At 38.8% G+C, this 144,179-nt stretch overlaps 2 protein-coding genes across 12 annotated transcripts; both read left to right on the forward strand.

The window, feature by feature from the left end:
- Window positions 1-2,127: 2,127 nt before the first annotated feature.
- On the forward strand, window positions 2,128-73,616 carry PPP6R3 (protein phosphatase 6 regulatory subunit 3). Of its 10 annotated transcripts, XM_075712732.1 has the most exons (26): window positions 18,551-18,617; window positions 19,409-19,580; window positions 19,985-20,064; window positions 30,943-31,175; window positions 32,650-32,836; window positions 33,731-33,868; window positions 34,370-34,435; window positions 34,933-35,045; window positions 35,748-35,861; window positions 36,538-36,667; window positions 38,565-38,717; window positions 42,504-42,653; window positions 43,178-43,242; window positions 46,334-46,449; window positions 46,837-46,922; window positions 51,592-51,678; window positions 55,370-55,467; window positions 57,620-57,674; window positions 59,955-60,085; window positions 61,226-61,344; window positions 62,001-62,120; window positions 62,767-62,920; window positions 64,202-64,308; window positions 65,270-65,420; window positions 68,299-68,421; window positions 72,106-73,616. In XM_075712732.1, exons 4-26 carry the CDS (start codon window positions 30,949-30,951, stop codon window positions 72,155-72,157), a joined length of 2,742 nt encoding a protein of 913 aa, XP_075568847.1. In that variant the 5' UTR covers window positions 18,551-18,617; window positions 19,409-19,580; window positions 19,985-20,064; window positions 30,943-30,948; the 3' UTR covers window positions 72,158-73,616. The 10 variants fall into 10 exon arrangements, with proteins under 10 accessions (XP_075568848.1, XP_075568846.1, XP_075568847.1 ...); XM_075712733.1 differs by lacking the exons at window positions 18,551-18,617; window positions 19,409-19,580; window positions 19,985-20,064 and adding an exon at window positions 2,128-2,262; XM_075712731.1 differs by lacking the exons at window positions 18,551-18,617; window positions 19,409-19,580; window positions 19,985-20,064 and adding an exon at window positions 2,326-2,444.
- Window positions 73,617-123,844: 50,228 nt separating this feature from the next.
- On the forward strand, window positions 123,845-130,973 carry GAL (galanin and GMAP prepropeptide). 2 transcript variants are annotated; one of them, XM_009480052.2, is made up of 6 exons: window positions 123,845-123,925; window positions 124,616-124,670; window positions 125,672-125,743; window positions 126,146-126,232; window positions 129,550-129,627; window positions 130,921-130,973. In XM_009480052.2, exons 1-6 carry the CDS (start codon window positions 123,845-123,847, stop codon window positions 130,971-130,973), a joined length of 426 nt encoding a protein of 141 aa, XP_009478327.1. The 2 variants fall into 2 exon arrangements, with proteins under 2 accessions (XP_009478327.1, XP_009478328.1); XM_009480053.2 differs by lacking the exon at window positions 125,672-125,743.
- Window positions 130,974-144,179: the final 13,206 nt, after the last annotated feature.

A 144,179-nucleotide genomic window follows, 5' to 3' on the forward strand; every position in this document is an offset into this window, starting at 1 on the left:
CCCCGCAGGTTTCATGTGCTTTACCTGAGGTGCCTGCAAGAACTACGCTATCACTAAACTATCTTTTCAGCTCTGTTGTTTGTTCCCCCATTGTAAATAAATAAATAAGTCCTTGCCTTAACCATAACATACCTGTTTCTCTTCTTAAACATATTATGACCAGTAACTATCAGAATAAATATATGTAAATATAAAAAAAAATCACCTCATGCATGATTCACACTTACTCATTATAAAACAGAGCGAGCTGTTTGCCACTATTCACAGAAAGCACATGCCACCCTCACAGTGGGCAAGGTAAATGCTAGCATGATGGAAAATTAGCTTTGGTGAGCCTGGACTGTACCATACCCCCATCAGCTACTTGTTTACACACATTGATGAAGAGCCACTAACACCACTGACACTAGCACCATGTCATGGTGCCGCAGTGCCCTGATGGAGCAAGCCTCTGAGAAAGGGAGTGTTTTACAAGTCCATGACGTCAGTTGATAAGGAGAACAACAGGCTTTCCTGGCTCTGTTACTATATTGGGAAGAGACTTTGAGAAGACAGGAGGTGCAGGAGCAGGGACTTGCAGACAGGCTGTCTCCCTTTGCTCTAGGAGGTGACTCCCACCTCTGCATGGTGGCCCGACCATGCACCTTCATTCACAGATAGGCAGACATTTTATATACATAAACATCGTTGCCAACCCTAAACTTTTAAAAAACAACCCAAACACACAAAATGTAGAGGGCAGAACTGCCATGTTGGGTCAGGCATGGTGACTCGGGCTCAGCAGAGCCCCCTTCAGCTTCACATTCCCTCCCAGGAAAACTGTCATGGGTCTGGGCAAAGGGGACTAAAAACAGTTGCACGTGGTGACCAGGCCAGTACTGCCACCCCAGGGTGCGACCAGATATTTTTGGCACCCCCCACCTTGCTGGTGCCATCTCCAATCAGCAGTTGCCCCCAGCTCTTCAAGAGCCAGGTGCAATGGAAAACAGTCAAAACCAGTCAAAACCACATTGAAAACAGACAAAAAAAGCATTGGAACCAGGCAAAAGCCCACCAAAACCAGACAAAAACAGCTGAAAACAGACAAGATGGTTACTTGATTCACCCTGCTGCCCACAGGTGAAGCACTGTTGACCACAACTGGGCGGTCTCCTTTGGGGATGGGGATGACATCCTGCCAGTGACATTCTGAAACCTGGAGGGCTGCCCTGAGCAGTGAAGGGGCAGCAGCTGGAGGGGTCACTGTCATTTTGGGCAAAGGTAACTTGTGAGCCTTTGTGAGGGAAGGCCACAGGCACCCTGGCTGGCCAGAATATTTTCATGCCTCTAAGACACAGGGCACAAAACACTGCATTGTAGATGTTTTTTTGCCAGTTGTGGGGCACACAAGACCACCTGTTCAGCTACGTGCCACCTCTTCAGCTACGTGTCACCTGAGCTTTCAAGCAGATGTCCTTACTGGTGGGGTTTGGCCAAGCAGGGCTGTAAAGCTGCCATCTCAGCCAGCAGTACTGCAGGTGACATGCAAAGAGGGTGGCCAGGGCACAGCACCTCCCCTGATTTTCACACGCGTTTATTCAGGTGCACTTTGGTTAAAATATACTGCCAGTTCTCAGGTGGAGTTGGAGGTCCCACGGGCACCCACACAGAGGCTCAGGAAAAAGGAAAAAAAAAAAAAAAAAAGCGCTATTTGTGGAGAACAGAGGCATCAGCCCGACTACCCCTCGCACACTAGGCGGGTACTCTACATTTTGAGCTAATTACCCTCTCATTAGTTCTTCGCCCCCCGCAGGCTGCCATATCGTCTCACCTCCACGCGCGCCACTAACTTGCCGCCAGGAGCTTTGGCGCGCGCGCGCGCCGCGCCCTGAGGGGCGTGGCTCCGCGCGCTGGCCAATGGCGAGGCGTAGGGGGGTAAAGCTACGGGGAAATCGCCACCGCAGACTCCCACCCCTCCCGCTGTAGCCTCCTGCCGGCTCTGAACACCGCAGCTCTTGCATTGGGCGGAAAGGGTTTATTTTTAAAAGGAATCTGCTTTTTCTATTGGGCGAGGGAAAAGCCTGTCAGAATGACGTTTCCTTGTTGCTAAGTGGGGAAGGTGGGAAGCGAGCTGCACCCTCCCCATGCTTTGACTGTCCAACAGGAAGCCGAGAGCCCGCCGCCATCCCTGTTCGACCCTGTGGCAGTCGCGTAGCTGAGTGACTGACACAAGCCAGACTGCCAGTGAGAGGCTAAGCTCCGCACGCCGCTCAATAGAAAGACGTGAGCCGAGGAGGAGGGCGGTGCCGGGGCGGTGTGATTGGCAGGCGAGGCAGAGCGAGAGGAGGGCTCGAAGGAGCTGATATGTCCGCCATCTTGGAGCGTCGGTGATGGTAGCAAGCGGTGGCTTTCCCGCCTGAGTGGAGGCAGCCTGGGGCCAGTGGCGGGGGGACGCGCTTGCCGAGGTATGGGCGGGATAGCGATGAGCTGCCCCTGCTGCCTCTTCGAGCGGACCGGCGCTCCGGTGGCGGCTCTTCTGTGGCGGCGCGGGCCTGGCGCCTGCTCCTCTCCGCCCGGGAGGCTCCGAACGCTCCTTAGGCACTGCTGGGCCGGAGCCTGGTGGGGCTACCAGGGCCTGTCGTGTGCGGCGCCCCCTCGCACGCGCACCACTGAGCCCGGAGCGCCCGGGCCCGGCGCGGCTGCGGGGGGCCCCGGGCCTGGGCGCGGCATGGAAGGCCTGGGCTGCGCTGGAGGTAGCCCTGCTTGCCCGCCCCATCTTTCTTCCCGTAGCCGTGACGTTGGGTCCTTCGGCAGCTGTCCCGAAGCTTCTTCCTGGCGCCCATGGCGCTTCATCCCGGGTGGGGAGCTGGCCGGCAGCCGCGGAGGGGTGGGGATGTCGCGGCTGTTCCACGGCAGCTTTTGGGCGCGGAGTGTTGGCGGCCTGGTGCGGCGCGGAGCGGGTCGTGGCGCGGTTGATACGGTGGGCGGTGCATTGTTCCCCGGTAGACCGAAGGAGCTCCAAACTGGGTGAAGTGTTTTGTCGAAATGAGGGAAGCTGTTCGCACTACTCCGTCCCCCAGCAGTCACTTGGGCTGTTGCTGTAACTTACAGAACTTTATTCTGGCTTCACTGTTACCTCTCGGATAATAAAACAGATAAGCCTTGCTGATAGTTAATTTTGCATTCACTTTGGTTTTGCTTTCGTTGCTAAGAACTTTTCGAAGTGTAAGAGGGAATTAGTGTTATAGTCTTGTATGACATAAATACAACTGAGGCTAAAGATCATCTCTGTCAGGATAAATGTTAGTTAAGTTAGAACAGTAGGATAGTTTAAATAGGTGTGTTGCCATTTTTAAAAAAGTGCTCTGAGTGGAAGAGTACAGAAAACTTACGAGTGGGTGGATAGCTTTAGGAAGCGTTCCTTGTGAGATGTTGACAACTTAAAAATGAAAGGTTGTGTTACTGCTAGTGATATTACTTAGGTTTAAAAATCTCCTTCAGTGGAAGGAGCCTAAATGTACTCTAACAGCGTATTGTGTGTTTGGTTTGGTTTTGGTGTGTGGTTTGTTTTGTGGGGTTTTTTTTTTTTTAATTGATGAATATTAAACTGGTTTAAAATTTCCAGGTAGTATATGAAGTAGTTTGTGAACTGCACAAATACATGTGTGGGTGATCTTTTTCTGGAATGCTGAAAGACAGCAAGTCTCCCTGTTTCAGTGTTCCAAAGAGATTGCTGCAGTTATTTCAACTGCAATGTGTATTTTCAGTACAACATACCTTCTGGTAAGCCTCTGTGATTACTTAGCTCTGTGTTATTTATTTATGCTTTTAGTAGTGAGGCATGGACTAACTGTAGCATGCAAGAGTCTTTATTATGCAAATATAAAAGAACACTACCGAATTATCTTTCAACATATAACTGGTTAATGAGACATGCAAATGTGGTATCCAGTCTGTTTGTTTATTTCTTGACAGTTTGTAGTTCTAAGTACTTGTTTAAGTTCACTTAAGTGATTTGTTTCCTCCATCTATGATATTGCTTGAACATAGGTGAAACTTCTTACTTGCTTTCTGTGTGAAAAGCAGAATGCATATGCAGTATTGAATCCCACACTTGCTGAGTTACTAAAGGAATTTATCTTCTAATAGTACTAGAAAAATTTATTTTGGCCAGAAGAACTGCTGAAGAAGCCTGTTTACAATGAACTTAAGGAAAACACTGAGTTAAAGTGAAAGTTGTAGTTTAGAAATTCAGGAAAAGCTGCCTGTCTTCAAGGAATTTCTTTAAGTAAGGTAGTACACTATAGCTTCTTTGCAAGCAAGTTAGATTTATATGTAAACCACTGTGACTGTAATATCTTTGTATTCTTTTAAATATAAATCAACTACTCGTTATTATTCTCTTATGGAATTAAAGATACTAAATAGTTGCATGTGTCTTCACAATACTGCCTGCAAACTGTTCACTCTACTTCTGTTCACTTGCTAAAGTGAGAAAACGTGACTGTTTCCTTCAGAACCCTTCTCTTTCGCACTTAAGGTGATGCTATAGCCTGTATGCTAATCAGAACATCATCTGATTCTCTTAAGAGTGACATTCAAGTGAATTAATAGAACAGAATCTGAATTTGGCAGTGTAAAGCAGAAAATTATGTATGTAGTTTTAATATTAACAGATGGTTAGAGAGTGAACTCTATTGTTACGGCTCAACAGCTTTGCTTCTCTACTCAGCGTAAGCTTGAAATGCATGTACTAGGAAACACTAAAGCTGGCTCAAAAACAACCAGTATGGGATTGAAACAGTCAGAAGGGAGAAACGCTTTGAAGAACTGTCTGGTCCGCTCTCCTTTCTCTCCATTGATGTCCTCTTTTGTCCAAGTGCTTAAAAAGCCTTGAAGTATTTACTCAACTCTTCAGTTAGCTAAGATCACTCTGTATCAGTATATTGAAATAAGACATTTTCTATCTTCAGTGTTCTAGCATACCATACAACATCTTTGTAGGTAGGCTTGCATATTCACTTCTCGCATATAACTGGGTTAATTTATGGCCTTTGGAAATTATGATGGAAACTATGGCTTTTCTGCTTGGGCAGAAGAGGCACTAGTACGAGCATAGTGATCTGTTTCTGTAGTAAGGTAGGATGTCTTAAGTATATTGTCTGCCATCTAGATTCGGCTGTCCTAGTAGCACCTTCATCTGTGACCATTAAGATTGCTGCGTATTCCATGTTATTTCATATGCCAGGTTTAGGAATAGTGTGTTATCTCAAAGCAGTCACCACATCCAAATTCTGGAAGACCAGTCTGATTGGATTGTCCTAAGAGCAAGATGTGGAGCCATTGTTTTTGGCAAAACTTACCACAATAATAAAACAAGTAGAGATAAATGAGAAATAATATCTTGCTTGTCTCATTTTGTCAATTTGGAGGAAGAGAGCAAAGAACTCAGGGAAACTATTTAGTGATCGTGTTTGAGCCTGATATTTTCAGGATGGGAAGCAAGTCTGGCAGATTAATCGGAACGTATGTAGAGAATATGAATGTAATGTTGAAAGCTTTGTATAGCATGTTTAATTGTTTTTGTGGTGTGTCAGGATGCCAGCATCTGTTTTAGAAACCATGTGCTACTAAGCAACTAAAGTAAAATGGTTTTCTGCTCTTGGGTATTATATGCAGCTCTGCAGCTAGCTTGGGACATGTCTCAGGAAATGAGATAGACTGAATTGATAGGATCAGGAAGACATTTGGTATAAGCTGTTAACAGCTTGCTTGTTTATGGAATAGTTCTTCACAGAATATTGGGGAAAAAATCTGTTACTGTAAAATACAAGACTCTTCATGACCTTTGTTTACTTAGAATCATAGAATCGTTTAGGTTGGAAAAGACCTTTAAGATCATCCAGTCCAACCATTAACCTACACAACCAAATCCACACTAAACCAATCAAGGGTAGACTAGACTAAACCATGTCCCAAAGTGCCACATCTACCTGTTTTTTGAACACTTCCAGGGATACTTAATAACTTCCATAAAGTGCCAAGAAGCATGTTTGAAGTGGTATATGTGATTTGGAGTGGGTGAAAACATTGCCAACTAACCCTTTGACTGTTTGTTGTTCTGGCTCTAACTCTGTATAGACACCCCCTAGTCCTGTTAAATGGACATATCTTTTCCTCTTCCATGGGACTTAAACTTGGAATGCTTAGTGACAGAATCTATGCAATGTGTTGCATGCCAGCAGTGGAAAAGAATACCAAAAGGACCTCAGTGTACAACTGTGTGGAACTGTGAAGCTGTAATACACTCTGCTGGAGTGGTGGTATACAGAATCATAGAATCATTTCAGTTGGAAAGGATCTTCCAACTGTACACCTAACACTGCCCAGTCCAGCACTAAACCATGTCCCTAAGCACCACATTTACATGTCTTTTAAATGCCTTCAGGGATGGTGACTCAACCACTTCCCTGGACAGCCTGTTCCAGTGCTTGACAACCCTTTCGGTAGAGAAATTTTTCCTAATACCCAATTTAAACCTCCCCTGGTGCAACTTGAGGCCATTTCCTCTTGTCCTATCTCTTCTGAGTTGGGAGAAGAAACTGACACCTACCTTGCTACACCCTCTTTTCAGGTAGTTGTAGAGAGTGATAAGGTCTCCCTTGAGCCTCCTTTTCTCCAGACTAAACAACCCCAGTTTCCTCAGCTGTTCCTCATAAGACTTGTTCTCCAGACCATTCACTGGCTTCATTGCCCTTTGGACGTGCTCCTGCACCTCAATGTCTGTCTCGTAGTGAGGGGCCCAAAACTGAACACAGTAGTTGATTTGAGGTGCAGCTTCACCGGTGCTGAGTACAGGGGCACGATCACTTCCCTAGTCCTGTGGGCCACACTATTTCTGATACAAGCCAGGATGCTGTTGGCCACCTTGGCCATCTGGGCACGCTGCTGGCTCATACTCAGAAACATATTCAATATGTTGTTACGCATGTTGGCAAAATGGCTAAGGAGAGCACCAAATTGGTAGTGAGGATTTGGTTAAAGACATGAAAGGAGGCAGAACGGAGTAAAAAACACATATGTATGCACAAGCAAAAACAGCCCTGTAGGAGATTTGAGGGTTAGTTTCCTTGGAGGAAGTTTTGAGAACATTCCTATTTCATTTTGAATGAGATGATTCCAAGCATTTTTACACGGTCGAAGTTGTGCATCTGCAAGGAGATGGAGTACATGGCCTAGTGGTCTCCATCCTGTGTCCACTGGGTCTGCTGGAAAATGGGCACTGAAAGACCAATTGTACCGAAAGATACTTTTAAACATGAAGAAAACTAAAGCCTTTTTATGATGACCAAGCAGGTCCTGGCTGAGGCTTGTGAAAGGGCCATGTGATTTCCAGTTTTGTTACCAAACATAGTTAGGATTGAGAATGGGAACTTCCAGGTTTTTTGTAGTAAAAAATAGTGATTTGTTTCTGAGTTTATTAAATGTGTTCTAGAATACAGCAATTAGAGTCCTAAAAACATTCTTGTTGTTACTATGTATCAAGGGTATCCTAGGCGTCTTCTATCCCAGTCCTACCTTCCATGACTATAGGCAGAAGTTCTAACAGGATCTGAGTATATAAAGTAAGATTCTATTCTGAAAATTTAACTACTTCTAGAGGTTTTTGGAGTGAATCTCATTATTTCCCAAACTAGTAGTAGAGAGAAAGATGCTTTCTGTATGTTATGCTGCTCTAGAAGAGCAAGCAGAAGACCCTAGTCCCGTTAGGTGATGCACATTTCTCATTTGTAGTAGTGCCCTAATTGATAGATTAATCAAAAGCAAGTTAATAAAATTTCAAGTAGTGTTTTATACAGTGGCTGTAGGCAGTGCTAGTACAGGTGTGACTACATCTTTTTTTTTTTTCTTTCATTGTACTGTAACTGGTTTGAGCAATTGAGTTAGAGCAGAAAACAAGGAAGTAATAGATATTTCTAAAGGCTTGGCTCGCTACAAATTGATATTACTTCAGTGCTACTTGCATTGTGAAAGGAGTATCAGCGGCTGCCTCCACAGGGTGGATTTTTTGCTTCTTTGTACCAGAGTGGTTATACACTTAGTATTTCTTATATAGAAACTGTAAAAATACAATGCTGTTTGCTTTTATTTTGTGGAAGTATAGTGGAAACCAAGTCTTGTGAGGCTTTTTTTTGTTTGTTTTCCTAAGTTAGAGTAGGGCAAAAATCATAGGTAAGGTTTTAGTGAAAAAAACTCTATTTCTGTGAAACACACTGTAACCTTACCTTTAAAGCAGATGTAGGGCTCTCTTCATTTTCTGATCTTACTTACTATGTACTACTTTGACCAGTCTCCAATCTAAAGAGCTCAGCTGGAAACTTTAAGACTGGTTTGAGCTACAGTAATTCACATTATTTCTTCTGTTACTTCCTTGACAGACTTGCCAGATATCCAAGTATCTTTGGAAGCTAATGTTTCTAGAAAATAATAAGTAATGGATTATATTTGTTTGAGAATTTTAGCTGCTGTCACCAAACATCTTGAAAAAGGATGGGAAGTCTAGAGACTTATAAAGTAAAGCTGTAGTGGTGTCAGGAACAGACCCACTTCTGGGTAGGTGGGTTTCCTGCTGATGTTGTAAGTGGCTTGCATCTGCAGGAAACCAACTTCCATTTCATGTTGATATTGGTCTGCGTGCATTCCAGATGGAAGTCCATTTGAACATTGCAACAGCACAGGGATTGTATTCCTATCTTCCATGTTTGTCTTTCTGGTTGTTATGAAGGAGGGGTTTGTCACTGCTCATGGCAATTCTGAAGGCTAGTAGCATTTCGATAAGTGTTTTTTCCTGCCTGTGAGTGACAGCTGTAGAAGTTAGACTGAACTGGCTAGGAAGTAGTCAGTTCCTCCTTTTGGCTGTGTGTGTACTTGATGCTGATGATGGGCTCTTTGTTATAGCTTCAAGCCACATTTAACGGCAAAAAGATGTTGAATGCTGAACATTGTATTTAGATTAAATTTGTCTGATAAAGGAGGTGGTAAAGATAACATTAGTGAGAGATCCGCATTTCTTAATGGTCAACATAAAAAAGCTAAATGCAGCTTTTCATGCTGCTTGCCTTTACTGCAGTGATTAATGTGCTGTTTTGGTTTTAACAAGTGGTGCTTCAAAGAAGGGAAATGGAGGAAGATTTAATGGCCATGCAGATAGAAATCCAGTAGTTGATGAAAGATGGTGTAAGATCACCGAACAACTTGTTGAACTTTGCAGGTTGTAAGAAAATTGTTATCATGGCTGTGAGTTGATAGTAGCATTCAGTGCTTAATTTTAATTAACTGTTAGATGCTTGTAAAACTTAACAATTCCTTTTGACATTACTGAGTCCTTCCTGCTGGTTTACCAGTGGTGTTATGGGATGTCTTTCCTTATTTAAAAGGGACCTACTTTGCCATCAGATTATGAAAGCTGTGTCTGTAATACTCTAGCTTTATTGTTTTGCAGGCTCTCTTCTAGAGTAACTTACAATCCAAAAGCTTCTACATTTTGCTGTGAGACCAGTAATCTGTGATTGGGGACCTAATTTAACAACTTTACTCTTTTTCAACCCATTATAAATGTTTGCTTTTGTTTCTCAGTAGTTGTGCCAGGTGCAGTTGTCTTATTAATATGATTTCAGTCATAGATGGGCACGTTCTTTTTTTTTTTTCCTGTGGCTGTGTGTTCGAGTATGCTCTTCTGCTGTACTTAAGTATTATTTATTTATTTTGAGAGCAAAAAAAAACCCCCCAAACCTTCACATGGCTGAACTGAGTACCAGCCACACCTGGTTTGGATGCTCTGCTTCAAAAATGCAATTTATAAATACAAATTAATCCTCAACTCTCCAGTTACTGAATAGGGAATATTTAGTTGCCCAGATTGGAATTGTAAAGATGGGATATCTTAGGCAGACAAAAAAATAATTCTGAATCTCTTATGTATGTGGATGTCTGTGAAAAAAGATTCAAAGTCTGAAAAAACCATAGGTGGTTTGATATCTTTTGTAATACAGGAAACACCTGTGGGTGTCTGATATCTTTTTAATTATAGGAAATTTGCTTGCTTTTAGGGGATAACAGAAAGCAATGATGTAAATGCTTGTACAACAGTCTTTTCTTTGAAATACACTGGTCCGGTCCTCCCCTTCGCTGGACTTGGGAATTCTGAAGTTTAACCCGCACTCCTCAGAAAAATGTTAGCCATAAGGCTGGAGACTAGAATGCAGTGGGATTGCTTTTTTCCCCTCCCATGTTGAAGTTGTAGCCCCATGCAGCCAAGAGTGAAATTATTAATAGATACAATAGAAAATTTGTAACTACAGTACTGATCTCATCCTCATGAGAGGGAAGGATTATAGATTATCTCAATGTGTATAATTTTTTAATTTATTGGAGATTGTGAAGATTATGGATGTGAAGATTAAGGTCTTCTCTGGAAATATGAATTGGTAACTGGTGTTATATAGTGGAACTACTAAGCAGCAGAATGCAAGTAAAAATGGTAAGTGTGTTACCGTTAAGTGGGTTTTTGTAAAGAAAAAAGTGATCTCTATTTTTTTTTTTTAATTATTGGAAAAACTGCAAGCAACAGCCAGTGAATCCATCTCCCCAAAACTAAAAGCAAACTGGCAGTTGAAAATAAAGAAAGGGAAGTTGGAGAGGCAAAGAGATTAAGTTGTCTTTTTTTTTTTTTTTTTTAATTGCAGCTAAACCACCTATAAAGTTTTGTTTCTAGACTTTCAAGCATTTCAAACGAAGTTAATTTCTGTTCCACTTGCCATGCTAGAGACTTGACTTTATGGAATGGTAATAAGACTTACTTGACAAAAATCTGTGTGGAACCCTGAATGTTGCTTCAAAGGATAAGCACTGCACAGCCGCTTGCTCACTTCCCCACCACCCCCAGTGGGATGGGGGAGAGAATCGGAAAGGTAAAGTGAGGAAACTCGTGGGTTGAGATAAAGACAGTTTAATAGGTGAAGCAAAAGCTGCACATGCAAACAAACCAAAATAAGGAATTCATTCACTACTTCCCATCAGCAGACAGTGTTCAGCCATCTCCAGGAAAGCAGGGCTCCATCATGTATCATGGTTACTTGGGAAGACAAATGGCTAGCACTCTGAATGTCCCTCAGTTCCTTCTTCCTCCTCCAGCTTTATATACTGAGCATGACATCATATAGTATGGAATATCGCTTTGGTCAGCTGTCCCAGCTGTGTCCCCTCCCAACTTCTTGTGCACCCCCAGACTACTTGCTGGTGAGGTGGTGTGAGAAGCAGAAGAGGCCTTGACTCTGTGTAAGCACTGCTCAGCAGTAACTAAAACATCCCTGTGTTACCAAGGCTGTTTTCAGCACAAATCCCAAACATAGCCACATGCTAGCTACTGTGAAGAAAATTAACTCTACCCCAGCCAAAAGCAGTATAAGATTTAAGTTCAGGTCTTAAGTAAATTGACTTCTAAGTTTCTGCTCAGCAGGGTATTGCTTTTTAGGGCTATAACATGTAATGCTGTTATAAATACTTTACCGTAAGTAAAGTAGGTTCTGACCTACCATTTTAAATGGCTTGCTTTCTTTGAAAGTTTATTCTTCAAATCCCTTGAGTAGACATATGGCACAGAAGTATCAATCCAGTTTTTGGTGACTATTTGTCTTGCAGTTGGATTAATTAAACATTGTTATTTCAGTAATTCCTAGTGAAGGTGGCTTGTTCTGCTAGGCAATCTTGATTTTTCTAGTATTGTCCATCAAAATAGAAGAGTTCCATGGGGAAGCCATACTTCTTTTCAGTGGAGGTACCAGAGGCATCTGTGCCTGAAAAATGTGGTGTAATTGCATGGTTTGTAGAAGCACAGCACGGCAAAACTTGGATTACTGGAGTGATTTGCTCCAAAATATAAATTGCCTGAGGGGTGGGGGAAAGGAGAAAGAAAGATAATATTAATAGCCGCTTCAAACTCTTACGTGCAAAATGCCTTCTTAGTGATCATTCATTATTTTGCTGTGTTTCTAATTACTCTTCTAGAACTTATTTTTGCATATACACAAATAAAAATGGTAGTCATTCATTAAACTTATGTAGATAAGACTTGGTGAAATCTTCTCATTCAAAGCTGTTTTTTCTTGGTTTTGTAAGCTGAGTGTCTCAGGAAAGCAAAGCTAGTCATGCCTATATCTGTAGTTTCACTATGTAGTGCTAAGTGCTCATTTTTTAAATAACATGGGGCAGGAGGCTTTCTAGCACCTCATATTACAAAAAATGGTGGTAAAATGCTTGTGGAGGATATTGAATTTCAATTCAGTTGTCTTAATCTTTGAGTGATAAGGTAACCCAACTGTTTGGCATCCAGTACTTATTTTAACACATATGGAATGTGAATTTTTTTTTTTTCAACTACTTAACTTCATCCTTGGAATATCTGCAGAGATGGGGAAACAGTTGTATAGACTATTTTCCCAAATATATGGAGGATGTTCTGTGGAGGAAAGGAGAGAGTTCTTGGTTAAAGGCTTAACTAAAGCTGTAACATGGGCACTAAACTAGGGAAGATTCCAGATGGCACTAAAGCATTTGTCTAAATGCAGATACCAACATTAAGGTAACCAAGTCTGGTAAAGTAGCATCACTTCCCTTGTGTCCAGGTGCTGCTGCTGTATTTTATTTCTGTCCTTGACATTGGAATAACTTTTCTACTTTTGTCCTAGGGGTTGTATCGATAAACATGACAATTTAGGGATTGTAGAAGTAAGTATAGATGGGGCTTAAGCTTTTTGGCAAGTGAAGTCAAATTAGCAATCTTTCCCCAAGAGTAAATCAAAATCAAGGATTTATTTTAACCTGCTTAAATTTAAGATTAAAAGAGGAAATATCTTCAGTTTTTCTTTTCATGCTATCAGACCTGCACACTCTTTGAAGAGTGTTAGGGATTCCACCTTTCAGTTTGAAAAGCAAAACATGTTTGTGATAGTCATGTTAGGGGAGTATTAGCCTGTGTATGCATGCAGAGTGGGTTGATTAGTTCTGTCAGTTTTCACAGGATATGGTAGCACAGAAATCATAGGTAATATATTTATTTAGTGGCTCAGTTCTTGATATCCTAATTAAAAGGGCAGTCCTGCCTGACAGCTTGAAAATGTACAGCTGTCAAAACTTATTTTAGTAGTTCTGTAAACCTTAGTATGAAGTAAAGCAGGAAGCATGCTTTGGAAGCCTTGCCCACAGCCTTTAACTAGTGCAGTTCAGGTAACCTGCAATGAAAGTGCAGGTTACCTGAACAACAGGTCCAAGGAACTTTTAATGAAAGTGAAGAGCAAAGCAAGAAGTGGCAAACAGCTTTGGATTTAATTTTGAAGTTGCTATCTTAATGCAAGGGTCCACTTTAATTCTGGCAGCAGCTATAGCTGACTGGAGCTTCAGGAGATGAAATATTGGCAGGTTCCTAGAGGCTGCTCACTTCCACTTCTGAACTGCGAATGATCTTAAAGTACTCTTTTTAATAAGACTAAGACTTTGCATAAAAAAGAAAGCTCATAACAGACTTGAATGCACTGTCTCTATACAGAAAGAACACTGGTGTCCTGGTTAGAAGTTGCTGAAGTAAGCAGCTTTCTTCTACCTCCATGTATGTGCCTCAAAATTTGATTTGCGTCCAACTTTCAAGGTCTAATCAGTGAGGTGAGAAGGAGGATGAACTTGTTTACCTGAACAGTTAAGGGTTGTTCAGAGAAGATGGTTATGTTTACGTGATACACTACAGTGCCTGGCTAGAAATGTCCAAGCCAGTTATGCATATGCTTTTGTTTAGTGTGCCATGCAGAGTAGTGATTTGGGTTCAAAAGCTGTGTGGCCAGTTACCATGCGGTTGTATTCAGGTTAAGGGAGGTGAGAGACAGGGATGAGTAGCTTTAGTACAGCAAAGTGTCTGACGCAGCTGTATTGCCTTCTAGTAGCACTGGTTCTGGTAGTATTTTAGGGAACTCTTTATCATACTATTGCCAAATACTGGTAAACATGTTCAAACAGTAGTCTTCTAATTTCTAGCCTGCTCTTTTTCAGCAGTGTTCCATCTGGTTGGGGCACAGTGAGGCAGATTGAGTGAAATGCTGAAAATTAAAGCTGTGGCTCAAGTCATGCACATCACCAGTGCAGCCATGGTAACTGTATCCATGTGATCTGATGATAGTGTCTTAGACTTGGGGAAAAAAAAAAAAATCCAAACCCACACACTTTTTGAGTACTAACTGGAACCAGAATAGAATAAATGCTTAAGAAAGAAACCTCTGCTAAAATTCTTACATCTAACCTTAAGGCTGTCTCCTTAAGTTACAATAGTTTTTCCTTAAATGTTCAAACAAAATAGGAAAAGTGTACTGCTGAAGCAGTCAGTCAGCATTACTGATTTTTACATTTCCAGAGTAGTAGTACGGGAATTCAGGACTCATTTACACTTGCAGATTATCAGGTGGTTAAGACAATAGTGGAACTGATGTTGAATTGTCCAAATTCAGCCTTACATGTCTTGTGCTTATTTATCATCAGATTCAGGAGATCTTTTGCTCTGCAACCCTGCAGCAGGCCTAAGGTGATATAACTTGGGGCAAAGATGGAAGAGAGAAATCCTGGTTGCCCTGTCCCTAGAGGTGTGTTCCCTCTTCCTTGGCCATGTTGGCCCTGGTGATTGACAGACCCTTTGAGCTGTTTCAGCATGTGGACTTGGCAAGAAAAACTCCTTCCCTGCTGCATTTGTCATCTCTTAAAGTACGTTTTTCACTTGGAAGTGACTTGGCAGAAGTTTGACCAGTGTCAGGGAGCCAACAGAGGGAGACTGCACAGTGAGGGGTAGCGCAGAGATGCTTTGCATAGCCAGCTTAGTCTCCTATAGCACTCCTGTCAGAGACTGGATGGAATTTCAATCCTGGTCCTCATTCTGAGTGTGGATGGTGACATTTCAGCACACAAATGTACCCTCTAAGCAAGGTGTTTGGAACTGGTAGCCAAAGCATTCAAAGTTTAAATCCTAGCATAAGTGAGCCACTTCTCACAGTGTTTAAAAGTTGCCTTGGTTATCATGCAGGTTTTTTTATAAACTTCACTAGTTCACAAATTAGAGTCCTGGACTTGGTCAGATGCACTGATTTCTCTGCCTTTCAGCTGTCTCCGCTGTACCAAAGTCATGGTGGTGGACAACGTTTTAAGGCCAAGTTTCTTTTCTTTGAAGACCATGTGTTCAAGGGGTTGCTTAAATAAAGTTTTTGGGAAGAGATATTCCTGATTAACTTCTGTAGTAAGCCCTAAGACACGAGTGTTCTAAGGAGGACAAGTTATCTTTATTTTTCCCACCAGCCATTTGGAGAGCTGTCATAAGGAACAGTGATGAGTTTTAAATGATAATTTCACAGTGCTCTGCCTTGAGCATTAACATTAAACAGTTTTGTATTGCTAGACTGTAACTTCAGTGGGGAATCTCTCTGGGCCAGTGGAAAAAGGGAACAGCTACTTGTTCCGAGTACAATATGGCCCAAAGAGGGAATAGAACTAAACCATGCAGTGGCCTATGCTTCCCATTATTAATTGCGGTCAGACTCCTTTATTGTTCCTGAAGAGATGCCAGCATTCTGCTAGTAGTTTTGTCAAACTGATTGCCCCCATGGTGGGAGTGGGGGGGGTTGCAAAATGAACTGGAATTTTTTTCACTGAATTTTTTTATGTCGCAAAAAACTAATCTTACATAGCAACTTTATTTCAGATATAGTAGGTTACATAAGTTACTGTTTTCAATGCATGGCATGAATTACTGTAGGAGCAGCACTGTTCAGTAGCTTGCCGTTCTTACACTTTTTTACCAGGATGCGTAAATGTTGCATTGGTTTCCGTAAGCAGAGACATCTGTTTAATTTCAGTGTTTGGGCCAATAAGGATGCATGGGAGCAGTTTTAGAAGTAGACATGTCCCAGTCCGTGCACCTGTTAATGGAAGCTGGGCACATAGTGGTTAACTTCTGTATCTAAAAAAGTGTAAATAAAGGTCATCAGGTAATATTTTAGAACAGGCTTTACCATGCTGTTGCACTTCACATGAAGATGGATGCTACCCTGGATAGTTGTGTCTTGCTTTATTTTTCAGGTATATCAGATAAACATGTGAGCATGGATATCTTCTAGTGGTGATGAGTTTTCATAGTTTTATGTTTGAAGGTAATATGTATACATGGCAATACTTCCATCCTGCCTTTGCATGTGTCCTGGTTTTGGCTGGGATAGAGTTAATTTTCTTCCTATTAGCAGGCATAGTGTTGTGTTTTGGATCTAGTAGGAGAAGAATTTTGATAACACACTGATGTTTCAGTTGTTGCTAAGTACTGCTTATGCTAGTCAAGGACTTTTCAGCTTCCCATGCTCTGCCAGGGGCACAAGAAACTGGGAGGGGGCACAGCCAGAATAGTTGATCCAAACTGGCCAAAGGAGTATTCCATGCCATATGACATCATGCTCAGTATATAAACTGGGGGGGGGGGTTGGCCAGGGAGCAGTGACCACTGCTCGGGAACTGTCTGGGTATCGGTCAGCAGGTGGTGAGCAATTGCATTGTGCATCACTTGCTTTGTATATTATTATTATTATCATTATTATATTGTTATTATTATCATTACCATTTTACTTTATTTCAACTATTAAACTGTTCTTATCTCAACCCAGGGGTGTTTCTCACTCTTACTTCCCCTGATTCTCTCCCCCATCCCATCGGGGTAGGGGGAGTGAGTGAGCGGCTGTGTGGTGCTTAATTGCTGGCTGGGGCTAAACCATGACAGCGTGTTATCTTCAGGTTAAAATTTTTGATACCTTCCATTGTGGCCCCACTTCTCCCTGTCAGAAGTACCATGTTAATGTGGATGAACTATTGCTAGATGTGAGCCATCCCTGGATGTAGGAAAGCCAGATTTAAATAGATTTGAACCTCATCCAGTCAGTTGATTCTTTTTCTTGTTATTTTAAGGAAAGAACTCCTGTGGTTTTTCTTTTTTTCTTTTATCCATACTGCAGGCCCTTTCAATATCTAATCTGTACTGCTGAGGGAAACAGTCTGAGCCAATATACCATCTGTACCACTGAGTGGAAGTCATTCCTTAAACCAAACTCTCTGCTGTTGTAGATTTTAAGGTGGACTGAAAAAGTCCTGATTGACCAGAGCAGGCTTCTGGTGGAGCACGCTTCCCAGGGTATGCTATAATACTTGCACTGCTAGTATCTTGTTAATTTTGATTACACTAGTGTTTTTATTTTCCTGTATAATCCTACTGTATGGAATTCAGAAGCTGACCATTCTGGTGCTAAAGAATGGTATTTAGACACTGAAGTTTTCTTTTCAAACAGAAAGAGGAATGGAGAAATACCAGAAAGACATCCTTGTAAGGGGAGTAATAATAGTGGTTTTCATTTGGATAGTTTGACTGGCAATTGAAATCTCTGTGGACAATATCTTAAGAATTTGTAAACTCTTCTGAAAGTACATTAAGCTAAGCAGGCTTCTTATTTTGCTCCCACATGACATAATTGAGGGGACATTCTCTCCCTTCTTGGACCTCTACTTCCGAACATAGGTGTGCATTTGAAATGCAGAAATTATAATGAAGAAACTTTAGTAAAACAAGCGAAGTCAAGTAAACTTGTTTATTTTTTCTGCTCTAGTTAGTCACTTGACTCACAAGGGATTGGCAAATCCACTTGACGTGTAGAACTGAAGGCCTTAAGGATGAAAAACATGACCTTTGAAAGTATTATGGTCAATATAATACATTGACCTTCAGTTCATGTGTACAGTGATTACTAAAATAGCCTTAGAGAAAGTTGTGTTTGTGTATGTTAAGGCTTGGAATCTTTGTGCTGTTGTGCATAAAATGCAAATGTTGTGGCTTTTGGTTCCAGAACTGTTGCAGATGACAAACATGGTATTTTAAGCCACAAAACTCACTAGCCCTAACAAAGCTAAGAAAAAACACTTTTATTGGGTGGTGGTTTAACTAGAATGCAAGAGTTTCTTCTAGTTCAAGAGGAATTTATTTGTAGTGTACATCTTTAGGTTGACAGAGGCTATCTATTAAAACATCTGCAAAGATCAAGAAACAGCTTTGAAGACACGGTTTCTTATCTTTAACATAGAAGGTGTAAAGTTAAATCATCTCTTTGGCAGAATACTTGAAATGCTTTGGAGGTGCATGGTTTGTTTGGGGTTTTTTTTATCTGAAGATTTATTTGTGACAAACTCTGATAGCAGAGCTTTTCAGTCAAATAATAGGTAGTCACTGACATGAATTAATGAACATGCTACTGTATTTGCTACCCTTCTTAGTTGCTGGTACTTCTGCTCTTTTTTTCATGAAAAATATTGCCATGTTCCCAAAAGAACCAAAAGTCTTGTCTTGCTTGAAGCCTGTGTTAAAAAGCAAAATCAAAAAGCCCTCTGTAACAGGTGGAAAGAGAAGGTGAATTTTTGTATTAGAAGTTCATCTTACAACTGACAGAAGCAGCTACATCAGAAGGACGCATGAATCCATAGGATGCTTTTTCTTGCCTATTTGCTGTTGAGCAAAGCACAGGCAGGTAAGTGTCACTCTGAAGCCAGTTATGGATATCTAATTAAGCTCTTCAATATTACTTTGCTTTACATTAAAAGAATTACACTATCAAAAGCAGAGGTTGTCTTCATGATGAAATTTAGGTGACCAAATGCTGTCTTAAAACAGCTGGTTACTTTGTAAGTCTGTATGTGGACTGTATTGGTTTTTTTCTAAGTTAAACTGATTTCAAATTAAAACTGGCTGAATTGTTTATACAGACTTATGCCAAAATAACTGGCATTCTTAATGCTTGTACATTTATTTCTGTGCAGGTTTGTGGATAAATCATATGTTAATATAACAAGAGAATAGGTATGAGGATAGAAAAGACTGCTGCAAAAAACTCTAGTAACGGGTATTTCAGATCTTCTAGATCTGAAGATGTTACTTCATATGAAACTGCTAATACTTTATAAAAAAAGAAAGAAAGTCTGGATTCATGTTAGATTCCACGGTCAAGTGCAGATTATAAAGGCAGTTTTATTTCAGTGAGGCAATGAAGTTTCTTCTTTTGTCTTCCAAAAGTAAAGGGGGTTTAAAAATAAAGCTGGTTTAAAAATAAGTAAGTCTTTCAGGTGACAAGCTGCTTTTGAATTTATTCTCAGGATATGCTGCACTGAACTGACACTTTTCTTCCTAGCAAGTTGTTTCCTTCTTCAGTTCATGTGTCTTACTCCCTGCAAAGCAATGCTTAGTATTCATGCAGTTGTTGAGCTATTGAATAGAACTTGTTAACAGTATTAAATTATTAAAATGTTGTTTTTGTCATTGTAGGAGGAAATCTGCTTCATCTAATTCAATCCTAATTCAGTCCTGCTAATCTGCTAATACTGTAGATTGAAAGATTCTTTTGCTGTTGCCAGGATACCCTGTAATGGGCAAGGAGCCTGAGAGAATACAAATAGTTCTGGTTTTCTAACTTTTAAAAAACTTTTGTGTTTAACAGGTAAGAAACTATTAAACTTCACCTACAGCAGTAGCTTTAGCTTCTGCATCTATAAAGACTTAAAATTTAAGTGGTTCCTGAATGCTTTTTCATGTTCCTGATGTCCACTAAAGGCGATTTACTCGATTTCTGCAGGTTCACATTTACCACCTTCTAAGCTGCTCTTCCTTCTGCAGTTCAGACTTGGTGGCCATTCCTTCCCTTTCCTTGCAGCTTTTTTCTGACTACTCTCTAGCTGGCTGTTTCTAACTTTGTCTTTTAACTCACCCTGCTGTTGCACTGTCATCTTTCTCTGCCCCGCTTTGGTCTTACAGTGAGAATCAAGGGTCATCTAGACACACTGTTGTGGTTGTTCTATTTGTTTTACAGGAAACATGTTTTAAAGTGTTTTGTTTTTGTGCCAGGAGGGGTGTGTCTGCTGCCCAGCCCCCAATTCCTTGGAAGAATTGCAAAGCAAATGTGTTCATGAACTGACATATATTAGGTATGAATGATGTTTAGTACTATAGGTTATTATATTGAAGTATGGTAATACTGTCTTCTGCAATTTAGTTTTTGGTACTAAACGGCATGCTTCAGTGTAAAATTGTCTTCTGGGTAGCTATGCATTGTTTAGCTTTTGGTAATATTACAGAACTACCTGCTTTTCTCAATACATAGATACCTTCATTTCCATTTTGAAGATAATTGGCAGAATTCAAAATACAAAAAATCTATCTGAATTCTGTGACCAGTGAATATTTTAAATGTGTAAATGTTTGGCTATTGAAGTGGAGTTATGAGAAAATGATTCATCTTTTCTACTTGGGGAGGGGAGATCAGTGTCTAATTTGTAGTTATTGCAGGCAATTAAGATCTGTATTTATTAACACTTATTAACCCATGGTTTGAGACAGAGTGTAGGAACTGACAAGGATACACTTGTTGGTTGGTATAAAATTGCTCTTGTAACTTCATTGCAAACTGTACATTTCAGCTGATTTTTGTACTTTTGCTAGACGGTTATGACCTCTTGAATTTTGAGGGATTGGTGTATGAGTAAACATTAACTAGTTTGGACTTGTTTATGTACTTCAGCATGTCAAAAAAGATTGATTATTGGGGCATTCAGTCATAATGGCAGGGTGTATATGCACATCATAGATATATATTATCTATATATTATGTAAAAAGTACCTATAGTTCTGATCTAGATAGAAGTGCAGCTAGTGTGCATAAATAAGGGTGGCTAGTGTGATAAATAAGGGTGAAAGTGATTTCACTTCTATCTCAATTCTTAATTGTTGTGCAACCATAGCAGGCTCACTCTTCCCTTGTCTGATATGGGAGTGAAAGTCCCTACTTATTAGATAATTTGCCTCCTCATTAGGAGGAGGGGGAGGTGGTAGCTGTTTAAGAGTTTTTTATGAAAATTACTGTGTCTTCATACAGTTTTCTGATGTGTTTCTCTCCCAGTCAAGAAAGGACTACCACATAGTGTCTTTTGCTTGCATTTCACTCAAGTATGTAGTTACCCTCTGAAAGTACAGTAGTTAGCTGAGGAGCATAGGTGCTGTAAATGAGTATAATGGCTGGAAGGAATTGTATCTGTCATACAAGCTGAAATTGTACAATAGTCAATGAACATGCTGAAGTGTTTCTCTTGTATTCCAAAACATTGTTTGGTTACCCAGGAATTCTTGATGGTATTTGAAAGAAGGTGCAGTGTTTTGGTTTTTGGTATGTAGGTGAAATGTTACTTGCAAATAGTTCAAAACACTGAACTGTCTCTAGCTTATGTACAAGGAATGATCCCCCACAATTCCTGAATCATAGAATCATAGAATGCTTTGGGTTGGAAGGGACCTTTAGACACCATCTAGCCCAACCCCCCTGCAGTGAGCAGGGACAGCTTTAACTAGATCAGGTTGCTCAGAGCCCCGTCCAGCCTGACCTTGAATGTTTCTAGGGATGGGGCCTCCACTACCTCTCTGGGCAACCTGTTCCAGTGCTTCACCACCCTCATTGTAAAAAAATCTTCCTTATATCCAGTCTAAATCTATTTTTCTTTAGTTTAAAACCATTATTTGTTGTCCTGTCACAACAGGCCTTGCTAAAGAGATTGTCTGCATCTTTCCTATAGACCCTCTGTAAGTACTGAAAGGCTGCAATAAGGTCTCCCGGCAGCCTTCTCTTCTCCAGGCTGAACAACCCCAACTCTCTCAGCCTGGCCTCATAGGAGAGGTGCTTCAGCCCTCGGATCATTGTTGTGGCCCTCCTCTGGACCCGCTCCAGCAGGTCCATGTCCTTCTTGTGCTGAGGGCCCCAGAGCTGGACGCAGTACTCCAGATGAGGTCTCACCAGAGTAGTGTAGAGAGGCAGAATCACCTCCCTTGACCTGCTGGCCACGCTTCTTTTGATGCAGCCCAGGATGTGGTTGGCTTTCTGGGCTGCAAGCGCACATTGTTGGCTCATGTCCAGCTTTTCATCCACCAGTACCCCCAAGTCCTTCTCCACAGGGCTGCTCTCAATCCCTTCATCCCCCAGCTTGTATTGATATTGGGGGTTGGCCTGTCCCAGGTGCAGGACCTTGCACTTGGCCTTGTTGAACCTCATGAGGTTCACACCGGCCCACCTCTCCAGCCTGTCCAGGTCCCTTTGGATGACGTCTCGTCCTTCTGGCGTGTCAACTGCACCACTCAGCTTGGTGTCATGTGCAAACTTGCTGAGGGTGCACTCAGTCCCACTGTCTATGTCATAGATGAAGATGTTAAACAGTACTGGTCCCAATATGTACCCCTGAGGGACACCACTTGTCACCAATCTCCATCCAGACGTTGAGCCGTTGACCACGACCCTCTGGATGCAACCATCCAACCAATTCCTTATCCACCGAACAGTCCATCCATCAAATCCGTGTCTTTCCAATTTAGAGAGAAGGATGTTGTGGGTGACTGTCAAAGGCCTTACAGAAGTCCAGATAGATTACATCAGTGGCTCTTCCCTTGTGCACTGATGTAGTCACTCCTTCATAGAAGGCCACTGGGTTCATCAGGCAAGACTTGCCCTTGGTGAAGCCATGCTGGCTGTCTAAAATCACCTCCCTGTCATCCATGTGCCTTAGCTTAGCTTCTAGGAGAATCTGTTCCATGATCTTTCCAGGCACAGAGGTGAGGCTGACAGGATCAGGTTGGTGAAAGCCCCAGCCAACCTGACCTTGAACACTTCCAGGGATGAGGCATCCACAGCTTCTCTGGGCAACCTGCTCCAGTTTATCACCACCCTCATGACCAGAGGCAGTTCCCTCAGCCTGCCTTTGTGTGCCATGTGCCCTGGCCCCTCACCATCTCAAGGGTCCTGGGCTGGGCCCACACCACACTCATCAATGTCTTTCCTGGACTAGGGAGACCAGGAGGGGACAGAGAAGTCCAGATGCGGTTGCCGAAGTACCAAATAAGAGAGGAAGAAAGCATTTTTTCTGTTATTTTCTTGTTTTATTGTTTTGGGTTTTTTATAATTGTTTATTGCTCAACCTTGAAAAGAACTCCTAATGAAGCAGCTAAAAGGGACCTTAAATGCTGCAAGCCAGCACTTCTTCCTGGCAGAACTGCAGTCTCTGGCTTCTCTAAAGGAACAACTGTCTCTAACTTCTTTGCTTGACCTGTTGGTATTCTTTGTGCACTGCCATGGAATGTCTGGATTCATCTTCAGCCACCCATCGAGCAGTCTTCTCGTCCTCAGGCTGAAGAAACCCCACCTCCAGGCCCCAGGGACCTGGTGGCCCCCTGAGGGACTCCTGTTGCCCTGGTGCAGTGGCCCAGTGGAGGCCAGGTCATCTCATCCCCTCTTCTTGCAGCTCAGGGCAGAGGAGATGGCACCCCTTCAGGAGCAGTGGGGGAGGTGGAAAGAGAAGGTCTCACACCAGCTGTGGCAATCAACAAAATAATTGTTAATGCTCAGAAATGGAATGGGTGAGTGTGCAGGACAGCCAGATGCAGAGGCTGGGCTCTCAGCTAATGCTGGGCTGGGCTGATGGTAGGGTGCTGGCTGGGTGCTCCTGCAATGCTGTGTTGTTGGTGTCATGGAGGGGGAGCCCTGGCACAGTGTAGTGGTGCCAGGGGAGCCATGCTGGAGATGGATCCACTTCCATTGGTGGTTCTTCATCTTTGGGTGCATCACCTCCATGGGCTCCACACAATCAGCCACATGAGCAGCAGCCATTGCTACCATGTGGCTGATGGTGCCCCGCACCGTGCCACCGCCGCTTCCTCTTCCTCTGTGACTCCTGTCAAACACCTGTCTGCCTTCCCATGCAAAAGTGGGCAGCTACTCACCTTGCTGTTCTGAGACCACTTTGTTCTAATCATCCTTGAAATCTGAGGGCCTTGAAGCTCAGTGAATTGTGGGCCAGCTGCCAGGGTGCCTGTATTTATAGGGCCCGGAAGAAAAGGCTTGTGATATCAGGAGGCCACTGTGATGGCAATGCATGTGGCCAAATATGGCTGTTCTGGGAGTTGAGGGGGGCTGTGGCCTGAAAAATGCCCTATGTAGGAGAAGGAGGAGGATCGGGGGGACTGGGGGCCCCTTTCCCAGGGTTTGCTCCCCTGTGCCATTCTGCTGCCCCTTGGGCACAGGGACTGGCCTCCACCTCCCTTCATGTGCCTGGGCTCCAGCCCCTTCCTCATCCAGTGCCTGGGGTCCCCTGGATGAGATAGTGGCACAGTGTGTTGCAGGAGGGTCAGTGATCCTCAGTGACCTCCCACCGACCCAGCTTCCTGCAAGTAGCACAGCCCCCTGTGCCCAACAGTGGCTGAGAGGGGATGAAGAATCCAGAGATACTGCAGGTCAGAAAGGGAGGCACAGCTGGCCTGCACAAGGCCTCCCAGCACTCCACAAAAGATTTGTCGATTAGTTTTGTTTCCCTTTCAGTATCTTTTCTAGTTTGCTATGTCCTTTTGGAAATGGTAGGAGTAGGACTGTGCACAGTGTCTGAAATATGGGTGCAATATGTATTGAATTGTTGAGGTGAAGACATTTGTATTTTGTGTTTTATTTCATTGCTTTTAATTTCAATCCATCTATTGGCTCCCTTCTCCACAAAGTTTTTTTGAAACTTCACTAGGTTATAATCATAAAAATGTAATTGTTAGTGTAAGTATTAGAGTATTTATCAAAAATTAATTTCTACTAAGGCTCACATTCATGGCCTGAACAGGCTGTTCTGATGTTGAAGAGACTGCTACATCTTACTTTGTGTTCACACGAGATTTTTGTTCTATGTCAAATTGATCTTACATTTTGTTTAAGAAATGTAGAAACTGTATCATGAAAACTCTCCTGTATTACTGCTTTTATTTGTGGTTGCTGGCTGTAATGTGATGTAGTTAAATCTAGGGACTTGGAACAGTAACTTACATCTTTCTGGCTAATAACACAATGAATCTCACTGCTTTAATTGAAAATAAATTTATTTTCAAATAGATTATTGGGTAAGTATGGACTCTAATGTATTATTTGAAGTATTTAGAAATAAAACTAAGGAATAGTTAAGAGCAGAGTTCTTACACTACTTAAAAGACATACTGTTTTAATGGGATAGGAGGTAAAGAATGCCATATTTTCCACTGAACTGTCAGTGCGGAAGAAGCAATGTAAGTGTGTTGCTGTATGACAGATTCTTTCTTGTATTCATCAAGTGGAAAAAGTGGGGAATTCAGTTACAGCATAACTGTGTATTGCTATAAATTACCATTACTTTACAGAAGAGAACTGTTTTGGTCCAGATCTTCAAGCTAGAATGCAGGTGTCTTATTTTTTTTGTATTTTGTTCAAATTGCCCTTGATTCCCAACTAAATGCGTAAGTGCTTAATTTTCCCATTTAATAGGTCTTGGTTTTATTTAATGCTTTGAGGAGTTATGCCCCAGCCTGCAAAGGACAGGCAGTTGTAGACAGCAGGTTTATAATGGGTGATGCTCTGGCTGCCTGAAATAGGCAGTTTAAAAAGCAGCCACTGGAGTGTCGTCTTGGTCAGTTTGGGTGACTGGTAATTCTGTTTAGCTCTAAAATTTTTTCAGACATGAACTTGTGCTTAGCTTTGTTTTTGAACAGATGGTCCATTTCCAGTGTCAAAATAAGCACTTTATAAATGCTAGTATGGTGTCTAATTACTGTCCATCATTTGGAGAAAGGAGAAAAAACAAAACTGGAAACTAATTAAATATACCTAGGGACTAACTGGTTGAGATTATGTGAAGCTGGCAGAAGGGCATGCTTAGCATTATAAAGAAATCACTTAATGCATTTAAAGGTCTTAAAAATGTTGGTAAATTCTCTTCTAATGATAAAAGTATAAGAATTTGTCTTCATCATTACTTTGTCCTTCCCCAAACCTACCTACCTATGTGGTTCTTAGAAGGTAATGGATTGTTTGCATTGGAAATGTTTTTATCACTAAGAAATGTAGGACCTTCTTGAAAGCCTGTGGTGGCACCAAGGACTCCTTTGGTGCTTGCATCCAACAACTAAGTTGTCTTTTGCTAGTTCCTACACAGGAGTTGTAAAAACCTGTTTTGCTGATGTAGGCTACATAATTTAGGATGCATTTCAATCATGGAAAAGTTTGGTGCAAAAGTAACTGATTTTTTTTTATCTGTGCACTTGAGTCCTATAGTAAGAAAATATGATGGTACACCAAGAAAATTGACTTACATTCTGAGTTTAGGTTTTTTATAATGCAATCCTTGTTATAACTGTGTAGCATTTCTTGGACTTCCATATATTATAGAATCTTCAGCTTCCACTGATACACTTTTTTTTTTTTTAAAAGAGTTTCTCTTGCTTGAAAATGAAACTGGGTTTTGCTGTAAAATCTGCAAAGTTCTGACCACAAGGTCTGTGTATATGCTTTTAACATCCAGTTGTCATGTAAAACAGCCTTCAGCAGGCTAACTGAGGTCCTTTCTGCACTGGTCTAGATCCCCATATCTGCTTGTAGCTATTAATACTCAACTGTTAGGTAGAATTATGAGGTGCCAAGGTGGAAATAACTCCTTGCAAAGTATGTTTCTCATGTTTGTTTTACCTAAGTATGATGCTTAAAAGTTTTAACTTAAATGAGCAGCTTACTTTAATAGCTTTCTTATTTACTGAAGGGACTTCTGGATGCTTTAAAGTAACAAGTCTGTTTTGTAAAAGGATTCAATATAGAAGATGTCCAAAATTCAAGTGTATGCTTGTCTGACTGGAATTTATGTCTTCATCCTGTAGCTTGAAAACAGGAATGTCTGTATTCGGGAAAGGTGTTTGACAGCTATGTCGACTCCAAACTACAGAGAAACTTACTGATACAATTGTTACCAACTTTTTTTGATGGAGATCCCAGTTAAGCATTTGGCCTCTAGAAAGGACAACGTGCTAGTTACTGTTAAACAAAATACCTGCAGTGTGGTTGTCTTCAGCTGTAGCAGTCAGAAGACTTCCAATTGTTTTTTCTGACCTGAAAGGATTGTTTCTAAGCTTTATTTCTTCCCTTTAGCAAACAATTCAAGTGAGAATTTCAGTTACGTGTATCTCAGAGTAGTTGACAGGCTTTCCTCACTTTGAACTGCTTTCTATCCTTTCAGATTTAAGTCAGGTATTTACCACATGGCATGTTACTTCAGCATTCATTCAGAGAAGAATCTGTTGACAATATTAATTAAGAAAACAAAGCAATATTTTTATGAATGCTAGTTGTTCCTTAGGATCTTGATTTGTTATAACTTGTATGTCAGCAAGTTGATGTAAACTTTCGGAAGTACTGTTTACATGAATTGGAAGTCTGTTAGTCTTGCTTGCTGGGAACTTTCGGAGGTTATGGAAAGCTAACTCAAATTACAAAATACAGTCAAATATCTGCAGCAGCTTTACCATCTTTAACAAAATTTTTCTTTCCACATCTCAGAGTTTTTAGTATTATCCTGGTTTATTTTGCTTCTTGTAGTATCTAATCTTGAGCATGTCTTGTATTTGGCAGTCTTTCGCATCTTGCATTGAATCCAAATGTTGCAATTTTTCTGCTCGTATTGGAAATAGAGTTGAACATTGGGAGTAACACAACCCAATTGACTTATGGAGTTTATTGTAAATTTGCAGATAGTGAAATTTTGGGTGGAGCACTCCTGACTTGTGGACATAAGGCCTAATTCTGACTCTGTTAATGGGACTGAAATTTGAAAAAGCATGAAGATAATTAAAAACTTCAGAATTTATAGGTTTTGGGAGGGATGATAGAACAGTAGGCTGTGGAAAGAATAACAATAACTTTTTGGTTTTAGAATTTCCATTCGGAACTGTGGTAGGCTGATTCTAGATTATCACCAGTGATAACACCTAAGAAAATTCTCTTCTCTTCAGGGTTCCTGGATTTCTTCTTTGGCACATTTTATGTTGTTTATTTTTCCTTATTTCAAAGGACCTGGGCTCCTGTTGAAAAGTGATGGAATAATCTCTGGCCGGCACGTGACATGTTGAGGGAGCACCCCCTAAAAGAGCTTGCCTGGGAGACAGTTTGTGAAATAACGCAGTAACATGTTTGCAGTAGTATGCCTCTTTTTTTTCTTGTTGCTGTTTTCCATTGTTGAATTTCTCTTGAAATAAGTAACTGAGAAATACATTGAAGCTACTGAAATGAGCTTTAATCACTGCAGAAGAATTTACATCTGGAATTAGCATTGATAGCGGTTACTTGCAAAGATGCTGCTTTCACTAAATGAGGCAAGGGGAGGGATTTGATCTACTTTCTAGAGGCTTAACAAAAAAAACCCCAAACAAAATATCCTGTGTCTTTAACAATGCACTAGTTTCACTTGCTTACAGTAAGTCTGGGTAGCCTGAATACCCACAAGCTAGTGTTTTTAATAACAACTTTGTATAATTTAAGCTGATTTGTGAGATCAGGTGTTTTGAACCCTTCTTGTAAGTTTACTAATACTTTTAGTAGAAAAGACCTTTTTTCTGTTTTTTAACCACTTAATCCTTGCATGGGATCTCAGATGATTATAAGTATCAATACTGTAATTGAAATTATCTGTACCTTTTCCTGATTGATTTTGTTTGACTCCCGTATCTTTAAACAGAAAGCTCTATAATTTAGGGGAAGTTATGCATGCTTACAACTTCTCACAGAAGGCTAAGCAAAGTAACATGGTATTAAGTGATCAGTGTGTAATGGTTAAAGCAACAATGAAAACCCTAAAAGCAATTAAAACTTCTCCATAGTGAATATACCAGGCTTTTCAATATTTAGGCCAAATACTGGAAATCTTGCTAATGAAGAGAGTCATAAGGGTTTTGTTGGATCCTTGGACTTGAGCAGTTTAGAAGACAGATAGAAGTACTAAATTTGACACTTCACTGTTCTAAGTAGCTGTAGAGTGCATGCTGAATCCATTTTAACTTGGAAATAAATGCTTAAAGCTGTCTACCTCTTAGTTTGTGTAAGAATTAGATAGTTCGATTTTAGGTTTTGTAGTTTTTTATAAGAGTGTATGACAAAAACATAATTTGATTATTGTCTTTAAGCTTCTTCCTGCATACAACCTGCAGCTTACAGTGTTCTTGCTAAAATAGTACGATTCACCTACATTCTCTGTGGTAACTACATGTCCTCACAGCTGATGATGTTGCTAATGCACAGCAGTAATTAATGTATTAAATTAATCCTTCACACTTGGAAGGCAGTAACTAAAGGAGCAAAAAAGAGTGTTTCTTTCCTTATTTAAATGAGTACTGCTGAAAACCATGCTGCTTCCAACTGTAAGGAAAGAAAACTTTCTCTTACTGTTCTCTGGTATCTGTAGTATCTCTTTCAATCCACTTAAATTCTGCATTCACATAAGACCAGCTGATACTGTGTCAGAGGTTAAATGTCATGTAAAAGCCCTGTTTTGGAGAGGGGGTAATGGAGCAAGTACTTGTATTGAGCTTATTGAGAGGTGAAAGCAGGAGTTTACTGAATCTATCATAGACTGAAATATTCTTTTCTGATAGCACAGTTCTTTCAGTAGCACCTGCTTGCAAGGTGTGTTAGAGCATGTCATGGTTTAGTCCCAGCCAGCAGCTAAGCACTACACAGCCGCTCGCTCACTCCCCCTACCCTGATGAGGGAGAGAATCGGAGGAATAAGAGTGAGAAAAACTCCTGGGTTGAGATAAGAACAGTTTAATAATTGAGATAAAGTAAAATAGTAATGATGATAATAATAATAATAATATACAAAGCAAGTGATGCGCAGTGCAATTGCTCACCACCCGCCGACTGATACCCAGACAGTTCCTGGGCAGTGATCACTGCTCCCCAGCCAACCCTCCCCAGTTTATATACTGAGCGTGATGTCATGGTATGGAATACTCCTTTGGCCAGTTTGGATCAACTATTCTGGCTGTGCCCCCTCCCAGTTTCTTGTGCCCCTGGCAGTGCATGGGAAGCTGAAAAGTCCTTGACTAGCATAAGCAGTACTTAGCAACAACTGAAACATCAGTGTGTTATCAACATTCTTCTCCTACTAAATCTAAAACACAGCACTATGCCTGCTACTAGGAAGAAAATTAACTCTATCCTAGCCAAAACCAGGACAGAGCAACAGAATTAACATGGAGGTGCCAAAGCATATTATAAGGACAGGTTAAGTTGCTCATCCTTATACATTTCTGTTACGGCCTTTTACAATGTTTCAGTGGTTGGGGCCACTGCCCTTTCATGTGTTTGCATTAGATATTTTATTATCCGTTGTTCTTCTGCCCATGTCAAGTTTGTGGAGGGAGGTACAGTGAGAGAGTAGGTCCTGTGTTGAACACTTCAATGTATGCTGCCTGCAAGTTAAAATTAGTATAATTCCTCCACCTTTAGAGGTGTTTTCTTCAATGGTAGGGGTGGTACTGTAGTGCATTTATGCAATGCCCATTTTGTCTTCTCTCAGCTCTATTAATTGCTGAGCAAGTTGTTGACTTGGTGCATAGATTAAAAACAAAGGTTGGGAAGAGCAAATTCAATAAATTGAAAAACAAAGTTACGCTTTTTTCTTTTAATGCAGATTAGCATGTTCCTTTCATGCAAGTAAAACCCTGGAGCTGCCTAACTTTACCTTTGGATGTTAGAATATTGGCTATTGCTAAAGGTACAAAAATTACTACCGAGTATTCAGTCATCTTTAATCAGGCCTGGTTTTGTAGCTTTCAATTGTCAGCACCTACTGTTGTGTCTCATTTGAGTTTTAGAAAGTTTCAATGCATGCAGGTGCCTTTGGGGTTAGAAGCTATGAAATAGTACTATGAAGTGTTACTACAAATACAGCTTAAATAGATTTGTAAACTTAATGCTTTGTGTATATTCTCCTTATCCAGACCAGCATGTTTTGGAAATTTGATCTCCATTCATCATCCCACATAGATACACTTCTAGAGAGAGAAGATGTAACACTGAAGGAATTGATGGATGAAGAAGATGTTCTGCAAGAGTGCAAGGCTCAGAATCGCAAGCTTATAGAGTTTCTGCTGAAGTCAGAATGTTTGGAAGACTTGGTTTCATTTATTATCGAAGAACCACCTCAAGACATGGATGAAAAAATTCGATACAAGTAGGAAAACTTTTGGGGGTGGGGAGACTTGGGAAGGTGGAAAGAGGGGTAACTTACTCCAGCTAATTTTGTGTGTTTTGAATCCCTGCGTGCTGATGTGTAGTACAATACTGGTATCTTTAGAGTAAGTTTATTTTCAAGGGCTTTGTAGAACTTGTAAATAAATCATTCTAATATTTGCATATTTTTCAAATGGAAGCCTCTTGTCCACAAATGTTTCCAAAGCAAATTGCTGTCCAAAGGAGGCTTACATAAAAGAAAAAAAAAAAAAAAATAGAACTCACATAAAGAATCTTGTAGTTGTGATTGTTAAGAAAATAGTTGAATGGAATACTTTATTTGGGTAGTATAGTTAACTGCTTAGCTTTGTTTTATCAATGATTGGTAAGATGTTTTGAAGATGCTTATTAGAAGGTCTGTAGTGCTCCTTGGAAGAATGTACTTAGCGTCTAATTGCTGGTGTTTTTCTTTGCAGAGCTAGAACTGTAAGAACTGGGTACGGCCATGACTTCAGCTAGTTTGCTGAGAAGGTTCAAACTCAAAAGTCAACCTAGCAATCTGTATAAAAGCACTTCCACCATTTTTGGCCTACTTTAGAGTTGTCTAGGCAGAAAGCTGCTTTTTTCTTAAAACAGTATGTAAAAAGATAATGTGAAATAAGCTACACTCTTAGTTGCAGCACTTCACCATTTCTGGTAAAGCAAGCCTCCTGTAAGTGTTTCTAGTAGAGTTTGAAATTGAAGCATCTTACACTTAGTAACCTTAAGCTGCTGATGCTGTCAAAATTACCTTTATCATGAGTGGGCAATAGTGCTGTGAAATGCAGGAAATTACTGGTCTGGATGGCCTCTTAGTTTAATTACTCAGTGTTCTGAACTGTACTTCTGACTCTGTGTCATGAAACAGTACTAGCTAGTTTTGCAGGCTTTGTCAGACTTTGACTAGTTTACTGAGTTTCTACATAATTTATGTATCTGTGGAGAGGTGGATATAGATATAAAAAAAATCCTGAAGCTATTCCTTTTGGCCTTTTTAATATAATCCCTGTTAGATTAGAAAGGGGCGAACACACTGCTCCCTCCCCAGTATCAGTCTAGTACTATCAGTCTGCTTAACTTCTTGGTAACTAACTTTTTTCCCTTCAGAAAAAGAAGTGGCTTCTGAAATGAGAGATCAGTACTTGAACAGATGGATTTAACAACAGATCTTAAAAGCTTGCCCTTTCCTTTCCTCACTTCCAGTGGTGTCCTGTTGCTACTGAAGAACAGAGTAGTCCATTTTTTAAATGAGAGAACAGAGCTTGTAGGCTTGAATGTGCAGTTATGTTTCCTTGCAGTAGTTTGCCGCTTTAAATAGGGCAGACTGACCCTGCTTGAAAACTTGGTCAGAAGCCTTACCAGGTTCTGAATTCAGAGCTGGAAGGATGACAACTTTGAAGTATGAGTGATAATTTTTTTTTTTTCCTTTTCCCCAGATACCCAAACATATCATGTGAGCTGCTTACATCAGATGTCTCACAGATCAATGATAGGCTGGGAGAAGAAGAATCCTTACTTATGAAACTGTACAGCTTCCTCTTAAATGAATCTCCTCTAAACCCTTTATTGGCCAGTTTCTTCAGCAAGGTGCTAAGTATTCTTATAAGCAGAAAACCAGAACAGGTAAATATTTACAATCTCTCCAATTTAACAAGTGCTCTAATAAAGTTGTGGTACTCAGCAGTGCTGCTTTAAGACTACGCATTTGAGGGATAGCAGCGGAGTCAAAAAACAGCATTCAGCTTCCATATTAGCTGAAGGCACTAACTTCTTTATGGCATGCACAGGATTAAAAAATATATCTGGATGAGTAAGATGTATTTGATTCAGATTTGCCTGAGTTATTTGTGCAATCAGTGTGTGAGTGCTTACCTTTTGGCTTAGCTTAGCTCAGTATTTTTATATGGTGATATTTCCATCAATTGCTGTTAGAGGTGAAGGTAAATGAATTGAGTCAGTGGGAATGGGTCCAGTTTGCTGTGAAGAATTGTTATAGAACAAGGTGAGAGACATTTGGAGTCCTTGTTCAGAAATGTTGTTGTACTCTTTGTTCATGTGGCCCAATACTGCAAACAGCTGCAATGACTGGCTCTCGTACCTGAGCAAATTGTTTGTGACTGTTAAGTATCTTTCTAGCAAGCTCTATATTTGTTTGTATTATGTTAAGGTTTTGCTGTGTTGAGCTTTGCTCACTAGCCAGGGATGAGAGTAATTCATACCAAAAAGGAAAGCTGACTGTGCATTGGATTATAAGTAGTTTATTGTCATCAAGTTGGGCTTGAGAGGAGACCCGGGACACATTGCACATAGTATGGATCTGTCCTGTGCCACTTTTGCTACTCTATACATGTGTATTATTTTATCTTACCTTGTACTGCAAGCTTTAAGTGGCAAAAATGTTTAAATTCCATTTATTTTCTTCTTTTGGTAGGAGAGAGAAACTAAAACTGGTTGGTGTAATTTACCATGTAAAATACAGATAAGCAAATGTAAGCTTGTTTTTTTTCTAATTTCTAGATTGTAGATTTTTTAAAGAGGAAACGTGATTTTGTAGACCTCATTATTAAGCACATAGGGACCTCTGCTATCATGGACTTGTTGCTCAGGCTACTGACTTGCATAGAACCTGCACAGCCCCGGCAAGAAGTGTTAAATGTAAGTAAAATGTCTCAAAGGATTTCTGTCTGATGTGTGAACTGTAAGATGGCTTATCTTCTGCTGGTTTTACTAAGTTTATTTCTTAAATGTGCTGAAATTACTTGTGTGGGGTTTTTTTGCTTGGAGCTGCCAATACTTTTCCAGTGCAGGCAACTTAGAACCTGAGTGGCTGGACTCTTCCCCTGGTCTTTAATACCTAACTTACAACTGCCAGATGCAGGTTTTTAAAAATGTTTTGGACCTTACTGAACACTTTTTTTGGCATCAGAAAGTTTATTTAAAAATTATACCTAAGGCTTTCTTTTTTTTACAGTTGCTCGGAAACACTAATTTTACTTTTTCCCTTTTTCCGGAAGTGTTGTTAGTGCCTGTTCAGGAATATCAACAGTATGACTCACAGCAATTGGCAAACAACTTCTTTTAATTTCATAAATTTCAATTCATTTAATTCATTCACTTGGATAACATTCTTACTAACACCCGCGAACACTTTTACAGTGGCTAAATGAGGAGAGAATTATCCAGCGGCTTGTGGAAATTGTACATCCGTCTCAAGATGAAGATGTAAGTATTGATCTGACATTCTTCTGGGTCTATCTTTTCAGCAAGTTGCTGTATGACATAGTGGTTGAACTTTTAGTTTTACTGTTTTCTGCTTTTTTCAATAAGCTGATTTCAGTATATAACTGTGGTCATTTGAGGGAGGGTGTGTGGTTTCCCAGTTTCTCTCTCCCCACCCTGCTGTTCCCTCCCCCCCCCACGTTTCTCTCTCTCACCCCCCTTATCAGATCTAGATCAAAGCCTTGTGCATACTCAATGTTGTTCGAACATTCAGCTCTAATGTTTTGCCACCATAATACTGCAAATAAATTTTTGCCTCATGCCTCAAGGGGTTTTTTTTGTCTTTTTGAGATTTAGTTATGGCATAAAGCTATTGCTTGAATGCTTTTTGGGTAGGAGAGACTCTTGTCCAAGTTGAAACTGTCACCTTTTTTAATTGAAGAATTACAGTCCAGCATTCTACTACTATTAGATTGAAAAGCTATGTTTTTCTGTTACAGAGGCATTCAAATGCATCACAGTCACTCTGTGAAATTATTCGTCTAAGCAGAGACCAGATGTTACAAGTACAGAACAGTTCAGAACCAGATCCACTGCTTGCAAGTCTAGAGAAGTAAGTTGGTTTGTTGAATTTTTGATCTTGTTTTCAGTTCATAAAAAAACGTAGTTTTTAATTTTTTGACTTTGAAAACCTTTAGAAATGGCAAGCTCGACTTTTCAGGTGAATTTTCTTGGCTACCCGTCATATGTCTGTGTAATTTAAAATAACTCAGCCAGTAAGCAGAGCCCACCTGGAAGACTTCCTTGGCAGGGGGAGAGGGGTGTTGACTCATTAAAATACTTCCTGTGCTGCCAAAGTTAGTGGGATCAGACATGTGGAAGTCAGCTTGATACTGTGCAGAGTACACATGAGAGACTTTGGCTTTCATCTGTTACTTGTTTTAGGTCAATCTAAGTGTGTGTTTCTGCTAGAGAAGATTCTCCTGTATTCCCTTCTTCCTTTTGCTGGTTATAGGTTTAGGTTTGTGTGGCTGTTATGGCAAGCTGAATCAGGCTTTTGATCTAACTGAAAACTCCCTTTTTGTGGTGTTGGTTGTCAGATCAAAAAACTAGATCAATGGAAGGAATAGGAAAATATGATTGGGGCAGTGAGGATGGGAGTGATTGTCCTAGTGGTACCTGCTAGCTCGAAATAGCTACTAGTTTTCTTTGTATTATCCTCTTATTAATTTTACATGGGCAGCTGGTAGCTACTTCTGTTAACAGCTGTATCCTGAAGTAATGTTATATCTGATGCCAATGCTTTTCTTTTCAGGCAAGAAATCATAGAGCAGCTGCTATCTAATATTTTTCATAAAGAAAAAAATGAATCTGCAATAGTCAGTGCAATCCAAATACTATTGACCTTACTTGAGACAAGACGACAGACGTAAGTGTTCTTATTTCGCTTAAATTATGCCTGCATAATTTAACTGAACTACTGTTCAGCAACAGCAAGTGTCTTCCATGTACTTGCAACTGAACCATTTTTGTGGCCTGTCGTAGCTGAAGAAGTAAAAGAACAAACCAAGTGATTGGGGTTGGCATTACCACACTTTCACAAAATGACTGGTCTTTCTGCAGTTTTTTCTAGAAGCTAGTTTAAGTGCCACTTGACAGATCAGACTAATTACACTTCATCAATTTGTTTCTGGATACAAGGAATAGAGTAAATACGTACAGTGCAGCGAGTAGGTATTGACTTTTTAAAAAGTTACTTGGAATTTTGTTACAACTTCACTTTGAGAAACCACTGAACAGATCTCTGGTACATTCAGCTTGTTTGTGTTGTTCAGGATAGATGAGTGAAGCTCTTTATCTGCCTCAAAAGAGGAAATAGAAGAGCTGTAACGTTTAATCTCAAAACCATGTTAGAGATTTCAAGCACAATAAACAAAAATACTACGGCTAGTGTTTGCAAAAATCGTGTTCAACTTTGTAACCTTATGTTTTTACTTCCCCCTTCACATGCCTTCAGAACCATGACACTCTCAAAATCATACCTTAAAGGTGTTTTATGACTACTTTTGATACTAATCATCAGATTTTGCTTATGTATGTTTTAGATTTGAAGGCCATATAGAGATCTGTCCTCCAGGCATGAGCAATTCAACATATTCAGTCAACAAAAGTGTTTTAGAAGCCATAAAAGCACGACTTTCATCCTTCCATGAACTCCTACTTGAGCCTCCAAAAGTAAGTGAAACCTTGTGTTACCAAATTAGTTGAAACAAGACTGTCACTGTGTGACTGTATTTTAGGCAGGTTATAATAACAAACAAAACCCAGTTTGACAAGTTTTGGGCAAGTGCCCAGGCTTCTTCCCAGCCTGTTGTGAGCTTTGCTGTTCATTATTGTTGTTCCTGAGCCAATGTGTTGTGCTAATTGATAAGCTTTTCCAGCTTAAACTTTATTTAATTGGTAGAATAGCCTTGAAGCAATTACTTGTTTCTGAAAGCAATGAAGAGATTTGCTGTATATTCTCCAGGTGGGTCCTGTTTTCTGCTTGGAAAGCCTATCTGGATAGGAAACACAGACTATTGATGCTTCAGTTGTTTGGAACTTTGGCATGGCCCACATGAGGCCTGCACAATTCCTCTAGACTTGCCCAGGACCTACGTAGACCAGCTCCGTGGCATGCAGCCTGCACTCTAGAAATGTTAAATTCTTTGGGCTTTTTGACTGATTTAAGCAACTTATCTATGTCGTGGTGTTGCAAAAGATAAATACAAGATGTATAAATAGGATGTTTACCTATGATCCATTTATGTTTTTCCACTCAAATTGTCACTGGCAGAATTTCAGCTAGAGCACTGCACCCTGAACTGGGTGCCACAGTCCGTAAGAGAGAAGGCCCTGTGGGCCAAAGTGAAAATAAAGACCAGAGGTGTATTGAAATACCACATTGGGGTTGGGGGTGTCAAGGTAGTGTTAAAGCTTATTTTAGCCTGGAGAAGGCGAGACCTCAAGATTTCCAAATGCAGAAGAGGTAGTAAAATGCAAAGTAACAGTCTTATCTTCATTACAACAGCATGGCAAGATACAGGTCTATGTTACAGTAAAAGTACAATCACATAAGATACTTGAGTATTTTCTGATGGACATACTTAGCATTTGAATAAGTCATCTGGTGAAGTTATTGAATCGGTTGCTCATTTTGAGCACTAGTTAAATGAGCATCCTTAGATTTTTGCTTTATGTAAGGAATGGACTAAAGGAACTAGCAGGATATCAGTCATCTTTTCTGATGCAAGGATGGTGCTGGTCAGGCAAAAATGATATCCAGTGTTACAGAAGGCAGTAGTGGTCTCCTTGTCAAAATGTGTTTGTGCCTTAAGATTGGAAGACATTTTCATTATTAATTCCCCTGCTCATTGCATACTTGCTACTAGATTTTTAGGTCTTATGGTAGCTAATACCAGATTTTTCTTATTGGCACTTAGTTATGTGACAACAGTTCTGGTTTGTTAACCAGCTAAAATGTCAATGTAAGAACCATGAAGCTTATAATTGTAATACAAGGACCCATTAGTGCATGGAAAGAGATTCTTGCTGTGTTGGAAGTAACTCATTCAAAGACTACAGATGGAGCTTGTTTCATGTATGACATTAGAATAAGACACCAGAGAAGCTTACTGCTTAATTAAATTGTTTTTAAGTATATGAAGTTAGGGTTGTTGAGGCATTGTAGTATGTTTAGAGACTGTCCACCTAGCTGTTGTGTGTATATTGTAGCAACGCAGGCTATAACTGTACATGGATTAACTAGTGAGAAGCATTTCCTAGGAAGTATCTCCCAATTCCTTTCAAGGTTGGGTAGAATGCATCTACTTTGAGATCCTGTCTGTAGTTAACAATCAATTTTTACGATGTCATTTGTCTCATGTGGCTGGTTTTAGTGCTTCCTGTCTATGGAATTAAAATAAGCTATAGTCTTCAGAACTAAAAATTGCTTTTTTGCAGGGTGTAGGTAAGACTGTTGCTCAGGGACTGATTGTGTATATTTTTAAGCACTACTCTCATTGTGCATAGTAATGATGAGCTGTTTTTTTTAAAGATACTTTAATGGGATTTATGTATGTACATTTTTCAGAAAAGTGTCATGAAGACAACCTGGGGTGTATTGGATCCACCTGTGGGAAACACGCGTTTAAATGTGATTAGATTAATATCTAGCCTTTTACAGACGAATACAAGCAGTGTGAATCAGGAGCTTATAGAGCTTAACACCATAGGAGTAATACTGGTAAGAACTTTATTTTTATGGATTGCTATTAAGATCTTGTTTGGGTTTTGGTGGGGTTTTTTTCTGTTACTGCAGGTAATTTGTAATATATTCTCCAGCCTAACTTTTCAGCCTATTTGTGTCGTGGCTTCTATTGCACTGTTTAAGAACTATTAACATTGGATTTTACTCTTAAATTCATCTGTCTGAAGTCAGCATTTTCCTCTGGTCATTTGAATCATTTTTATTCTCTACACCTTTGTAAATACATGAAGTGGTTTTTCTTAACAAACTTATTTTTTTGTCTGTATGTTCTCAAGTTTTTAGCCGTGTTCAAGGCTTCCCTGCTGTTTTCATTCTTTCCCTAAGTTGTTCCCTCAAAACCCCTTTTCTTCTCTTAATAATATGTGGCACACCAAATGCTATCTCAGCACTGTCCTGTAAAAGGGCCAGTTATTCTTGGTAGCTCATACGTCTTCAAACCTCTGAAAGCCAGATGTTGCACAACAAACTTTCAGTCAGTTAACTCGCTGCTTTTTGCTAATGTAGAATGTATACTTTGAGTACTTCCTACCTCTTACTTCAGCTATAGCAGGACGTACTCTTTGCATTTAGGTTGACCAAAAAATTCAAATGTTGGTATCAGTTAAAAAATAACTAGCAAAACATGCCAGAACTTACACTACAGTTTCAGAATACAATATGTAAACTTCTGCTTCTAAGCAAGCAGTTGCACACCTAGTGTAAATACTTTCTCTTCCCCAAATTGGTTTAGTCTAAAATCACTTCTTCCTTCAACTAATTAATACAGCTATGGTTGTAATGTCTTCATCTCAATTTCTGTGCACAACTTGGGTTTGCAGACAGGTGCTAACTTGTATACAAATAGCTAACTTCAGTGTAACTGGAGTTTTTCCTAGATGCATTCATTGTCTAAGGGAATGTATGTGCTATGAACACTTTACATGTTCTTCTAAGTAGATTATTTTGTAAACTATATTCAGTGAGCTTTGAACACGCTTTTCTGTTGCAGGTTTTACATAAGGAAACAAAAGCAATTATGGCCATATAAACTTCTCAGTGCTTCATGCTGTTTGCTGAAATAGCACATGCTTTACTGTGCAGACTTGACTGTTAGGAAAAGTAATTGTCTAGTTCCAGTAGCATATCTTTATGGGAGGCTGTCATTAGTTTAGGAGGACTGAAGGAAAATTGGAGATCTTTAACTGTGTTTTGAATGAGACTTACATTGTTTAATACTGTTCCAATCACTGCACATATTTCCATAACTAATTTAATTTCACCAGGGACAGCAATCATTGAGTTTTGCAGTAAGGAGTAGTCTAAACTAACTGGACACAAAGTTTGAAAAAAATCTTTCCTATGTTCAAGAGGAAAAACGTGGAGAACCAGGAACATGACTAAATGAACACTGTTTATTGTATCTTGTCACGAATTCCGGTTTGTGAATCCTGCTGATTATGTCGATTCACTATGAATGAGTGACTTTACACAGCTTGATTTAGTAAAAGTTAGAGTTTACTTATAGTGAATTGCAGAATTTGATTATAGTATTTTTAATAGCACTCAATCATCAATGATTAATAAAGTGATTAGACAAAATTGATCAAACAGTGACTTAGTTACAGATTCGAAGATGGCAAGGTTCACTCTATTACTACACAGAAGCACATAAAAGAGAATTAAATCACAACAAGTTAAGATGATTCATAAAAGCATTGCGTATATATGGAATAAAGGTAAAGGGGGGGGGGGGTGAAAGGGGACCCTCCTGTTGAGTCACAAGGTTCAGACTAGACCCCCTTGCTTTCTAAACTCCTTCTCAGAGAGGAGCCTAGGTGCAGCTGGGCCCACTCCTAGTCTCAGACTTGGTCAACGGTTTAGGAGAGTAATGCTATAAGAATAGTACAGCAATATAAAACTCCTTTTAAAATTAAATCATACATCTACAAACTACTTAAATTGATTCATGCATGCACACTTACAACTATAAATGCATATATGAAAATAGTATACCTGTTAAAAATTCCCCTCGAGTTTAGTGAAATACTCACATCTAATGCCTTGGCATTTCTCAACGGGCGAGAGTAGAGTCTCAAGGAGTGAAGAATATCAGCAGCCCAGGCTCCATTGTCGATCTCCGGCAATGGAGTCCTGGTTGCAGCAGACTTTCGGAGTCTGCTAGTTTTCGCTGACTCTGAGAGACATTTCGATCAGAGGGAGATGCTGGTGCGGCCCATGGCGGTCCAGGAGAGCTGAAAGGGCCTCACATAGGACTGCCGTTTATAGGATTGTGAAATGATTGACTTCAATCACCAGTAAATTTCCATCCGAGCCACAATTCGGGTCGGCTTGTTGTTAGAATTCCAGCAGCGATGATACCACCCTGTTTCAAGGCTGTCCGGGGTAGCTGTTTGTTCTCGTTCCCCTTGTTAGCCATAATGTGAATGTTGATAAGAACAGAGCCGCTCTCTGCTCCAGCCATGTAGGAGTTTCTGGTGCAATTAAGGAGCGCTTAACTGACCAACTCTCTACGCAAAAGCTGCGGCCTGCGAATTCCTGAGATTGTAAAGCAGACGAAGTAAAGGGGAAAAACAGAACAGGAAAAAAAAACAGGGGCAGGGGGGAAGTTGTACCACCACAATCCACCCCGTGACTAAAGTCAATCCATCTCACCCACAGAGTGGCGGTGTGGTCGCCTCTTGCCTCTGTGCCTATAAACAGATCAATGCCATGTTCCAGTTATGATTTTTGAGGAAATTTTTGGTTGGTCTATTAAATTATTAAATTTGATTAAACAGTTTCATATATGCGAGGAGGTGTTTGTAACAATGTTAGTTGTCTATCTATTTTCCACACTTTAACATATAAGACTACATTCAATAGCAAACGTAATACGGTAAAAATAAGTAAAATTATAGTAGGGTGTAATTCTTGATTCAGAATCCCTGTTGCTGTTGGTGACCATCTGAATAGGGTATCCCACCAGTGATGTTCCCCATCTTTTCTGACCTGTTCTAGAATGCAATGTATCCTCTCTGTGTCATGATGGATAGTAATCAGAGTCTTTTGTCCATGAATTTGAATTCTTTTCAGCAGTTGATCCAGGTTGTTGTGCTGCAACAGTTTTCTCACCAATGTGAGATTCATTCTGCTGTTTCACAAAGGAGTTCGTTACACCATGTGCAACATATCTCAACCTCAGTATTTGTCCATGTCTTCTGTAAGGCTTTTAATAATCTTAAACTGCATCTAGATTATCTGAGGCAGCCTTCTGTAATAGAGAATAAAACCAGTAGATGACAGGTTCAAAACAGGTAGATATGATTTTGTAAGGAATCTCACCAAAGTGAGGAGCACATTATAAACGGTATTGTAGATGCTAGAAGGTCAAGTGAACTCAAAAAAGAGAAATCTGTCAAGGACTTAGAAGGTCATAAGTAACACTTCTGACTCTGGGCTGCAGCTAGGAGAAAGAATGTAAGTGGGGAGTGTCATTCCTCCCTCTCTTTGTTCTCTGAAAGTGCATTATTGGTTACCCCTGGGATAAATCCAGTTACAGTTGAGTTTTTGTTCTGATCCGGTATGATAGTCCTTGTGTTCAGGTAATAGCAAGTACAAGAATTTATTTGTAGGTCATAAATTTTCTCTTGCGCAGTAAAACTTACTGTAAAACTTAAAGAATTTGTTCCATAGTAATTCAAATGACTTGTTGGGGTGAGAGTATTGGTTATATTTAATGAAAAGACCTTGGTTTGTGTAAACCTTGTGGAATTTGTTTTTCAGGACATGTTCTTTAAGTATACATGGAATAACTTTTTGCATACCCAAGTAGAAATCTGTATTGCATTGATTCTTGCAAGTCCTCTTGAAAGCACAGAAAATGTCACAATTACAGATCAGGATTCCACTGAGGACAGTCTCTTACTGAAACATGTAAGTCATGGGTTTTTTGGGAATCTCTTGAATTTTCCTGTCTCCAGGCTATTTTAGCAGTTACTCGTATGTAAAATATACCCCGATTTTACTTTATGTGTAGAATGAACAGGAATATTTTCCTGGTTTTCCTTGAAATGTCAGTTCAGGGTGTTAAACCTGAAAGTGCCATAGAGTAGATTTTTGCTGCCCCAAAGTGAGCATGTGTGCAGAGCTGCAAGTATTTATTTTCCTTGAAGGAGAAGTTCTTCTTATTTTTAAGAATTAAAACTGCTATTTCAATAGCTTTATGCTACTACCACTCAGCAGCTATAAAGAGAAGTAGAATTACTGTAGGTTTAGCTTTTAGGTTTCTGGTTGGGATCTGACTGCTGCTTCTGAACTTTAAACCCTTTAATGAAAGTATTTATCCTGAACCTGAAGTTAGTTGTCTTGTAAGAGTTTAGTATTTGTTAAAATAAACTGTAAAATGCATAATAGTGTTCCACTTTACTGCTAGTAAGCATATTTTGCTTTTTTGATAGCTCTTCCTTAAGTGCCAATTAATAGAACGAATACTTGAAGCATGGGAGATGAATGAGAAGAAACAGTGAGTAACTAGTTTTCTCATTCCCTGCAATTGTCTACATGAGACTTGAATTGTGAAATGAATGTATGACCAATTCATAACTGATCTGGCCAGTTCTAAAAACACTTGTATGTTAATACTGGATTAAATCTTTTTCTCGTACTACTTTTTGGTAGCATTCTAATGCTTTTTCCCATGACCGTTTGAGAATACAATACTTTGTCATTCTTACTATGTATAAGATATTACTGTGATCTTTAAAGTCTACCCATCTTCAAGTACAGAAACATACCGTAAGTTTTGAAAGGACAGGAAATACTTTTCTCCACTAAGCAACTGAAAATTTTTTATAAACACATCAAAGCATATTACATATTGGGGAGCAACAGACTCCTAAGTAGTAAAAGCCAAGTCCTCAGAAATGGAATACCTTCTAAAACGATGTGTTTGTGAAAGGATGGAAGTTTCAAGTAGCTAACATTGTCTGAAACTGTGTTCCTAACAAGGAGAAAAAACCCTCAATCTTCACCTGAGGTGGTAAAACAGCTCTCTGTGGGCTCCTAAGTTTGGCTCGGGAGATACTGAGCAGTTAATGCTACCTCTAACTTGTCAAAATACTGAACTAGCTGATGGGGATAGTGTTGCTGGTTTGCAGGTGTATTATTTGAGACAGTTCCACTCCCCAAAATATTCCTGTTACTACTTGATGTGAATCAGATAGTAAGTATATGGCTAATGTCACTGACCTGAAAATAAGGATGTTGGAGTAGGTGAGGAGAATAGTACAAAGAAAGGGAATGTGACTGAATTAGAATAACTGTAGAAAACACGTGCTCCTGAATGTCTTCCATTTTATATTGTATTCTCCTGAGGTTATAGAGAACTGCCAACTTTATCAGTAATTAGACTCTCATAGGAGAGAAGTATTGAAGTTATTTCCATAGATCCAACCTAAAACTATTCTTTGGTTGGGTAAGAATGTTCTTGATGCAGTGCATACCATATGGATGAATTAATTAAATATTCAGTCTCATGTTTGCATGTTGAGAAACAAGCAGACTTGTAAGTAATTCACCCCTTTGTCCAATTTTGTACAAGTATGACTCCAAATATAAAAGATAAGTCTTTAAGATAATCTAAAGGTACTTTTAGCTTAACTGCTTCAGGAAATTGATTTTTTTTTTTTTAAATGCTTTTGTATTTCTGTCAATGTTATTTCAAGCAGCTCTAGAAGCTTGAGGGTGACTGCTTTCTGCTGGTGAAAATCTGACATAGTAAAAAGCTGTTTGATTCACTGGGATTAATAAGCATTTGCTAACAGAAGATACAGTTGTATTCTAGACTTTTTGGCTAGGCAATGACTAGTCAATCCACTTTATCAAATACAAGTGCTCTTTATGCCATATATCCTGTATTAGAAATGATAACTGTTGCTTGTTTTGAATGTACTTGTTACCTAACTGGTCGAAATAAGACAGGAGTCTCTCTCTCAAGTTGTTCCTGTAAACAATGTGATAGTGTTTCATTCATGACATCTTGCGTTGACATAACATAATGTCGTGGTTTAGTCCCAGCCAGCAACTCAGTACCACGCAGCCGCTCGCTCACTCCCCCTACCCCGATGGGATGGGGGAGAGAATCGGAGGAGTAAGAGTGAGAAACACTCCTGGGTTGAGATAAGAATAGTTTAATAATTAAAATAAAATAAAGTAAAATAATAATAACAATATAATAATAACAGTAATAATAATATACAAAGCAAGTGATGCACAATGCAATTGCTCACCACCCGACAACCGATACCCAGACAGTTCCCGAGCAGCGGTCGCTGCTCCCCGGCTAACCCCCCCCAGTATATATACTGAGCATGATGTCATATGGTATGGAATAGCCCTTTGGTCAGTTTGGATCAACTATTCTGGCTGTGCCCCCTCCCAGTTTCTTGTGCGCCTGGCAGAGCATGGGAAGCTGAAAAAGTCCTTGACTAGCATAAGCAGTACTCAGCAACAACTAAAAACATCAGCGTGTTATCAACATTCTTCTCCTACTAAATCCAAAACACAGCACTATGCCTGCTGCTAGGAAGAAAATTAACTCTATCCCAGCCGAAACCAGGACACATAATTTCCAGTTACCTCATGTGTTAGATGATGATGGTGGAAAATCAAGTAATCTGATTTGTGTTTGCTACTTCCTGAACTGCTGTTACTTCACAAAGATTTTAGTCAAGTTTAAGGTTTGGGTCTTCCTTGATTTCCGCCCCCCGCCCCGTTCCTCCATCCTTTCATTTAAAAAGCACAAAACCTTAAAAAGCTGACACAACAAATGTCTGGTTAGCTTGCAGCTAAACTTTAGAAATTCAGTCCAAGTCGGAGCTCTCTAGCTCTTTGGTCGGATCTAGAATGGTTCCAGCTGATCATAGCAACTCAAAGCACTACTCTAAAAACTGGTAATTCCTGTTTCTACAGAGCAGTTCTGGCATAAAAAATACTCAAACCACCTTGTAATTGTACCTTTGGTATGCACTTCAATGTCATTCCTAAACTTCAGGAAAGCAATGATGCTAGCTTAAATTTCAGTTGGTCATACCATTCTAGCTCTGTGTGCTAAATGTGATGTTAAGAAACTCTGTAATACTAGAGCACACTTAAGATTTAAGAATTTTCTTTCCTCTTTTGATCATTGACTCAAAGCTCTGAGAGAATGTGTGGTGTAATGGGGTTTTGAAAAATACTCTTAGCAACAGAAATTTCCTAAAAACTGGATCTGTTGTTAATTTTGTCTTTATCTTGATAATGCTGTAGATTTTTCTTTCTACACACACACAAATGTGAAAGCAGAAAATTATTTCTGCTAGTGTTCAGATACTCTGCACATCCTTTGTGGTAGTTTACATGCTTGTTAAGTCCTCTAAAATGGCTCAGTGTAGTCAAACCAGTTGGTATCTTAAATTCTTGAGTATTTTTGTGAACCTTTGGTTTTAGGATGCAGTTCTGCTTGAGAACCCCTACGCTATTTGTCTTGTGCAACTTCTTGACTCTGGAGTGTCTTATTAGAAAATACAGTAGTGTGCTCTGAGTGTGGGGACTTGAATTCCTTTTGTCTCTTTCAGGGCTGAAGGAGGAAGACGGCATGGCTATATGGGTCATCTGACAAGGATAGCAAACTGTATTGTGCATAGCACAGATAAGGGGCCAAACAGTACGCTAGTCCAACAGCTCATTAAAGGTAATGTTAATGGTCTGAAGTTTGTCTTCATGGCTTTTATTATCAAATTTTGAGGAAATGAATCAAACTTAAATTAAAAGGCAGCTGTTGGGTAAAAGAAGAAAATATTGATTATTTCTGACGCATTCAATTTAAAAACAGCCATCCTTAAACATATGCTTAAGTCTTTTTTGCAAAAAGTATCAAAGCTCCCTGAAATAAATGCAAAGAGATGCTGACCTGCTTAATTTGAACTTGTTTGCTAGATGGAGTAATCCTTATGGATTTAGGAGGATGTGTATGTTCTTTGCAGTATTTCTGGTAGAGCAGAAGAGAACAATTAAAAATTGAGTGATGTTCCATTGTTGATAGTATCAAATTGGGGTTTTTTTCTGTTTCCTGCACTAGAGCTTCCAGAGGAGGTCAGAGAGCGATGGGAGACATTCTGCACAAGCTCTTTAGGAGAAACTAACAAGAGGAATACGGTGGACCTGGTAAGCAGTGATGCGTAAGGTATCAAAGTAGCTGCTGTTTACTTGGGCCTCAGTTTCTTTTTGTCAGCAGCACAACCAATCTTCCCAACTACCATGTGCTTGTGTCAACAAGTACATCTAGTTGCTGAGCTATGGAACTGATAATTCTTTAGTTTACTTTTCAACTAAAGCCATATCATTAATATTTTGTACGGGAATCTTGCAGTAGTTCAGTTTGTATAGCTCATCCCAGACAGTCGCCAAGAAGGAAGATTTCTTTATAGCTTCAAGTTAGTGTCCTTGAAAGCTCCTGTGTGCTTGAAGAGTACAAACTAAAACTGCAGGAGCTGGTGTTAATTGCTTTATCTATGGTATGTAAATGAGCCTATGTAAGTTTAATGGGAAAATGCTACCTGCATCCCACTGCATGTGGTACTGACCTTACTTAAATCAAGTAACTTTGCATACTTTTGTTGTGCACCTGTCATATTTTTTCTGCATACAGAAGCAGTGATTACACTTTTAGAAAAAAGCTAAACTTAAGTAGAAGCATGAAGAGGTTTTGTGTAATCATGTTAAACATACAGCTTAAGAGTAATCACTTGGAGACTTTAATAAGCAGAGACTTTTTCCAATGTCAGCAGACCAATTAATGAATTTTAATACACCTGACTTCTCCAGGAATGCAGTGCTTTGCATGTGGCTTCATTAACTTGTGCTGGTGCTATATTAAACAGACTAATAAACTCTTAAATTTGCTATTTCAACATAACATAGCAACTGGAACATAATGCTAACATGATGTGTGTGGCAGTAGAAGCAATAGGAAATTAATCTGAAACTGCAACTTGTGGACAGGACTAAATGATTTACAGATTATGTTTTTTCCATAAGCCTGTGAATGCAAAGAAGTTCATAGTACTTGCAGAATAATGGTATTTTCCTCTTGTTAGAAACTACTTCTTGGTCAAGGCCAAGAGAAGAGTCATCTAAAGAGGCAGAATTTTAAGCTGATTTATAATTAATAACACTGTAATTAGCTCTTTAGATATGTAATCATTTACTTGGACATACTTGATGTAACAACAGTAAAACCTCATTTAAAACATATCTCCAAACTCCACAATATTCAGTTGAATAGAAATACGAAGCATGAAAACATTCTTGTATCTAAAAATGCCATCTGGAAAATACTGTCTCTTTTGAATTTCTAAAGTTGTAGGCTTTGTTTCTGCCTGCGTGATCCATTCTCATGAGCCTTGGATTAGCATTCAGTTTAAAGATAAGCAGTAATGGACAGTACAGTGTGGTGTAGGAGATATTAAAAGACAGATCTCATAGAAAACTCTTCTTGTTGTTTTACTGAGTCAAGTTTAAGTTATGGTTATTGTATCCTGAAAGCGCAGCCCTACCGTATTTCTTCCCAGTCATACTGCCCCCTAATATCCATGCTTTTGATCTGTGCTTTGGTTTCCATAGACCTGTCCTCTCCACCTATAAACCTGGACAATTTGATGTGTCTGAGTGTTTGAGCTCTTCTGTAAGTTGATGAAAGCATCCTGGGTTAAAACAACAGCTTATCAGAACTAATGCTTATACCTGAAAAATTATATATCTGATTTAAAGTGCAGATTTTCAGTGTCCCCAGAGCAAGATATTAAGCACACCTTTCTTAATTTTCTATGGATAAGCCTTATATTTATTGCTGGGTAGATGAGTAGACTTATTTACTCAGTTCAAGGTTTTGCTGTCCTGAGCAAGCTGTTGAGCAGAATCTAGTCATGGGCGATGTAATAGTTAAGCGTGCAGTTCCTGTCAACACAACAGAACTGTCATTTACTGTTATACTTGATCTTCTTCAGTCAACTTACTGGATTTACTAAGCTCAGATGATCTGATCTTTATGTGTACGCATACTGTTACTATGTGAAGTTCCTAAGTTAGCTGTGTGAAGGCTAGGGAAATAACTGTTCTTGTGAGTACAAGTACAGTATTTCAGTCATTTGGTGCTCAACAGAGAGCTCTTTTACTATAATGGAACAAGGTGTGTGGTCCTGGGGTCCCATGCATAATGAACTGATTCTGCAGTCATGAGACTGTTCTTTTTCATTTGTTTTACATGAGGGACACTGATTATAAATCTATTAACACTTTATCCCTTTCATTCTCTTTCTCCCTCTTTAGGCTTTTCTGTCTTTCAAACAAGTTCTTGTTACATTTTCTAAACCAACAGTAACTGCAGGCTTAGAAGTGATCATGTAGCAGAACTATCTCAGAGTTACCTCGAAACACTTTACAGAGTTTACAGGAAGTTTATTTTTGCTTTTCCACTGCTAATTGTACTTCTGGTAGAAGGTAGACAGTACTTCACTAATCTTACCTACTTACACTTACCTAGCTGAAGATTAAACAAATGTGTAATTGTTCATTTTCTCTTTAGATAAGGTGCATTAATGGTGCTGATACAGTGAAGAATGCTATGCAATTCGTAATACTAGGTTTGTACAAGAGACTTTGCATAACTTCAGATGTGTCTCTTTATGGCATCTTTCCAATATTAGTCATGATATTGAGTGATTGTGAGGTATACTTAAAGACTAGGTAAGAAGAATATACCTCCCCTAAACCTGAAAATAACAGTCTACAGGACAAATTGTTCATGGTTGCCTTAAAAATCACCATGTAGTTCCTTTCTCTTAAGGAAAATCCTTCTCAGTATTGCCAGGAAATGAGGCAAAAAATGCCACACATTAGAATGAATTATTTGCAAAAAGTGCCTGTGCTGTGTGTTAGTGTTAGAAAGCAACCGGTCTGAACAGTGAGGAGCTTTCTTAAGTAAAGAATTAATTGCCAGAATTTGCAGTGGTCATTCCCACTCCCTCCCCCGCATAATTCTGCCATTTATTTATTAGGGTGGAGTAATGCTTGTTTCTTCTTTCAGGTTTATGCTTCAACCACAGCAGCTGTCAGAAAACAAGAGAAGTAGCTCATGTATCTTAGGCCTTGTGACCTATTGGTTCCCAAAGAGAGAGTTTGGTGGAGAAGACATTATGTCTAACTAAGAGTCCTGAGCTTGTTTCTGTTACAGCAGTAAGGGCAGGATTTCTATTGGGGATTAACTTGTTCATTAGTAGTAACTAAAACTAAACAAACAACTTCTTACTTGGTTTTGTGTGTCTTTTCGCCCAACAAGTTGCAGTTGTAGAAGGAGTTGGTATATTAACTTTTGTCCTCTCAAAATGTGCCCACATGAGGGGGGTGGTATCTAGGGCAGCCCAGGTTGTGGTATGGAATGTCATATAATTACTTTGAAGTGTGCAGACTTTGCAAGAATATTTTCATAAATACACACTGAGCACTAACCTTCAATGGATTTGGTCTGTCATTTGATACAACAGTTCTTCTCCAGACACCACAAGCCCAGAGTTCATTTCGTGTATTACTGTTCTTCCCACTTACTGACAGTTTTACTGTTGATAAGTCAGGTTTCTTTCAGAAATTCACTAACTTGAGGTCAGGGTACTTCTAGTATGCAAATTGCAGAGCAGGGCTGAATGGTAGATGTGCAAGAATAAAGCACTCCAAATTATTTTTTAAAATGTTATACTAACAGAGGAAAAAGCATAAAAGCACAATATACTTCAGGTAGTAACTTTCTTCATTTATCTCTTGCACGTCTCCTGACTGTAGAATGACTGTTCTGTGATATTTGTGGGAGCATAGAAGGGTGTCTGTCTTGTACTGAAACACATACAAGGCTTCATACTCCATTTGTATAGACTTGTATTTTCTTCAAAAAATAAAAAGAATCCATGAACCACCTGACTTCACTAGAGAATCTGTAACATGGCATTCTAGGGGAAAGAGTTCTAGAATAATGCAATATATTATAGTACAGTATAAATTTTGTCATCTGTAGAATTGCTTTATACTAGTGATCCTTCATAGAGCATGTCTTAAGGGTCAGCTGTTGCTACTGTTACTTTAGGTAATTGCTGTCCTAGGTAAAATTACTTTTGGAGTGCTGTTCTGATTGAAGATGAGTACTTCCAGGAACATGTTGCTTAGATTGCAGTGTCACTGAACAATTTCCACTAGTTCTATGTCAGATCATAAAAAAAAAAAAAAATCTTTTCTTTCAAGGGTAATGATTAAAGCAGCAGTTGCTGCGGCAACAACTGCATGTTTGTTTCTGCAAGTACACATTGGTTATGAATTTCTGAAGTTTTAATTCTTTTGTCATTTTGTAAATAGTGTAGATACCTAAGACAGTTTCCCTTTAATTTTTATATATTTTATGTGTAGGAAAGGAGGAGGACCTCTGTGTATAATGTAGTATTTTGGTGACTACTAATTAACTTGCTGTTCTATATATTTGATGCAGTACAAAGACAAGATGCAAGTTTAGTCTCATTTTGGTTTAGATAACTGTCGGCTGTAGGACTGGCTTTTGAGGTTAAATACTCATTCTGAAGTAGTCAAAAGCTTTGGCTTTTGGGTATCTAATACTCATGTATGTGTTAATGCTATTGAAATATTTCAGGGACTGTTTTGTGTGGTATAGCAGTTGGGAAAACTAAAAATAATTCAGTTTCTTGTGTTGATATGAAACTGAAGATTCAGCCAGATAGTGTGAGTATACTTGAGTGGCTGTCATATACTGTGCAAATGACTAAATTCCTTTGTATAGGTTACTACCTGCCACATTCATTCTTCCAGTGATGATGAAATTGACTTTAAAGAAACTGGCTTCTCACAGGATTCTTCTTTGCAGCAGGTGAGTTGAATTCTTTTAACAGCATAAGTTGCTTTTTCTCTAAAAATAAATAAATTTAAAAAAAGCAGTGGAACTTGTATTTCTATCAGAAGCAAGTACAAATCTAGAAAGTTTAAAATAAAACTTAGACATGTGTGCATGCACGCAAGTGCGTTTTACCAAACCCAGCGGTATGGTTTTTAACACAAGTCATGATATCTCGGTGTGCCTTCCAGTTTTTAGTCTTAGATCATGCTGTATATGCAGATCTCTACTCATGCCTAAGAACACGTTTTATATACCAGCTGTCTGGCCAAGTTGAACACAGTTTCTGTGTTAACTTTAGTTCTTACTACATGAAGAAGTTTGAAATGGTGGCTTTTAATTGTGGTTTTTGGCAAGTGTGAATTGCTGTGAAAGCAAATACGGGTTTCTGTTTGGTTTTGCTAATAGGTTTTTGGGTTATGTTTTTTGGTTTTTGGGTCGTTTTTAAATGCTGACCCTGATTTTGATGAGGAAACAAGGAGGATTGGCTATTGATTGTTACATGCGTTTAGTTTTTGGCAAAATGTCAAAGTCTGCAGCTGTCACAACAATATAAATGAAGAGTGAATTATGCTTTTGTGACAGGTCATATCTAGCAGCTTGAATGTTTTTTCTTTATAGACCCTTGATACCTGGCAAGTGTATATAGCCAAATATTCCTGAACTAAATTTCCAATGAACTTGATCACTTATTTTTAAGTTCAGTATGTGCTTTCAGCAACTCATTTGTGAGTGTTTCAAAGATAATTGTTTATCACTTGGTTTAATGAAAAAAAAATTGAGAATGCCTAGGGAATTTTCAGATCAACCAGGCTGAAAGCTTAAGTCAAAGCTGTGTCCACCTTGAAGTTTTAATGCTTTCACAGATGACTAATTGATAATGGTACAGTGTTTAATATGGTTATGGCATTAGAGTATTTTTGCGATGAGTGATTATGGAGAACATTGGTGCCATTTTGATGAAGAATGACAGCATTTCTGTAATAGTACTGTCCTATCTGCAATATGCATCTCTCTCAATTCTTTCACTGGTGGTGAAAGAGTGAGAGCCATGCAGCACAAGACTGCTGGTAGATCCCTTATATGGAACACGTTACTTACCTGGGTTATTAACCAAAATCTTTCAGCTCACACTAATGGCTATGTTATGTAACTACATAGTCTTAAGACTGGCTTCGGTACTTTATGCATCTTCTATAGTTTTTATAATACGTAATTGTTTATCTAAGTTTGAACTGTGGGTGGTGGCTCAAGCTTTAAGAATCTGATGGATTTTTATCTGATTCTGTGATTTTGTGTGCGTAAGGCGCACCTGAATACAAACTTGTTGGGTGCTATCTTTAGCAGCTCTAGTGAGAAAGTAAGATTTGGAAATATCTCTGTGCTTTTCCTGCATCCCTTTAGTTAGTGACTTGCTGTGCCTAGGCAATCGAGCAGTTCCAGGTCATTAATATGGAGAAATGCAGATGGTCCAGTGCTGTTTTTTTCAAGTTTGTCACCATTTTCTTAATCTTTTTTTTTTTTCCCCTAAGCTAAGCTAGTGAAATACACTTTCTAAAGTGGTCTTGTGAGGAAAGCATGATACTAGACCAGATAAATCACTGATGGGAAATGGATTGAGATTACTTAAAGCATTCTCCAGCTGCACAAATTTGTTCATAAAGGTGTCTCTGGCTTCAGCTAGGATACCCTATTCTAGACCAATAGTTAAAGGAGGGAATGGGAGGTAGATTTCCAAAATTCAAGTGGACCCATTAGGAATTGGATAAGGGATGAAAATACTAAGGAACCATTTCATCTTTGGTTTATTTTTGTCAAAGTTAACTTCTGCATGTGCAGAATTACTTTTGCTATGACTTCTTTCTTCTGGCATCCAAATCTAGTTTATGCTTTTTTCTTCTAATGAAGACCCTTTGTTCCAGAAGGGAAGGTTTCTTTTTCTCAGAAGCACTTTTTATGTAAGTTTCTGAGTAAGACTTCAAAACTGACATATTTGAAAAAGTGTTCCATCACCTAGTTCTGGGTTGTAAGGTTTCTTGTGCCAGCAGTATTTAATGAGCTGTCTTGCTGTGGCTCTGGAAACTTTTACTCCAGGAAAGCGTTGTTGTTCTGGTCTTCACCAGCTTAGTACCACTTTTTGTCTCTCTTAGCTTACTGAAAATATGTTAAGAGAACGGGATAGAACTGTATAGGGTCTGAGAGACCCTAGCAGTTTATAACTGCAGTTTATATACTTGTTATAGACAATTTTGATGTAGTGATAAGATTTCACACTAGTTTTGTAACTAGCTGCTGTCATAAACCTCATGTCTTAATTTTCTGTTTATCCTGTGAATGGTGTTCTTAATGGTTGTGCCTTTTTATAAAACAGAACAAGTCTATTAACTTCTTGGGGTCTTTTTCTTCCCCTGGAGGTAATTCACCAGTGTCTTTCAGTCACATGTGCTTTATAATAGTGAAAATACTTTACAGGAAAGGAAAGCTTAGTAACCAGTGTAAAGCAGAGTAATTATTTTATAGGGAGGACAGTCAGTAACTGATTGTCTGCCTGTGTAATGTTGATATACTAATTGTGTTAGTGTGAAATCCTGAAACTATCAGATTTTAAAATTTAGGATCAAAATGTAAAAGAGTTCTTGCTTTGGCCTGGCTTAGCATAGTGACCCTACCAGTCATGAGGGTTTTTCAGACCCACTCCCAGCCGTGATAGTGTCTTGCTGTATACCTCATCCTTCTATATCTCCTTTCTTTTTCCTCCAGTTTTCATAATGCCTTAATTGAAACTTGCTTTTTTTGACCACTTTCTTGTTTTCTTTCCATATTCACTTTGTACAGCTTTACCACCTTCTTCAAAGGTTTTGTTTGTATACTGTGTCCCTTTAGTTACCTGGGCAAGAAACAGAGAGAGTTGTTGTGATAGCTGTATTTCCTAGAATATCTTAGCATTGGCTGACTTTACACATGGAAATAACACTATTAAAAGTCCCTAGAGAATGGGTCATATAATTATAGTACTGTGAAATAAGGGACAAAAATTATTATTATGGATAGGAGAAAATGCCATGTGTACCTTAACGTGTATATACCCATCTGCTGGCAGTTGACACTGGCATATTTATTTTAAAAAAAAAAAAAAATACAGTGGAGTCAGTGACACTGCATTGAGATGTAAAATGTTCAATAGTTTCCTTCTTCTAGATGTTGAATAGACAGTGCTGGTGTGTGTGCCTGAGACTGATATTTCTAGTGACAACTACATGACAAATATGCAACTGCGCTTTAGTGTCTATATATAATGTACTTTTCTGGTGCTTACCATTTATAACTTCATGTTATTTTGAACAGACAGCTTTTTCTTTTATCTAGTATACTGTGTTGTGTCGCAGTTTCTTTGGGGTGCCTTTGGAAAATTGCTGATTAACGTGGTTAAACTACAGATCTAACTTCCTTATTGAGACCTGCTATTAGACTGGCTTTCAAGTCATTAAATGTAAGTAGGTGTGTAGTCAGTGTTACCATTTAAAATTCAGAGGTTAAGACAAACCCTTTTCCTGTCCTTTATGTTTAGATTAGAGAGACTTTTATTTCTTTGGAGCAAAATGGGCAAATAGGATTTAGAATATTATTAGAATCATTATATCACTGTCGTTGGTCCTGGGGTTGCCAGGCCTTTTCTGATTATCAGATGCAACAAATGACGTCCAATTTTATTGACCAGTTTGGCTTCAACGATGAGAAGTTCGCTGATCAAGATGACATCGGCAAGTGAGTATAGCGTTATACTGGTTTTGCCTGTAGTCTCGGGAGTTTCCTTTCTTAATGTGCATTTGGCTGTGGTTTTGCTGATGATAAATACAAGACTTTACTGATATGAGGCAGTTGCCAATCAGTCCCGTCTTTTTGTACTATCTGTGTGCATTGATAGAAGCCTCCCTGAACAGTTTACAGAGGAAACCAACCACTTACCTTCCATTTCTAATGTCCTGGTTGTGCCAACATGAGAACACAGTGCTTGTGAATAAATAACTAAATTAAACTCTGCTTTTGAAAGCTATGTCTGTCCAATGACATGGCATTGTTTGGGGCACTTCCACTTTCTGTGTGCCTCAAAGTGATGCTTTTTTCCCTGCTGAATCTATATACCAGAGCAGATGAATAGCTTTACTTTTACTTTTTCCTGGAAAAGATGACAGGAACAACACATCTGTGAGTGTACTTTTCTGTAGGAGACAGTAAGGAAGGTCATCATAAATCTATCTTTGTTTTCAAGGTCAAGGCAGTTAAGACTTATTTTACAAATAGGGTAAGTGATGAGGAAATGAGAACAATCTTGGTCAGGTAAAAAAAAAAAAAACCAAACCCTAAACAAAACCAAATCCCAAAAACCACAACAAAAAACATGCCATACAAAACCTGATCTCTTTCTTCAGTTCTGAGTAAACTGATGCCATAATGGGAAAGGGAAGGAATCGGGGTTCTTGCTGCAAATAGAGTTGATCTTGGGTTTTTTTGTAAGAATTCATGGCCTGGGATGCAAGAACATGCAGATAAGGGTAAAAAGCATTACTTGAAGATGGTTTCTAGAATGGTAAAATACAATAAAATGTCTCAGTGCTCTTCTGTAAGACATGTTTAGTAAGTGATGGTTGACTGAAGCTTGCACATTGCCATCTAAGAAGCATTGCTGCCTTTCTATACCACATAATCTTCTGAGATTATAGATTAAGATATGATGGGAGAGGAGGCAACTCAGGATACTCTTTAACTTTGTTAGAAGCAAGTGGATTTTGGCAAGGATAAGAGTTGGAATTCCTTTAAGATCATGCCTTTGGTAGTGTATGGTCTTGGTGGAAAGAAGATGACTACTTGTGTAAGCAGTAGTCTTGAGATTTGCGATAGGTATACTGATGATGTACTCATGAGTTGAATTAAGCTGTAGATAAAGTCACTTTAAAGTTATGCCTTTTGTGCAAGCATCAATTACAGCTTAAATTGCTTTCTTACTGTTGTACAGTAATTCAGATGGTAACTTGCACAGTAATTCAGTCACACTTAAAACTTATGTTCCTTTAGGTGACTTACCTTGTTCCCTACTTTGTAATGCAATGAGGATTAGAGAAAGAGTAGTATGTCCTCTGCTGAATGCACTGCTATATGTCGCTAGAGAAAGAATATATTAACTCTTCTGAAAGTCTGATAGTACTCCCCATTTTTTTCTCCTCCATTTCTTTTTGCTTCCCCTAGAGATTTAGTTTGTGTAATGCTATTTTTAGACTAAGACATGTTTGTAATTACTTTAGTGAAACAGCTGAATAGCTTAATGTGTGAAGATGTGTAAAGCCTAATATTTAGTGTTCAGTTTGGAAAAAAACTTAAGTGATTGGTTTAAAAAAAAAAAAGTAGAGGTTCCTTTTTTTTCTTTAGGAAACAGAAGTTGATACTATGTTTTTCATTTTCTCCCTTCCTGTTGAGAACGTCCTTCTATGGAGTGGTAAAATCAGTTAAAAGGTATAAGAGCTGCTAATGCAGATCTTTGCAGGATTTTGATCTGTATAATGGTACACCATAGTCAGATTAGACATTCCTTAGGCCTACTTTCTTTTCCAGTGCATAACAGTACAGTACTTGAGATTTGCATATATCATTTCAGTTATGCTTGCTTGTTGCATCTTCATGGCTAACTATAGGGTAGAGGTGACATTGTTTTGTATTTTTGTTTAAAATATTTCACAGTTAGAAAAATCATATGAATGCCAGGCCTCCTTAATGTGGAATTTGACTGTTTTATGTTGGAAACTACTTTGTCTTTAATCTTATATTTTTAGATTATTGGAAAATGAGAAACCTAAGAGAAATGAAATGTCTTCGTGTCACAATACAACATCTTGTTTTATTGCATACATCTGCTTTTTTGTAGTGTTTCCTTTGATCGGGTCTCAGACATCAACTTCAGCCTCAATACAAATGAAAGTGTAAGTATGTGTTCCTGTACTGTCAGAAAAATTATGTCTTTTAAACTTTGGTGTGACCTCAGAGTTTTGGTGGTGGTTGTTATATTTACTCCTTTGATGTGTAATCTTTGGAAAATAACTATACTACCTTGTTCCTGTATCATGAGATTTTCTCTTGGATTTGGAAGACGCTATTGTTGTTCTTTGTGATCAGTATTAAACAGAATTGCTTCTAATTTGTATGGCCAGGTTCAAGAACAGGCTTGGATTCAATTTGTGTATATTGCACACTTGTGTTTTATGAGTAGAAGCTATTTCAGTCTTCCAGTGAGATTGTAGTGACAGGAAAGTAAGGACAGAGATTTAACCATAGATATTATTTGTTAGTTGAGCTGAAATGAACCCCACTACAGAAAATAAAGCTGGAGTACTTGGTGGTCTGGTTATCTGAAAAGCTCTTCAATGTCACTCCTGTATGCCATTCTTAAACATGATGGAAACTCCTAGCTGTTCTGTGACAGTCCACTCACCTTGTTAGTAGCTGAGTAAAACAAGCACCACTGAATATTTCCTTGACAAGCTTTAAGTTGTTAAGACGTAGTTTTCTGCTGCTTTTGGAGGAATGTTTTTTTCCCCCTGGTTTAAGATTCTCTTCAGACTAGTCATATATTTCTAAAATGTTTACTAATTTAAGTAGAATGATTAATGTATGTACACAAGTCTATGGGACCTGATGAGATGCATCCCAGAGTCCTGAGGGAATTGGCTGATGTAGTTGCCAAGCCACTCTCCACGATATTTGAAAAGTCATGACAGTCAGGTGAAGTCCCTGCTGACTGGAAAAAGGGGAATGTTGTGCCCATTTTTAAAAAGGGAAGAAAGGAGGACCCTGGGAACTACCGACCTGTCAGCCTCACCTCTGTGCCTGGGAAGATCATGGAACAGATCCTCCTAGAAGATATGCTCAAGCACATGGAGGACAGGGAGGTGATTCGAGACAGCCAGCATGGCTTCACCAAGGGCAAGTCCTGCCTGACCAACCTAGTGGCTTTCTATGAAGGAGTGACTGCATCAGTGCACAAGGGAAAAGCAATGGATGTCATCTACTTGGATTTCTGTAAAGCGTTTGACACAGTCCCCCACAACATCCTTCTCTCTAAATTGGAGAGAGATGGGTTTGATGGGTGGACTGTTCAATGGATAAGGAATTGGCTGGATGGTCGCATCCAGAGGGTCGTGGTCAATGGCTCAATGTCCACATGGAGACCAGTGACAAGTGGAGTCCCTCAGGGGTCCGTACTGGGACTGGTGCTATTTAACATCTTCATCAATGACATAGACAGTGGGATCTAGTGCACCCTCAGCAAGTTTGCAGATGACACCAAGCTGAGTGGTGCGATTGACACTCCAGAAGGACGAGTTGTCATCCAAAGGGACCCGGACAGGCAAGAGAGGTGGGCCTGTGTGAACCTCATGAGGTTCAACAAGGCCAAGTGCAAGGTCCTGCAGCTGGGACAGGCCAACCCCCAATATCAATACAGGCTGGGGGATGAAGGGATTGAGAGCAGCCCTGCGGAGAAGGACTTGGGGGTACTGGTGGATGAAAAGCTGGACATGAGCTGGCAATGTGCGCTTGCAGCCCAGAAAGCCAACCATATCCTGGGCTGCATCAAAAGAAGCGTGGCCAGCAGGTCGAGGGAGGTGATTCTGCCCCTCTGCTCTGCTCTGGTGAGACCTCACCTGGAGTACTACGTCCAGCTCTGGGGCCCTCAGCACAAGAAGGACATGGACCTGCTGGAGTGGGTCCAGAGGAGGGCCACAAAAATGATCCGAGGGCTGAAGCACCTCTCCTATGAGGCCAGGCTGAGAGAGTTTGGGGTTGTTGAGCCTGGAGAAGAGAAGGCTGCGAGGAGACCTTACTGCGACCTTCCAGTACTTAAAGGGGGCCTACAGGAAAGATGGGGAGAATCTTTTTAATAAGGCCTGTTGTGACAGGACAAGGAATAACGGATTTAAACTAAAGAAGAGTAGGTTTAGACTAGACATTAGAAAGAAGTTTTTTACAATGAGGGTGGTGAAGCACTGGAACAGGTTGCCCAGAGAGGTGGTAGAGGCCCCATCCCTGGCAGCATTCCAGGTCAGGTTGTATGGGGCTCTGAGCAACCTGATCTAGTTAAAGCTGTCCCTGCTCACTGCAGGGGGGTTGGGCTAGATGACCTCTAAAGGTCCCTTCCAACCCAAAGCATTCTATATGATTCTATGATTAATCATAAATAGATTTTATACTTTTGCTGTATTTAGGGCAATATAGCCTTGTTTGAGGCATGCTGTAAGGAGCGGATCCAGCAGTTTGATGATGGTGGATCTGATGAAGAAGACATTTGGGAAGAAAAACATATTGCATTTACACCAGAGTCCCAGAGGCATTCCAGGTAAGAAATGTGTTTTTCATCCAAATGGCAGTATAGTGAGCCCTCAGTACTGAGCATGTCTTTTGGTTCAGGCTGACTGTTAGCACAGGCTGTCCAACATAACTAGCTATTTCCAGTCTGTGGACAAATGAATAGAGAGATGGCTCTAGTGTCTGTCTTCCAGCCATAATTTGCAGAAGATGGCAATAGCTGCCCTGCCTGCTCAACTGTTCCTGCACTTCAGCTTTTGTAGCTTGTTTTTTTTCCCTGCTGCTTATTCTTTCCCTCTGCTTTTAAACCTGCTCAGCCATTCTTGCCTTGGACAAGGCAGTCCAGCTCCACACCTCTGTAGACCTTGCTGTCCTCTCTACGGTACCGGTGTGGTTGTGGACAAAACTGCGTAGGAAGCTGCGTTGAGGGGAAGGAGCATCTGGTCCCCAAAACTCTCAGGGCTGTGCAGCCTCCCTACTGAATTTTGTCCCTGAATTTTGTCTACTGAATTTTGTCCCAGGGTAGTTTTGGCTTTTCTGACCTTCTTGCAGCTTGAGTCACAAACCCCATCTCTCCTTCCCTTGCAACCTTAGAAATGCACGTGGCTAATACCTTCTGTACAAAATCAATTCTTTTGTCTGATGGTGTTGTGGTTACTTAATGTGATGTTTTTCGGGGACATCCTTGCCTTCTCACATTACCTGGCTTTTTGTGTTACTTGCATTCACCACGAAGGGAGAGATGCCCATAGGGTTTAAAGTATGTATGTAGCTAAAGAGGATGGACTGGAATACAACTGGGGAGATTTCAGCGCTTCCATTCAGTGTGAAGAGACCAAATAGACCAACAATCTCTGTACACAGATCTGATTCCTTACTTTCCTTTTCTGCTCTCTTTTGTATGGCAGGAGTAAAACCAATCTTTTGTCTTTTACTTGCATATGGAGGGAAAAAAAGATAGCCTTTTTACATGATCAAGTGAAAAACCTTAAACCTTGGTTTTTTGAGAAAGAAATGAGAGGAATACTAACAGCTAACAAATTATACGTCAGTTAATCTATCAGAAATGATAGCTGTTGTAATTCTCTTTAGCCTCAAACTCTCCAGCATTTGATTATGCCCAGCGTCTGATACTAAATACAGAATGTAAACTACTTCTTTCTGTTTTAAGTTCGGGCAGTACGGACAGTGAAGAAAGTACAGATTCTGAAGAGGAGGATGGAACAAAACAAGACTTGTTTGAATCGCGCACCAATACAGAGGACAAAATGGAAGTAGACTTAAGTGAACGTACGTAGCTCTTCTCCCAGCTGCTTTGAGTTATAGGAAAGTGTTAGATCTAGCAGTCTTATTTTGTAGGAGTGTTCCTCATTTACCATTTTTATTCCAACTATCTTAATAAAAGAGTCTTTCCTACTGTAAAGAGTGCTTGCAGCAGAGCATGCAAACGTTGGGAAGTTTGAATTCCTTAAGCGTATTGAGTCAAGTTACTTAGTCTCTCTAAAATTCATGTTTCTGCTCTTCAAGAGGAAAAAAAGGAGGAGGAATCAGAAAGTGAAGGATGAAATGTGATCGTTTATACATCTTGAATGCCTGCAAAAGTAATAGACTGTTAATCTCCAAACCTAAAATATAGCTGTTTTTACTGGAAGCCTTTCAGACCAACTTTTCATCTAACAGTGCTCTTTTAAAAGACTTCCTACAGAAGCCAAGTGAATTTGCATTGGTCTGGTTTCATGTGTGAGTGGAAGACGCGCATCAGTAGACTCTGTGGAAACTTAACTAAAGTAATTTGTTCAAAAGTTTTCACATTCAAGTCACAGTAGACTAAACTGGCTTTAGTTAAACTGGCAATATCTGTAGGTAAAAGCCCTGTGTTTATCTAGACTGTAAGGAATTAAATTAAAATAGAAGGAAAAGTTAAGGGTTTTCTTTTCTTTTGTCAGATTGGTGTCGTTGGCATCTGTGTGTCAAACAAGTTTTGATCCATGTGGGTCTCCTCCCATATCTGCCTGGGTTGGAATTTCTAATTGCTAGTCAGAGCTTCCTTTTCAGCCTGTTTTTTTGTAAGTGTTAATGAAAAACGTTTCCCTTGGGTAGGTGAAGTGTTTTGAATTGACCTATCCTAAGTTAGATACTGTTAAGTCACAGTTGCTCTAAAATCTAAAATCCCAGTAAATATTTTAAGTTGTAAAAAGCCTTAAACTTTTCTGAAACTTAGCGGTGGTGTTAGTGCATGAGAAATTATTTAGAGACTGCCCATACCTAAGTTGACATGCTCGTTTTCTGTGTTCAGGAAAATGTGCATAGGAAACTGAAAAGGGGGTGAAAACTCTTAAGTGGTTTGTTTTTTTTTTTAACAGAAATTAGTTTTGAAAAATTATAACAAATATGTTGATGTTTGTTTAAAGAATAAAGTGGGATTGTACTTGTGATCTAGTATGGTTTATTGTTTTTGTTCTTCAGATAAATTACATCAATTTTTAGCAGAATACTCCAAGTTACTGTTTTTAAAATTCTGGCTTACTAGCAGAATTTCCCTTTTAGGGAATGCGATAGTTTTTTAACGAGAGGATTCTTTTGCATGTACTTTAAAGTCTAGTTATGAATTTTTCTGCTTTTTTTGGAACGAGAATCAGTGTGTTAGGTATATGTGCACTCATGTTCTTTATTTAGATTTGTTCCTAATGAACTTGTTGGATGGTTTTTCAGCACCAAACTGGTCAGCTAACTTTGATGTACCCATGGAGACCGCACATGGTGCCAGTCTGGATTCTGTTGAGTCTCATGTGTGGAGTACAGAAGAACCTATGCCAGCAAAAGAAACTGGCTGGGCTTCCTTTTCAGAGTTCACATCCTCTTTGAGGTAAGAATGTTAGTAATTCAGGGCAAGTTCTACAGTACTAAATGTAATGGCAGCCATTTGGGTTTTTTGGGGTGTCCATCTCTACCCAAGCCTGTGTTGGTAGTGTTCTGGTGGAATACAAGGTGTATAGTGTTCAAAGGGCCCCATGTGTTATAACAGTATGTCTTTGTATGATCTACCTCATAGCAGGCTTTTGTAGGATGGGTGGATCCTAGTGTGTCATTGTTTTAGAGGGTTTTTAAAGAATACTTGGATCGTTTAATATTGGCCTCTGACCAGAATTTGGGCTGTGATTTTTTTATTTCTATTTTTTAGTGTAGAATGAACCCAGTGAAGGGTTGAATGTGAACTGTTGAATGTAAACGTCATAAAATGTCTATGATGATTCTGTTTTGTGGATGTTGTAAAACAAATAGGTTTTGGTTTGGTTTGGGGTTTTTTTGTTGTTTTTTTTTGTTTGTTTGGTTGTTTTTTTGAAAACTTGCATGGTTAAGCAGCTGTGATACCTAGGTTAGGCAGTTCTGCACTATTTTGAGAATGCCTGAGATACACTTTATTTTTTTAGCTTGAACTCTACATAAAAAAATAACTGAAGGCCTCTGTGTAAGTACCTAATCATACAGATGTAAATTTTGAGTTGCCAAATACTAGCAGTCAAGAACTGATTCCTTCTCCAATCAGAAGACTCTTCCTTTTACACATCTGGCTCTCAATTGTCTGTCTGGGCATTAAACAGATTGGATATAAAAGTGTGATTTTTCCAAAATAAACCAGTCTATTGTTTCATGCTTGAGGCAGATAAGTTGATAACAATATAATTATGGGTTTAGAAAATGAAGACTTGGAGTTGCCACATTAGTGGATAGAAAAGACATTATTCTATAAATGGTGAGAAGTGTTTCAAGTGGCCAAATCTTGTCTTTTGAGTTCCTTTAGAATGAAAAACTTGGAGCTATACTGTATATATGATTAAGTAGTAAAATCACCTCTGTGGTGGATGATGAGGACTGCTCTACTACTTGGAATCAAACCAAATAAAACAAGTAAAAATAAAACCACCGCCAAACATGTACTCAGTCAGCTTAGTTGTGGTGGATTTTGCATTACTAAACTTCTGTTTAGTGTGTCTTCCCAAGACTCCTACAAAAAGAACTTGCAGTCATTCGGTTTCAGTAGAGTTCTAGGCCTCAGCTCTGATATAGGTCTAAAAATAGTGTTTTAAGAACATTTAATTCTGCTATTCAGAAATGTTTCTAAAGGTTTTTTACTTTGTATTTGAAGCTCAAAAGATTCCTTAAGAAGTAATTCTCCTGTGGAAATGGAAACAAACACAGACCCAATTGATCCCTTGAATGCAAATGTAACTGCCCTTGCAACACAGCTAGAGAGTAAGTACACAGCATTCGGAAATGCAAACAGATTGATTTCAAGAGTTGTACCTGAGAAAGATCTCCCTGAACTTTAAAATCTAGGTTTTCAGAGACCTCTCATCTGGCTCTGGTGGTGTTCTGCCAGGTAGTGAAAATGACTTGTTAAAGAATTTCTGAACTATTTAAAATAGTTTCCTATTTAAAACAGGAGCCAGTGTTACTGTTACCTCTAAAAAGCCTGCACATAGTGAACAGAAAAGCACTACAAAGTAGCTGAGTGTATTCTGTTAGAGAATCCTCACCTGTGTCAGCACTTAATTAGCTGAGCTGATGTCTGAGAAGCGTGGTAGCCTCTAGTCTCTTTCGATGTGGCAATAGGCTAGTAGCCTCAATGTGTTCAAATTTCCCCTTCCTGCTCATTCCTTTCCAAGTTACCTTCACTGTGCATGCACTAATTTTTTCTTCTACATGCATGAACTGGTTAAAGGCCAAACACGTGCTAACTAGCTTTTTGTGTATGTTATTAACAGACAGAACAATAAATGCAGATGAGAAGTCCAGGGAGACTTGATTTCCCGAAGGCTTGTCTGTACTTGGAAACTTACTGTCAAATTTGTAGTGTGTGAGCTTGTGTAATGAATTTGACTGTACAGAAAAATAATACATCACTATAATTGTACTAGAGTCTTGTTCAGGCAAGCCTGTTGCAGTAACCATTGTCAATCTAAATCACTAAGTGGCTTGCAAAATGAAAAAAAAAAGTTACGGAAAGTGACTTTTACTTAAGCCATCTGTAAGAAGTACTTATGCTCTATATATGTGTATAGTGGGGGTTGCAGAAAGGTGGCTTTCTCTGTAAGGAAGGATTCAAGAAATGTACAAAACTGAAAAAATACCATTCTGGTTGTATTGGCTTATATGCTTGCTCATGAAATAAAAACATAACCAGCTATGTACTAAATTACTTCTATATATCTAGCCCCAGGAAGTGTTGCTATGGAGGCCAGCTCAGATGGAGAGGATGATGTAGAAAATGCAGACAAGGTAACTGAAACAGTAATGAATGGCAGCATGAAGGAGACACTGAGCCTTACTGTAGATGCTAAAACTGAAACGGCTGTTTTCAAAAGGTGAGAGTGCATATTTATCATCTTCCCACCCTTGTAAAATAAGCACTGTTGATGGAACACTACGTGTCATCAAAAGGAGTTCTTTGCACGTTATAATTCCTGAGGCTTTAATTTGAAACCTTCTTTCAAAGTAATGGTTTTGAAATTTTACTTCCAGTTAGTTACTGTAACATATGACTTTCTTTATCAAGCCTTAATTTCAGTGGTAGTGGAAGGCTGACTCAATAACTTTTGACCCTGATGCACATTATTGTGCATTTTTATGTACAATTATTCTTCTAACATACAGTTAATTGCACATCAAAGCTAAGCTTTTTAAATTTTGCACAGAGTTGTTAGATTTGGATTAGAATTCCATCCCTCTCATCCAGGAGGATGCAGGACATTAGTTGAAGGCAAGCCAGGCACTGCTCTTGAGAGTAACTCATCAGACATTTAGGGTGTTGGTGGTATGGGTGATGGGGTCAAATCTGTTCTGTACTACAAGTGGCACATAGAATTCTAGAATAACCGCAAGAGAAAACTCCTTAATTCTGGTATCTTCTGATACAAAGTGTTTGATTTGGGAATAACTGTCTTACAATATGGTTATATTCTATATTCCATATATCAAAATTGCAGTCCTTTTATGGGAATAAAGCACACTTCCATTTTGTCTACCTGAGATCTTGTCTACTAAGATCTTGTGATCTTAGATTTAATGATCAAGTGTTTTTTATTTTGTATTAAATCTTTATGTAGGGAAACACAGGCTGCAAACAGTGTGACCTGCAAAAATAATTTTGCCTTTATTAATTTAAGCTGGTGTTTTGTTGTCCCCCCTGCCCCCATCTTGACAATGTTACTAGCATTCTGGCATGCAACCTTCTTCTCGTTCTTTTAGAATAATTTCCTGGCATCTGTCCCTATTCTAGCTTTAAACATTGAAAAGAAATTGTCCATATGTCTTGGAAGTTGCTTAAAAAAAAATCCCAGTACATTTCAGTAGAAAAAACTTCCCAGTGTTGGTCCTTACATTGCCCTTCTTTTAAATTAATTTTAAATGAATAGTAGTAGTAGTAGATAAGTGCTATTCATTTTGGATGGTTCAGGAATTGAAACGTAACAGCGTTCAGTCACTCTTGCTTCCATCCTTTTGATTATTGAAGCAATAAATAACAACTCTAATGTCTTTTGGCACCTGATTTCTGATATTTTTCAGTAGGGAGGAGAGAGCATTTATGACTGCACAGTGCTTATAAATCAAATGGTATTGTTAGAGGAATTGAACCAAAGCAGTTTAGAGGAGCATTGTGACTCAGTGTGGTCTGATGTGGCATGGAACCATAGTGCCTTGCTGATTTGCTAAATGACGCATCTGCTGTCCAGTTTATTCTGTATTTTGGGGAACACTTTTATATGGTCTGCGCTCCTATTGTGTTAGATGTTTACAGTTGGATTTAGTTATCCATGGTGTTTTTACACTTCTCCTTAAACTGCTTTAGTTCACATGCACTTCAAAGTTCTATGACTTCTGATACTGGTGCAAAAGCTAACAGGAGGCAGCATGTGATAGCAGTTCCTGGCTGCCTTCATGGAATTGCCTGCTTGAGCTGTGGAGTAAGCACTTCAAATCCTGTACTTAAAAGGACACAGAGGTGCAAAGGGAGGCAATATCATAGAATTGCCCAGATCAGAAGAGACCTCAAAAGATCATCTGGCCCAACCTTTTGTGGGAAAGGGAGCCTAGTTGAGATTGCCTAGCACTCTGTCCAATTGCATCTTGAAAATCTCTAGCAACTGGGGACTCTGGGATCTTAATTTGGAAAATAAATATGGAGACTGTTCTACTCTGATAGAGGTATGTGGCCTCATACTGAATCAATGCTCACATGGCTTTCTTTAAACCAACTGTTAAATATGCCAGAACAACAAATGGGAGAAAAAAGTAGTATTTCCTTGGGAATTAAATATCTAAAACAATGCTGAGGAAAAAAAAAAGTCTGGATTAAGGGCCAAATAGAGTACTGACAGGAGGTCCTACTCTGGCCTGCATAAATAGATTTGTTGCCATAGAGATATGATTGATGTTTGTGCCTGCTTCAGAGCTACCTTATAACTATCTCTTGCAGGTATATGGTCAAATTTGTGTTTTAGTGCACTCATAATGATGTGGCTGAGGTGGGAGTGGGTAGACTAGAGAGGCAGAAAAGCTTTGATTTAGGGGCAAAACACAAGTATTTGTTTGCTAATGACTTCTGAGGCTGCCTAGTTACATGGTAATGTCTTACATAGTGTGAACGTACTGCTTTTTCACTGAACTATGTTTGGTTTTGTCCCCGAGAGGAAGTTCATGAACTAGATTGGCCTGCAGTCTTAGTACTGCATAACCCATACGTTGTATTTCACTATGGAGTTATTAGGGAATTTATTAAAGATGGTGATGAAGTAATGATTCTGCTGATATGTTTCATGGACAGACTTTATTAATGCCAGTTTCTGAGGGAATCTTGAATTTCTTTTGTACTTTCTTCCTTCCATTTTTGCATACTTCTGGCTTCAGAGTGTTGAAATCCTATCGGTATGTATAGTAAAGGATCATGACTGTGATTGTTACCACTTCAGGCATCACACATTCCTTATTTCCTTTCTGATCTTACTTGTAATCACTGTATTTCCTGCCCTTTTATCCAGTCAAGTTTTAATGGATGTAAACACTGGTGCATTATTAGGTGTTTGTAAAGTTTAGAGTCACGTGCTTGATCTTCATGTTGCAATCATAACTTAAAATCCATTTGCATGTCAAATACAGACCCGTCTCCCAGTTTTCTCCTGTTGCCTGAAATTTCCCTGTAAGTAATATTAAAAATTAAAACAACTTCTTCCCTTTTTTTTTAAGTGAGGAAGGAAAATTGTCTACCTCACAGGATGCTTCTTGTAAATACATCGTAGAAGAGAATGCAGAGGTTGGAGAAGAGGCTCCTTCAGCTCTGCAGCCTACTAACAGCAGTCCAGAACAGAGGTAACTGATTTCAAGGATGCTTTCAGTCCTGTAAATAGCAGTTTGCATGTTTTTCTAATAGGATTGATCTGAAGAGATTAATGAATTCCTTTAGTTATCACCCCTGAGTTCAGCTCAATCTAAACATGTGCTTGCATCTATTTTATAAAATTCTCACAAGTTGTATTTTCTGTTGACTCTAAGACTCTTGAGTTGTCAAAAATGTATTTGCCTTGTACTCTTTGTCTTGCCAGGTTGTTGTAAATATCCCCATTCTGGTTTGTGATATGTTATCAAGTTAGAATAGTGAATTGATTCACTTATGAAAATGATGATTTAAAAAAAAAGATCAGTGGAATAAGTATAATTTTGTCCTGAAAACTTATGTAAGTTAGGTCTACCATTTTTTTCATTCTTTATTCTATACTGCAGAACAGTTTGGGGGGAGTCCAGTAGTGCAGCTGTATGGAAAGGAAATGGTGCCTTAAGTCATGCTTGTTTGATTGTGAATCAGTTATTATTTGCACCCTTGTCTTCAGCAGGTATTAATCTGAATACTTGTAGATTTGGAGAAGATTTTTTCAAAGTACATAATTTGTTTCAAATAAAACTTGCCTGAAATATGGAGCAGCCTGGATTGCTCAGCATACTTATTGGAGGAAACAAAAGACAACATTTTTCTTTGGCAGCTTGGCTACTAGTGCAGTCTTGCAGATTAGTAATTCAAGATACAATTCTGAGGGGACCACCACCAAACAGAGAAAGCTGCTCTTGCATAAATTTCTTTCTCTTAAATTATCAGGTAGTACTGCTTTCTCCAAAAAAAAGAGGCATTTGACAGTATTTCTCCTGTTTCATTTCCTGTTGAAGTACTTGTTTGGGGGTTTTTTGCATCCCAAGTTACAATGGTATGGAAACATACACAATCAACTCTAAATCTAGTATGGCTTCACCAAAATCAAATGCATGTAGGGTGACATTAATTACCAAATGTTAGAAATGCTTAATGCAGATGTTTCATATCTGAGCTAGTTTCTAGACTTTATTCAGAGCAGGATTCATTTTTGTCTTGAAAACCTAAAACAATGAAGAGCTTAAAGTAGGTGAGAAGGTTTCCACCCTTGAAGGCAGTATTCAGTGAAGACCTTGCTCTGGAACTTAGGTATTCATAAGTACTTTAATATCTAGGCAAGTGTTTACTGGTTTCCCAGCAGAATTAATGACTTATTGAACATCAGGTACAATCCCACGAGCTTGATTCTTGGTGTTAAGGCAAAGGGTGGTATGCTGCCATTTCCTGTTTTAGATGTAATTCAAGGGTGCCCAGAGGAACTGTGCTGTCCCGAAGAAAACCCTTGTAAAAGGAAGACCTAAATGTGTATTTACGAAGCCCCCAGTAATCTGTAGGGTCTGCTCCTCTTCCTGCAGGGCAGTGCTTGGGGCGGTCAGAGCTATGCATGCTGCCTTCTTGCGGGGGAACTGAGGATGGTCTGAAGGGAGAGAGGATTTTGCTTAACTAAAAGCAACTCCAGGAGTCGCTTTTGCCTTGCAGTATAAACAGGGGTATGATTCTGAAAATCAGAATTCACAATATATATACACACACACAGATATTTTCTGATATATATTTATATATATTTAAGTAGTTGTTTTAATAGTTTAAAAGTTGTTGCGTTTCTTGACTTCAATAGATTTTAAACTATTATTAGAGAAACATGGTATTTCTCACACAAATCATGTGAAAGTAGTAATTATTTTTAAGACTTTGTGGATACTATATTAGATATCTAGCTTTCTAGTGAAGACAAAATTGAAATGCTTTTGTAAACAAAGATTTAGAGTATAACTCTACATAAAACAGAGAACTCCACTGCATGTTCTGATTATACTGTATGCAGACTAAGAAAGATGCAAGCATGTTTGACACATTTAGATTCTGGTTTTTAGACTTGTTTATGAGCTAGTATGTCTTACCTCTATGGTATTGGATGTTGCACTAAAACACGGCTACCTTTTTCTGTAAGTCAGAACTTTCTACTCTGCATAAATTCCATAATCAAGTGGATTCTAATCAGAAAACAAACTAACCCTGTATATTTAGTTAAAGTGGGAAACCTAGACCTAAACTGTCTTTCGCAGCCTCCTCTATACCTGGAGGTACCATTTTTATCAAGACAATATTTTTAATGCCTATAAGCATTAAGTTGTAGGGAGGAAGTCTTTGGGTACTAGGTGATTGCCTTTTGAGTAAAGATGTTCTCAGAGCTAGCAGTTCGTTGGATTGCTTTTGACTTGCAGGAAATCACAAGGAACTCCTTTCATTGAATCCAGCTGGCTTCAGCGAAGCTCAGTACTTTCTCTCAGAGCTAGCAGTTCGTTGGATTGCTTTTGTGTTGCAGGAAATCTCGAGGAACTCCTTTCATTGAATCCAGCTGGCTTCATCAAAGCTCACTACTTTCTCTAAAGGTGGCTGTCACAGCAGATCCTCATATAAGCGCAGTATAAACATCAAGATAAACATAATTGTGCTTTTGGGGCTCCATGCATGTATGACTAGTGGGAGGAGTCCCCTAGGTAGGTCTTTGGCTGGTGGCCAGCAGTAGTAATCTCTGCTAGGAGCCCTGTCCAGTTAATAAGTGACTTACTGCTGTGCGTACTGTCAGACTTCCTGTCCATGCAGCACTTGTTTCTTACCTTCCAGGCTTCTCTAAAAAGTGTTTACTTCTGTCTAGTGCTGTCTGTCTTTTGTCTAATGTGTACATATTTTTCTTAAAAAGTGTTTTTAGAGCTTAGCAGCCAAAGACTTAGCTAGGGGACTCCTGCTGGTCATGTGCATGTAGAGCACGGACCCAAGAGTGGCTTCTCTGTGATGTACACCATCAGAGAACAGGAGTTACAGGTAACTTTTCTCATGTGTAGTTCCAAATGGTATTTATATTCTTTAAGGGAATCTTCAGATGTATTCAGTAGACTTGCACTGAATGGAAGTTGAGATTTTTTTTTTGCCGTTGTCACTTGCGGTTCTTAATGTTCTCATGCACTACTGATTGGATCTCTTTGTGTTAGTCCAGACCAATTGAGCCCACATTTACACTAACCTTCTTATCTAGAAATGTATATACTGTTATTGCTTTCACTTTTGCAGGTTTGCTCCTTATTTTCCTCCATACTTCCTGAACTTTTCATGTTAATGGACTGACATTCAAAGTATTTGTGAAATGGCAGTTTGTAGATTATACTAGTAACTAAAGCATTTTTTTAAGATGGTGTTGTTTTTCCTGTTGTGTCTTAGCTGCTTACTTTCAAATGCAATCTTAAATACTCCTGGTATCACATTTTGCCTCACAGAATAAGATTTGGAGAAGTATCAGAAATGTGCTTTTTATTAGTAATTCTCTTGGGGAGATACTAAGTGATCTCTACAGATGCAGTAGCTCAGTTAATAAAGATGAAACACTCTTCAGTGGCATGCTCAGTTAATTAAAGTGCTATACTTAATTAGGCAATAAGGACTCCAGAAATGCTGAACTCCAGAAAATAAATGGGATGAGCATGTTATTAGCTTGTGTTTCCTCTCTTCAACTCAGGGGTCATGCTACACATGATCTGGGGTCGTTGGTTTTCGAGGGTTTTTTTGCACCTACCTGAATTTGATTTGGACCCTTCTTGTTTCTTGTGTACTTACATCTTTTTTTGGCCTCTTAGGACTGGTCAACCCAGCTATTTAGGAGAGACATCTGTTAATGGCCCTGTATGATATGTGATGTCTACTACCTTGGCTGAAGAAAGTGAACTGATATCCAGGTGTTTGAGTGTTTCTTGAGGATTTCATCTATACCCTGTTGAAGCCAGTCACTGCTGCACTAATTTCGCAAGGGATCAGGACCAGCAACATTTATATTCTAGATTTTAAGACATTGTACAGAAATACATAAGTGTAAAAATATTGCACATTGAGAAATACCAATAATTTTTGCGTATGTTTATATTGTATTGTTCTAAATAATGGGTGGCCTGTGAAATAAGATCCTGCTACCTATGTAATGATGACAGTAGTGTTACTATAGTTAAAATGGCTGTAAGAATAGTTTTATAAAAAAATGAATACACAAATCTAATGTATTTGAGACATAACTATTTGACGATTAGTGTGACCAAAGTATTTAGCAGTTTTCATACATTTTTTCACCTTGTAAAAAGAAAAGAAAAAAATTAATTCATGTTTCTTCTGAAACTGAAATGCCCTATAAATGTTATTTTGGTTGTTTTAGCTTACAAAAGTGATTTAAGTAAGAATTTTCTGGTGTTCAACATTTTACAACAGTTTTTTTAATTGGTAATTGTTTTCTGTATTGTTTAAAACAGATCAAAAATGTAAGTCTATTGGTAGAGATTTTAAGTATTTATTGCTACAACTTAGTTGACAAATTGATGTTACTGTAAAGCCATATGTTTCTGTTAAGTCTTGTTTGCTTGAAACAGTACCTTACAGGTGAAACACTAGAATATTTGAAGTGCACATGGTTTGTTGCGTTTAAGTGATTCACCTGCCTTTTAACCCATTCACCAAGATTTAGTTTAATACCAAGCATTATACAATGGAACACTTCAGAACAATCTGTGTATTTAAAACGCTATAATCCTTTTAGACAAGTCAAGTAAATGAAATGCCCGTGCTGCTAATGTAATTACAGTACATGCATTTTAAAAGTATATAGTGTTTTTAATACAAATTTTGGCAGCAGAGCATGTTAATTGTTACTTCCACTATACTGATCTGTGTGAGGCTTTCATTTGTATGTTCTAAACCAGTTTTTTCACAGCTGGTTTGTGTATATATATATAGTGATTATGGAAACTAATTCTGTGTAATTTATAATTTTCTATGTCACTGTAAAATTCCAACAGCCTTCTCAAACAAACAGAAGCAATATACTGTATATTGCCACACTGTCTGGTGAAAGGGTTAAAGTACTTCACCTCCTGCACTTTCAGATGCAAATCCATTTTTGTTTCTGTAATAGTTATATTCATTTATTTTTTACATCATTTGTTTTCCTGACAAGTATTTAAAGCCAAAAGTATACTCTAAACAACAGCCAATGATTTATTTTAGAAGGCATCCCAAGCAATGTGCCTAAACATTACATTGCATACAGAAATAAAAAAAAAAACCAAACCCACATGTATATAATGGCATTGCCCTTATTGCTTCCTCTCTTGCATTTTCTGCAGCAAATTTCAATGGCACTCGTCATTGTAAATTGTTACAAACTGAACAGATGTGTGAAAATGGAGGGGGGAAAAAAACACAGTATCATAGGTGGAATGGTAACTATGGTTGCCCTTTTATTGTACTTTATAAATGATGGAATCAAGTCAGTTTCTAAGTTGTTTCTTACTCAGTTCAGAATTACTTCCAGATCAGCTTGACCAAAAAATGTTTTGTATATCAGCTTTAAGGTTAGCAGCTGTCCTTTTATCACTTTCTGCTCTGTATGAACAAATAGTTTTGGAAACAAAACCACTCATTTCAACACACGAATTACAATCCAAGTAGAAATTCCAAATACAGGAGAGCAGTGTGTTGGCTTACATAAGTCTGACACTTATAAAGAATAAAACTTTTGTCCTTTTCAGTAGAGCTATTCATTCCTTGCTAACAAGTTGAATTAACTAGCTATGAATTAACTAGCCATAAAATGTGAAGGAGATATTGGCAGCAAATTAGTTCAAACTGTATTTCAGCCCTGCTGCCTGCAGTTCAGCAAAGTCTTCTAGTATGTTGTCCTTCCTTCTGATATGAACTGTCACATCAGTCCACTGTCCAGTTCATACTAGCTCAAAATTGAAAAGGGGGAGTATTTTGTCCCCCTTCCCTCCGTTCCTCCTAGGTAATATCAGTTGAGTGGAGGTGTGAGAAGTGGTGGTGAGCAGAATTCACCCTTCAGTGTAGTTTGCCTTCTAATTAAAGGGTGCAATAGAGGTAAACTAGGTTGGCTTACCTAATGCTGATGCTAGTGGTCTTGAGGCTTCTTCCTTACTATTGCATTGTTTTAACAGCTTGTGTGGGAGGTGAGTTAAGCCTGGGATTTAACCTAGATTTGATGTAGTGTGAGTTGTTCTCAGGAGGTGTAGGGTGTGTTTTACCCACTAACTGTATTACTTGTACAAGGAATCCTGAATTTGAAGGAGAAGGTTTGGAGGTGTGTTTTGGGGAGAGGGGTGTATGGGTGTGTGTACACACACACACCTTTTGCCAACTTTTACAAACACTTTATGCTGCTCACATAGGCTTACAAAGGTTTGAACATACTTGGAGAATTCTGCTGAATGGCTGTGTTGCCCAACCTGTTTAATCAAATTTGGCATGCAGTGGAATTTATGAGTCCTCTTTATTAAAAGATATTTTAATGCATTTGTGAGATGGACTAAAGTCTAATACCTTTGTACAGGTTTGACTTCCTACAGTGTATTTAGCAGCAGTTAGAATGAAAAACGCTTGGTTTGAGTGGCTCATACTGAATATATATTTCACAGTGCTCTTTGTAATGGCTAGAGGCTCATTCACTTGAAACCGTGAGGAATACTGATGTCAGTTGATATCAAAGGGCAGTGGATTTAACCCTCGGGACTTCTCTGGTAAAGGATTTTTACTTAAGCAAGAGTGTGTTGCAAAAGTGGCTAGACCAGCAATATATGCATAGCTCGTTTCCTCTTCAGACCTGTGTCTCTGTTACCTGGCAGAGTGGATGAATCCTGTCTTCTTGACCAGTTAAACCATTATTTTTAAGTGTGAGCCTTGTACTAGATTTTATAGCAAGATTATTCCATTTAAGTACAAGTGTAAGCCATTGTCTTGACTAACATTATTATTAATTAAGGAGGCATTCCCCATGTTCAGTGAGGTGACAGGTGGTCACTGAGAAGACAACAGGATAGTTGAAACAATCTCGTTATATCATTGTAAATGCAACCCAGTGTGACCATGCTCTTGAGTGAAACCTACTTTCTTGCTCCTGTTAAGGCATGTGTCTGCCTCTTAAAAACAGTGAGTTCTGTATTGTCATCTGCATACTCCTGTGGAAACTTACTGTGACATTCATTCTTTGTGTGAAATCCACTGAGGAGCTATGAAAGACTTATGAGGAAGATGAATCAGGTTGTTACTATCATTCATTATAAACTTATCTTCCTGTTTAAATTAGCTTTAATTTCCTTGGAGATCATTTTGTTTTCTGACATACATCTTTTACAGTTATGTCCAGAAGTATTTATTATATGTAACTGATAGCTTTATTAATATAAACAATCACTTCTGACTGTCTCAGAATAAATAGTGCTTTCTCCAGTATAGTATAAGTGCTTCAAGTTTCATTATAAAAGTGTCTGTATTGTTTCCCAAACGAGGAAGGAAAATGGAAGTTAATGCAGCAGCAGCAAGCCTTTTTTGTTAAGTTTTTTAACTTCCGTCTTTTAGTTTCTGCATCTTAGTTCCTAGCAGGTAAGGATTTGTCATCCATTTGTTCCATTATTGTTTGAAAATGTAAGGTTACAGCATGGAGGAAGACAAAGGCAATAAAATTAAAATAGAAAAATTGTATCTTAGCATGAAAAGAGAGGCCTCTTCCTGCCTGCTTTAGCTGGGACAGTTCATGAAATCTTTTGCACTTGCCCAGATCTGGCTTGGCTTTCTGGTTCAGATTGTTCCAAGCTGTCGTGGTTTAGCCCCAGCCAGCAACCAAGCACCATGCAGCCGCTCGCTCACCCTACCCCGATGGGATGGGGGAGAGAATCGGAGGAGTAAGAGTGAGAAACACTCCTGGGTTGAGATAAGAACAGTTTAATAATTGAAATAAAGTAAAATAGTAATGCTACTAGTAACAGTATAATAATAATAATAATAATAATGATACACAAAGCAAGTGATGCACAAGGCAATTGCTCACCACCCGCCGACCGATACCCAGACAGTTCCTGAGCAGCGATCGCTGCTCCCTGGCCACCCCCCACACCAGTTTATATACTGAGCATGACGTCATATGGTATGGAATAGCCCTTTGGTCAGTTTGGATCAACTCTTCTGGCTGTGCCCCCTCCCAGTTTCTTGTGCCCCTGGCAGAGCATGGGAAGCTGAAAAAGTCCTTGACTAGCATAAGCAGTACTCAGCAACAACTAAAAACATCAGCATGTTATCAACATTCTTCTCCTACTAAATCCAAAACACAGCACTATGCCTGCTGCTAGGAAGAAAATTAACTCTATCCCACCCGAAACCAGGACACAAGCCTGTGATTTGCCCTATGCTTAGTCTTGATTAATGACTTGTGTGTAATTAAACTTATCTTAATAACATCACAGGGAAGTCAGTGTGTGCTGCTTACTCGTTTGCCACAAGCTGAAGCAGTAACGAGACTGAACTTTACATTGTGTTTTGCTAGTAGTATCTTTCAGAATTTCTCTCTCATAGATGAGTCTGGGCTTAGTGTTTGATGCATCTTTTTCCATTGGAGAAGGAAAATTTTTATGCATTTTTATCTTTAAAACTGTAAGTACCTTGCAAAATGAGGTAGGATTCCCTTTAGTTCATCTTCCTGGCTGTAGCTTAAGTACTGTAATTCTGATTCTACAACCTTTTTCAGCGAGTGTTCTCCCTTCTTATTCTGGATCTCTTCTGTGTGGTGTGGGTGCTTTCCTGTGATCTATGTTCTCTGCATCTCGAAACATGAGTTCTGAAGACTGTAATTTAGGTCATGATTGTCTGTTGGCATACAGTCATCCAGAGTAAGAGAACCAAATCTTGCCTAGCTGTGGTTGAGTAGGTTTTGTCACTCACATTTCATGAGATGCAACTTATCCATTTGCTCAGGTAAAGTTTATCTGGTTGTCTTGCTACTTTAGTCTGTGGATGATAATTAGGTAGATTGGTGGTTGATTCTCAAGCACATAATAGAGATACTTCATTTTTTTTTTTCAGATGGAAACTGAACCTGTTACTTACAGATCTGTTGGGACTGCTTTTGAACTCCATTATGTGCTGCTCTTCCTGTCTGTCTTAACTGGGGGTGGTTCTTCCCTTCTTATCTACACCAATTATCTGTCAAAGGTTGTCATAATTTCATCTTGGGTAATAGATTAACCTGGTTCTTTTGCCAGGCCACTGAGGCCTGACTGCATACACTGCAAATAAAGCCTACAGAATTACGCCAAACAGAATTAAGTGTTTGGAAAAATCCCTCTTTGCTTTTTTTTCAAATGAAAGATACGAAGCATTGACTGTCTTCTACTGGTTCTTGTATCAGACAATGGCACAAGATTGCTAAGATAAGCTTACTGACTGCTGAAACTCAAGTGACCTTGTTTCTGTTGTTGGAGTTCTCCAGAGCAACTTTCCTTCTATATCCTTACAGAAACAATGGTTGTTAATGCTATATTTGTTAAAAAGGGCTGTTCTTCTGTAGTCACTGCTAAACTATCATTCTGAAGTGTGCTTTCAAATGAGAAGGGTTCTGCTTTAGAGTGAGCCATAGTGGACTGTGCATATTGATCAGCCAGCAGAATTAAGTAGCTTGAAAAGATAAAAGGGCTGAGGAAGTGTGCAGCTTTTTTTTTTTTTTTTTTTTTTAAATGCTGGTGCTGTGCATGTCTAGTAGTAGTACTAGTAAAAGTACTCTGAAGTCTCTGAACTCAGGAAGTGGTGGGTGACTTCCTGGTACCTAAATTGTTTCAAGTGTGTTGTTTACATGATTCATACATAATTCATATTGATTGCTATGTCCAAACACTTAAGACAATTTTTAACTAAGCTGTATAAATAAGTGTATAGAGAGACATGCATACTTATGTGTGTACATATTCTCTTAACACAGCCAGCTGCAGTGTGCATGGTGCATTTCCTAAATGCACTGAACTTTAGAATGCTAGGAAGAAGAAAGAGGTACTTGTGCATATGGTCCCCAGCCCATTCTGAAGCACTTCAGTGGATATAAAATGTTTTTAACTTCCTGTCTCTGCATGCATAGACACTATCAGTGGTCTCCAGCCAGCCTGAGTGTAATTTGAACCAGTGCCTCTGGTTTCTGAGACCAGCTTCAACTTTTGTCAAAGAAGATTTCTCTGCTTCTCTCACAGTCCAACTACTTGATATATTTGAGCCTTTTTGCTGAGATGTTTATAGCTTCCCAGAAACTGAGGCAAGAATTTGTCTTTGTGATTTTTTTGAATCAACACTGGCCGCTTCAGCCAAAAGTCGTTCATCTGTAAACTTGTACTGATGCTGTTAATGTATTAACTGCTATGCTTCTGCTATGCTGCATTAAATTCTTCTCAATACAATGGTGAGATCTAGCTGCTTCAGCAACTGTCACCAGTACTATCCTCAAGAACACACTGACAGGTTGATGGCGGCTTTGAATTTGGTGTTGCACAGATGTAAATCATCATAACACCCTGTGTGAGAAAGGTAGGGTCTCTCTGATATGGTGGAACAAGCCTCTGTCTGCTTTAAGGAGTGGACTAATGTATCCTAAAAACAGTCCAAAGGAAGTACCCAGGAACTCACCTGGGTGGTTACCTGCTCTTCATTAGGAGCTTCCTGGTCTCTGCTGGAGGAACAAATTGCTCTTGACTTCTCATTAAATCCAGAGAGCAGTGGCTACAGATAGTGCATGCAGGACCTCCTGTCCCCAGCCATCCCAGTGTCTAAGCTGAGCAGGCTGCACAGAAAGGTCTTTGCAGATGACTCAGGTCTGAAGGAAGCTTTCTTCATATGAAGGCGTACCTAGTGGGAGTGTCCAATTATGACGTAGAACGGAGTATCTCAGAAAAAGGCTTTAATTGTAAAACTAGGTGCAGGTTAATGGTTATGTTAAGCTTGAATTTGCATATGAGGGTACTTGGTGCTCTTCCATCTGAGCTACTCTCCGACATCCTTTCCTGTCATGAGAAAGTATGGACTATGTTCTAAATTACTAAGTAACCAGTTCCTTCAGTGAGAGGAGTAGCTGCTACTTCCAAATGCGTTCTTGTGCCAAGTGTCTGGGGAGGAATAAGGAAAGCAGTGTTAGGGTAGCGTGACACATTCATACAGCAACTAGATCACCCAGTTACACTGAAACATATTTATTAGGAGCAAGAAATTCTTCATGTTCACAAATGTGCAAAGTCTGTCACCAAAAAGCTATAGGTAGGTAACAGAGTCAAATGGGCAGATCATCTCTATTGCACATGTCAAGATACTGGCTTGAAAGAAAGCAAGCAGGTAAATTGCAAAGTTAAGCTTTGAGGGTAGGGGAAGGGTATTCAGAGTTCTTAATCTTAAGCAAGCTCTTGTTTCTCTTTTTGGTCATTGCAGCACTTTAAGTGAGCTAGAAAAAGGTGGTTAAATCTTTCTAGCTGGCTAACTGCCTGCGAAATAATGGACTGCTGTAAACAAGAACCTCTGAATGGCCTTGTGCTCCTGGGGGAATTTTTTTTCAAACAGTTCGTGGCCAAGATGCCCAGGTCAAGTTAATCATGAGGGAAAAAGACGAAGTTGTGAGCTGCGCTAGAAGAAAGAAGCAGGATGCACAGTAGCTGAATCCTCTGAATAAGCTGTTAATATGAAGTCAGAGTTTATACTGATGCTGTGGGCTGAGTATGATGTACTGAAGTCTGACCCTTTGGAATGTGAAGAATCAGAAACTCAATTGATGCTGCTAGACAAAAATGACAAGGTTATTAGTTTTCTATTGATATCAATTGTCTTAGAGACTTATTCTGTCTAGACTTGCTATGAGGACTGCAGATTTAGTCTTCACTTGCATGTGACAAAAGATAGGGACTCTGATAATATGGCATGTTTGAAAGGGTAATTAGTTAATTTTTAAGATTTTTTTTGAGACTGTTGTAACACCCAACCACATACATCATCAGGGTATTCGACAAGCTCTTATCTGACTGTAGGACTTAGTATGGCCTCTGGACTTTTGATTTGCTCCAGCTTTGATCCAAACTTGGGGTGAGCGGTGGCGGCGCGCGGGCAGACATGGCGGATCCTCCTGAGGCTGCCGAGGCCGAAGCGAAGCAAAAAGAGAAACAAAAAACCAAAACCAAAAAGAAGGCGGCAGCAGATGGGGTGGGGTGGGGTGAGGGTCCATGCAGGGCTGGCAGCCGGCTCGCCAGGAAGCCCTCGGGCTGAGGGTTCAGCGCTGTGGCCATGGGCCCGCTGCCCCGTCCCGGCGCTGGGGGTCCCTCCGGTTTCCTAAAACAACGGGGGGCTGAGGAGTTTGGCCGCGATTTCGTGTACGTGGAGAGGCAGCGTGGGGAGGGCGGGCTGCTTCCCTGGGTAGGGTAGAGGCGGCTGTGGGGTGCCTTGTGGCGTGCCCATCCTCACAGTGCTCTGGTTGCTTGTATAATAATACCCTGTCCACAACACGTTTCTCAGTTGTGCTTTTTTTTTTTTTTTTTTTTAATAAATAGCTTAAACCAGTAACTTCTGTAAGGTCAGAAGAGATGCAAAACACATTCAACAGAGTATTAAATGAAACTTTGTGTCCTTGCTTTCAGTTATTGTATCTTTTGTAGTTAAATGGGGAGGAGAAGTAATACTGATTAAAGTGTTGAAGTCACTGATGAAAGAGAAGGAAAAAACAACTGTATTTTTTTTTAATACCCATAACAGTTGATGAATCTGAACTTCTCACTGTGCCCGATGGATGGAAAGAGCCAGCCTTTACAAGAGAAAAATGGTTGGAGTTGATGATCTTAAAGGTCTTTTCCAACCTAAACGATTCTATGATTCTAGTATGTCTCTACTTGAATAATGCTACCTTTGACAGTCTTCACTGTATCTTCTTAAGACAAAAAAAGCTTTTTTTGACCTCAGAGTGGTAAGGGTAATGGGGCAAGAATGATTTTTTTTATAAACAATGTATGGCCTTGATGTGTGCTACAAACCTCTAAGAATGTTTTAGAAACTCAAAAATAAGCATAAGCTTTTCTATTAGTTACAGCTTTTCTGTTGAGGAAAAATAAAGTTAATGGTATTTACTACTAAGGTGACATGCATTTATTAGGTCTTCAGCTTACTGAATATATGTGTAAGGATTGCTCACTGCTTTTCTGCTGCCATAGCAGCTTCTATAGTGGCTGTGGATGGAATTGATGAAACGGCCGTAGCTATATTCTATGTATAGTACTTGAACTTTGAAACAAACTGCTCTTACTCCAAGAAGTGAGAGAGCGAGCAGAATCTATGTCAATACTGTCTAATACTCTTCATTATAAGAGACTTGTATCCCTTTTGTGTAAGAACTTTATCATCAGGATAATTTCTTGTGGAACTTAAGGAAAAGGAATAGTGCTAGAGAGAAGGTTTTTTTCCTACACTCAAGAGATGATAATTACAAATAGGGTGACAGATAAATCATTCCAGCTTTGAATTTTTACAGTACAAGTGGCTCTTGCTTTTTATGCATTAAGAATACTGGCAGCATTGTACTTGGCATTCTCTTTTGCCTGATGTCTCATGGAAGATTTCACAGAACTAAGATTAGGGACTGCATAGATAGAATGAATGGTTACTAGAACTGCAAAAATCGCATACTCAAGACAGGTATTTATGAAGTAAATGTTCCTTTGTCATAAATGTTTAAAACTGAATAGAGATGAAGGCTGGTAAGTAAAAGCATGTGTATCTAAAGATGAAAGAAGCAATTCAAAATGTCTCTTTTGGAAATCTGTAATGAAGACTGGAATTTCACTTCATTCCTACTGCTATTGCTTTGAGTCCAGTAATTTGCCTCTGTGTGGTGAATGTTAGTTATATTAATTGATGGCTTTTAATAGATCTGGATAAAGTAACTTACTAGTAGCAATCAAAAAAGTACACCATTTTAGTAGTCTAGTTTGTAATAGATAATAGGTCTAAAATTCAGAAGTGTTGTATATTATCTAAATCAAGGCAGTAGATCTAACTGACATAAAAAAGCTGGTTTTACCGCATAGCTGAAGAGTTAAATGATGCAGAAAAAAAGGTTTTACATATTCTGTCTTCAGCTTACTAGCTACCCATAAAACAGCAGTGCCTTGCCTCTGAAATCAGTTTTTTGCAAAAGCAAAAATTCAGTGTATCACCACATCTACAGTATGATGCATCACACTCACTTGCCTTTTTCTTGGATATCGGTATACTGCAATTTTAATTGTATTGTTTGTCACAATGAGAAAGTAGGTCACAACTGCTAGTAGGAATGTGAAATATAACTAGCTTCTAATCACTGACTGGGAATCCTCTAGCAACCCAAAACTCATCTACTGATGAGCCTTTAGACTCAAACTTCTTGTAGCCTTGTTTCCCTAGGTGTTTTTTTTTTTTTCTTTTCACCCCCTCTAACCCACTTAAGCATGCTAGGTCAGCTTGAACTCTGGGTCTGTTACATGCTATGTGAATAGCTCAGTTTAACTTTGAGTTATACACAGCGTAATTCCAGATCATCTATGCTTAAATTCTTGTTCTATTTCTTCTCCCTCCCCTTGCCCACTTCGTGAGAACTGGCAAAATGGTAGAAATCCAAGTAGGACGTATTTTTCCTCTCTAGGACACTGAAGCCTGCCTGTTTGAGAAGAAAAGGGCCTGTTCTGCTGCAAGAGGAGTAAGAACTGACAGCTGGGCAGTAAGAAGAGGCTTGCTTGAGATCTGATGCCCAACATGATGCAGAACACTTAAGGGGCAGCAAAGTCCCCAGATATCCAGCCCCCATGGCTGTCAATGCTCAGCATGAGTCTTAATTTGCAGGGTCCTCATGCCTTGCAGAAGTTGAGGCTCAGCAAAGTTCAATATCTCCCTTTGGTCCTCATGCCTTGCAGAAGTTGAGGCTCAGCAAAGTTCAATATCTCCCTTTGGTAGCAGCCAACACTTCAAAACCTTCTGAGCTGCACAGCCAAGTAACCAGAAGGGAAAACATGACCACTTGTCCCATCCCATGCCATCTGTTTTTCTCTACTATGCATTTCTACTCACTTTCTAAGGATTTAAAAGATTCTAAACATTTTCCTAGAATATATTTTATTACTGTCACTATCTTTAAAGGAAGACATTTGTTCAGTTTTAATCTATACAAGTTTGTATCTTTATAGATAAATAGATTACAGGTGTTAAAATACGAATGCTTAAATGGGTTTGAGATTAAAGCTTTCATTATTTTCATCAAGCTTTACAACTGTTTACAACTTCAGAGAATCAATAGTGGTGGCATGTTCTCAAACAGCTGTTAATGTGATACTAAAAGACATAGCTGCCCTTTCAAAAGCAGTACAGGGAAAAAATGCCCCCTTTTCATAGACTTGAGCACAGCTAATAAACAGCATAGTAACACTCCTCAATTACATATATCATCCATCACACTGTAACCACTAATATAATCTATGACTGCTGTGGCCATGAAAGAATAAGGAAGGAAAAGCTGGACAATTTTATCTTACAAGAAAAGTTTTTAAATTCTTAATGAAGAAGTACACCAGAATCATCTTACCAGTGTGGACTAACTCCATATTAAAAAAAAAAAAAAACCACAAAAAAACCAAACAAAAAAACCCCCACCAAACACATGCAAAAAAACCCCACAAACCACCAATAAAACCAAGAATCAGCAGTCTTGCCTGTAGTACTGGAATTCGCTCAGGGAATTTGTAATGCTCCCCATGCACTTAAAATAAGTAAAAACCCTAACAAGTCACTAAACTGAGCATTTAGTCAGAATTGGGCACCTCTGTATTGGTGTAGAATTTGCTGTAGAAAATGCATTCGAATGATGACCGGGATAACACTTTCTAAATTACTGGTATTGTGTTGTTGACATAAGACTAGCATTATTAGTTGATGTAAGACTAGCTTGCATTTTTACATCTAACTTAGATTTAACATTAACTTAGATTGGGTGTACCTCTCTCTTAATACCTTCTCGTATTTACTGAGTCTGAAAGTGACTTAACTGTTTTTTATATTCGAGAAGGCAGCATTCCTGAGCTGCAATAGGTAGATCCAGAGTGTTCCTCTAGAGGAACCTGCCTCTCCAATGATTATCAGGAAAGCCTAGGGAAATAGCTGGCTCATGTAGCCATATAGTTACATTAACTAAAACTGAATGATACAGGTAGCCCTTTATCAAAAATGGTTTGAGTTTTCTTTCCCTAAAATACTCCTTGCTCCCATTCCACCAGCCTTTTGATGATAGGCTGACTTAGTATCTATGTTGGGGAAGGCAAGAGAAAGACCAGCTTCACAGTTATGCTTGCAAATTTCTTGCTTACTAGTTAGAACAATAAATACAAATAAAATTTAAGTTATATTCTTTGACATTGGACAGCAGTTACATAGGTAGCAGTGTATTGCATTTCTTTCTCAGGCAGGTCAACTTGCCCCTTACTGCTATACTTATCTGGTAGACCAGTAAATGATAACTTTGTAGGACGTAAAATCCAAAGTGAGGGCAAGAACCATAAAGCTTTTAAATGACAAAAAGACAAAACTTAAACTGAGAAGGGTAACATGAAGAAGCAGTAACAAGAAAAATGCTAAGGAATTAAGTAGCTATCCTATGACTTCTTCAAGTAGCACCATGCAAATGAAGTGCCTCAGATGCATATCAATTCTGATCAATAATTTTAAAAACATGAATTTCTATTATTAGGATTAGCTTTCCAGGGCACAATCCCCATTTGTAACACTGTATCTCATAAATTTATGAGGTGCAACTTCCCTTTAACTTCCCATGTTTGTCAAAAAGATTATCTACTTATTTTCTTATTTTATTCCCTACTACAATCTATGCTTGCTTGTTATTAGCTTGGTCTCCTTAAAGACAGACTCTCCTTAAACACTTAAAAATAGGCCCTATGTTTATGATTTTCCACTCCTCTAGTACAAAGTAGTGTTTATCATCTTGTACCAAGAACAGTTATTCTCTCTTCTGCCCTTAATAGGCAGCACTGGTGTCAGAGGACTTCTCCATTGCATGAAGCTCTGGGAGGCAAATGTAACAATGTAAGCATCACTATACTAACCACTGCAGAGTCTCCACCTAAAATCCCTGAGGGCTAACATGAGAAACTTATACTTTTTCTTTTCATTGCTGTCCCTCCTTTGGTTATAAGCTAAATGGCTTCTCCTCATATCAGTCCATGATGTCTCAATATATTTTTTGTGGTTGCATCATATTTCATCATGCTCACTCTCTTAATCTGTTCAGAAACATTTTCTGTGAGTTATGGCAGGAAATGGTCCACCTGTTGGTTGCATTGAGCATGTAGTGATAGTATACCTCTGTAACTGAGGTGAAAGAGCATCAAAACTTGGGTACTGAAGTAGTGGTTGTAAAACATTCTTGCAAAGCTTCTATGCCCAGTCATCCACAAGACTAGGAGTCTTAAGTGTGCTCCCTGAGCAGGGTTTGTAAGTATCTGAGTTCACCATATTGGATAGAAAGGATGAACTATTTTTTAGTGGTGGTGATGAGCTCTAGAAACAAATATGTAGTACTCTTGGGTATACACGGGTAAAAGCTTGGGGCTTTTTTTAGAGATTTCACAGAGATGGATTACCAATTTTATGTGCCCAAGCAAACAGGATGACTATTTCTTATAAACACAAGTGCTGCCACTATTACAAAGGAGTTGGTACTTGTAAAGTTATCCAAGCTGACAAAAATTAAAAATCTCCAGAGTCTATTTGGACCACTTTGGCTTCTCAGAAATAGGAAGATTTTGTCAGCTAAGCCATCTAAAAGTTAAGGAATATTTTCTGAAATCTAGAAGCATAGGTGAAAGTGAGCCAATATGATAACTAGTCTCTGAGCTCACAAACAAGTCGCTTAGATCTTTTGAACAAGATATCATGAAGTGTGTGTTGTCAGCTGATAAAATGAAAGTTAATACCTGCAGTTCTAGATGTGATTTCAGAGTTGTATCTTTGATTTCTACTGGATCTCTCAAAAAAACCCAACAAAACAAAAACATTTGTGTCTATATAGGCAGAAACAATCCAAGAAATTGAATCTGATTAAGAATTTGATGCTTTGATATGGGTAATGATCAGGCTCCTTATATCTTTACAATTAAGTTATTTTGTGAAACTTAAGACTCTTCTATGAAAGAGTGAGGGTACTGACATTAATGTCACATTAACCACTGAGGCAGCTCATAGTGATGCATATAATTCATATGAGTAATATCATGGCAAATTCCAAAATTATGAGGGTTTTTATGAGTAGATCTGAAACTTAGTCTTAGAAAAGGAAGTAATGATGAACAAAAGGCACGACCTGATCATACTCTGAAATGGGATAAAAAAAATCACAAGCAACTAGGTAACTTTTTGAGTAATGGACATATCCCTGAAATCTGAAGTAGAAAAAGCAAGCTAAATTGCTGTAAAACAAAAAGAGATCACCAGAGCTGTTCAAAGAGCAGATCTTCCCTTTACTTTTATCTATGCATCTCTCTGTGTAAGCTGAGATCAGTTGGTTTGCCTTTACTAATCCTGAGATGATATGGTAGCTCTACATTTTTAATGTAGTCAATGAAGCTGTGAAGCATAAGGCCAAACATCAGCTGAACATAAATCAGTAATTCTAAGCAGCTGGTTAAAAGCAAACTAACAGGTGTAGCAAGCAGAGTAACACATGAAATAGTTACTCTATCCAGCATAGGCAAAAAGCCTCAGCTGGAGAACTTGAGAACACCTTCATGATTTTAGAAAAATGTACCCATTTGGAGCAAGAACATAAAAAGCTATGTGAATTAGAGAGGTCTTGTAAATGTAACTTATGAAAAACATTCATAGAAATTATTGGTTAGGTGTTAGAAAACTGAAGGGAGAAGGAAATCTTCAAATAAGAAAAAAGACTGCTGCAAAAAAAGTTAGTAGTAGATTTTGGTCTCTAAAGCTGCATTTTCAGTCACCTGATTCTTGATAATTTAATGTCTGTCCTTTTGGATTGACACAGCAAATAATTATTATTCTACTTGCAGCTAAGAGTTTGTCTATAATAGCAGGAAAGTTTGTCTTCCTGATAATGATTTCTTGCAAATTTACAAAACAAATACAAAATGGATCTTTTGACTCATCTGTTTTACTGTGAAATACAGCTTGTGGTCTAAATTGATTAGATGAATGTTCTGTTGCAAATAATCTACATCGTGTAGAAAGGGATATAAGACTATAGGTAAAAGGACAATGCAGATTTAATTTAGCTGAAAGCAAACACATTTCAGAGTAAGTGACTTGGAAATGCTTCATATCTTGTTCTCTACTGTACAGTTCTTTCTTTGAAAAAGAAAATCAACTTTTCTATCATCTACTGTAGTAAATGAATCTTTGATACAATAATACAGGAAAGAACACCAATGCAGACAACAGACAAGTGATTTAAAACAGATGTGAAATTCCCTCTATGTAGAAAATTATAGGCACTGGTGATGACATTAGATGCATATGACTAATCACAGTTAATGCTTGCTGTTGCCAATTAGCTTTATTAGCACAAGCAATTTGAGCACAGGATGACATTAATTACTGTAAGCAGCTTGTTCATTTATTGAGTAGTATGCATTTAGAAAAGGGTTATTCTGTCTGCAAATTAATCATAACCCTCTTTATCATTAGAAATTCAGGAACACTAAGGAAAAAAGACTTTACCATGCAAACAGAAAAAATTGGGTGATGAAAGTCTGGCAGTAATTTTAGTATTTTACTATTTTATTTTTTGATAAAAAGACAAAAGCTATATTGTATGATTTCTGTATGAAAGCTGTGCATGAGTGAGACAAAATTTCTACCATTAGAGTTAAGGCAAGACATTACGACCATTAGGTGGTAGCAATGCAAAAAAAATCTTGTGAAAGTGTACAGCAAAAATAAGGCTGAAGGTATGTAGGAAAAAAAAACCCAACCCACACTCCAAGCTGCACAAGAAACACAGAACTTTTCTCCTTTTTCAGCATATGAAGATATGTTTGATCTGTGGCACAGATATCAATTTTTCATAGAAATTTGTATATGAGAATACAATCTTCATATGCATGGTTTCATTAGCAAAATGCAAAAAAGAGTCATTGTGCAAGTATGTCTACTCAGAAATGCAAATGAAACAGAGCTGCAAGTACAAGCTGATTTCATTTGCACCACCACAGTGGCTCACAAAACTACTGCTGCAAATGTCAAAATCATGTTGATGTTTTGGAAACAAGAATTCAAACTAAGATTTTGTTTTTTTTTTTTTTTTCCTTTGTGGGTTTCTCCTAAGTCTTTATTATATACCAGAAATTGTTAGTTCTTGATTCAAAAGATAAAACTTAACTTTCCTATATTTTAAGTCTGTAGATAATTTGACCTTGAATCAGGAATCATATTCCCCATGTTTTACAGTAACTATTTGCTATTTTTCTTTTAAGCCATCTGTTGCAAATCTTGTTTTGGACAAGATATCCACTGTTCAAAACTGAATTTTGAGGGGTCTTAAACAATGACAGAGTCCTTAGCAGTTGTTGGCTTCTGCACTGTTGTTATTCCCTCTTGTTCATCCACAATTCCTGTAGAAGCAGTACTGCTAGACAAAGTAGTAGCCTGTCTGTGGCTTGTGTTTTGTGGGCTCCTATGGCAAGGACATATCACATAATCAACTGTGGACTCTGGTATACACAGGCTGCCAGGGCCTGTGAATCCCTGCTGTGGGATAAAAATGCCGAGTGAGTTAGTAAAGGCCAGCAAGGCTGATAATGCTGGCTTGCCCTTGGTGGCACAACCAGCTAAGGCTGGTGAGACACTGGAAGAGGTTGCACAGAGATGTGGAAGTGTCAGGTTGGATGGAGCTTTGAGCAAGCTGATGTAGTGGAAGATGTCCATGCCCACAATAGGGGGGGTTGGAGCTAGGTGTTCATTAAAGGTGCCTTCCAACCCAAACCATTCTGTGATTCTGTGAGTCAAGATTGATCCTGCAGTGGCATGGAGCCACTGTCTCTTCTTGCATGTAAGCTGCTTCTAGAAGTCTCCTTCTCCTCAAGGTAATGCATGTGCCTTGCAGGCCTCTAAATAAAGTTAATGCTTAATTATTTTAGTAAGCACAATGTTGGGTAGGGAAAGTTGGGTGACTTACACTTTGGTTTCCCTGTTGCTTGTCCACAAACCTCCTGTGAACTGTGCTTAAAATGAAAGCATACACACATGTGTCACTGTTTTCCACTGCATCAGCTGTAAGCAGTGTTATTGTCTGTCTTCCAGTCCCAGGACATCTGCAACTCAAAATTTCCACTGACTTCTGACAAAACTGGTTTTACCAGCCTAAGTTTCTTTTCAGTAGGGTAGGTGGTTTTATTATACTGGGATGAAGGTTTAACTCACCCGATATACCTGTGTCCACAGAAGAATTTTGCTGGTAGAGCATATGGGTACTGTATGCTGCTACCCTGTTATAAGCCATTACACTAAGCAGGCTGATTGATCCTCAGTGTAAAGGATCTAGCCTTCAAGCCTACCTTTGGCGACAGTCATCAATGATAGAACATGAATTGTTTAAAATGCACTTCAAACGGTCTTTTCAAACTTATCTTAGTTGAAAAATAGCTGATCTTCTTTCTCCATAACCTTAATATCATTTTCTGTGTATGAGTTGATTCAAGTAGAAGTACCCAGCATGCATGAACTCCTATAAAGTATCTCCCTGAAAAGCAACAAACCCTTAATTCTCTTCTACCTTTACACACATTTTCAACTTATCTGAATGCATTCAAGAGCTTTGTAAATACAGACTTATGGTTGTCAGGACAACATGCTCTGCACTTCCAGAATGCCAAGGGTATCAATAGTTGAAACTGCTGAAAACATAGTCAGTAGGTTTGAAGTGTGCAGTCTTCATAGCAAGCAACTTAAAGTAGCCCCAGGAACTGAATCAACAGAAGAAGATCTAGTGCAAGCATAAGCTTGGACAGGTTCAAAAGTGATTAGACAATTTAATGACAGAGAATAAAAAAATCAGGACTATTCAGTACATAGATACACTCCTCTATTCAGGAAGGTCATATGCCATAGACTGTGGTAAGTGAGGGGGATATCAGGAGCAGTACCACTGCACTTGTCCTTTCCTTTTTTCTTGCCCCAGCCATCTATTACTGTCTCTGGGTCAGAGCAGCAGTAGATGCCTTCTTGAAAGACTAAGCTCTGAACCAAATCTTTATTAAAAGGAGGTATTAAAGTGTAAAACATTTCTCATTCATGTGAACAGACTTGTGTATTCACTATGGAAATACTGGCATAAGCAGACATTTTAAAGTACAAATGGAAATTTTCTATCCACAAGTTTCAGATTTATTAGATGAGCTATTAATAGCACTCCAGCAGCACCTCCAGCTAAGAGGAATTACTCCTAAAGCAATCTGCCTATCCATTATTGTGTTTTGATATAGTACATCTACATGGATAAAAAGTGTCTTGAAAGTGGAGGCTGACTTTAGACTCACCAAAGTCATCACTGAGATACAGTCCTTTTTTATCAGTTTGTTGATTTTGTCAACTACAGCTCAAGAAATATTTTAGTTTGAAAGTTAGACCTTGCTAACACTTCATACCCTTTCCTTACACTTGAGTTTGATAGCTACTTAGACTAAATCATACCATTGTGATAGTAAGTTAACTGTGACAAAATTTGGATAAATTGGTATAAAAGCTATTTTTAAAACACCGTTGATTAACCTTAAGAAATTTTCCCCATGCTTTATGTCTTCTCTGAGACTCTAAATACTGGTTAGAATTTGGAATAAATATTACATTATACTTCTTTGTAATACAGTCTGGCTTTATAGCAAGCCACACAGCAAGAACATTTTTTTTTTTTTAATGTTGACAAGTTCTGTATTAGAACAAGACTTCACAAGGCTGATCTTTACACAACAATAATTTTTCTGCTTTTCTCAATGCATATTCCCTTTAACAGGCAAACATCTATGTTTTCATTCAATTAAAAAGAGTTTCTATTAAAAATACTTTCTACACTTCCACCTATGTGATGCAACCACTAAGGAAGTATTATATATTGATGTTCAACTGACATGAAATATTTCTTTATTATTCTGATATGCTAAATTGCCACACATTGTTACAGAGAGTACCCTGATATTCTGCTATAATTAATATTTACCTAGGTCATAGAAATAGCTATAGTTTATGAAGATGAACTCACAGAGTAGTGGAAAGAATTTCTGTAAGTTTTATTTAAGTGCTCTACCCCTTTTTCTAGAGGCTATATTTCTGAGGATTAGAAAGTATTTTTGAGGTTTAAGGACTAGGCAGCAGGCCTAGTTCTTTGATATCCATCCTGCATTCAGCACATGAAAAAAAAATGAACATTCCTGTTAAGTTATTGGCCCTCTTTTTTTGTATTGCATTTATACATACTGTGTAACTTTGAGTAAGTGAAAATGTAATCATAAATAAAAAATGTTTCTAAGAAACTTGGCATCATTCATTAAAATGTCTGTAATTCTTTAAGTAATACCTACAAAATAAAAGGAAAATTTACAGCTATGACTGAGAAGGAAATATGCTATCAAGAGCAGTTATAATAACAGATGATAGCTAAACAACAAGGCAGAATAAGTCAGGATCTGACCTGCAGTCTGGAAAGTGCTGGAATCAGCTGAGGAAAAGGAGGGCAGGCAGGCAGGAAGGAAAGAGGGAAGAGAGGAGTGGAGGAAGCCACTTGTATCATCTTGAAGTCAGGGATGGTAATCTGCCAGATTCTGGTAAGCTCTCTTAAAATTTAAAAAAAAAAAAAAAAAAAAAAAAAAAGGAGTACCACTAGCATCCACATTATTTTTTCCCCTGAAGAATTATCTGTATTTCTTCAGGAAATCACAGATACTGTAATTTCATCCTTAAGCCAGGTGATCAAAGTACACTTGTTTTATAAACTATTTCAAGAACTACATATTTAGTATTTACTGAAGGGACACAGTCTATTTACCAGTTGTACAGAACCTGAATAGAGGTAGCCAGGCCCTTTGGCCTCCAAGTAGTCACCACACACAAAGACAGGGGAATCATCGCCTGGTTCTGTGGACCCAGTTCTGCTAGAAAATGCTAGTGAAAAGCTCTAGCAGTAATTAGGTTGCTAAGCATTTAAGAACTGTCCTGGGGGGTGGGGGTGATACTGATAATCAGATATACATCACATAAGGTGTCCAACTGGAGGAAGGAGTTCCACCAGACTTCTAAAAAATCAGGGTTGAAAGGGGAATAAACACCAATTAGCCATCAATAGAAAAGAAATTATGACAGCTGATCCTTCACTGGGCAACTACTCATGATGAGATACAAGAAGTAACTCAGGATCAGAGCCACAAACATTTTCTCTAATTGCATAAGCCATCCAACAGGAATGCCATGAAATGGGGGATACTGAGGCTGGAGTAATTGCGTTTCCAGATTTCTGTGTGAACAGACCTGGGAATAAGTGCAACAGTGTTGGAGACTGGAGATAACAAAGCTAAGACTTAAAGCTCTCATCTGCTTTTTTATGTACCTGAGTGGCAGACATACATCATGGAACAGTACCAAGATTGTAGATTTTTCTCTCTGATAAGGCTTACTCATGGAAAACACAGATTAAGATCTTGTCATAAGCCATCACCTTGGTCAGTAGTAGCTGTTACAGGCTAATGTGGATGGACAATGTTGCCTCTCACAACTCATAGCTGTAAGGAATGTCAGCCTGTTCTGGGTTACAAGTTGCAGGAAGTCATGCAAATAAAAGGAGGGTTCAGTACTGGTGCCAAGGATTGTTGACTTTTACATCCCAAGGTATTTCTCAAAAAGGTATTTCTGGATGTGTACCAAAGACATTTTAATTTTCTGGGATTTACAGCACCTGAAGGGGATCTGAATCCAAATCCTCACTTACACAATACAATGAGTAAAAATGAACCTCTGTGATAGGAATATGCCCGTAACAGAACAGGCAAAGTTTGAAGACATGGATAGGAAATGGAAAAGTCACCAAGCAAAAGACAAAATGAAAAAATAAAGAAAAGGAAAACTGGAAAAGGAAATATATCTAGCAAAAAATAATAAAGTAGGAGAAAACTGGCATGGAAGACAAGAGCTAGAGGCCCCCTGTCGATTTTGTAGGAGAAAAGATGGTAAAAATAAAAGGCGTAGGGTAAAGACAGTTTTAAGCAAAAGTCTGCAATACAGCTGAATGACTGGAGGGAACTCAGGACTATATAGTCTGTATAATGGCTGTATTCAGGGTACATGGAGAGGTATAGCTTCATACCTAACACCCACTGCTAAGATAAAAAAGCTACAGCTTGACTGCCTGCTAGGGGGAGGATAAGCATACAGCAGACACTTAAAGAGGAGTAGCTCATGTGGCTGTGTTCCTGCATGTGCTGTTCTGTGTGCCTGCACTCATCAGCATCTCATATACTCATCACATGAATCCACCATGGATTTCTGTGTCATGTTCAAATGCCAGTCTGCGTAATTACAGTTCATCCCAATTTTCTGGTGCAGTTTCTACTCAGATATGGTTGTTGATAGCCTAACAAAGACATATTAAGAAATTATGTGCTTTTATGCATATGCTGCATCAAAGTGAATGTCATGGTTGAAAAAGCAACACCAGTGAATGCATTTTATAACATATAACTACATGGGGAACTGAATGCCCATCTGATTTTCTTTCTTAAAAATCTCTGCAGGAGGGGAAAGTGAGGAAGAATGGGAGATTCTTATGATGGCTTTCCTTCCAAAGCCATATTTAGGGAAGGAACAGCAATCATGTTTTTGCTTAGATCTGACTGTAACAGTTTTAAATTACATGAATTGTAAATGCTTGATCAGTGTTAAAAGATAAAACTGCGTGGAGAGGTTTCCTAGGTAAGGTTGGATATATGTTGAAGGTTTGGATTCTTTTAGTCCGATCCCAACTAAATATAGAACCACAAACAATAAACATCACAAATTTATGAAGACTTATTACAGGCAAATGGATGCAGAAGAGGCTAATTAGAATTTACTGGTAATCAAATAATATATTAAGGTATCCAAATACAGAGTTAGAACCCTAAATTTAGGGGTCTATTTTTTCTTTAATTTAAAAAATATGCTTAATAAGGAAGCTTGGTAGTTAACACCTCCACATACTGCATTTGGTATAAGGGTAATGCTTATATAAAAAGAACTGATGTATGACTGGGACAATAGTTCCACACCTCCCACCCCTAACCAGTGTTTATACAGTCTTAAGCCAAGTCCTGCTCAATTCCCTCAAGCTTTATGAACAGTTTTATTGGCAGGGTGAGGTTGGGGAGTGGAGAGGGAAAAGTTCAGAACAAATAAAAGAGAAAGAAAAAGGCAAAGGGTGAGAACTATTTCAGCAAAATTCAGTATGGAGAATATCCAAGGAACCAGACTGAGCAATAAAACAGTATCTAGAAAACAGAATGATAAGGATACATGGAAGTGCACGCAAACAAATGTAATTCACATTGCTTACAGTGGAATTATTTTGCCGATGAGAGGACTATTTTACCATTTAATCTTTTCTGAATAGTCTATGAATTAGTACTTTGTTTTAAAAATGCTGTCTTGAGAAAAGATGCGTCTGCTTCTTAATAGCCCGGAATGACTCACAAGGCCTCATGGTTGATACCAATTGCATTTTAAAGGTCTTCATTTACAGAAGTCTAATAAAAAATATTTTAGACACCTCTAAATATTGAAATGGCTTTCAAAGCAATACAATTTCCCTAAATATCACATACATTCTTCAAATAGGAGTTAATGCAGGAATGAAATGCAAATAAAATAAGCAAGCTAACCATAAATATACACAAAATGAGTAAACTTCATTTATATAAACTATGAATGTCATTTTCTAACTCTAGGCCATACAGTGATAACTGAGAGAAAAATGTGATACTCCTTAAAGATATGGTAACAATTTCTGAAACCAAGAGCAAGATCTCTGTGGTGACAGAAATCATGGAAAAGAAAATGATCTAGCTATTTCTAATATTGGAGGTTCACATCAGAAAAAAGCAGAACTGCCACTTCAAAGGGTAAGTTTTTTCTTAGTCTTCAAAAACTGCAGTAATTACTAGTATTATGCACGCAGTATCTATAGGACCTTTGCAATAAAAGAACTAGCTATAATATAATCTTCCAACCATTTATGCTCCAAGTTTAGCTCTTAAAATACCAAGGATTTCAGCAAGTCCTTACCAGCTGTTTACCAGAGGGACTCTAAGTATTGTTTTGATGTTAATACACAAAACTTGAAAGATTATAAGCTAAATTGTGAAAATATCCTTTTCAGATTTCTTATTTCATCATCTTTCATCCATCATCTTTCTCCATATTCAGCTGAAGTCCAATTTCACCTCAGTCTTGAATTCAGCAGTGAGAATAAATGCTTACTTACAAAACATACAGAGTATACTTCCTATAGCAGTTGACTGCTGTACTAATTCTACCTACAAGAGTAAGTATATTACCATAGGGTAATATACAGGACCAGAATATCAATTGCCAGCAGAAATTTTTGAAAGGAGTCTACATTTACATGAACTAAACAAACTTTCTGATAAAGTCATTCAGGAAGCCAGGGCAGACAGTCTGCCACACCAGTCAGATATTAAGAATATTGAAATACATTGAATATATATTGAAGCTGGGGACAGCTGTCCCAGCTGTCTCCCCTTCCGACTTCTTGTACACCCCCATGGGGCAACATAAGAAATAGAGAAAGCCTTGACGCTGTGCAAGAACTGCTCAGCAATAGCTGAAACATTGGTGTGTTATCAACCACGTGAGCTGCTATAAAGAAAATTAAATCTTTCCCAGCCAAAACCAGTACACGTATAAAGGTGAAAACAAGTCAGAGTAGACAACTGAAAGCTGACAGACCACAAGAGTCCTCCCCTTATAAACAGGCATTGTATTCTCATTTTCCATAAAGTAACTAGATTTGGCATGTTGCAAGATACAATTTTGACCACTTGGTGACTAACTTTCCATGTCCACAGTGTAGGTGTTTACATAATAACTAGTCGTTCAAGCTGCCATTATAGGTGAAAGACAGCTAGTCAATGGAGTCCATAAAGTGATCTCTCTCAACTTAGAGTACACAGTCATCTATAGTTAGATGTATTTGCACTCTAAGTTCCAATGACCATATCGAGGAGATCTCAACTCTAATGGAGGTAAGATAACTGACTAGCTCATATGCAGCTGCCTAAAAGTAGGTAGGCAAAATAAATCATACCACCATTTTTTCCACATACTTTGACAAATGAAATCTTCTTTAGCCTAGAGAGATGTTTACAAGTAAAAAGACAACTTTTTTCCCTTTTTCCCCCTGAATCCACTTTTGCTAAGCAACTTGTTCCTAATTCAAAATACCAGATAGAATCTTTAAAATCCTCAGTAATTTAAAACCTCCTATTGGGAAAACACTCTCTTTCCTACAGAATATCATCTTGTAACTGAGACATCTGTCAAAATGTGTAGTTTTTCAGTATCGTATTAGGGCTTTGATTATAAAACACTTCCTTTTAACCTTCACCAGAGTCTGTATTTACTAACTTTCAAGGCCTAGGGTAAACCATTTTGATTAGCAAATGACAGACGGGAAAGCAAGGGTCTATTTTTATGCATGTGTGCATATCTTTATCCAATAGTGGAGGCAGCCCTTTTGGCCACCCAAGCTATTTAATTTATTTGTTAAATTGTAACATGTGGGTCATGCCAGATTCTACAGCTACTGACATACATTCTTTTCACAAAGAAGTATTAATGATACCCAGGACATGCAGAGAAAAATAAACTAGAAACAGAATATGCATAATTATCGCTATTTTTATCATGCTAGCAAGATCTATCTTGATACAAGTGTTTATTACAGAAATATTTTTGAAATTGCTTTTTTTATTCTTGAAGTGTTAATGCACACCATTTACCTTTTCAAGACAGTAAATATCTAATGAAAAACAGGCATAAGTATTTTAACAGTCTGTAATGTTTCTTGTTTTTTCAGTATATACAAAGCTTATTTGATAAGTATTATTCAATTATACAAGAAAACTAGTAAGCTAGCTGTCTGCCACGCATATTTCTGCTTTTGTTTGTTTGTTTGTTTGTTTATTTAATTTGCTTTATTTGATTATTTAGGGAAAATAGAGCCTGTAAATTTTCAGTAATAATTGAACTGCTGTGCTGTAAGAAAGAAAGACAGAAAGAAAGAAAGAAAGAAAGAAAGTGAACACACAGAGACATATCTAACCATTGAACTAATCTGAAGAAAAACTACCAGTTTTTTTAATCACAGCATTTGTACATTTAGAGAATTAAAAGTTCAGATGAAGAATAAACTTTTTATATTCTATGTAAAAAGAAAAAAGTACAATTTTACAGTGAAGACTGGCTTATAAAGTCAGGCATTTGTGGCTGAGGTTCTGAAGAACAAACCTATACTTTTGTAAAACATTTAAATCTTTTTTTAGAGGCTTCTAGGTAATGTAGGCAGGTGTAATTTTTTTTTTTTTTTTAAATAAAGAGGCATTCACACTATCTACATTTAGCATTTAAGACACTTAAGACAAGATCTTAGCTGCTCATATTTTCAGCAGAGAAAGAGAGAGAGATTACTAACAAATATTTAGAATCACTTTCTTGAGACCTCACTGATTCCTAATTTAGGTACTTATACACCTGAAGTTAGATGGTGTGAAACTCACTTCCTGAAAAATGTGATGTTATAGTTCTGAATACAGCCATCAAGACATGTGCAATGATGTCTTCTTCAAGCTATAAATAGCTTGAAATAATAGTTTCAAAAGAGGTATGAATCATTCTTATTTTAGTTTTATTGCCAAATGAATATAATATCATAGAGTAAGGTGGTAATCATTTTACTCTGAGTTGCAACATACAAAAAAGTGATCCAGTAGGGGTGACTTGGAAAGCACTAAATTCAATATTTTTTTCCTGTTACATGTCTAAGCAAGACAAATTCAAAATGAAACTGCTGGTTCAAACTCTGCAAAAACATGAATCCCCAAACCTTCTGATGGCATTCTTACACTGATAATAAAGAGGTGAAGGTTGGTTAAAATATGCCCGTAGAACAGTACTTCTAAAATTTACAATCCAGCTGAAGTGTTCAACCAAGTAATGATTTTCCCTACCTGACAAATAGAATAAATGTTTCTTTCCCCCATGTGGAAAAAAAAAAAAAATATCCCCAAGTAACTCCTAGGAAACACGGAATGAAGATAGTAAACAGAAATATGGTAACATATTCCCCCGCTACACCTGGATTTGAAAATGTACATTTATTTCTGTTTGCCCAAAGAACAGACAAAATTAAATGGATACAGATGGGGAAAATAGAAGGAATAAAATGCAGGCAAGGTAGAAGATAGGGGACGATAATAAACTCATTTACCCATGAATGTCCTTTTTGAAGCATTCCTATTCTTTCCTTCTTTCAGAAGTACAAAGCTGGGAGAGGTAGCAGATCCAATATCAAAACAAGAAATTGATCAGAAACACAGTTTGATAAATTTCTATGTGGTGTTTGCCTTTGCTGAGCTATCTGGATTTGCTTGGTGCTACGTAATAAAAGTGTGTGATAATTCCAAAGATAGCAATCTAAAAGACCCCATGACATATTGCTTTTCTTTTTTTTTTTTCGTTAAAGAGTTTGCACCTATCTGCTGGCAATTGATAGAAACTGTTTGCTAACTTTCATTCAAAGCAAATTAGTCATCTTGTTCTGTAAGTTCAAGTCCTTTGAAGTAATATCTGATAAGACTGTATATAGTCAACATAACTTTTCCTCAGATAAAAGTGGGAAGAAACTGTCAATTGCAAGTCTGCAAATTCATGTTTGGTTACCAGCAATAGCAGATAGTTTTCAAAATGGCATAGAATCAAGATGCTCATATAATGTAGCAGTGTTGATTCACTAGGATAAAGCTCTAATATTGCTCCAATACCTGAGAAGTTTTCCTCTTCATAAATCCTGCACTTTCTGTGCACAGAAGGCCAAATAACTCTAGCAGGAGCCATCTTAAGCCTCTCCTTGATCAGATATTGCATCAGGTCCCAGATTTAGTCTAGGATATCCTGTGCTTTGGCTTTTGGGAGGATAATTAGAACAAAATCACTTCCCTCATTTGTCTTGCAAACCAGGCCTTTTAGTGGGGGCCTGTTACTGGGAAGACAAAACTTAATTTTTTTTAGCCTACATTCTTTTTTTGGGTACTGAGGAGGCTCCAACCTTTTTTTATGGGAGTGTTTTGGTAGCAGTTCTCCAGAGATATTGGATTTTTTTGGTTTTGCCTTTTACATACAGATATTTTAACTCCTACCAAACTGCACTCCCATTGTATCTGACTGATGTGTCTTAGTGCTATCATAAAATAAGAGACTGTCCGTCTTTTTTTTCTATACAGTGTCTGAGAGGCTACTGATAGAGGTAAGATTGCTCAATAATCTGAATGCTTTCAGCAGCTCCTCTACTTTTTATGCTTATTGAAAGAGAATGTAAGGATTCTTCAGTTTTTGCTCCCTAAAAGCAGGTTAACAGAAAACCCTGAAGATAAATATCTGTGTGAAAAATCAACCCTCACTTAGAATATGCATATTCCCTCTGTGTGTGTGTGTGTGATGGTATTATTACTAACTTTAGTCATCTTGCTAGCAACACCATTAACGGCCATATGAATAAGTATCAAGTCTGAGGTCTGAATGAACTCTGGCAACCCTTCTGTAGTGTCTCAGATTGCAACTCCTGGTAAATAGCACAACCTCCTGAACAGAGGGTCAGATCATTATATGGATATATCTCCTTAGGAAGAATTTGATAACCAGTTCATTTTTATGTTTATTCCTGAGTTCTGTGAACATTGAACTCTGTTCTTTGTCTTTGCCAGGACACTATACTCATTATTGGTGAACAGCAAGTTAGTTAGCACAAAGTTAGTGAGCACAGTGCTCCCTTCCCTGTGGAGTACCTACATCATTCTCCATGAAGTTGCAGCCTGCTCTGTCTGCTTTGCTTCATGGTCTCCAGATGTGTAAGCCTGCTGGTTGACCCATCATACACCATTTGGTCTATATTAATAGAGTCTGTCAGGACTCTGTAAGGTCATAAAGTAGGGACTACTGATTCACATTCCATCCAATTTCCATTGACATTAGTCTTAAAGCTCTCTACAAATTTAGGATTTCAGGCCTAGAAAGATAGGAATCAAAACCTGAAATCTCAGTGATTGCTGCTCTATAAAAAGAAAATTTTTAATGTCACCTTCATACTTAATGTCCTGTTCAGAATTCCTGCTAGAAAAGAATAAAAATTTCTACTTCATGTGCAAAAATAACATTGACTTGGGTACCCAAGTTTCAGGTTTTCTACAATGTGCTTTCCAAAAGAGCATGATGGAAATATGTAGCTTAAGCAGCTAATGTACACAAGCATTTTCTAAATTCTTTTATTATCATCTGTATTCTGGCAACAATTTCTCCTGACTGGAGTACTTTATGACTTTTTGTGACTGTTCAGCACAATTTGGTTCCCTCATCGGGAACAATAACAGCATAATAACAGTGCAGTAAACATAAAATAAGAAAATACTCTTAGTTTACTACCTTAAAAATATGACTGCTTGCCTGAAGTATCTAACATTTCATTGTCCCTTTCATAAACCAAGAAACTCTGCTGCCTGGCTTCTCTACAGTTCCAGAACTACCAAAGATACCGAAGTTCAGATATTAATACAGTTTCAGTTATCTTTCCAGATGAAAGCTGCCACGATTAGAGCTTCCAAAAACTGATGAAACAGCTCCAGAATACATTTCATAATAGCTTCTTTAATGTCCACTCATTATTATTAGGTGGATACAATATGCGCTCTAAGGATTGTGAGAGATTTTCTGTTTTGTCTAGTGGAATGTGTTGAGTTGGAATTGCCCTTTTTAAGACAACCTGACAAACTTGGAAGGCACTCTGCCATGTCTGGGGAAACCTTGTGCTGGGAAAGATACTGATCTACCCTTAGATCTATGAAGAGACTGAAAACTATTTGTAGGGTCCATTCTGAGAGCAAGGCATGTGACATGAAGATGGACTGAGTAGCCACCTCTTTTGTAATAAAAGTGTTCTGTAAATATATGTAGATTGGCCATGTCCAGCTTAAAGCAACAACAACCACCTTTCTTCTGCTTCAGAAGTTGCTAATTGTCTCATCAGAACAAGACTGTATTTGCCAAAAAATTCAAGTTATACAAATATCCAGCAAAAAAGATATTAGGCATGAGATGCTCTGAAAATCTGGATAAATCTGTGAAGACAAGTAGAATAAAAGGCTTTGTGGAAAAAAGAGAGAAAGTGGTCCTGGAAGAAGAACAAGAGTGTTTAAGGATACTAGTTTGAGAACAAAAAAAACCCCACAATAAATAATCATAAGCAATTCTTAGTAACTGTATTGAAAAACATAGGCTCACCAAAAGTGGTCTCAATCAAAAAACACCCCTTAATTTTAGAAGTAGTGACTGAATGACCAATAATTGTAAACTGTCTTATCTTGCTAATGAAACTGGTGGTGCCCACAGTGTTGTGCTTTCCCAAGCAAAAACACAGCTCCATAAGGATCCCAACCCCCGGTACAAGGCTAGCTTTTCAAAGGTTCTGTTTTCACAAGCTGTGAAACAAGGTAAGCCATCAAACTCAACAAGGTGAGGGAACTTAGAGATAAAAAGTCAGGCATCTCCAGAGTTAGGTGATAGCTGGGGAAGTGATTTCAAAATTTGAATTTGGAAAATTTTGAAATTTGGAGCATGACATTCCAAACTCTCCCTACATCAGGCTTCAAGTATCTAAGCAATTGCTTGAATCTGGCCTCAAAGGAATAGCCTTGCTGGTAGCCCAGCAGGTTGAATTTTTTATTAGAAACAAAGCTTGTGTTACTGAATCTTAAATGCAACAGTTGATTCCCATGTCTTCCAAACGAACAATTCTTTTATAGGCCATTTCCCTCTTTCTTATCTGTAGAATTAATTGTGATTTTGCAGTTAGGAGAGAGGAGTAGAGAAACTGGGCTCAAAATGCCAATGGAAACCAAGTCCTCAACACCATTCTAACTCTTTGCTTATTTCTAGTCACAGAAACGTGTTGATGTTTTTCATTCTTCCTCCCCAGTCATCAAGTGTGTAGTACTGGTGCCCACACCATTTGTATTTCATGAATGATACAATATATTTACAAAGTCTGACAAGAGTTATGCCAAATATTTCAAAATATTTTTGTTGAAGTTATCCACTATTTTATTTTAAGGCAAAACACATACCCTTTTTTACTATTTCTATACACAAGATATGTGAGTTTGGAAGACATATTTTCGTACATTCCTATTGTATTTTGGCCCATTTATCTGTATTAGAATTAGCTCTTACAAACTTTATTTGCAACATGTATTATGGGTGAATTGTGAGGTTACTACATCTTTACCTTTCACACTCCTATCTAAGCTATTTACCCATATTTGATAGCTTTAAATAGGAACAATTTCAATAACTGATGCATTTACTTCCCTTCAGTAACAGCAAAGGTTTCTGCTGCATTTATGAATTTTTGGACAGCATCTCTGGCAAAGCACTGCTTTGCTTCCACCAGCTGGCCTAGATAAAAATGCTCCATTCCACCCAACTACTCCAAACACAGAATTCCAGCTAAAGGTCAGGGTATGCTATCAGCTACACTAGTTACATATTACATCAAAAGCAATCGCAGTAGCAGATGGACAGTAGAAGTGTTCGGTCTCACTGGCCTTGGTGGTGAGATGGAACTATCCCTGCTGAATTTTTTTGTCTTCGGTGGAAAGAGACATGGACTAATAATGGGAAGAAGTGCAGCCTCAAGTAATTAGATCAAACAGATAAATAGATCAGTTCATAAATCAGAAGTAGAATCCATGTGAAATATCACTTTCTTTCTTTATGAACAATGTGAAGGGACATCTCCTGTAGAAATCTCTCCAGAAGACATCTTTCATTATGTTTGCAGTCCAAATTATATCAGCCCAAATTTTAGCAACTCTAGCTGCATACCATCTGAGAATAGGAGCCAAGATAAAGGAATATTTCATCTAGCATGATCATTCTTTCCAGATCTGCAAATTCATATGTCATCAAGATATGGGCTTTTTTAAAAAATTTTGCTCTGTGTTGAGGTGTTCCTTGAAATCATTATTCATTAAGTTCCTGGAAGCATTTCTCAGGTGAACTAGAAGAAAACTAAACTGCATACAAGAAGATGATTACAATCTCCGTAGATTGAAGAACTGTTGAGACAGAGATTTAGCTTTTGCAGTTCATGTGTAGACAGATTAAACTGACTCAGGAACCAGCAACAGTTTAGTTGTTGTAACACAATTAGCCTAGTAAGAAGTAATTTACTCTGCCAATAAATTATTCTTGTTCTGAAAGTTGACAAGTTCTGTCAAAGCATTTCATCCATACTGTATGAAGATAAACATGATACACTTATCGTATTTTTTGCACATCAAAGTGTAAAGTAAGTTTTAAAAATTACCTTTTACTTGACAAAACAAATTTGTAAATATACAAAAAAAATCCATTTAAAAAACAGAAATAAGGATTGAATGAGGAGTGAAGATATGAATAAAGAAGTCAGGCTCACTTGTGGTGACGTAATTAAATTGTAGTGGTTCTATTAAGATCAGACAAAGGGTGCATTGTACTCCTACAGCACTTTTTACAGAAATCCCTTTATATTTGGGAATTGAAATAATCATAAAACCAGAAGACAATCCCTTGTATATATACAATAATGTATTCAACAGCCTGGACTAATAGGCTTTCTTCTGATGTCCGAACTTGCAAGTTGGTGTGATAAACTCCAGAAATTGTTTACCTTCCTCTACAAAGCAGTGTTTCTTCTGTTCTTATTATTTATACAATTTCAACAAGTATTCTCTACAGACTGGGTCATAAAGGGGAGAAAACAACCTCTAAAGAATGATAGTGAACTGTACTACCTATTAAAGACACCTACAGAGGCTTAAACGTCAAAGAAGTTGTGCCTTCTAATAAATAATATACAAGATTTGCTAGAATAATGGTCCTTCTTTAACTGAATGCCATTTTTTCAAGGGCCCTTTTTCATTGCCTAGTATGAGGAGAGCCAGGGGAGAAAATCTAGCACTTTTATATGCAGAGAGTCTATGGAACTTAATACATTTAGTTACTGATATAAACTTTTGAGGCTCTTACAGTTAACAAAAAGTTTGATTTTATTGATTTCCTGTATATAAAGAAAAAAGAAATCAGTCAATGCTTTTTCTAAACTTCTTTTGGACAATTTAAAAGAAGGCAAAAAAAAAACCCCGCAAAAAAAAAAACCCACAAAAATCCCCACCCAACCTGACTGGGATAATTTTCTGAGCTATATACCAAGAAAATCTTACTGTGAGAAGACATTTATCTCTGCTTTTTATCTCCTTCATGAAACTCAGGTATTTACAGAAGTCACCTCTATAACCTATCTGACCAAAACAATCAGAAGAAACGTTAGCAAAGTGGAGTGAAAAACAAGAGTCTAGAGAAATAGGGGCTGTATGGCAAGAGGTGCACAATGTGTCAACCTACAAACTATGTGATCTTGAACAGAATAAGTCATTAAATTCAGACAATAAAAGGACACTGGAAAGTTTTTTGTAATACATGTAATATCAGCACTTTTCTATGACCTGAAAAGGAAGATTTTCTTTATTTTCATGCAAATTCTATAAGAAAATGTAGGAAAGGTACTGACAAATGACATAAATCCATTGCTGACCTGGTCTTTATAAAAGCTCTTGGGATTTCCCCAAAACATGAAGTTTAACCAGCCATTGTAAATGTCCCTGATCCAAAGCAGGGCATAAGTACTTTCTGTATAATACATACATGTAGTTTGAGTCTTTTATCCCCATAGGAGGCCTTTAATCCTCCAGGTACAATAAAGCCCCAAGGTTCTATGATTATCAAACTGGTTTGCTTCTTTCTCTAATTTCTTTTTGATGAAAGAGGAGTCATGGCAGATCTAAGACTAGACTTAAATCTCTCATCTTTCATACTAGAAAGCAGGAACAAGTAGACTCCTGAACACTCTTTCTTATTTGATACTAAAAAGTTGACATCTAATACTTGAATTTGATGTCTAGAAACAGCTAGAAGGCCTCTTTCATTTCTGTTTCCTGGGATGATAAAGTAAACTGAACAAATCTGTGAGAACCTGTAAGCCAAAGAATGAAGAGTATGATTTTTTCCTGGACTGCATAACAAAAAGTGGACCATCATGCCTGCACTGCTAATAGAAAAACAGACCCTCAATACTGTGTAACCCTCAGAAAAATGAGGTACTAGTTAAAAAGTACAAGTGGAAGTCAAAAGTAAGAGACCATATGCTCATATGAACATATGAAATTCATTCAGAACTGATCTATAGATTTAATGCAAGTAGCATACAACTTTAATACTGAAAACTTTGCAAATAGATTAGAAAAAAAAGATAACATTAGCAATCACATTGTATATGATACCTATAGTTTTCAACCACACATGAGAAAATATGCATACTTAAATGTATCATAATAGATAAATTGAGACCCAGGAAACATTCACTTGCAACATGCAGCTATTAAAAGCTTTCAAGAAAGGACATAATAAGGATTTCTTTCTGTTTCTTGTGTGCCTCTGAATTATCCATACTGTTAGTTGGTTTGATAATTTGGCTGATAATGTTAAAGGCTGAGTGAATATTCACCGTATATCTAACTGGATCAGTAGGACTTAATTGCTCTTTGTAAGTGACAGCAGTGACCACCCTTCTCAGAGAAGGAAATGGGGTTGCTTTTATTAAAAATATCCCTTAAAACAACTTGAGTCTGTTTCTTTGGGTTTTTCTTTGTAGAATCTTCTCATACTGAAGCAAGGATTGATTGGTAAGCAAACAATATTTCTCAGAAGAAAATACTACATAAGAAATCTTTTTGTCTTAAACAATTAGGTGGATTAGTGTTGTAAATACAAGAAATTGTAAATATTCTGTGTTAAAGAGAAGGATAGATGGACTCCAGTGAAGAAAAGTTTAGAAAAGAGATTAGGGAAGAGCTAGAAACATAATTTCTTCCCATTAAATATATTGTTATCAGAGGTTTAAACAATACCTTCTGCAATTTTATTAACAATGATAAGCAAACTAAAAAACTTATAGAATCTAAGATGCTAATACAGATATCTGAGCTGTACATGAAAGAGTGAGACTTCCAGTAAACCATGGCCAACTTCCGTAATCAGACAGCTCTTAAAAGTGCCTTGCTTTTGGTGATCTTTTTAATTTTTACCTTGTGTTACACTGGGAAAAAAAAATCTTCAAAAATATTTTCAGCTAAATACATAGATCTTATTCTGCAGCTAACAGGGTCTATTTTTCAATTTGTGATGATAAGGTATAAGGCAAAATGATGGACATGATGACAGACCAATCCATGGAATTCTGAAAAATAGTTTGGAATAAATTTTGATTCAAGTGTCACTATCCCAAAATGAAAACTACAGTTGCTGCTTTCACTAAAGGGCTGCTAATGTACAGTCATACATAGCATAGCCATGGTTGTTAGAAAGGCAAGGGATAATTGCTAACATTCAAATGGCATAGGCCGAAGTGCTCAAGTGTTAAATCAAAGGAATTCTCTTCTTATCATCCAGATTAAGGTCCCAGTTAAGACAAAAGAACCCCACTGGTTATTGGTTTTGCAACATCTTGATTATACAAAAATAGTGGGTTTTTTAAAACATATATTTATCTGAGGAAAACAGGAGTTTAATGGAGGCTATGTGCTCTGTTTCATACAAACTCTGGGTCAGACAAAGTACTAGCAGCAATTAAACTTTCCCCTGTGCTACAGCTGCACACTGTTTAGGATATGTACAATGGAAGGATGAAAGGCAACAGGCAGAAGCTGCAACACAGGAAATCCCAACCAGATAAAAGGAAGAAAAATAAAAAAATCACCTTGAAGATAGTCAAACAGGGGGTCCACAAAGGAGCAGGGGCCCACAGAGGTGGGGGAATATCTCCACCTTTGGAGATATTCAGACCTCAGCTGGTTAAGGCCCTGAGGAACCAGATCTAGTTGGACATACTACCAGCAGGAGGCTGAACTAGATGACTTCTAGAGGATTTTTTTCCAATTTAATTACTGTATGAGTCTATGAAAATAAAAAGAAATTCAGTAATTCAGCCATCATTAAAGTTAATGAAACCTGGTTTGCCACAGATTATGCCTTATGATTGACAGCATGCTTCATTTTAAGCTTTTTTCCCCAAAATCATGTGTGGGAAAAGGACAAAAGGGAGGAGAGCAGAGTAATACTATAAGCTCTATTTCTTTAGGAGAACAGATTTAAAAGAGTGGAAATTGCTAAGGCGGCAAAAAAAGCGCAGGGCGAGAGCGGGCAGCCCAGCCCCCAGCCTCGAGCAGGAAAGCGCAAGCTGCTGACGTGCAGCAGCTCTGACACAGCGTGGGCGGGGCCAGGAGTGACGGCGGCCAAACCCCCACACCTATAAAAGCAGCCCCCAGGGAGCGCGGCGAACAGGACGGGCAAACAGGGCGTGGCGCAGCAGAAGGGCGTGGTGCGGCAGTTCACGAGAGCAGGGCGCGTGGGGAGGGCCGAGTGACCCCCCTCCTAGTTCCAAAGGGAAACTCGGGCAGCGGTCATCGTCCGCCCAGGAGAACACCTGGCAGCCATGGTCACCCCTCGCCCGAAAGCCTCTGCCAGAAGGAATGCGGAGACCCAGACAGAGCTCCTGCACAAACACGCAGCCATCCAGGTCGCCGGCTGCAGGGAGTGCCTGAGCCTGTCACTTGTACAGCAGGGCAGCGGAGACAGCAAATGTCTTCGGTGTGACCAGGTAGATGATCTCCTCAGCCTGGTGGCAGAGCTGAAGGAGGAGGTGGAAAGGCTGAGGAGTATCAGGGAGTGTGAGAGGGAGCTAGACTGGTGGAGCCGCACCCTACCATCCCTGGGGCCAGGGCAGCAGGCAGAGGCCCCACAAGGAGCGGAGGATCCCCTGCCCTCTTGCCAGCAAGCAGAAGGAGGGGATCCAAGAGATGGGGGAGAATGGAAACAGGTCCCTGCCCGGGGAGGCAGGCGAATCCCCTCCTGGCCTCCCTCACCTCCCCAGCTGCCCCCACACAACAGATATGGGGCTCTGGAAGTTGAGGGCCAGGCAAGTGGGGAGGGAGGTGAAGGCGAAGGTCCAGCCAGGGGGTTGCCGAGGGCCAGTCAGTCAACCCCATGGATTACGACTGCCCCTGTTAGGAAAAAAAGGAGGGTAATTGTGGTGGGTGATTCCCTCCTGCGGGGAACTGAGGGCCCGATCTGCCGCCCAGACCCATCCCACAGGGAAGTCTGCTGCCTCCCTGGGGCCCGGGTTATGGATGTTACTAGGAAACTGCCTGACCTCGTGAGGCCCTCCGATTATTACCTGTTGCTGGTTGTACAGGTGGGCAGTGACGAGATTGCACATAGAAGTCCTAAAGCAATGAAGAGGGACTTCAGGGCACTGGGGCGATTGGTCGCAGGATCAGGAGCGCAGGTAGTTTTTTCCTCTATCCCATCAGTGGCAGCTAGGAGTGCTGAAAGCAACGGGAAAACTCACCTGATTAACAGGTGGCTCAGAGGATATTGCCATCGGTGGAACTTTGGGTTTTTCAATCATGGGGAGGTTTACACAGCACCGGGCCTGCTGGCGGCAGATGGAGATCGGCTGTCTCCAAAGGGGAAAAGGATTCTCGCCCATGAGTTGGCGGGACTCATTGAGAGGGCTTTAAACTAGGTTTGAAGGGGGAAGGGAAAAGGGATATAAACGGGCCTGATAGTGAGGAGCCCAGGGGCGGCATGGCAATATTGGGGGCGAAATCGATAGCCCATCTCAAGTGCATGTACACCAATGCATGTAGCATGGGCAACAAACAGGAGGAGCTGGAAGCCCTTGTGCAGCAGGATGGCTATGACATAGTTGCCATCACAGAAACGTGGTGGGACGACTCTCATGACTGGACTGCTGCACTGGAGGGCTATAAGCTCTTCAGAAGGGATAGGCAAGGAAGGAGAGGTCGTGGGGTGGCTCTGTATGTTAGGGAGAGTTTTGACTGCATAGAGCTCGACAGTGGTGATGACAAGGTTGAGTGCTTATGGGTGAGGATGAGGGGGAAGGCCAGCAAGGCAGATGTCCTGCTGGGAGTCTGCTATAGACCACCCAACCAGGATGTAGAGGTAGATGAGGCATTCTATAAGCAGCTGGCTGAAGTCTCACAATCGCTAGCCCTTGTTCTTGTGGGCGACTTCAACTTGCCAGACATCTGCTGGAAATACCATACAGCAGAGAGGCAGCAGTCCCAAAAGTTCCTAGAGCATGGGGGGGATAACTTCCTGACGCAGCTGGTAAGTGAGCCTACCAGGGGAGGTGCCTCGCTTGACCTGCTGTTTACTAATAGAGAAGGGCTTGTGGGAAATGTCGAGGTTGGAGGCTGTCTCGGGCTTAGCGACCATGATATGATAAAATTCTCGATTCTTGGTGATGCCAAGTGGAGGGGCAGCAAAACTGTTACTATGGACTTCTGGAGGGCAGACTTTGGCCTCTTCAGGACCCTGGCTGGGAAAGTCCCTTGGGAGGCAGTCCTGAAAGGCAAAGGGGTCCAGGAAGGCTGGGCCTTCTTCAAGAAGGAAGTCTTAAGGGCGCAGGAGCGGGCTGTCCCCGTGTGCCATAAGACAAACAGGCGGGGAAAACGACCGGCCTGGCTGAATAGGGAGGTTTTGCGGGGACTCAGGGAAAAAAGGAGAGTCTACCACCTTTGGAAGAAGGGGCAGGCAACTCAGGAGGAGTACAGGGATCTTGTCAGGTCCTGCAGGGAGGAAATTAGAAAGGCAAAAGCCCAGCTAGAGCTCAATCTGGCCAATTCTGTAAAAGATAATAAAAAATGCTTTTACAAGTACATTAGCAATAAAAGGAGAGCCAAGGAGGATCTCCCTCCTTTGCTGGATGAGGGGGGGAACATTGTCACCGAGGACAAGGAAAAGGCTGAGGTACTTAATGCCTTCTTTACCTCTGTGTTTAACAGCCAGACCGGTCATCCCCAGGGTACTCAGGCCCCTGAGCTGGAAGACAGGGACAGAGAGCAGAATGGAGCCCTCATAGTCCAGGAGGAAGCAGTTAATGAGCTGCTATGCCACCTGGACGTTCACAAGTCTATGGGGCTGGATGGAATCCACCCGAGAGTACTGAGGGAGCTGGCAGAGGAGCTTGCCAAGCCACTTTCCATCATCTATCAACAGTCCTGGTTAACAGGGGAGGTCCCTGATGACTGGAGGCTTGCCAATGTGACTCCCATCTACAAGAAGGGCCGGAAGGAGGACCCAGGGAACTACAGGCCTGTCAGCCTGACCTCGGTGCCAGGGAAGATTATGGAGAGGTTCATCTTGAGTACACTCAACAGGCAAGTGCAGGTCAACCAGGGGATCAGGCCCAGCCAGCATGGGTTCATGAAAGGCAGGTCCTGCTTGACCAACCTGATTCTCCTTCTATGACCTGGTGACCTGCCTGGTGGATGATGGAAAGTCTGTGGATGTCATTTACCTGGACTTTAGCAAAGCTTTTGACACCGTCTCCCATAATATTCTCCTTGGGAAGCTGGCAGCTCATGGCTTGGACGGGCGTAGTCTTCGCTGGGTTAAAAACTGGTTGGGTGGCCGAGGCCAGAGAGTAGTTGTAAATGGATTTAAGTCCAGTTGGCAGCCGGTCACAAGCGGTGTTCCCCAGGGCTCCGTTTTGGGGCCAGACTTGTTTAATATCTTTATCGATGATCTGGATGAGGGGATTGAGTGCACCCTCAGTAAGTTTGCAGATGACACCAAACTGGGTGGGAGTGTCGATCTGCTCGAGGGTAGGATGGCCCTGCAGAGGGACCTGGACAGGCTGGATCGATGGGTTGAGGCCAACTGTATGGGGTTTAACAAGGCCAAGTTCTGGGTCCTGCACTTGGGTCACAACAACCCCATGCAGCGCTACAGGCTTGGGGAGGAGTGGCTGGAAAGCTGCCTGGCTGAAAAGGACCTGGGGATGTTAGTAGACAGCTGGCTGAACATGAGCCAGCAGTGTGCCCAGGTGGTCAAGAAGGCCAACAGCATCCTGGCTTGTATCAGGAATAGTGTGGCCAGCAGGAGCAGGGAGGTGATTGTTCCCCTGTACTCGGCACTGGTGAGACTACGCCTGGAATACTTTGTCCAGTTTTGGGCCCCTCGATACAAGAAAGACATTGAGGTGCTGGAGCGTGTTCAGAGAAGGGCAACAAGGCTGGTGAAGGATCTGGAGGACAGGCCTTATGAGGAGCGGTTGAGGGAACTGGGGTTGTTTAGTGTGGAGAAGAGGAGGCTGAGGGGAGACCTTATCGCTCTCTACAACTACCTGAAAGGAGGCTGTAGTGAGGTGGGTGTTGGTTTCTTCCCCCATGTAGTTAGCGATAGGACGAGAGGAAATGGGCTCAAGCTGCGCCAGGGGAGGTTTAGGTTGGAAATTAGGAAAAATTTCTTTACAGAAAGGGTGGTCAAGCATTGGAACAGGCTGCCCAGAGAGGTGGTGGAGTCACCATCCCTGGAAGTGTTCAAAAAACGGGTAGATGTGGCGCTTTGGGACATGGTTTAGTCCAGTCTACCCCTGATTGGCTTAGAGTAGACTTGGTAGTGTAGTTTAATGGTTGGACTGGATGATCTTAAAGGTCTTTTCCAACCTAAACGATTCTATGATTCTATGAAATAAAAATAAAATGAGACAGGGATAGACAATATGAAAAGGCGTGATGATCCTACAGGAAAGCAGAAGAATGACAGAAGAAGTAATAAGGGAGATAACAAAATGTAAGATGACAACTCGTGAGGAAACCTAGGTAGTAAAGGTGATGAATGTGCTGGGAGAGTACACAAAGTTAAAATGTGCAATCACAACAGTAAAAATCCAGATTATGTCATAGCATAAATAGATCTGAAATAATTCTAAGAAACGCACTGTCCCTGAGTTTTGTTGACACAGACAGAGACATATAGGTAGAATGGAGAGATCATGTAGTTGAAGTGTTACTATTCTGGGGTATTAAGTGTACCTGCATTATTCCTGACACATTCACTGAACCTGTTCACTAGAGAAGCCACCACATAAATCCTCTACCATTATATTTCTTATGACATTCTTTTTCTAACCATATAGTTAGAAAGTTTTTCCCAATAACTAACCTCAACATTTTTTTCTTGCAGATTAATCCAGCTCTACCTTCTTCTATCCTCCATTATGCATGGGTAACAACTGATCACTGTTTTCTAACAATTTTTTATTGTTTGAAAGATTGTCATCATGGCTGGAACTCTTTGCCATAAATTTAGGTCCCTACAGGTGAGCTACATGTCAAAGCTTCCATAACAGTCAATGTTAGCCAAAAGAGTTGCTGAAATCTAGAATGCTAGTCAACTAATGATATGTAGGTACTTAAATCAGCTTAAGTGGAGTCACTCTTAACCATATTGATTCCCTCTCCACTGGCTATCATAGGAGCTTGATATCTTACTCCTATGTAAGCTCCTAGAGCTAAGAAGCTGAACCTCATCCCATGTGTCCCTCTTCTTCACTTTCTTGTGGGGGGTAGGGGAGGTAGGGGGTGTGTGTGTTTTCCTCAACCGCTCATTTATTTTCTGTAATAAGGAAACTTGGGGGCAGAGGGGCACTGCTAAGGAACTGAAGTTATCTTGGAAGTAATCCCCTTACGCGGGCATGCACACCAGCCACAGAAAATTTTGTTCTCTACCTGCCCTGATTTACATCCATTTTGCTGGGACTGTTTAGTTATTGTTAGGGAATTTTTTCATTTGCTTGTTTTTAAAGCAGATTTCAGCAGACTGTGTGAGCCTTCTCTACACCTTAATAGCCTTTTATTTGTGATTTTGGCTTGCCAAGAAACCTTCAGCCTTCTCTTATTGACCCAAAATGCAAATAACCTGGCAACTCACATTGTCTAAATCCTGCTCTAAATTAAGAGCATGGGCTCCCTCTGTAGCCAGTGAAAAGAATAGGCACTTTACAGGGCAAAAATCCACATGCAAACAGCATGTAAACTGTTTTTTTTACACATTGAATTCAAAAGCATTCCTTTTTCAGCAATACAACACCATTGCATGGGCATCTTATTTAACCGATCTTGTGCATGACATCATTGGCATTTTTATTCTGCAAAGCCATGGAAAAGGACACCTGCAGCACAGACATACTGACTTTTCTTGCCCTTATTCCACTGCAAATAGTAAAATGTATTAACAAACGATTTTCAAATACACAAAAAAGGCCAATATGTCCACCTTTATATGTCAAAAATTATTGATGGAAGCTAGGATCTTGAAAGATGTTAAGCATTTCTGTTCCCAGCGAGAATCAGAAATGTGAGGATCTCAGTATATATCCTACCAAATATAACAGAAGTTTTGCCTCCCTATGAATCACAGGTGTGAGCAAATACAACTTTAGAGTAAGTTTTAGCTTTGCACAATCTCTTTTGAACTGAATGTCTCAACATGTCACAAAATTCTTGTTTTCTATCAGAGCTGAAGAGCATTTGAAAGCTGGACCACTGAGATCAATTTTGGGTTTGGAGGGTTTTTTGTTTGCTTTGGGTTTTGGAAGGTTTTTTTGTTGGGGAGAACAACTTCTGCCTCGTAGTTACTACTAGTGTATTCTTATCACCAGGTCATCGGTTGAAAAGCCTTCCAGAGGAGAATAGAAGAAAGTTTTTTTCCCCTATTTATTTTTCCATTGGGAAGATGTGGGAGAACAGTCTGTTCAGGTATCACTTTCAGTCTTTCTTGCAAGGGATCAAATGCACTCAAGCCTTTCCACTTCTGGAATACAATGCAAAACATCAAATTTTCCCTAACTTGTTTTCAAATTACATGTGGGCCTGTAAGATGGAATGGAATATTTCTTATCAAAGCAGAAAAAGACTAATTGGGTGCATTTACAGTAGGATAATAAAAGGCAGTGTAATATCATCCTGCTAATTCCATTCTGTGCTTTAACAAAATCAAACCTACTAACAACAAAGATACAAAATTGTATTTTGTAACTGAATATCTATCTATTAACATTCTACCTGATTTTCTTATACTTAAATGAACTTAATATAAAAATATTTGATGTAAATATTATTCTGTAGCTCCCTTTTGCATTACTGTGAATGTACTTTATGTCTGAAATGCCTACTTGTGAGGCTTTTTGTATTATAATATTGCAACATACTTAATGAAACAATTGGCATTGTGTCCTGTAAAAAAATAAAAGCCATAAAAGCACTGACCTGTTTTCTTATGGGTGCTTTATTTATTACTCATAATTTGGTAGCTCACTCGTAATTTAGAACAGCCCAGGTTGGAAGGGACCTCAAAAGATCATCTGGTTCAACCTGTTATCTAGCACCGTGTCCACTACAGTCTTTAAAACCTCAGTGATGGGGTTGCCACTAAGTCTCTGGGAGATTGATTGTTTTCACCATAAAAAATTTCTTTCTTATATCAAGATGAAACCTCTCCCAGTGCAGCTTGTACCCTTTGTCCTCTCTATGTGGCTCCTGGTGAAGAGAGCCTCCACCCTCTTTGTAGCTGCCATTAGCAACTGTGATGAGATCCCCGCAAGCCTTCTCTCCTCGAGGGTGGAAAGATCTAATACCTTCAGTCTTTCCTCATAAAGCATGTTCTCCAGCCCTTTGATCATCCTCGTGGTCCCCCTTTGGACCCTCTCCAGTCCATTTGGGTCTTTTTTGAATTGTGCAGATCAGGACTGGACACAGTACTCTAGGTGTGGCCTGACAAGCACTGATTAGACCAGGATGATCACAACTCTATCTCTGCTAGTAATGACCCTGTGGATGCAGCCCAGGATCTGATTTGCCTTCCTTGCTGCCATGGCGCACTGCTGACTCATGTTTAGCTTGCTGTCCACCAGGACCTCCAGGTCACTTTCAGCAAGACTGCTCCCCAACCACACAGATCCTAGCCTGTACTGGGCTCTTTGGCTATGTCATCCCAGGTGCAGGACTTTGTCTTTGTTAAACTTCATACAGTTCTTGCTAGCCCACTCTTCCAGCCTGTCCAGGTCTCTCTGTAAGATGGCTCACTCTTCTGATGTTCACCTCACCACCCAGTTTTGTGTCAGCACCAAACTTGGTGAAGGTACTTTCAATCCCATTGTCCAGACCACTGATGATGTTAAACAGCATGGGGCCCAGTATCGATCCCTGGGGGACCCCACTTGTGACAGGCTGCCAGCCTGAGTAAAAAACATTGATCACCAACCTCTGAGTGAGGCCTGCTAGTCAACGTCCTACCTATCTTGCAGACTACCCATCCAATCTCTATCGTGCAATTTTGTCAAGGAGGAGGCTATGGGGATCACTGCTGAACTCTTTGCTGCAGTCCAGGTCTTCCTATGTTGACAGAGATGTTATTTTGTTGTAGAAGGTGATCAGGTTAGTCAGGCATGATTTGCCTTTGGTAAATCTGTGTTGACTTTTCCCAATCACCTGCTTCATTTGGCTTGTATAGTTTCCAAGAAGAGTCATTCCATGATTTTCCCAGGGATTGAAGCAAGACTAAAGGGCCTGTAGTTTCCTGGTTCCTCTTCTGGGCCCTTCTTGTAGAAGAGTGTCACCTTTGCTCTCTTCCAGTCATCAGGGACATCCCCTGATCTCTATGACTTTTCAAAGATTATAGACAGTGGCCTTGCAACAACGTTAGCCACTTCTCTTAACACTCTGGGGTGGATTCTGTACAGGCCCATAGATTTTATGTGGGTTGAGCCCTTGCAAGAAGCCTCTGATCAGTCCTTACTCCACCACTGGTGGGTCAACATATATGTTATCATAGATATTTGATCCTATGATCTGAGGTCCAGCTACGCCAGTAAAGACAGACGTGAAGAAGGTATTAAGAACCTCTGCCGTGCCAGCATTATTAGTGACTAGTTTCCCTGCCACATTTAGGGTCTATGTCTTCCCTGTGCTTCTGCTCACTGTTCATGTATGTGAAGAACCCTTTCTTGTTCTTGACATCTTTGGCCAATTTCAGTTCCAGCTGAGCCTTAGCCTTCCTGACTGCATCTCTGCCCTGGCAAGGTTCTTGTCGTGTTCAGTGAGTGTCTGGCCATCTTTCCATAGCTGGTATGCTTCTTCTTTGCTTTTAAGCACACCCTTCACTTGTGCCTCCAGCACTCTGAAGTTCTGATTAATCTTGCCAAGGTTTTGCTTTGCATTGGTGCCCAACATGGAAAAGAAGTAGGAGAGATTAGTCCGTGCTTTTAATCAGTTGTGGTAGTCTCCCTGTGACATTCTGTATCTGTATCTACTCCTGGCAAGCAGCAAGCTTCCCTTCACTGTATAGCAGGCTGGCAGATGTGTGCCTCTGTGCCTCTCAGCAGTCACCTACTACTAGCACTCATGCTTCCTTTTGCAGCTTTTAGTATGTGCTGCTGGTGCCATTCCTCCCCATGAATCTTGCTCATTGGCTTTGTCCACTGCCAAGGCTTCATATCTGTTGCTGGTAGGTACATACAAGGAAGGAGAGTAAAGTGATAACCTGTTCCAAAGTGCCACCAAAGACCATGGTGCCTCATTCTCCAAGGTACTGTCAGTGCCATGGGGAACTAGCATTTTCTTCTTGCAAAGTCTCGAATAATACTTGATCTATTTCTTGTTCAACCTCCCTCATACAGCATAGCCTGTTAACTTCCTCCTGCAGTTCCTCCACCCACTGCCTGAATGACTCCACCAGAGCACAGCTTGCACTTCCACCCTCCTCCACCCAGGAGGGGAGGTGCAGTCTTTGCAGCCCTTCACCCAGACAGCAGCTTCCCTGATAGGAAGCTCTGTCTGGGTGGCTGCCTCCACTCGTCCCAGGCTAGCCTGGCTAGGTAGTTGATTCCAGTCTGCTGCAGAGCTCAGTCCTTGCCTAGTCTCAACCACCATGCTTCTGACAACTTCAAAGCACTGCCTAACAACCCTTTGTAATTCTCTGGAGATATCAAGCTGCGGCAGAGCGCGCAGCCCTTCCTGTGTGCCTTTCCGCAGGAACTGCCGCACTCTAATCTAATGTTTAGAGGAATCCATTTTAAGCTCCATTCTAAAATACAGTTTAAGAAAATTTGTGGTAATTGCTTATATTTTGCAGACTTCATTCATCCAGTGACACTGAAATAAAGTCCCATGCAAAAATTACAATATTTGCAGAATGTTGGTTTCATTCTGACTTAAATGCGAAATTGTAATTTAATAATAAGAACCTTTCACATCATGCTTCATAAACAAGTTCTAAGAGCTTTCAAAGCCACTACAGAAATTCTGAGTTATGATTATGTTGTTTTCAAATAAGGCATTAATATTATTTTTAACATAGGCAAGATTTTTTAAAAGCAGTGAATCTTCAGATTGTTTAACATTAGAATGCACAAAATATACAAAGATTATTTCATGTGATATATAAAAAAAATATTGTATGGCATGACGCATCTGTATAGAGATATTCACATATGTACCCTCAGTAATTAAAACGAGGATCAATATAATAGGTGCATGATTTCACACTGAGCAGGAGGTAGAGACAAAATACTTCAGATATCTGTTGCCTCTAAATAAGAAAATCTTCTCAACTTTCAGTGACCTTAGAAGTTGCTCACCAGGAGACAGGTAGTTGTCATCAGCTGCCCCTCACATCATTTCTTGACAGTGGGTAGGCACTAATTCCTCCTGAGATCATTCAGGAGTGTAAACAGCTCCCTTGTGTTTGGTAGGTGTGAGCTTCCACTGAATTTACTGTTCAAAGGAGGAGGAAGTTATTGGTGAGTTAGGAATTAAATGGAAACTTAAGCCAAGAGCCAACTTCCTTCAGGCAAGCATTGGAAATCATAACTTTGGAAAGGAGCCCCTGCATCTAGAAGTCCTGAACCTGCCCTCTGAGAAAGAGGTTCCCAGCTGTTGCAGGACTCAGCCAGAGTTGTTGCATCCCAAAAAGTTGAGCTCTAACCTTAGCAAGAGCTGAGTACCAAGCTCTGTTGCCTCTTACAGAGCTGGGATATTGTATTTGCTTCTGAGAGAGGCAGTGGCTCTGAATCCTCCTCCTTGGCCTACGAAGAAAATTGCTGGAGTAGTGGGTCTCCTGGAATTTCCATGAGGCTTCTGCATATAGCCACTTTGCCCAAATAGCAGTGGTCTGGGGATGCATAAGACTAGAAATGGCAGTAGAGTGTGCAGTCTGTATTGATTCACTACTATCAGAACTGGAAACCCTTGTAAATGGTATTTCTTAGAATATTTCAAATTCTTAGTGTTTTTCTCAGATAAACCCTCATCAAGAGAGCCTCTGGCTTAGTCTGACCTCTTTAGGATATGAATCATAGAATCATAGAATGCTTTGGGTTGGAAGGGACCTTTAGACTTCATCTAACCCAAACCCCTGCAGTGAGCTTATGTGATTATGCTGGCTAACAACCTGTCCTTGATAGATTTGAAACTGTTGGCTAATTTTAACCAAATGGGACAGATATATTATTGTCCTGTAAGTTTTATGAAGCAGGAATCAAGACTAAGTGTTTTTATAACTTCACACAATATTATTGATGTATATGGTAATCAACTGTCAGAATTTTTCTCTGAAATTTTTATTCTGTCATTTCTTTTTTTATACACAATTAGTGTAAAATCAATGTGCTTCTTGAAACAAAAATCCTTTTAAAAATATATAAGATCTGACATGGGGTAGTCACAGTTTTGTTGCAATGATATATGTTGTGTGAATAATATCTCTGGTAGCACACTGATGTAATAACAGGAAATTATTAGTTGATATCAGTGTAATTCAGAACAGAAAACAGCCCTTCATTCAGAGGGTATCTATAATTATTTCTATTTGAGCTACAGGTGGCAAAAAGAGCAAAAGATTCACTCAGTGAAAATTGCTTACATTTTACAGAAATTACAAAATGGGAAAATGGGAAGAAAACAATAGCAAAGGCTTTGGAAGGATGAAGAAAATATCCCTTCTCTTATTACTACTTAAAAAAAAAAGAAAAAAGTTCTGTGTTCTACATCCATTAAAGAAGAAACAGATTCTGTACATGTGAGGGAAAAAATAATCAAGAGGTTTCTTAAAGACTTGAAGAGCAAACCACTTTCAAAATGATAGTTGCATATTGAAGTTCTACGTCATCTTCAGATAAATGCAAACAGTGTCATCTTCAACTTATCTCTGCTTAGGTTAACAATGAACAGCTGAGATGCAAATATTGAAGGGTGGGGTAATGCTGTTGAAGAGAAAGAAAAACTTTAAATAACTTTTCAGCTCTGTGATAGTGTCCTCATTTACAACCAAAATAGCATTAAATTTTTAGATCAGTGAAGTGATCCACAGCCTTGTTGGCAACTGGAATGTCTCATTGCTTCTGGATACTCATATCTGTCAGTGTCCATGCTCTGTTGGAAAGAAATTTGTGCCTTTCCCACTCAGAATTAGATTTAGCCATAGAAAGCCTTGCATTTGTGATCTCCATGCTCAGTTACGGTAAATCTCTGTATTCAGGGTTAAAACACTGATCTCAAAAATCTAAAATTGTTTCCAATGCAGAAAAAAAGAGTAACACGTGTTACGGGTATCAGTGCATGTTAGTGGTCCCCTGGTAAATATTGAATTAGATGCAAAGTTAGAAGTCTTCAAACTTCTGCAAAGAATCATTTCTAGTTAGCTAGATATGATACTCCCCAATAAAGCATTTACTTTCTGTAATGTCAGTGTTTCACTAGAATTACTCCAGTGTATGGGAGACAAATTTTTCTGGTAACTCATCTCTTAAGCCTAGAATTCATTGCTGTTGCTCATATAATATTAGAGATTTTGTGTACATACTTAAGGATGGTCTTAAACAATATGTTCACATTTTACCTGGGAAGTAGGAAAAAACCTCACTCATTTTTCATGCAGACAGACATCAATCTGTGAATGCAGTGGGTTTTAATATTTGATTTTAATATTCATTGGTGAGTTGCTGAAACCAAACCTGCTTATACAACTTCAACATAGAAATAGCAGACACACTTTTTCCTGCTTCATTAATGAAGCTCGCAGTAAGCTTGACAGTGAAGGGAGCCAGTGCAACTCCAAACCCTTCCAAAACATACTGCAAAATCTACTTCCATTCAGTGTTTTTCCTCAATATTATACAAAGTAACCATTCTTGACAGTTTATGGGGTTTGTTAATTAAAAATAAAATAGGTCATCCAACCTCATCAACTGTATATAAGGGAAATGTTTACCATTAAACATATAGTAGGATTTACCAGTTGTTCTCAAAATTGAATCTCCAGTGACAAAAAAACAAATTTTTTTTCCCAAGCCCAATGTTTCAATACCCTAATTTATTTAATCCATATTATCATTTCCTTAAAAATTTTAAGCTTTTTACTCTGGCTGAAAACAGTATTCTCCCCTATGTTTTCATTTAATTGTTATGAAATGCAGTTACAATTATAGAACAGAGTACATATTGTTGTGTGAGACAGCCAGTGGCAGTCCTGTCTCTCATGTATCAATTTAGAGACATTAGAGACAGTTTTGTTATCAATGCTTATTGTTCTATTGACTTGAGTAAATTTTAGATGAGCTTCATTGTGATGGCGAGCTTCATTTGTCTGATGGTGAACCTCTGGTGAGGACTAGGCATAACCTAACAGCTACTGCAAATTGCATTAAGCCTTTACAATTAACCAAAAAACAAATAAATCAATGGAGGAATTAGTACATTGAAGGGTCACCACAATAAGAAAATAAACCATGTAGTCACAGAGATGGCCATTTTTCAAGCTAAGCTAGAAAAGGCAGGCTTCAGACTAATTCTAAGTCTTATGTCTGAGCAATGAGATTTAAAATTCCTACAGAATAAAAAAAGACTAATAATATTCTTGACAAGGAAAATTGAGGGAATGAGAACATCGATTGTAGGAATGACTGATAAAATTATTTAATTGACACTAACCTAAAGATAGATTTAGGCAAAAAGTATGATAGGCAAGTGATGGATTAAGCCTTTGAGTACACAAAGAGGGTTTCTTTTGCATCTGACTTTAGTGGAGATGAAGAGATCATTTTACTCTGTGATTTGACAAGAAGATACAAGTATTGTGAAGAAAAATTGGAATAAAAATTACAGGTTAGAATACATTGTTTCAAATACATTTTACAGGAACCTGAAGAACAAACTGTAGTCAAAGCTAACAGAATTAACACATTCTTTGTAATATTGCTACAATGCAAATTTTGACATCTCTTGACATAACTTTTGTGGTTTTATTCGAATAACACAAAGAAAATATTTTGTGTCATGGAGAAGCTTCAAGTTTCAGAAATTACTTTTGGGGATTTAACAGTTGAAAGCTAGGAAAATTCAGCCAGAAGTGCATTTTTGATAAGGTAAACAACATTTTGCAAAAATTATATTGCTATTTTCCAGATCTGTCTAGTCTGAATTGTGAGGGTCATGCAATGGCTGACAGAACATCCTCAGCAAATGATAAAAAGCATCAAATGAAATCTGCAAAGTTGAGCTTCCCATTTATGTACATTAGCATTTAAGAATTGCATAAAATAAACTTTATTCAAGCAGTTTTAGATCAGAGATCAAATGACATGGCTAGACTATTATAACCCTACTGCTCCTGACAAAAGAGAGTAGGAAACAGAACTACAAGACACACCTTCTGCTTCTAGCCTGGATTATGTACATTATGCTACATTGAAGTAAAAAAATTGTTTGCTTTTAAACTGGTGGATGATAGGTACATTGCATCATTCGATAGCTGTCCCGGCTCCACATTCAAGTTCACATACACACTGTGTAAAATTTTGCAGAGAATCTTAAGCAGCTTCAGAAAAAGGAGCTGGAAGTATAACTTATTCTATGCAACATCTGTGATGCTTTCCTTACTGAAAGATGAATTTGAGGGACTTGTAATGAATAAACTCATCTGTTGCAGAGAAAATAGGATTTGGCAGGGGAAAAAGGGGGAAATAACATTGGAATCTCTGCCTTATAATTCAATTTTGCACATGCTGATGCCAGCTGTAACCACAACTAACATAAGCAAACTGGTGAAACTTCACTGGTTATAAATTAACAGGCTGGGGCTAGACCAATCAATGGGGAGAGCTACATCCCTAGCCTTTCACATATAACCTTTAAAAAAAAAAAAAAAAAGGACAAAAAAGTGGTTTCTCAGATGTAAAGCAGCAAGGAAGTACAATAGCAATACTGACTCAGCTCCTTTTGCTGTGATGCTAGAGCAAAGGGCGTGAGTCAAAGGGATTTTAAGGGACCATTAGTGGCCTGGACCACAGGGAGCTCCAGGGATCAGAAGCGGAGCAGAGGGGTGATGTCCTCAGTATTCCAAAACACAGACCCCAAACACTGTGAATTTTGTTAGCCAGCATCACACGCAGATGTTTGTATTTAGCTCTGCTTCCATACCTGAGGCTCTGAAAAGTGATCTGTATTCGCTTTACACCTTCTTATTCCCCGCCACCAACCAAGCCCTTCTGAATTTTCAGTGGGTGACAGGCGCAGGCCAGGCTGTCCAAACCAGAGTTCCTCTCGCTGCTCACCAGCCTGCCCAAGGCCGCTGTAATCAGAGGTAATTGCCCCGGCTGTTATCTCCCTGCAGCCTGCGTCGTGCTTCCAAATACCTCTAATTGAATCGCTATAATTTTTGCCCTTCCAAATGCAGTGGGTAGGCGAGGGGGGAATGACCCAGGGGAGGCGGAGGAGAGGGGGTTGGGCGGCTCTCTGCTCTCCCCCTCCCCTCTCCGGGAGGGCGCCCCTGCTGCGCGGTCGTGCTGCAGCCCATAAAGAGCGGAGGGAACACAGGGTGGGCGTGCAGATTTGTGCAGACCCGTGCACCGTGGCCATGCAGTGAGTGCCTGCCGGCAGGACTGCAGCCGTGGAACAAGCTGCCCTGCCGCCAGCACCAGGTGAAACGCTGCGAGGGAGAGGTCGTCGCGCCCCAGCTCAAGGTACTCCCCTCCCCACGTCTCGGTCTCTCTCACAGTGGGAATTTGGGTGCCAAATCGGTAGCTACAGCCGCCCTGCCCCAGGGGAAGAAGGTTCACTCCCGCTTCCCACCTGCGGTGGGGATGATCACATGCCCTGGGGGATCCGTAACTGCAAGGCAAAGCGGTAACTCGGAGCAATTTACCCTAGTACGGTTTCTTTCCAGATGCAGAGGTGCACTAGTTTCCTGTTTTTGTCTTTAATCCTTTGTGCCACCCTGTCAGAAACATTTGGACTGGTTTTCTCAGTAAGTACTAATTTCACTGTTAGAGGCCCTATTCACTGGGCAGCATCCATGTCTCAGCTGGCAAGTAACAGTAAACCTTGCAGTGATATATACTGTATTTAGATATAGGGGTTGGACAAGATGCAGCACTCAAAAACATTTGGGGCAGTGAACAGATTTTTACATGAGAATTAGAGGCTTTTGAATACTAGCTCCCTTGTAACAAATAATATGACTAAAGGGAAAAAAGAATGTCTAGTTTATAGACCAAAATTGAATGGATGTCCCATCCAACTCAGAAAAGATGGTGTACATATGGACCCTTTTTATAAAGAGGCTGTCATGTAAATCCAAACAAAAGAAAGCATTACTTTTTGTTAAGGTGATTATCAGGTGATCAACTTGGAGAACAAACTCAAAATTTCTGCCTCCAAAGTCTTATTAGCAGTTTCACTTATGTGCTATGAAAATTTCACACCACATGGATGTCAATAGCAAAACTATTGACTTAGATGGGCAGGGAGCAAGAGTTCACCATTAATATTTGCTTTAATATTATTGGCTTTTTTTTTTTTTTTACAATATTTCTTTATTTCAATCCTTCAGAAGACACTTTATACTAAGACAATGTCCATTTGGGTGCTGTTTGCTTTGTCTGCTAAGTACTGTGTAGGTCATGCAATAACATATTTGCTTTTTTTTTTCTTTAAGGCAAAAGAAAAAAGAGGCTGGACTTTGAATAGTGCTGGTTACCTACTTGGGCCACGTAAGTCAAGCATGTTTTTGTGTTGGGGTTTTATTGCTGGTTTGGTGTTGGGGTGGGTTTGGTGGTTTTTTTATTATTTCAAAATACAGCAGGTTTTTTTCTTGTAAACCAGTTTAGTGTGTTACTCACTTTTCTGATGAATACAGTAATTTTGTTTAAACCTGCAAGACTGAAGAAACTCATTTGGGGGAATACTTGTTTACATATTTGTTACATGCCTATTATAGAATTGAGTTGTCTTAGACAATGACTGTTCTTTTCTAAAGCAAAGCTGTGCTGTGAGGCTTTATATCCAGAAGCACACCTGGGCACTCTTTGTGCTTCTGAACTGTAATTTTCATATGACAAATAATTACATACACACACACAGAGTTATAAAATCTTATACTATCTTAGATGTCAAGGTAAGAATGACAAAATGTCACATTTTGGCACTTCTTGATGTGTTTCAGATTTCACCTTTAAATCTATTTGAAAATGACTTTGCTACCTGGCTTCATTATACTACTATTTTCCTTTTTCCAATTAAAGCAAAACAAATTAAAACAATAACATGTAAACTCATGACTGTAAATATATTTCACATAGTGAACTGTTAATATTTCTTGTTTAAAATACAGGAATACATTGGTTTACAAAGATGGAGAATCATAAATGTAGATTATAAGAAAAATGAAATGCTGTCTCAAGTATCTGTCCTTTTGCCATTTTTTCTTGATAATGTACTAACACTCATTACCAATGTTCCTGTATTTTCAGTCTTGGTAATACATGACAAATACTTACTATGACTCTCTTCATTCTTTTTAACTAACCTTAAGGATAGCTTTAAAAAAAAAAAATAAATCTGTCTAAAACATATTAACTGGTTCCATAAATGTCTGGAAGTATATTTGCCCCAAGGCAGATCTAAAGAAATTGGCAAAGATACTGTGGGGAAATGTACTTGTCAAAGTGCCATTTATCTAAGACTGGATAATAGGAATCATCCTTTGTTGCAGGTCGTATTGATCAGCTTTTACTGATAAAGGAAATGTCCATTGCAAGGGGGAAAGAAGAGGCACCAGGGGCATGTAAGATAGTTTACATGAATAACCTTCAAAAACTATCTGCAGTTTTCTTTTAAGCAAACTCATTGGCAACATTTTCTGGAAAAAAGAGGAAAGAGTAGCATAAACAACTTCCCAAATTACATGCAAATGTACAAACTTGCATTTTTCTTTCCAACTTCCTCTGAATTCAGTAATAGCTTCAGCAAGTATGTAGTACAGGACTGGGTCTGTAAATGATATAAATCATAAGCACAAATTCAGAAGAAAGGTTATGTTATTTAGTGACACATTAATTGCTTTGTCATTTTGTACATCAGAAGTGTCCATCATGATCTTTTATTTGAAATCCATGAAAAGCAAGCAATATAGTAAATGTTGTTGTTAAGTCAATTAACTCCTCTGATTTTTTAATTTATTTATCAGATGCAGTAGATAACCACAGATCTTTTAATGATAAACATGGTTTCACTGGTAAACGTGAAATACAGCCTGATGAGGATAATAAAGCAGGTAATGAAATTCTGAAAGCCGGTACTGTTGGTTTTGGTTTTTATGTTTAGTAATTTATTTACTGTTATTGAGTTAACTGACTACCTAGATACAAGGCTATTCCTGCATTTTAGCAAAAATCTTAATAAACATGTGAAAGGAAGAAAAATTAAATTTGGCCATTCAGTGTGCTCTTTGTATATGTTCATAGTTTAAAACATCTTTGTGCCTAGGGAAAAGTACCATAATTATGTTGCTTTTAAAGTATAATAGATTATGTTACTTTGAATAAGCCTAATTTTTTCTTTCATATGTTCAAATAAGTATTTCAAATATCACCCTAGACACTCAAGAGTTAATACTTCTCTCTTTTCTTTTTTTTTTTTTTCTTTTTTTTTTTTTTTAGCAAAGAAGTGAGCTCATAACCCAATCTTTCAGTAGGGAAAGTTATAGAAACTGGCAATTTTTTTTTTTTTTAAATTCTGATACTCCACAGCTGAAACCAGACCTCAGAGCTGTATGGCACTGTTTAGGTTGTAAGAGTCTTCACTATTTTAAAAAAAAAAAAAATTGCCATGTTAAGTCTCACAACATTTCCTATATTTAAGCAAGATGGGTTATCTTCATTAAAAGACTGAGAACCTGGTCAAAACTGAAGTCAGGTCAACATATTGTTTTGATGTTGCATGTATCGGAATTTAGTAAATGGCAATGAAAAGGATGCAGCCTTGTTCTGGATTTATCATCCAAAGCTGAGCCTCTACAATATATGTCTAGACTCCCTTTATGAAGAGAAGGTTGCACTTTTAGGATTCATTTTGAACACCTACTTCAGGATAAGATCTAGAAACTTCTAGAAAAAACAGTTTCTTTCTCCTGAGGAGAAACTAAATCTGATGCAGACATCTAAAGTGAGCTGGGATGAATCTCATCTTTAGACTGTCAAAGAGTGATCTATTCCTCACTGCAACCAAAGAAAGTGGTGCTTGTTTGAATACTATTGCATTCATCACTGCACTAATGGGGAAAGACAAAGTTCCAGCCCCAGAACTCTCACAGGCTATTTTCAACCCACCCAGCATGATGCAAATGTAGCTAACACTACATAAGTCCATAAATAAAGGAAATGCGCTTAATTGCAATTTCATGGACAAAATTACTTTGTAAATGTAACATTACTACATTTCTTGGTTGTTACATTCTCAGAATGGCTGCCAGATTAGTTCTGGTACATAGTTACATAGTGGGGTTTTGTGTGGGTGGTGGTTTTGGGGGGTTGTGTTTTTTTTGTTGGTTAGTTTGGTGGTTTGTTTGTCTTTTAAGAAAAAAGGAAGAGGGGGAAAGAACCTACTTCCTCAAACACTGTTTCTGACATTGGTGTAAAAATAGTATTTTGTCAGTCAAAGGCAGGCATTTATCTAACAATGCAGCTCACGATGCAACATGTTGCCATTTGTGGATATTCCTTTACAGGAACATGATCTTTAAGAGTTATGGAATTCTTGCCAGGTGCTGCTGTACCTCCACAATTATATGTAAACCTAACCAAACTTGTCTGGATGGGACCTGAAAATTATATAACTGCCTCTGTTATGAATACCATTTTAGATGCTCTTCTCTCATCAAAAGTTTTCTTTGAAGCTGAAGTGTATTATAGAGTTCCTATCCAAAGGAGATTTGAATATTAAAAAATTAATAAGGCAGAATTCTTACTTTAATTGAAAATGAAGGAATTTTTTTTTTAGTTGCTTTTGTAAATAACCAGCAGAATTTATCTTAAAATGGCATTACATTATTACTGTAAAATAATTCATGCAAAGGACTACTCTCTCTCCTTGGAGGAATGCTGCAAAATCCACAAGCTCTCCAGATAACCTAGAAGAACTTGTAAGCTGTATTAGTTACATAGCACTGGGGGGCGCAGGGGGGAACACATGCAACCTCTGAGTATAATTAGGAAAATCTTTAAATTCCAAGAGCATAAATGTTTCTTTACTAGAGTCTACATGTAATTGCCTATACAGAACAATTGCTATAAGGTCAATAGCGGAGTATGTAGAAATACACCTGTACAATATGCTCCATAAACCATTTACCCAATAAATATCACATTGGTAATAAAATCTGGGTCAATAAACTACTAATCTAATAATGATTAATCATAACAAGTTAGGTGGGAATAAAAATTAAATTAAGGAAAACTTCAAATACAAGTATTGTTTATGAAATTAATAACAACAGATTTGTGTCAGTTCAAAGACTGCAAGACAAGACTTTTAGATGCAAATTTCTTAAATGCTGACTCTTCATACACCAGAAGCTTCTGTGTCGCTTACCACTCCCCATCAATATTTTTTATTTTTGCTACACAGCTCAGTCTGCCTGTATGTCAGTAGAGGCCTAAATCTTCTCTTCCATTATGGAAAAACTCCTCCAATACTCGCCTGCTGCAAAATCAGTCTTTCAGACTATTTTCTGAGATTAAACACATCCCTAATGATAACATCAAGGGACTGTATTTTCAGTGATGTAATAAGGGACTGTCAGTCAGGTACTGGTACCCATCTGTTCTGTATTAAGACAACGAAAAATCTTAGGGAAATTGCGTATCATTTGTTCTCTAATACAGAGCAATTCTCCATCCTGTTGATAAAAAAAAGATGTCTCTTTTTTTTTTTTTTTTTTTTTTTTTTAATAGACATAGAAAGTGTACCTCCCAAAGTGCAATAACAAGGTCCCAGGGAGCTTGATAAATTGGGCCATTTAAAAAGCATCAAAAAGTCTACTTCCACAACATCAAAGATTAGTATATTGTATTAGATACATATGCAAAAACATACTTTTCTGAGCTTTTAGTAAAGTCCCAGGCCTAGCTTTTGGGCTACAAATCACTTCTGCATCACTGGAGTGGCTTATTGGGAACAAAGTCAGACTACATGAAGAACTTTTAACTGTTTTTCAGAGCTGATGAATCTGCTAAATTTACCTTTCCCTTCAATCTCAGGCTAGTAGACACAAAGGAAAGAGTTGAGAACAGAGGATAACTCTCTTCTGCAACAGAACTCATAAGGCCTTAAAGACCATGAACATCAAGGTGTCAAAGCAGCTCCTATGCAGCAATAGCATACAAAGCTGGGCAGTTTTGATTCTGAGAATTGCAGTTACCTACCTTAAAGAGGCTTTGCTCTTCGTGAAATTAGGTTTTCCATTAAGGATTTTAAGAAAAAAGAAATTTCAGATAGCTTTTTTTCAGAGTACTCATAAACCTAGCCACAATGTCACATACAATAGATCTTTATACCATGTTAACATTAAGTAACAACTAACTTGCTTTATAGGGAATCTTGGAAGACCACTGGCTGATGAAAACATTGTGCGCACAGTAATTGAATTTTTGACTTACTTGCATCTTAAAGGTTAGTGAATACCTTTTGAATCTTTCACACTTTCTGGTGTGAAATTTACTGAGAAGATAGGACTATCCTTGAATGTACAAGTCTACTACAGATTTGAGTGTGCAAGACTTGAACAGAACGGGGCGGGGGGACACACACACCATGGGGATGACGGTCAATTCCATTTTAGCGCACTTAGTGTTTGTTGTGCCACTGTGAAGAAGGAGGCCTAAAGATTCCTTTACCCTGCTATGTCAGCCTAGGAAGTAAAACCAGTAACTGGACAAACCAAAAGGGTGTGAAACATGTTGATCTCAAGCATGCAATCTCTGATGAGTAGGCTAAGAGCTGCTAAATTGGGCAAGAAAATAAAATGTATCTCCTAGAAATACAAATCACTTCTTCCCTGGGACGAATGGGCAAAAAAGGCTGTATTGTAACTCTAAGTAACAATTCCTTGTTTAGGATAGTGATGACAAACAGCTGTTTTTATTCAGAAAAGATGGTCCTCATAAAAAAAGGAATCTCCAGATCATCTAAAGTGGCTTTTCCCCTGAGACAGTTCTTGTATTCCCAGGTTTCACAAGACACAATGTTATCATATTACCCCTTAACAATATTTGTTGGCAAGACCTAGTACAAACTCTTACACAAAAATCAGAACTATAGGTTTAGGAGGTAAAAAAACATACTTTATTATGGTAGACATGCTTTAACATTTTTGTTCAAATGAAACTTTACTACTTAAATATATTGGTTTAGATATGTTTTTTGGGGGGAGGGGGAAAACTCCCAGTCATGGGATTCAAATTCAGGGAATGGTTATTCAGATTAGACATGCATTTTGATCTGCAAGGTAAAGCGAATATTTTAACTGCTAAGAAGTATCTTGGCAATAACTAAAAGTGGCCTTCAGCTCTTTCTCTTGACGATTCCTCCCTCCAGCTTTAAAGGCTTCCCATATAGAGCAGGCTGTAGGATGGCAGCCATAACTGGGTAATGTTAAAAGTTTTGAGATGCTGGGATCCAGCCATATCAATTGACATAATAAAATTGGTATAATTTCATTGTCATTCTGTCACTGCTGTTTCTAAAAAGGTGAAATTATAGCAGGAAGATATTATTAACATTCAAAAGAAAAAAACAACATTTTATAAATTAAAATATGAGAAGTTCAAGGATTTGCCTCTTATAGTTGAGTAAAGAAAAATATAAAAATATATACTACTGAAATTGGATTTCATTATTTAATTGCTAAGATCAATATGCATACTTACATACGTATTAATACTTTTTTTTTTTTTCTTTTTGCAGAGGTGGGAGCACTTGACAAACTACCTTCACCAGAGGAAATAAACCAGTCTTGAAGAAGAATGCATTTTTATTTTCTTGTAGTATAATTTAGATTGAATTCTAAACAAAAGATCCAAATGAGCTGAAGATGAGAAGTATTGTTTGCATTAATCTGATAAACAGTAAACAGCATTCTTCCCTGTTTTTTCATTTGTTTGTTTGGATTTTTTTTTGTTTGCTTTTTTTTCCCTCTCTCCTGTGATGTTATAGTGTAAAATTTTGCCTTAGTAAAATTTTTCTGCAGATAAATGATAAAATAAAAACAAAGAGCAACTACATTGTTTCATTTTAAAATTAAATACATACCAGCACACAATACATCATATACAAAGCCCAGGTTAAATTGTAAGATTACACTGCATCTATACTCTGCAAAATTACAGTAAAATAAAATATAAATACTACATGTTGGGTACTTTAGCTAACTGAGGAAAAGTAGAAGAGCGACTTCAAACAGATCTGTCTGTACTTCTATGCTTCATGGAAGCCTTACTTCCTGTTCATATTTTCACAGACATGAAATAAACTCATGTTAATTTTAAATTTCATATTATTAGCCTGTAATACACCAGCCCATTGACCAAAGCATACCTTCATGCAATACAAAATTAACTGTTCTGTACAGGTAATAGGTTTACACAAATCCTATGTGTAAGATTCCTATTCCTATGTCATCAAGAATACTGGATCTGTATTCTTTAATGAAGAAATTCTCCAGTCTATTCCAAGATTAAAAAAATATTTTATTTTATGATATGCTTTAGACTGAGTCCAGAAAAGCACTTGAATACATGTTTAATCCCTACGAAAGAGCTTTGATGTACCAGGACCAGAATGCTAGGCCCATAGACAATAAATATCATATAAAAAATGAGGAAAGGTTTGAGAGGATACTGAATCTTAGAAATGTTTTTCACATTCAAATGACTTTCACTCTCTGCACAGTGCAATGAAATATAATTCTTTCAAATCCTGTGCACTAGAGTGCACAGACTGACAGAAATTTTGCAAAACATTATTACATAATCTGTTTTTCACTTTTAGCATAGCAGAACACATTCTAGATGCTAAGCCATTAGTGTCTCATTTGAACTCACAAGGTTATCTCACCTTGTCAATCAGCTTGTGCTCTTCATCTGGTAATCACTCAGCCTCTGATCTAATGTCTGATGTTCACTTCCAAAATGTACAAAGTGCATTTTTTATTAGATCCAACAAGCCTTTGAGCAAGCCCTCAAGCCCTTCAGAAAATGTTTTGCCTTTTTTTTTTTTTAAAGAGTAACAAAAAAGTATACACTGCTAGTATATATGCTGGTAGTTCAACATTATTCAATGTTGAATTCCAAAAAATGTGAAAAAAGAATACAGTGAAATTTAACTTCTGTACATTAGTATAGTTCAGTAATTCCAAACTCTCATTTTTACTAGTAATGTCCACATCTCGCATCATAAACTTGAAGCAGAACTCCCTAAAATCAAGAGACATTCTTTTCATTGACTTCCATGGACTTTGGTTCATTGACTGCTAAGAACCTGTATCCATTTGCAGAACTCAATAACAAGCCATCTTTCTCTGGCAAAGCAGCTGAATCTATGATCAAATAAAAAGAACATAATCTTAGCATTTAATTTATTTTCTTTTGAAATAGGAAAAGAAATTGAGTTTAAAATTAGAAAAGTTATTACTTGAATCAAATTAACATACTGGCAGCTCGTTAAAGTTGGAATGGTCTTGTTAGAATGTTTATTTGAAATTCTGAAATTTGAGATTATTTGAAATACTGAAAGAAATTTCCTTGGAAGGTTTACATCACTGTCTAAGCAGGGAGGCCCACAACTTCTTACTCATTGTGCTGCTGTATGCATATATTACAAAAACCACAAAGAATAGTTATAATCTAACTACCAAAAGCAGTCCACATACTTTCACTTAATAATTACTGCATTCAAACACATACTGGTAATATTACAAAGTACAGAGAGAAGTAAAATTCTCAGACTGTTTCTTCACCCTCTACAGCTCTTATCTTTGCAAAAACAAAGGGGCAAAAAACAATAAAGGGGCATTCTTCTGGGTCAATTTCAGTAACATGATTACTTCATTTAACATTCTTATTTTATTTAAAGCATGTCTGACATTGCTACACCTCAGACCTAAATTCTGCAAATATTTGGAATGACATCTCCATAATCAACCTCTCAGACAAACACCTTATAAAAGATGGCCCTTAAACCACAATTTGAAAGCAATTAGTTTTAACAGGGCAAAGAGGCAACAAAAATATGTGACAAGTTTCAGCAGAAAATAAAAAAAAAACCCTAACCATTTCCTGCTCATTTCATTTATTTGCTCATTTGCATATGCTGTATCCCACTTTTGTGTAAGATTAGATCAAACTTATATCTGCACTAAAGACAAAAGCCAAAGTCTAAAAAATGGGTAAACTTTGTTGTAATGTTTGCCAGTGATATGAAATCACCCAGCATGCAAATTTAACTCTGACAATGAACAGAAGGCTTGCATGATGCTGAATGACTGGACAATAAAATAGGAGATGAAATTAAATGCTGATGCAAGCAAAGTAATATACACGGAGAAAAACAACTCTAATTCTGCATACACATAATGATGGTCTAAATTATCTCTGGAAAAATAGCTTAGACTCATTGTACAGAGTCCTCTAAAAAATGTCATTTTAAACCTCAGTAGCAGTTAGAAAGGCAAATGGAATGTCAGGAATTATAATGAAAGTAACCAAAAGCAAACCAGAAAACAACATTATGCCACCATTCCCAACTTTGACACCAGCTGCAGTTCTAGTCAGCCCATTGCAAAAAAAAACCACTGCAGAGCCAGAAAAGCTATAGAGAAAAGTGATTAATATCTTCAGCAAGGGAACAACTTTTATACACAGAGAGATTAAATACATTGTGACTTTAGCTAGAGAAAGAGACTAGTAAGGAGAGAGATGACAGCATCTTAAATGTTGTGGTAAAAGTGCTTAGCACATTCACTTCTTCTTGTAAGCCAGGATTTAATGATTACCTGATAAAATGATGAAGTAATATTTTTAAATCCCACCACGAGAAAAAGAAGTCCTTTTCCATACATCTCATGATCAAATTGTGGCACTGACAGGCACAGGACATCATGGAGGCCACAGTTTCTGAAAGGAAACAGTTACATTCATGGTACTTCTTCCTTTAGATGAAACCACTACCTCAAAAAGTCTAAATTGTTTCTTAGAACACATTATGACATATGTGTGCAGAGCTATAAAACAACCCTTAGAACCCAATCCATAATTCAGGGATTAATTAAATAGGGCTTCTGCAGCATCTGATGCTGGCTCACAGAAGAAACTTGGAAATTACATATTTTTGGCTAAAAAAATCTGCAGAAACGAATACTACCTATAACCAAAAAGGCATAATTTTATGCAGTGCTTCATCTGTCAGGTAGTCTCACTAAGACTTGTTTCAATGCAGCTCAGTTCAGCATAAAAGAGAGAATTTCTGGTGGCACAGCTGATGTAAGACTGTCTATTCAGATTAGGAAGTCATTAGGTAGCTGATAGGATACATGTATTTTCCCACCTGTCTACTCATGTAAAGGTCAGACTGCAAAATTAGCATAGAAAAATTAGATAGGACTCAGAATACTGAGGACGTTTGAGGGGGCTTGATACTGCGGTTGACATAATTCTACTTTCAAGTTTAATGTTACCATAGTTAAAATGAAACTACAGCCCTTTTTGCCTGACTAGCGCACTAACTTCCTAAGATAACAGAGAAGCTTGCTGTGAGTTAGTTTACAAAATATTCTGACAATTTCTTAGCTGTTCTTTTGCCTTTCAAAAAAGACAAAGAGATATTGGATAGTATGTGAAGTAACACATTAATAACCCACAGAAAAAGTGAAGAAAGTATTTTTACATTATTTCAGAACACATGATACCAAAAAGCAACAAGTTAGAAATAGACACCAGGAAATACTTTGTAATTTGCCCGGGATATAAATTGCTTCAGGAGATTTCTAAGGCAGATACAAGGATTAAAAGGAAGTTTAGAGCTGAGTGTTATTAGCAGAAGAAAACAAACTACATTAACAGAGTGAAGTACTTCTGTCACTATTTTGTGTTCTATCATTTATTTTTAAATGAATGCAAATAATAGTTCTGATACTTAATTTTGTGAGTGACATGGACCAACCATAGAAAACTGCAACTCACAGATTGCTGTACTACTCAGATTCAGTAGTTGGGTATACAAATGTCAGTTGCTAAGATTTTTAATACCTCAGAGCATAGGGCATTTGTCAATTCATGTGTAACGCTCAGCACCTCACAGAAATGAGCTTTAAAAAGCCAAAGTTAAGCTGCAGATGCAAATTATTTTATCTGCTTGCTTGTAAAGCACTACATTATTCCCAAAAACTTGATCAAATTCCCTTGAGATTCAATTCAGGTATGTTCAATCATCTGTGGTATTTCTAACTAATTAAGTACATATAACCCATACAGCCTTTCGGAGTGCCAGGGCGGGGGGAGGCATGGGTCTCATATGGAATGGCTGTCTGAGGGGAAATTCTAAAATACCAAAATACAATCTATCTCAAGTCAGGATAAAGTGTTACCATGCAGTTTACTTTTTTTTTTCTTTCTTTCTTTCCTTTTGGTACAGTTTCTAATACCAATGTTGACTATTTATCACTTACAAACACTAAAGTAATTAATTCAGAATGGATTGCTTCTATAATTTCCCCTTCAGAATGTTTATGAGTTCATATGTTTCTTTGAAATTATTCTATTTTATTAAAAAACATTCTATCAGAAAATAATTGATCTATGAACATTATGGTTATTATTTACATTTATCAATATTAAAGGTGGTATTTCTTGACAAGATTTAAAACTGAGCCTCTGATCATTTATGTCAATATAAGTTCCTATGTCATATTTGTAGAATGAGTATTCTTTGCTTACTATTTATTCAGATGTCAGTGTAGGGGAATCACACCTTGCTTCCCTAAGCTCTTTCTGCAGTTTCATAGGGTTGTCCTATTCCTCTTGAACTCCTAATCTAAAAGACAGTAGATTCAGGAATCATTAGCTTTCTGGTGGTTTTCACATCTATTGTGCTCTGCAGCTATTAAAACCCTAGCCAAAGTAGTCTCCAAAGATTTGTGTGAGAATTTTATGCACCTCTTCTGCAAATCAGTGTTTAGAGACACTTATATTGGGTCACTTCTTTTAGGACTCTTCACAGGAGCTTTAGGCACTTGAACTAAAGAGGGCAGTTCTGCTAAGTGAAGATCCGAATCACCTTCTGCTCTCTGCCAGTTAGAGAACTGAGCCCTGGCTCTAAATCCAGAGTAAACTTTTAAATTAGGCATTTTGGTTTGCTTCTTCAAATCAAGCAGAATAAACCCAAGCCCTAAGACTTAGAGAACCAGTAGGAGCAGACAGGAAAAATAATCATGTTCTTACAGCTAAGTGTTACATTTTTGCACCACTTTCAAAACACAATTTTGCAAATTGTGCCTGATTGGCTTTCATGCAGATTACCTACTTTGTCACTGTTTAAAAATACAGCTCTTCAAAGAAAACATATGAAGGCCAAATCCTGACCTATGACACTCAGTATAGCATTACTGATGACCTTGAAAGTAGGTTTATTTATATTAGTTAAGATCTGACCTTATCCAGTGGAGCAACATTATTAAACAAACAAACAAACAAACAAAACAAAAAACCAACCAACCAAACACCCCCACCCCCCCACCCCCCGCCTCATTTTAGTAAATCTCAGGTCTGATGCTGAATATCATTTCAGAAATAAAAGCTATAGTCAACCTCATTCCATAAACAATACTCCTCCTTTCCACCTGCTGCGAAGTACATTGTTCATTAAATCCTTCTGTCACTCTGGGCCTTCAGAACCATCTACTGATCTAGCCATTGGAAAAATGATACTGTGTCTGTGTATTATTTAGAAACATCCCCACATCTGTGAAATCTTAATTCATTTTATGTAGTTCAAACTATATAACACTTTTTCCCAAAATATTTATGTTTTTCTCTGCCTTTTGGTCCATTTTTCTTTTAATTCATTTTTCCGTGAACATTATAGACAGTATTTTATCTCTCACCACAGCCCTCAAACATCTGTTTCCAAGACTCAGTTTGATTAAACATAATAGTTTTGTTGTGTTAATCATTATTTTGGTATTCTTCTCCCCACTCTAGTTATCTATTAGCACAAAACACAGTAATTACCAATAATTCATATTTGTGATAGTGTTGACAAGCCAGATATTCTTGGCTGCATAAAGAGAAGCAGATGTAACACATTTTTTTCCTTCTATCATCTGTAGTAGCTATTACACATATGCATTATTCTTTGCCTCAGCCAGATAGAAATAATGCTTTTTACCACACTGTCTTTTGTGAATTCAGAGTGGAATCACATCTGTGGACAGACTTGATATATATTTTTCAGAAAAATCAAAGCAATAAAGGATTCTAATCCCCTATTTTCAAAAGTGAGTTAAGGACGGGGGTTTTTTAAGCATTAATTTATTTTGAGATTCAGAAAGACATTTGACTGGATTTATGGGTCGGGTGTGGAACTACCAACAAGATTTGAAATTTTAATTATTTATATGCAATCTGAACCATTATTAAAGCAAGAACTTGTGTGCACTTATCCAACTTGATACTAATCTCAATCGTAGGATGCCAAAATAAATTAAAAAACCTGACCTAAAAACCTAAACACCTAAAAAATAGGTGGAAGTCTGGAGAACACTACTAACTTTGTAGTTGTACTTGTACTTGTACTTGTACAGTCAACTTGTACTATCAAAAACTGGTCTTTGTTACTATTGGTTTACATATATCCAAGCACAAATATATTGTTAGCCAGCAAATAAAATGATCTCACCAACATCTCAAGGCCAAAAAACTGCTAGCAAAATGTCAAGGTAAGTACATAGCAACATTGTAATTACAAGCTCTGGGCCCATGTGTAACATGAACCGTATCTTTTGCTTAACACAACACAGAACACCCTGCACTGGCAAATACAGTCAGTCAAGTGTGCATATGCTATGACAGTGCCTGGATCCCTGCAGCTGAAACCTGACAGAGGCTTGGCCAGATGGAGTTTATGATGCAGACATCACCTAAATTTCCTCTGAAAGATTACAAGACTTTGGAACCATAATGCTTAAAATTGTGCTAGAAATTGGGACTTGCATCTCCTGAAAACTGTACCCTTATGCTGTGCAATCTGGGAAAAAATTTTGCAGACATCTGTTGTGGTTTAACCTGACAGGCAGCTAAACATCACACAGCCATTCACTCACTCCCCCGCTGCCACAGTGGGATGGGGGAGAAAATTGGGGAAAAAAAAGTAAAATTCGTGGGATGAGATAAAGACAGTTTAATAGGACAGCAGAGGAAGGAAAAATAATAGCAATAATAATGATAGAAGACTACACAAAATAAGCGATGCACAATGCAATTACTCACCACCCACTGACTGATGCCCAGCCAGTTCCTGAGCAGCGGTCACCACCCCCTGGCTAAATCCCCCCAGTTTATATACTGAGCATGATGTCATATGGTATGGAATATCCCTTTGGCCAGTTTGAGTCAGCTGTCCCAGCTGTGCCCCCTCCCAGCTTCTCACTGGCAGGGCATGAGAAGTTGAAAAGTCCTTGACTAGTGTAAGCACTACTTAGCAACAACTAAAACATCAGTGTGTTATCGACATTATTCTCATACTAAATCCAAAACACAGCATTATAGCAGGCACTAGGAAGAAAATTAACTCTACCCCAAGTGAAACCAGGACACACTCCAATTCAGTTTAGAATTAATAATATTAAATCACATAAAAACTTAAAACTGTGGCTTGCAGCAGGAAAGAACGCCTTTCAGAAGAAGGAAAATATAAATATAAAAATAAAATCTGAGTATACATTCATGTTCTGACAAAAGCCAGAAAGCCCTGTATGACAACGATGTATTTGTGACCCCTTCATCATTACCCGGCATCGTGGCACCTCCCTTCTGAGCTCCCTAGGACCACTTTCCAGCAAAATCACAAACAGAGGAGACACGTACCATATTTTTATATCATCTTCTATTCAGCTGTGCCAGTCCTAAAGCAATATTACCAATTAGTGTCCTAATTCAGCCATGAGTTGCTCACACATCTCAATAGCATTGCAGTGTATTGAGCTTTAAAAGTTTTGATGACTGCATGGGTTTTGTTGACTTTCTAAATTTGGAAATATTAGTTTTAAAAGAGCGTGGAGTTATATAGAGTTATAGAATCATAGAGTATCTTGAGTTGGAAGGGACCCATAAGGATCATTGAGTCCAACTCCCTGCTCCTCCCAGGACTACCTAAAATTAAACCATATGACTAAGAGCAACGTCCAGACACTCCTTGAATTCTGACAGGCTTGGTGCCATGGCCACTTCCCTGGGGAGCCTGTTCTAGGGATCGAGCACCCTGTCAGTGAAGAACCTTTTCCTAATGTCCAATCTGAGCCTCCCATAACGAATCTTCATTCCGTTTCCTCGTGTCCTATCGCTGGTCACCAGAGAGAGGAGATCAGCACCTTCCCCTCCACTGCCCCTCTTGAGGAAGCTGTAGACTGCAATGAGGTCACCCCTCAGCCTTCTCTTCTCTAAGCTGAACAAACCAAGTGACCTCAGCCACTCCTCACAAGTCTTGCCCTCTGCAAGGCTGTTCTCCAGCCTCTTGTCCCCCAGTTTGTACGTATAACCAGGATTACCCTGTCCCAGGTGCAGAATCTGGCACTTGCTCTTGTTAAATTTCACATGGCTGGTGATTACCCAATTCTCTGGTCTATGCAGATCTTTCTGTAAGGCCTCTCTACCCTTGAGAGGGAGTCCATAGCTGCTCCTAATTTAGAATTATCAGCAAACTTGCTTAACGTACATTCAACTCCTGCCTCCAGATCCTTTATAAAAACTTTAAAGAGCACTGGCTCCGAAGTTGGGCCCTGGGGAGCCCCACTGGTGACTGGCTGCTAGCCTGATGTAAGCCCATTTATTGCAACTCTTTGAGCTTGACCCATCAGCCAGTTGTTCACCCAATGTATTATGCACTTGTCTAGCTGTATGCTGGACAATTTGTCCAGAAGGATACTGTGAGAGACAGTTATGAAAAGCTTTGCTAAAATCCCAACCCCCTCCCCCCCCCAACCTCTACTGGCTTCCCTTGGCCAACTAGATGGGTGACGTTGTCATAAAAGGAATTAAGTTAATTTAAACAGGACTTTCCCCTCATGAACCTGTGCTGGCTATGACCAATGACTGCATTGTGTCTCAGTTGTTTTTCAATAACTCCCAGAATAACATTCTCCATGATTTTAGCAGGCACTGATTTGAGACTGACAGGCCTGTAATTACCAGGGTCTTCCTTCTTACCCTTCTTGAAAATTGGGACATTTGGTAGCTTCCAGTTGACTGGGACCTCTCCAGATTCCCAAAACCATTAAAAAATAACGGAGAGAGGTCCTGCAATAACATTGGCCAGCTCTTTTAGCACCCTGGGATGAATCCCACCAGGCCCCATAGACTTACGTACCTCCAGCTGGAGCAGCAAGTCTCAAACAAGTCCAGAGTTGGCTGGGAGTTCACCATATCCCCAGTCACAGTCGTCCAACGCAGGTCTATGGGGGTTCCAGGGCCATTCATCAGTGCTAAAGACAGAAGCAAAGAAGGCATTAAATGTCTCTGCTTTGTCTACGCCCCTATTTGTGAGGAGCCCTTTTTGTTGTCCGTCACAGCACTGACCAGCCTGAACTCTAATCAAGCCTTGGCCACGCAAATTTTCGCCCTGCAGTGGCAAACAGCATCTCTGTAGTCCTCCCGTGTTGCCTGTCATTGCTTCTAATGTCCATTCCCTTTCCTTTTCCACCTAAGTTCCAGAAGAAGATCCCTGCTCAGCCAAGCAGGCCTTCTGCCCCGCTTGCTTGGTAGCTTACACTTTGGAATTGCCTGCTCCTGGGGTCTTAAGAGAGGGCTTTTAAAAAATGACTGGCATTCATGGACCCCCATACCTTCAGTGTTGTCAGTTTGCCTTCTAAAATGGCTGCTGCTGTTCCAGCTTTTCTTAAATCATGTTGAGATTTGCTCTTCCATATCTTTTTAAGACCAGTGTCTCTAGAAACTAAATATATGATAATGTAGTAAACTGGAGGTGTAATTATGCTTGATTCTGGTGTTAGATAGCACTTAAAATACAATTTTGTTTTCATTATGCACTGTTTACAGCAGGTGACAGTTGATACTTGCTAATACCTGAAATTGAATACATGAGGTTGAAAAGCCAGAGGATACTAGTATTTGGTGTTAGTTGCATGCATTGTCTTGTACTTGACCCTTAAGTGCTCTAGGTTTGAGAGTAATTGCTGTAACTTAGTCTCTGCACCTCCATCCTCAACCCAGTTCACTTAACTGATTTTTCTTCATCTTTTTTTCATTGTTAGAATGAAAATAAGCTTAAGTCCTTTCGGCTTGCTGCTGCGAAACATCAGCACTTATATCGTCTTGCCATGACTGGTGCTGGCATTGACCGACATCTGTTCTGCCTTTACGTCGTGTCCAAATACCTTGCTGTAGATTCTCCTTTCCTTAAGGAAGTAAGTGACTTTTACTGATAACTAGTAATTACAGTAAACAATACTTTGTTTACTTAGTGTTTTGTGGTATCTGCTTATATACTTGTAGAACTCTGGCTTTCCGAAGAAAAAAGGTAAGAGTTTAGCTAGCATTGCTTAACATCTGCTGGTAGATTACAAGTTATTTTCATTTGGCTTTATGTATACACTTATCATAATGCTTTCTGTGAGCTTTGTAGTATAATACATGTTATTAAGGTTTGCAAGAAAGATACAGTCTGTATTACAAAAAAAAATATTGGATGCATGTGGTTTTTGCATATTTTCAAGGCAGCGTAACAGAGGCTGTGTGTTTTTTCTCAAGGATGTTCTAGCTGCTGAGCTAGAATACCAAAGGCTGGAATGGTACAAACTGAAATAATTTGTTGATTTCTGGGAAACAACATGGATTTATACTAGTTGAAAAGCCAGTCTTGAGAGGTAATGTAAGAGAAGATGGTTGTTCAAACAACTGTTAAACAGGATGTCTTCATGTTGCTAACTGGATTATTTGTCTCCTTGCGGTTTTATTCTGAAAAGAGATAAGCCACTATGGCTGAAATTGGAAGCCACACTGTGCTGCCAGGATTGTGGGAATCAATAACAGTAGGTGACCATGCCTATGGTTTCTGGATATTTTTTCAATTACAAAGCTACATATAGTCTCCAAAACTGCAGTATCTGGAAGTAAGTGAATGTCAGCAGGGATTTAATTTTGTGTTGACCTTGGGGCTGACTTTTTTTTTAAGTGAGCAAAGCAGAAATCTTGAAGATTGATGCTGGTGTTGGACAGAGATATATAGTGCAGCTACTAAAGTTGAGTGAGGAGATGATTTCTATGGCTCTAACACAAGCAAGAAGATGGCCTCTGGTAACTCTTTCTCTCTGGTAGCTGTAGTTTTATTAATTGAGAAAAAAGACAGAAGGAATCTATGGAGAAATTCTAGACAAAACTGGTTTGTATTCAGAAGCCAGTTCTTACTTGACAAGAAAGTATTCTGTCATCATATCCTTTCCTAACATAAATAAATAAACAATCAAGCCAACCAATCCACCAAGGAAATGCCAGGAATTCCTCACAGACGGACTTCTTTTCCCACTTGCAAGTCCAGTAATTCTTCAGCTCGTAAAGTTGTTGGACAGGAAAGCAATGCAAGAGGTCATCAAAATTATTCTCTAGTTCACAGCAGGATCAGCTGCTTATAAACCATATCTGAAGAGTGCTTGCTTTTAAGACCTCTGGTGTTAAAGTCTCCACAATCCCTCCAACAAAATAGTCAGTGAGTGCTTCACTGTCCTTTACTATTAGAAAGCATTTCCTGATATAGAACTGAAATTTTCTGCCTTTTCTGTCAAGCACTTATTTTATTCACCATATACTTGGGAATAATTTTTCATTTTGCTGTTACTAAGCCAGTATGTTTCAAGACAGTTACTATGCTTTCTCTCACAACCTTTTTGAATTCTTTTCCTAAAGGTAAACAACCACAACTTGCTAAACCTTGAGGGAAACATGGTAAGGGTTTCCAGAAGAAAAGGTTCAAGTATTTTCAGGATCAAGGTTTATGGCTTATTTTTCTTTTAAAGAAATGGTTTTGATTTTGAAATAATATGCAGAACATGTTAGGGTTGTTTGTTCTTAATGTTTTAGTTCTCTAATTTTTGTACATCCAAGTGAAAGCAAAGAACAACTCTAAAGCAGGGAAGGCTGACAATTTAGAAGACTGAAGTGTATGCAAGTCCTATTCTTCTGAGTGTAATAACAGATGGCCTAAATGACCACAAGGTGGTAATAGTACTCTACATGAAAAAGCTCAAGCAGGTTTAACAGAACAGGTTTAAATCAACACAAATATCTGCTTTACCTAGAATTGTAACTACAAAGAACATTAGTGCCTTTAGAAATGAGCAAGCGAAAACAACTAATAAAACCCTGTGTCCTGGCTCACAGAGAGAAATGCGGTGGCTAAGTGATACATACCTACTGTAAATTGTTATTTAAAAAAAGTCCTTGTATTAGCATGACAAAAATTTAAGAAATCTGAGTAAAGTCAGGTAATAAAAACCGCAAGAGTCTTGTGCAGTGGTTGTCTGGATGCTTTACCAATGTTTTAGTGAAAAATAATGGGGAAAAAACACTCATCAGCTTTACACTATGAATAGGGAATATTACAGTATAGTCCCCTCTTTGGAAAACAATCTTGTCAAGAAGTAATAGGGCAGCTTCCAAAGTATATCTTTCTGTTAGTGCAAATCCCACATTGCAAATAATCTTTCTTGCAAATCTGCCATCAAGTGGTGCTTAGGGACATGGTTTAGTGGTTGACTTGGCAGTGCTAAGTTAATGATTGGACTTGATGATCTTAAAGGTCTTTTCCAACCTAAATGATTCTACGATTCTAAGTGACTGCATGAGAATATTTCCTTTATCGTAGTTATTTGGAGAGCTATGTCTTGCTAGTCAGAGCACCAGCTAAAATACAGAAAAAGAAATTACATAAAGAAAATAAAAATT

The sequence above is a fragment of the Pelecanus crispus genome, chromosome 6 (assembly GCF_030463565.1).
Source record: "Pelecanus crispus isolate bPelCri1 chromosome 6, bPelCri1.pri, whole genome shotgun sequence".
Taxonomy (NCBI): domain Eukaryota; kingdom Metazoa; phylum Chordata; class Aves; order Pelecaniformes; family Pelecanidae; genus Pelecanus; species Pelecanus crispus.

Excerpts from the sequence above, each read along its gene's own strand:
- PPP6R3 (XM_075712730.1), top strand. Across the intron at positions 38,718-42,503 it reads ACACCATAGGAGTAATACTG|GACATGTTCTTTAAGTATAC; the intron begins GTAAGAACTTTA and ends TTTGTTTTTCAG. Across the intron at positions 61,345-62,000 it reads GGAAGTAGACTTAAGTGAAC|ATTGGTGTCGTTGGCATCTG; the intron begins GTACGTAGCTCT and ends TTCTTTTGTCAG.
- GAL (XM_009480052.2), top strand. The coding sequence starts at position 123,845 with ATGCAGAGGTGCACTAGTTTCCTGTTTTTGTCTTTAATCCTTTGTGCC. Across the intron at positions 125,744-126,145 it reads AGAAGAGGCACCAGGGGCAT|ATGCAGTAGATAACCACAGA; the intron begins GTAAGATAGTTT and ends TTTATTTATCAG. Across the intron at positions 129,628-130,920 it reads GACTTACTTGCATCTTAAAG|AGGTGGGAGCACTTGACAAA; the intron begins GTTAGTGAATAC and ends TTCTTTTTGCAG.